At 44.5% G+C, this 144179-nt stretch overlaps 5 protein-coding genes and 1 long non-coding RNA gene across 15 annotated transcripts in view; 1 reads left to right on the plus strand and 5 right to left on the minus strand.

Annotated features, from left to right (window-relative positions):
* Window positions 1-1142: 1142 nt before the first annotated feature.
* Window positions 1143-5717, minus strand: HLX (H2.0 like homeobox). 2 transcript variants are annotated; one of them, XM_037895686.2, is made up of 4 exons: window positions 4876-5716; window positions 4127-4306; window positions 3437-3621; window positions 1143-2057 (listed from the first exon to the last, which is right to left on the minus strand). In XM_037895686.2, the coding sequence occupies exons 1-4, from the start codon at window positions 5420-5422 to the stop codon at window positions 1710-1712; spliced, it is 1260 nt and encodes a 419-aa protein (XP_037751614.1). In that variant the 5' UTR covers window positions 5423-5716; the 3' UTR covers window positions 1143-1709. The 2 variants fall into 2 exon arrangements, with proteins under 2 accessions (XP_037751614.1, XP_037751615.1); XM_037895687.2 differs by lacking the exon at window positions 4127-4306 and having other exon boundaries at window positions 4876-5717.
* Window positions 5718-6211: 494 nt separating this feature from the next.
* LOC122465180 lies at window positions 6212-10836 on the minus strand. The gene is made up of 3 exons (XR_006289821.1): window positions 10611-10836; window positions 8985-9493; window positions 6212-8249 (listed from the first exon to the last, which is right to left on the minus strand). It is a non-coding gene; the product is annotated as an uncharacterized LOC122465180 (long non-coding RNA).
* Window positions 10837-47180: 36344 nt separating this feature from the next.
* Window positions 47181-91054, minus strand: MTARC2 (mitochondrial amidoxime reducing component 2). 2 transcript variants are annotated; one of them, XR_006289822.1, is made up of 8 exons: window positions 90752-91054; window positions 89597-89770; window positions 84667-84829; window positions 82077-82217; window positions 79952-80013; window positions 54121-54183; window positions 50840-50976; window positions 47181-50241 (listed from the first exon to the last, which is right to left on the minus strand). XR_006289822.1 is itself a non-coding variant. In XM_007064760.4 (7 exons), exons 1-7 carry the CDS (start codon window positions 91030-91032, stop codon window positions 75860-75862), a joined length of 1020 nt encoding a protein of 339 aa, XP_007064822.3. In that variant the 5' UTR covers window positions 91033-91051; the 3' UTR covers window positions 74616-75859. The 2 variants fall into 2 exon arrangements, 1 of the variants encoding a protein (XP_007064822.3); XM_007064760.4 differs by lacking the exons at window positions 47181-50241; window positions 50840-50976; window positions 54121-54183 and adding exons at window positions 74616-75986; window positions 79802-79873 and having other exon boundaries at window positions 90752-91051.
* Window positions 91055-91640: 586 nt separating this feature from the next.
* Window positions 91641-95437, plus strand: PFN3 (profilin 3). Its single transcript, XM_007064761.3, has one exon. It carries the CDS (start codon window positions 94997-94999, stop codon window positions 95408-95410), a length of 414 nt encoding a protein of 137 aa, XP_007064823.1. The 5' UTR covers window positions 91641-94996; the 3' UTR covers window positions 95411-95437.
* Window positions 95438-107779: 12342 nt separating this feature from the next.
* C3H1orf115 (chromosome 3 C1orf115 homolog) lies at window positions 107780-115842 on the minus strand. Its single transcript, XM_037895688.2, has 2 exons — window positions 115349-115842; window positions 107780-109168 (listed from the first exon to the last, which is right to left on the minus strand). The coding sequence occupies exons 1-2, from the start codon at window positions 115595-115597 to the stop codon at window positions 109049-109051; spliced, it is 369 nt and encodes a 122-aa protein (XP_037751616.1). The 5' UTR covers window positions 115598-115842; the 3' UTR covers window positions 107780-109048.
* Window positions 115843-140860: 25018 nt separating this feature from the next.
* Window positions 140861-144179, minus strand: part of MARK1 (microtubule affinity regulating kinase 1) — a 116138-nt gene continuing 112819 nt past the window's right edge. For all 8 annotated transcript variants that reach the window (XM_037895693.2, XM_037895691.2, XM_043543623.1 and 5 more), the window contains one exon: window positions 140861-142895. In XM_037895693.2, coding sequence (XP_037751621.1) covers window positions 142541-142895 — 355 coding nt within the window. In that variant the 3' untranslated portion in view covers window positions 140861-142540. The remainder of the gene's footprint in view (window positions 142896-144179) is intronic.

The following is a 144179-nucleotide window of genomic DNA, read 5'->3' on the forward strand; positions in this document are numbered from 1 at the left end:
TTGGGTAAGGGGGAGCGGATGTCAGGGTACCTCGCTGAACAGCCAGCCTCAGTGTTCCCTCGCAGTGATGAGGCTTTGGGAAGGGGGAGATTTTGGGGCCCCATTCCCCCTTTCAAAGAGAGAGATGGTGCGGTAGATGAACCGAGAGGGCTAACTGGAGCCAGCTGATCTCAGCCTGGCCCCTGCCTGGAAATGGACAGAGAAGCGCGGTCCATGCACCTCATGTAACAGAAAGGAGAAGTCCATGACAGCCCCCAGCCCGACGCCATTCAGTGCTTTCCACTCAGACTAAGGGAGAGAATGTAGCACGCACCCATTCCAGACATTCCCCCCCCCCCCACCCCATCCACATCCAGGCTCGTCCCAGTGCACAGGCCAGAGACTCTTGCTGATAAGAAACCCAGAAAGGAAACAGCCTTTTGCCACATTAAGGGGGGCACGATCCAGTTTCCAGTGGAGTGTTCACCGCTGACTTTAATGAGATCAGCGTAAAATACCCCTAATCCCAGCGGTTTTTATGTCACACCCTTCTGGCCCTTCATATCTGTAAAAGAGCTACCCCTTAAACAAAACTCCCATGGACTTCAAACGGGACAGCGAGGGGTTCATCCAGGCTCTGAACAGCGTCAGAGTAGCCTCGGTTGGCTATTCAGACCCATCTGTGAATTGGATACAAAGTATCAATAAAATGCATACATTTTACAGTTTAGAAACAAAACAAGCCCCAAGCAAGCCACATCCTGTTCCTGGGTGCTTTGTAGCATTAACCTTTCCATATATCCTCACACACACGATTGGAAGGAAATACAATTTGGTTGCTGGTCTAAGCTCTGATTAAATTATGCATAATATATGCCATGTAATATAGGTTCATCTAGGCAGGGCTTGTGGCTCAATCAGACCTCAGATTTTAAAAAAATCATTTTTTAAAAAAATCTACGATCCTAATTAGTAAAATTCTCATCTACACAGCTGGAAAATTAATCCGAACCTTTCAATCGGATTCATCTACCTAAATAGTGAAGGTATTTGGTGTCTTTAGTATTATGAAATGATGAGTGGACCGTGGCGTCATTCAAACGCTCCCTCTAGCCAGTTGAACCGACCCAGCCAGCCCTGGTCCTGTAACAAACTAGACAGGGTTACAAACCATAGCAAACATTTTATTTACAGTATTTTTTTGTTCTCAGTGCAGTATTTCTTGGCCGGATTATACAAAGCAACACATGGCAATGGAGGAGGAGTGCGTTGGTAACATATTCACATTGTAAATTGTTTGATGGCGAGGTTGAAAGGTGGCAGTGGGGGGGGGGGCACGGGGGGGGGGAGATGGTGCAGAGCAGGCTCGGAGTCCCTCGCTTGGCTTAGACCGGAAACGCTCCTCCCGCGGAGCTGGTCAGGGCCGCGAGCCGAACCACCCGGGAAGTTTACAGCTTTCTAAGCGAGGGCTGCTCTGCCTTGGGTTGTCTAGCTCGCCCTGGTATGTACAACACAAGGGGTGGGCGCTTCAGGGTCGTCTCACCCCACAGCCGGGCAGCTCCCCTCCCTCCGTACCCCGTTGATCTCGGGGTTCTTCTGCAGGGGAGGGCCCGGGGGCTGCCCCGCCTGGGGCTTCTCCGGGAGCCCGGAGTCAGTGACATAAATTAGCAGTGGTCCTGTACAGCGAGTCTCTGGGCTCCGCAAAGCCGGGGGCTCCTCCTGCTCCCTCTCTATAGGCCGCCCAGCTGCGCCGGCGGCGGCTCGGGGCTCTCGGAGCCGGCCGGCGGGGGCGGTGCTGCAGGCAGGTCCGGGCCGCCGGAGGACTTGATGACACTGGTTTGGTGCAGGGCCGGCTCGGCGCCCTCAGTCCGTTCCGTGTCACTGGGGGTCATGTCCAGAGACTCCGGGTCGCTGCTCTCGCTCTCCGCTTCCGAGCGGCTGGGGCTCTGCTCCCGCTCCCCCTCGGCCGCGGGCAGCGAGCCGGGCTTCTCGGCAGGTTCCTTCTCCTTCTCCTTCTGGGCCTGGGCTTCCTTGGAGTGTCTCCATTTCATGCGCCTGTTCTGGAACCAGACCTTCACCTAAGGGTCACCAAGACACAACAGAGACCCACCCGAGATCAGTGGGCGGGCTGAGACACCCCAACCTCCGCTCCCCCCCCCACACACACTCCCCCGGTCCGCTGTCCCGCAGGGACATTCACCCGGTGCTCCCCGGGCACCCTCAAGCAGGATTTTGCTGGGGTCATTTTAAAAACGGGCATTCGCTGTTTCTTTTTTCATACTTCTGCATTTCGTCACCAATTTGTTCTGAGTGCTCCAGTTGTGGCACTGACCAGCAGTGGCATGGACAGATGTATCTAATTTTACTTCGCGTTATTCTAAAGCCCCCCCACACACACACACAAAATAGTTTATCTTTAAATACAATGCTATACCTACATCGACACTATACCTACTCTATCTGTAACATGCATGTAGTGTGTACAGACGATACAATATACCATCTATACTGTCCCCCGGGCGGTGGTGTGAATTCACAGATCTAGCCTCATATTTAAAATGTGTTGAGAAAGGAAATCAAGACAGCCCGATGTCCAGGGAAGATACTATTTTCGATGTGGATTTATAAATTGGAAAAGAGTCTGGTGTGAGCCCTGCTACCTCCATAACTGCATTTACAAAATGCTCAGAGTAACGATGCTGAGCTGGGATAAAATGAGGCAGCCAAAATGCCCTCATTCTCCTCCGACCGAAAAATATTCTAGCTTTGTATGATTTTTTTGTTGTTTGTTTGTGGTGTTTAAATACAAGCGGGTTTCTTCTTCTTCTTCTCCTTCTTCTTCTTCTTCTTCTTCGTCCAGGAAACCAAAGCTTGCTCAACAGACCGCAAGGTTATACAGATCTATGTACTGTGGGCCATCAGTAGTGGAATCATTACTTAGTGGCGTTTAATGATTCCGTTTAAAAGGGCGTTTTCACTTCCTCAGAACTAAGGATTTCATAATGCAGAAAGAGAGAATTAAAAAAAAAAAAGTGTGCTCTCTCGTTTATCTCCTTCGAGAAAAACCGCCTCCTACAGTGAATTGCACTTCAATAAAGTTCATAATTACCATCTCCCACGGCCTATTTGCTTTCTTGCTCCTACTTTTCTGCATTTGCCAAAACAAACGCAGAGGGCATGTTGACATAAATCTCTGGGCTATAAGGATTTTTCTCTGCTAGAAGATGCATACTTGAATACAAACACATGAATTTGCAGATTCACTGCAAAAACAGATTTATTAGCTGAACATATTCACCAGCATTCCATATGCTACATGCCCAGATTTTAAGATGACCCCATAACGCAGGGAAAGGAGAAGCGGGGGGGGGGGGGACACACAAATTAATCTACATTTGCCCGATCGGATTTAAGAGATGCGAGGAGAGGAAAACATAAAACCCAAAGAGGCTCTTACTTGGGCATCAGTCAGTCCCAGCATCGCTGCAAGTTGTTTTCTGTCCGGTTTCGTGACATATTTCTGAATTTCAAATCTTTTCTCTAAACCTTTCCTTTGTAGATTGGAAAACACAGCTCTGGACCAGGAACGTTTTCTTTTGTACGTTTGAGGCAGTGTGTCTTTGGTTAAAACTGCATAAGGACCTGTTGGTTTGAAAAGAGGGAGAGAGAGACAAACCGTGTTATTTGTATTTATGTATGAAAAGAAGTTTTAAATGCGTTTCAAATAATAGATGGACCGATGCCTGCAGGGAAGGCCCTATCGAGATCAGCTAAATGCCACCTAAATATTACAACTTCACATTTTCTCATTAATTTATTACATCTTTTTTAAAGTCAGGTATGTTTCTTTCCCCCCAGCTGTTACTTTCACTAACTAGCGTTATCATTTGTGATCAGTTTGTTAGACGTATTGTCCTCCCCACATGCAGCCCACCTCCAAGATTTTCATTGTAGATGAGATGTCAAAATGTGATCCTCACTAAAAAAAAGAAACTTCGGGTTCCAAGCATCCGCCAAATCTCTTTTGGGTCGAGCTCCTATGGCTCTATATAGATGCACTGAGGGCCACAATCAGCTGTCGAGATTGTCTAGGCCCTGTTGATAACTGATTTGTGCCAGGGATGGATTTAAGAGGGAGGGTTTGTACCTGGAAAAGTGTCTTGAAACTGGTGCTGAACTGAATTCCTTGAGTTTGTGTTTAAGGGACCCAGAATAGTAGAGGCCTCGTTAATGGGATCTAGAGACGCGAAGAACTGGCCGGCTGAAGGCTGCAAGGTGGGGAGATGAACCCCAGTTTGGCGGCTTGTAGTTAATAAGGAGGTCAGATCTGTGAGCACAGGAACAAGGAGAGCTCTGTTATATTGCAATATAAATCCACACACCTTGAAGCTTCTAATGAATTGATCTGATTCATCTAAAGTGTATGTGTGGGAGTTTGGACGGGAGGGGGGGGTGCAGTTGCTTTTCTACAGTCAGATACAATGAAGAGCGTGGGCAGTGGGGAAATCACACTTTCGAAGTGACATGGTAGGAACGTACAAGCCAGGGAACTTTAGGCAATGGTTTCCCTATGGAGGTGCAGTATTTTCCCCTCGCACCGGAGTTCCTTTAATAGATTTACTCGTTGTCAGCGTGTTTACACACCGCATGAGGAGCCTGATTGCAGGAAAAGCCTTCCACAATGTGATCTACCATCTGCGTACAATCTTTCGGGAGCTGAGAGCGATTGTTTTTAAAGCAGTGTAATCTCAACGACAGGCTTTTACAGTACACGGGACGGTAGATTAGTGTTAAAGGAAACTGCAGAAACATAAACACACTACATTGATAGTAGTGATTTTTTTAAAAGGTTAAGACTGGCTACAAACGGACAGCGAGAAAAGCTCAGATCTCTACCTCTCAGCGTGTTGCTTTCCTTGACTTTGGGGTCAAACTCCGCGGACAAAATGCGATCAATCCCAAATTTCAGATCTTTGCTGGAAGGAGCCGGCGCCGGGCCGTTGTGCGTTTGGTTCCCGTGCAGCCGGCCCGGAGTGGGGGTGCCGCCGCCGCTGGCGGCTCCCGGCGATCGGTGCTGGTGGTGGTGAGGGTACGCGGCGGAGAGCGGGGAGAGCCTAGCGGGGAAGCCGGCGGGGGTGTCCGGGGCCACCACCGGGGTGGGTCTGAGCGGCGAGCCGGCGGGGTGGAACGGAGCGTGGGGATGGACCGCTCCCAAGTGAGCGGCCAGGCCGGCGGCGGCGGAGGCTCCGGGCAGGCTCTCGGCCGCCGCCGCCTCCCCCGCCCCGGCGTGCAGGATGTCGGCGATGCAGAAGGAAGGCTTCTTCACCACGGCGTGATCCAGGGGGAAGCAGCCGCCCGCGCCCGGCCCGGACGCGGAGCAATACGCCGCGGACCACAGGCTGAAGTTCGAGGCGTAGAAAGGGGCCAGGCCGGCCGTGTACATCCTGGGGCCGGGGCGCTGGGCAGGACGAGGCTCCGCCGTCGGCTCTTTCCCCGCGGCCGGAGGGACCGTGCGGGCGGCTGCCCCCGCACTGGGGAGCGGCGGGGTCGCAGCCCGGGAGCTCAGCGCAAAGGTGCGGGCCGCCTTCGGTGCATCCGTAGCGAGCGGGAGAGTGGGGCCGCTCCTCTCCCTGCAGCGCGCCCGGCCACTCGGAGGGGGGGGGGGACCCACCCCAAACAAACCCCCTGCTCCCCGAAGCCAGCCCGCCTCCTCCCGCAATGGGCAGGGGCGCCGCTGTCAGCCGCTCGGCCGCTCATTGGGCAGCCGGCAGCCACTCAGGGCCGAGGGGTGGGGGCAGGCGGCGGCTGGCCACGCCGCGCCGCGCTTGCGGCGAGCCCCGGGGGAGCGAGCGCTGCACTTGTAGCTCGCCCTGCCCCTCAGCCCGGCGCCGGGCCAGGGCTGAACTGAACTTTCCGCTCTGTGTACCTACCTCCCCTTCCCCGACCCCCCGCCCTAGCCCTCCTGAACGGGGCACTGGCCACGCCGCGGGACAGGCTGCCCGATCTCCCCTCTCCCTCCTCGGGGCTTCTTGGCAGGGCTGGGGGTGAATATTAATCCATCTACCAGCCTTATGTATGCCCCTTCCACCCCTGCGGGATCCTGAATGGGGGAGAAGAGGCAGCTACAGTGCCCAGCTGTCTGCTCCCGACGCTTCTCAAAGAAGGGAGTTGGAAAGTCTGCTGTGTCCCCTCCCCCCCTCCTTAAAACGGGGTAAGGAGCCGAAAACGCTTGTGTGTATAGAGCTGGCCTCTTCTCCCTCGCATCCTCCCTAAATTCTGCTCTATTATTCTTCACACAGGACTGTCAAGCTGTAACAGATTGACTTAGAGATATGCCTTAGTTACCAGTTATGATTGCAAAATGTTTCTCATTCAAACACACAGTCAAATCCTCCTCAACGAGAGCGAAAACCTGCCTTAAAATAGTTTCAAATTAAAGACGTGTCCTTCCAAACAAGTGAGACTTGGCCGGTCTGTAACAGAGTGTAGATTTAATCGTAAGTGCAGTGTAGGTACTTACGTGAACACTGCTCTGTTGGCTCTGGGCTTCGTATAACTAATAGCGACAGGTCTCGGAGACAATGGTACTAACTTCATTTTGACTGCATGCTTTGGTCAAGAATGTGCTTACACTTTTCTGTTTGCTTTGTAAATTCACCGTAAAGATTCGGTGAGTATTTTGTAAGTACAGCAAACCAAATAAAACAAATGTTTAGGAGAGGGAAAATAAATAACTACATTTTCTTCAGGGCTTTACTAACGAGGTTTCAACGCAACTGATGTATTGTTTAATATCCAAATCTCCACCTGGGGGAAGAGATTTTATTTTTTTACAGTATCTTCACAGACAAGGAATTTTTAACAGTTCTTATGCATTTAATTTTCAGCAGCCAGGTTGGTTGGTTGGTTGTTCGTTTTAAAAAATTCAAATCGTTTGCAAAATTCCGAGAGTTTTCGGTGAAAAGCAAGAAATTCAAACATTTTCTCTTTCTTTCTTCACGTCTGAAACTCCAGTGTAGTAGTGAAAAAAATGAAATCACCTGTAACCTTAGATTGTTGTATTTCTCAGCCAAGTGCCAACATAAATAGCTTATGTGAATTCCTTTACGCATACACACCTCGTTATAGAAGACATCTCAGCGTTTATTTTAATGAGGCTAAGCAGAGTAATAGAAACATGATGAATTGTAAAGATATATCCGGAAACTAAGGGTATTTGGGGAACGGAAAATTAGATTTCAACATTTCCTATTTTTTAAAATGTAAAGATTTGCCTGGTAGAGGCAAAATCCCCATCCATGTCTCCTTGTCAGATGCCCTTAAAGCAAGTCTGTTAATTTCAGCCAGACGAAAAAATGTTGTCAGTCTGTTTTAGAAAAGGATAAGGTGTGTTTCTCCAGTAGGATCCCAGCCATGCACATGACAGTGTCTCGTAAAAAGTTCTCCGTTCATCTCACGGCTGCTCGACCTACTTTAGAGCAAGCGGCAGAGAACGGGGGTTTTCTTTTCTGGACACAATTACTTTTTGCCACTTGGTAATGTTTCCCTTTGATTCTGGTCTACAGATAGGGCACTTTATCAAGAAGCATAGTCATAAAATGACAATGTTCATTTCTAAATGAACTAATCTGGGAGGGAGGGGAGAATCCTGGGAAACCTGTTCATTGAAAGATCTGTTCAAAGCGAAATATCCCAAGGCAACTTTACGACAGAGCTGCAGTTCTAATATTTATCAAACACACACATTTAGCAAACGTTTAGCATGAAAGTCCTTGGATTCGAATGGCAAAGGTTGTGTTTTATTACTGTGACCCGCGACCAAGTGCCGAATATGTACGATCAGAACCACGGTTGGGCTTTAAGAGTGGCAAAAAGTAAGCGTCTAGGAAGGAGAAACCCTTTCTCTCCCCATGCGAACTAGGGGGTGCAGCTCTGAGGTGAACAGAGAACAACACTTCTAAGAGGTCTCTTCATACCTGGGCATTGTTTGGAAGTGTAACAGGAGGTACAGTTGTTTTTTCTTTTCTAAAATGCATTGGTCTGGCTGGCAGCCGCACTCCATGATAATGGGTCGATGCTTCTCTCTAGAACTAACTCAGACATGAGGTTAAGAGTCTGCAGTTTCTTTCACTTGACTTGGGGCCCGATCCCTCGCCGCCTCCATTGGTCTGGTTTCAGCCACTCATCTCAGCTTCCTCCCACCACTCCCTAATTTTGTTTCCCATCTCCCCTCCCTGGACGTCTGGAAGGCAGCGAGTATATTTAGAAACCTGGAATACCAAGAGAAGAGTGATCAGCCCCCAACTCAACCTGCTTTGTCTGTATTTTCCGTAGGGAGAGGAGGGGCCGGTGCGTGGGCTTTATCCTTTAAGGACAGAAATAACACGAAGGAACAGTCTAACCGCTTTGCAGCAAAACACTTGACCCTGGGCTGGGCCTTGTGCTGCACGGGTTGGGACGAGTGAGGCTTGCTCGGGGAAAGCAGGTGCAAAAATCCCCCTAGGACTCCATTCCAGAGTCAACAACCCGGCTGCCTCCTCCAAGGGGATAATCCTTTAGTCCAGTAACTAGGAGATCACCGGCCCAGCGGCCAAATTCCCTCCACCCACTAGAGACAAGAAGGCCCCTTTCCAGAATCAATAATCTCCCCCTTCTAGGAGTCGCACCCCCAGCCAGTAGCAATGACGGGGAGAGCCAAGTCTCCTGTGTGAGGGCAAGGAGCTACAGAGAAGATGATACCCCTCCCCTTTCCCCGGGACCACGATGCCTCGGTGCGAGGAGGCTCCTAACCCGAAGTATCAGCTCCCTTCTCTCATGGGGAGGGACTACGGCCGCCCCCTTTTGCTCTGGATCAACAAGACGCCTGGTCCTGGGGCAACCCTCCTCCCCTGGCTATGTTCAAGGAGCGCTCCTACCCAAGAATAACAGGCTCCCTACTCATAAAGCAGAACCTCCCCCTCCTAGGGAACCCGTCCCTGCTCAGGGGTAAGGAGACACGCACACACCCATGTCCTGGGGGGGGGGGGCACAACCCCTCCTTCTCTTGCATACGAGCAAGAAGGCTGCAGGAAGCTCAGGACTCACTGAAGTTCAGGTCATCTCCTGTTTTTGATAGGCTCCAACTCGGACTAAATGAGCGGATATGCCTGCGAGATTTGCACCAAAAATAGAAGCGGCGTTAGTATTTTCGGATACAGCAGAAATCCTTATTTCTTCCGGCGAAAAACTTTATAATGAGCGCGAGCACTTCCCTTTTCAATATTTGTGCAACTTTATCTCGACCAGCAAGTTGCTCTGGTGACGCAAATCCGCCCTTGTGTATTACAGCTACAGAACTAAATGCAAGGAAATCAATTCCCTTCTAGCAATGAAAACATAAATATACAGCGGCGACTTTCCCCTTTAATCTTGCTTTCCGAGGACACAAATGAACTAAGAAGGGACCTGCTCAGCCAGGATGCTGAGAACTTCTTTGAGGAACGAAGTCGTGAAAGACGTTTTTGAGGGTGACGGGCTGGGAAAAAGAAGTAATTAAAAATTAAATAATCCAAACTGCTCACGCCTCCCTTCCCCCTCCCCTAACAGCAAACAAGATAATTAACATAATGGCAACGGTGAGTCTATAAAATATGCACATAGTCTTCAATCCCTTTACATTAGACAAAAACAGATTAGATTGGGCAAAATTGCATTCGATTAAGGAGTAAGAGAGATGCAGATCTGTAGAAGTTTCTTGGAGTTAGAAGTCCTTCTACCCAGTGAATGCGTGGGTCTAGCAACATAGCTATACCTACATATCTGCGTACCCGTATGGATTATCCATCGATTTATGTGTGCTTCTTTCTACCCTCTCCAGTCAATGTGTACTATACGTTTACATTTCTTTATCTCCACACGCACGTATTTATTTCATGTTATATACATACCTGTGTGTGTAAAACTCTCTGATTCACACCCAAACACACACACACACACACACACACACAAATCCCGCTGTGGGCACCGTATAAGAATCTAGATAGATGGATCTTTCTAGCCAGTATCTCTGTCTCTCAGGATCTGGTATTCTAGTGTCCCCAAGAGGAAGGAAGAAGAGCATAAAGAAAGCAGGAAATATTATTACACCCAGGTAGTTTTGAAGAGAAGGAGAAATCGAATCAAGAAGGGAAAGAGTAGTGGCTGAGTGTGCAGTTATGTGCCACGTGCTTAACTTTCCCAGAGCTGCCGTACAGAAGTCACTCATTCGGTTTTCTGCAAGGGTCAGACAGACAGCGCAGGTCTGGGATGAGCTGGTTTGACAGTTGTGTCACTGCTATCAAAATAAAACTCGAAAACGCCAGGGCTTGTACCAAAGACCTGTTGGGGCGACTTTATTTTGGTCTCAAGAGCAGCAGCACCGTTACTAATATCTCTTCCAGCCCTGTGCCTTCATTTCATCCCATCCCCCCCAGTTCCTTTTTAGCGGTTCGATCACGGCCCATTGCCTCAGATTCCCCCCCCCCCTCTCTTTTAAGGTCACATTATTCCAACGCCACTCTCCCGCCCAGTCCCTGGAACAAAATGCATGGAAAAGCCTTAGTCACTCAGACACAACAATCTAGGGAAAAGGATGCAAGAGTGGCCCAGCTTACCAGAAACGTGCCAATGAAGTCAGGTGCAGCTGAGCGCAGTAGGAAACGTGACAAACTCATCGCGCCCTCTTATCCCACTACACCAAGCACTAATCCAGCTTGCTCGCAACGCCCATTCACTCCCATTGACTGCTGGGCGTTATACCAGGCAGTGTCGTCCGTCAGCACTAAGTAAGCCATCCTGGCATTTCTAGCACTATCTTCTGTGTGGGCATTTGATGCCAGTCACAAGAATAATCAGGAGCCAACACTGGTGATGGGGTAGTTTTTGTACGTGCAGTAATACATCCGCGTTGTGCTTTGAAAGCAGCTTCCTTTGTTACTGTTGTTTAGTAATAATGCATTTTACTAATACAAATAAATAGCTCTACTTGTTTGTCCGGGCAAGGGGGGGGGGGTCTCTTATCCCGTGCTTGTACAGCACTTGACGCAGTGGGGCCCTGATCTAATTGGGGCTTCCAGTCTACCCTCATATAAATAATAAACAAGGATTCATGCTGATTCGTCCTGTTTGTTAAGCGGAATTTTTGCACCACCGACTGACCTTCTGTTTGTTGGTTTGTTGGAGTGGCGCTTAAAACATTGCTCTGAAGTGGTTTGATTACCCAGTCGTGAGTCAGAACAACCTTGCATGCAATAATCATCCCAGCTTTCAGCTGGCTGAAGAAAACGAGAGTAAATTGCCTGAGTCAGCTCTCGTTTAAGGGGCGAGTTGGGTTTTTTCATCCCTTGGTCTCGAGGAGCTTGTTTCCCAATAGCTGGCGGTCTGCATTTTAGGTGGTTTTATGCTTCTGCAGTTGTTTGAATGTTACATCCCGCTCCCAGGGATACCCGTTTACAACAAAGCCGGCACCACTCCGAAAGAAATCGGAGTCAGTAATAGACCAGCCGCAGTTCGACAGTCAGTAACCACCAGTAGGATCAGTAGCATTAGTATTAGTGGGAACAATACTCCGAAATACGCCTCATTGTGAATGTGCGGCTGGCATAAGGCGGTCGCTGCAACGTGACAGCAGGGGGCCGCCGGTTCATCCCTGCTTAGTGGAACCCGGCCCCCCGAGCCAGTCATTGGAAAATCTGTTCTCTGGCGACACCTGCTGGCTAGATGTTAAAACTAATCTAGCTGACGTTCTGAAAGACCACAACTAAGCCTGCGAGGTACTCCTTTTCTCTCGCTGAAACAGAGGGTTTCTATAATTGGCTTTGACAAACACCTGTTTCCTGCACAACAACAACACGAAAAGGGCATTTCCTTAAGGTCTAAGCAGCCTGGACAGAGGAAGATCCTCTGGTTCTCTGCATCATAATTCAATTCAAGTTTATTAGATGTTAATAGGATAATTCGCCAGAGCTGAGTTGCAGTCAGGTGACCAGATGATGATGAGATGGACATATAGTAAAGAAAAGCAAGAGATCTTTGATATTCCAGTGATTTGCTATAAACCTCTTCCCTCGAGTCTAATTGCTACTTTAGAAGCAAGCACTAGGTGTTTTCCAGCAGTGTAGGCAATAGAGACTGGTTACTTCTGAAAGTGAGCAGCCAAAGCTGGCACTTAGAAATGTTTGCAGAGGCAGTTTGCAGCAGGGGATAAAGATCATTTGGGGTCTGACTTTCCTCTCTTCCTCATTAGTGTAAATCGTGCATAACTCCATGGAAGTACAAGAAGCTATGCTAGGCCCATTGTATTTAACTCCAAACAGAGTAGGCAAAGCCTACTCTGAGGATCTGCCACTGAAAGGAGGCCACAAGAATAATAGTTGGTGAAGAGGTAGTTGGGTTGTTTCTGGAAATAAAATATTTCTACTAGCTAATCACCTGTATGCCATGTTCACCACGCAGGACAGACAAGATGCTGTTAGCAGTATTTTTCCAGAACCACAAATGAATGGGGTGGCTACACTGGAAATCCCTTGAGCTTTCCTCTTCACTGTTTGATGTAATATTTCATTATTTATTTATTTCTTAATTTGCTGGACACCAAGGGAATGTTCTGTGCTGTTCAAAACATAGAGGAAGACGGGGTAATGAATCTAAACAGCGATGCAATATCACTGAGACCCAGACAGAGTCTGAGTCTGCTTATACCAGGATAAATCCATTTACTTCAATTTACATTAATGTGAGAGAAGTTTCAGGACCACAATGTACCAAGTGACCTGTGAAGAGGGAATTATCACAGAGAGGTGTTGATATGACAGAGCACATTGATACAAAGGGAGATAGACATGAAACACCCCACCATTCTTGGTATAGTGGATTAAAGGTGACAGGCTTCACGGAAGTGCCTAAGTAGTGTTATTTTGCATAATCTTGGAATAACTAGAGTAGCCACACGTACTTGGGGCCAGATGTGGAGCTATCCCAGTTTACACCAGCTGAAAATTAATGCTGTTGCATAAAATGTAGGCGATTCTTACATAGTGTCTTTTGTCTGAGGATCTCAAGATGCTTTACAAACATGTAATAATTGAGGTAGGTAAGTGTTTTACCAATTTTGCAAGGGTTAAGGGGAGCCATAGAGAGGGGTAAAGTCAATGGATCTGTCCCAGACTTTTCAAGTGAAAGTCACACAGTGAGCTAGTGATACAGACAAGAATAGAACCCAGAAATCTTGACTCCCATTCTCTTATCCCCCAACTCCTATTCTTTTATCCCACAGTGGGCCTAATTCACTGCTGAGTTACTCCAGTCTTATGCCAGTGTAACCCCACTGATTTAAATAGATTTGGACTGGAGTAATGCAATAGTGCGTCAGGTCCACTGCCTCTCCAGCAACAACATGTTAAATTCACTGTGTAGAAAAACCACTGAACGCCGAGGGGAAAATACTAATAACTGCGTAATAAAACTTTCAGTAAGAAGCAATTTCCTTCTTTCCAAAAGTGGTAGAAAAATGTGGGGAGGTTGGAAATTACGCTATCAAAACTCCGCCATATGTACAGCAAAATCAACCCATAAGGAAGTCAAGAAGAAAATTACTCTGTAAAATTCATCTGGATTTTTAAAACGTCGATGGTTTTTCTTCCAACTCACCTTTCATGTACAGGAATACATTCATACATGGTATATATCCTAGCCTAAATTAATTTTAAAATCAGTTCCTTCTTTCTCATTGACTTATTTTAAATCCCAATTGAATATGCCATCAGGCCTTTTACATGTCACACTTTAACCCTATTTACCATGTGAGAGGCTTCCCAGTGAATACAAAATCGAACCGCCAGTCAGAGAAGATTTATGATCCAATAGATAAGTATGCCAGATTATGTAGCATACAAACCAGTGGTTCTCAGCCAGGGGTATGCGTACCCCTTGAGGGTATGCAGAGGTCTTCCAGGGGGTATATCAACTCATCTAGATATTTGCCTAGTTTTACAACAGGCTACATAAAAAGCACTAGCGAAGTCAGTACGAATTAACATTTCATACAGACAATGACTTATTTATAATGCTGTATATAATATACACTAAAATGTAAATCTGATATATATATATCCCAATTGATTTATTTTATAATTATATGGTACAAATGAGAAAGTAAGCCACTTTTCAGTAAAGGTGTGCTGTGACACTTTGGTATTTTGATGTCTGATTTTGTAAGCAAGTAGTTTTTAAGTGAGGTGAAACTTGGGGTCTTCAAGACAAATCAGACTCCTGAAAGGGGTACAGTAAACTGGAAAGTTTGAGAACCACTGATATAAACAATATCCTCTGAGGTTGATTCCCTCACTGCAGCTGTATCTACAATAGATAAAGCCCAATGCAGCCGTTTACCACCTACTTCTCAGCTCCATGGTCAGCTAACCCCTTCCTCTTGCCAAACTCCAGTGGGTCTTTTAGCACCTGAGTTCCCTCACTGCTAAATAACCAAATGGGTAATAAGAGAGGCTCCTTCTCAATAGGCTCTTTGATTTGAGCAGCACAGTGGATTTTTCTGCCTTTAAATAGCTAACAGCTTGTCTGAAGTTCTCTCAACCTCTCCTCATTACAGTGCTCAATTTGCAGTGCAGCTACAGTGAATTCCACGGAGCCTACGCTCTGGAAGTGGGAACATAAGAATTGCTACACCATTCACCCGGGATCCTGCCTGTGGAAATATCCATTACTCAGCACTTTAAACAAATGGGGAAAAAACAATACGCATAAACAATGCGGAGTCCTTTTGGCACCTTATAGACTAACAAATTTATTTGGTCATAAGCTTTCATGGGCTAAAACCCACTTCATCAGATGCATGGAGTGGAAAACGTACTGTATTTTCCACTCCATGTATCTGATGAAGTGGGTTTTAGCCCACAAAAGCTTATGCCCAAATAAATTTGTTCGTCTATAACAGGGGTCGGCAACCTATGGCATGCATGCCAAAGGCGGTACGCAAGCTTATTTTCAGTGGCCGGTCTGTGGTTCCGTCCGTCGGCTCCTGCCAGCTGGAGTCCCGGCCGCTGGCCCCGCTCAGCCCGCTGCCTGCCTGGATGGATGGAACTCCAGGCCGGCAGCGGGTTGAGCGGGACTGGTGGCCAGGACCGTGGCTGGCAGGGGCCAGTGATGGATCCCCAGACCGGCAGCGGGCTGAGCGGCTCAGCCTGCTGCCGGTCTGGGGTTCCATCTGCCGGCGTCGCTCAGCCCACTGCCGGCCTGGATGAACGGAACCCCAGGCCGTTAAAATGTATTACTGGCACACGAAACCTTAAATTACAGTGACTAAATGAAGACTTGGCACACCACTTCTGAAAGGTTGCTGACCCCTTGTTTATAAGGTGCCACAAGTACTCCTTGTTGTTTTTGCTGATACAGACTAACACAGCTACCACTCTGAAACCTGTATAATATGCATAGCCACTTGTACTATGCAGCAGAAGAGGGAAATAATTTCCTACTGATCCTCCAAAATATCGTCTTATACCCTGATGCATAAGATTTGATTACTCTTATCTTGGCCAGAAAACTACAATGATCATACAATTATCTTGCCCTTATTTCCCATACAAAAACTCCCCTTAGTGCCTGGCCAGCAGTCCTGCAGCAGTGAATTCCACAGGTTCATTATTTTCGGTGTGAAGTAGTACTGTGTTTCCTTTTTGCCTATGTCTACACTGGTGCACATAGTCAGGTACTTACCAGGGTTTGTGCTTGTGCATGTACCTCCTACCCATGCTGAGTGTCTATATATGCCATGCTGGACACAGGTACAAGCTGTATACACACATATGCCCATATCCACACTCCTGCTTTTTGCTGTGCATGTTTGATGTTAGCATTTCAGGGGTGACATCCCAGGGTTCTGTGCATCACAGAAGACACTCTAGGAACTGCCTTGCAGTGTGTTGTTGATAACTGTCCACTGCCTTCACACAGTTGTCGATGGCAGTTCCCACTCATCCCTTTCTCCTGCCCAACCTGGTGGAAGACAGGGAGCAAACAGACATTCATGGAGCTCTGTGAGAAGCTGTCCCCAACCCTAATGCAGCAGAACACTCGGTTCCGTAGACACATACTGGTGCAGAAGCAGGTGGCTTTTGCCCTCTGGCAGTTGGCAGTGCTGGACAGCTACCTGTCTTTCACAAACCACTTTAGGGGGCAGGGGGAAGTCCAGTGCTGGGCTTGTGGTTGTGAAGGTTTACAGAGCTATCAACACTCTCATTGACTCATGGGTGGTTGCCCATGTCCCCATACTTTGCCCACTGAAAGGAGCATGTGAGTACATCCATCATAAAGGCTACGATTCTCTCATTCTTCAAGCCTTAGTGGATTATTGTTATGAATCTGTCCATGGCAGAGCCCTTCCTTAGGAGCCACCTTGGGAGCACATGCATGTGAGTCCAATTACGCCCACTCCAGCAGGTGGTATGGGGAATCTTTCTAGCAGACCCTCCTGCCGAGGCTTCTCTACTGTCTTGTCCCCTTTCTGGGTGCCAGGTGAAACAAAGCAATCCACAATCAGCAAATAGGGTTAAACAAAAGAAACGAAAAGAAACACCTACAAGCAGCTCCCTCCAGGGCATGGGGGCTGTGACGGTGCCCCCCATAATGCTTTTTGGAAATATACTTATGAATGTATATATGACATAACTAGAATGTGTTATGCTACATATGCCATGTAACATATCTCTGTAAAGGTTATGATCTACTGAGTCCATTAATCCTATATGTATGCACGTATCATTTTTGTATTCAAAGTTATGAATATTGGCTGCATACTTGTTTGATTCTGAGTAGGTTTTAGTGAAGCAGTTGGTCAGCTTCCTGAGAAAAGACTATTCTCAGTAAGTGCCCAATCAAGAAGCCCTTAAGCCAACTGTGATCTTGGAGATGCCAGTCCACATCTGGGCTTTCCCAGGAATGTGGTTTGGCTGGTAAGGAACTCAGTCATGCATGGACATGTGACTTGCCCAGGTGACTCCAAAACTCCATTTTGTAGCTGGACTTTGCGTAGGAGAGAGGAGGGGGTCTCCACCCACAAGAGGAAAGTCTATTTAAACCCTTGGGAGACCCCTCCATTTTGTCTTCACCTGGCTAAAAAGAGAGCTTCTCCACCCCCAAAGATACCTGAAAGAAACTGGAACAAAGGACAGTAACTAAGGGGGTGGGGGGTGGATTGCTGGACCCAGACTAGAAGGAGATTAGTCTGTAAAAGAAAGCTTACTGGAACTGGTGAGATTTTATCTGTATTCAGTTTTTATTACTGTACTAGACTTAGACTTGCATGTTTTATTTTATTTTGCTTGGTAATTCACTTTGTTCTGTCTGTTACTACTTGGAACCACTTAAATCCTACTTTCTGTATTTAATAAAATCACTTTTTACTTATTAATTAACCCAGAGTATGTATTAATATTTCCGGGGTGGGGGGGCAAACAGCTGTGCATATCTCTCTATCAGTGTTATAGAGGGCGAACAATTTATGAGTTTACCCTGTATAAGCTTTTTATTTAGGGTTTGGACCCCACTGGGAGTTGGGCATCTGAGTGTTAAAGGCAGGAACACTTCTTAACTTGCTTTCAGTTAAGTCTGCGGCTTTGGGGTACATGGTTCAGACCCTGGGTCTGTGTTGGAGCAGACTGGCATGTCTGGCTCAGCAAGACAGAGTGGTGGAATCCCAAGCTGGCAGGGAAAGCAGGGGAAGAAGTAGTCTTGGCACATCAATTGGCAGCCCCCAAGGGGGTTTCTGTGATCCAACCGATCACAGGGCTCTCTTACTTCAGAGCGGCCCAGGAAGTAACACTGCCCGCTTCAGAGTCCACTGGGGTTCCAGTACAAGTCTGGGTTCTTTCCCCCGTTTCAACTCAGGAGATCTACAACCACCACCACCCCCTTCTGTGAGGGCCAGGGCTTTGCTGACTGGCTGCCCGTCCTCTTTTTAGGTCTGAAGAAGCTCACCAGCTGGTTCCCCTTCCAGAGTAGCCCACACCTGAGAGAAATTCTCTCCTCCTAACTCCTCCTCCAGTCCTGGCATGATTTACAGGTGCAGAGAGGTGGGGCCATTCCAGCCCAAAGCAGCTCCTTAACCCCTTCCATGTCAATGTAGAGTTATATACCCTGTCACAATCCCAAAGGCTCATGAGCACTAACTTAGTTAGACACACAGGAAAGGGTCAGGACGCTAGAGTGATAAGGCGATAGGGACTGTACTGAGAGTGGGAGGAAGGGACTTTATTCCCCATAAACAATGTGGTTCTGGGTGATGTCTCCATGCCATTGGTTACTCTGGGGAATCCCACTTACCCGCTCCTACCCTGGCTAATGAAACCCTACCCCAACATTGACAACCCTGAAAAATGGGAATTCAACTTCACACTAAGCAGCTTCAGGATGGTAGTGGAGTGCATCTTTGGATGGATGAAGGCTCGTAGCCAATGCCTATGTACTCGGTGGGATGCTAGTGTGGGCAACACCATCCCCATTACTGTGAAGTTCTGTGTGCTTCATAACATTGGTGAGACTAAAGGTGAGTACTTTAGGACAGAGTGGGCACAGGCCAGGACTGGCCTGCAAAGCCTTTACAGACTGATTCAGTGACTGTTCAGACTGGTGCTAGATCACAGTGGGCCAGGAAAATCCAGAATATAATTTGTGCTTACATCTTGGAGCAGGCAGACAGAGAGGGACCTCAGCCTGGTCCCAAAAAAAGCATTACATCAAGAGGGAACACAGTTTAGTTCCCTTCCTGTAGCAGTCATTAGCTAGTTGTCTAGGTAATGACTCATTATGGGTAACTGGGGCAAGGCAGCTCTGCAGGTCTGACACCTTCTGGTTTGTGCTTGTTCTGCAAAGGGCATCTGCCCAGTTAAAATGCACTTGCTTTTCTTTCTTTTTTTGTTAATGTCCACAACTGTTAGCCAGGCCACCATGTAGGGGGATTACTCAGTGCCTGTAGGACCTTGAGAACAGTTGATAAAAGGGTTGGGAGGAGCATTTAAAACTAGTTTCTGGAGGCTGTGGTTGTGTGTGTGGGAATAAGGGCATTGACCAGCTGTTAACCATGAGTAACACCATGGTTCAAAGCAGTCATGGTTGCGGGGGTGTGTGCGGGAATTTGAGGAGGGGCCATTTTAGCACGGTTCAGTACATGGTGGCATAGTTACTTCACTTTGTTTTTTCCTTTTCTCTGTGTTGTCAAACCCATAAGGAACTTTATCCCCCCTTCTCGTTTTCTCCCCCAGTTAATAACGTTACATGTTATTTCCATGCACTTTGCACTTACTATGTTGTAGTCACACATACTTGGCCAGAGAGGTTTGCAGCCAAAGGAAGGGTCCACACATCAGGAAACAAAAATCACATTTATTGAAACTAGTAAATGTAGTGTAAGTTACTTACTTGTAACTGGAGATTCTTCAAGATGTGTGGTCCCTGTCTGTATTCCACACATGGGGTACACATGCACCCGAGTCCAGAATTTTTTGCAAGCAGTGTCCATTGGCCTGCACAATCACCATAACTCTCCTTGTGCTCTGAACCAAAAATAGAAAGGGCTGAAACCTCTCCAGTTCCTACTCTTACTGCAAATCCAAATACTCCACAGCAGAGGGGATGGAGGGTGGGTAGTGGAATAGGAACGACATAGCTCAAAGAAACTCCAACTACAGATAAGTAACCTTCATTTCTTCTTTGAGTGATGGTCCCTATGCATATTCCACACGTGGGAGATTAACAAGCAAGTGGTGAAACAGGAAGTGGGGTGTGAGGATGCAGAAGTGATGGCTGACTGTAATACTGCTTGTCCCCACAGCTGTATCTGCAGTAGAAAATGGACCAAAGCATATTGTCTCATGTAGGTGTGCAAGGAGCTCCAGGTAGCTGCCCTACATATCTCCAGTAGAAGTACATCTCTCAGAGATGCAGCATACATTGCTTGCAGTCTGGTAGAATGAGCCCTCACCTCCTCGGGGGTGGGGGGGAGGGGAGAAGTGGGGGGGAAATACAAGCTAGTTAGTAAAAAAGGATAATACAAGAAGAGATCCATTCTGAAAGTCTCTGAGCAGATATAGCTTGACCCCCTTGATCTCTCTGCTATCGAAACAAATAGTTTAGGTGTCTTTCTAACATCCTTTGTTCTTTGCAGATAAAAGGCCAAAGCCTTTCAAATATCCAGCGACTACAGCCTCCTTTCTTCATCCAAGGCAGGTGGTTAATGGCAAGAAGTGGATGATCTGACTCATATAGACTTGGAAATTACTTTAGGGACGAATTTGAGGTGGAGGTGTAACTCAACCTTTTCTCTTTAGAAGGTAGTACAAGGCAAGTCCACCATGATTACCCCCAGCTCACTGATTCTTCTGGCTAATGTTATAGTGATTAGACAGGCCACCTTCATAGACAGATGGGCCATAGAGTGCATAGACAGAAGCTTGAAGGGAGGTGTCAAGGTTCCTTCCCCACTCTGAACTCTAGGGTACAGATGTGGGACCTGCATGAAAGACCCCCTAAGCTTATTCTTACCAGCTTAGGTTAAAAACTTCCCCAAGGTACAAACTTTGCCTTGTCCTTGAACCCTATATTGCCACCACCAAGCAAGTTAAACAAAGAACAGGGAAAGAGACCACTTGGAGACGTCTTCCCCCAAAATATCCCCCCAAGCCCTACACCCCCTTTCCTGGGGAAGGCTTGATAAAAATCCTCACCAATTTGTACAGGTGAACACAGACCCAAACCCTTGGATCTTAAGAACAATGAAAAATTAATCAGGTTCTTAAAAGAAGAATTTTAATTAAAGAAAAGGTAAAAGAATCACCTCTGTAAAATCAGAATGGTAAATACCTTACAGGGTAATCAGATTCAAAGCATAGAGAATCCCTCTAGGCAAAACCTTAAGTTACAAAAAGACACAAAAACAGGAATATACATTCCATTCAGCACATCTTATTTTACCAGCCATTAAACAAAAGGAAATCTAACGCATTTCTAGCTAGATTACTTACTAACTAACAGTTGTAAGGCTGCATTCAGGATCTGTTCCTGGCAAAAGCATCACACAGACAGACTGACCCTTTGTCCCCTCTCTTCCCTGACTCCAGCTTTGAAAGTATCTTGTCTCCTCATTGGTCATTTTGGTCAGGTGCCAGAGAGGTTATCTTAGCTTCTTAACCCTTTACAGGTGAAAGGGTTTTGCCTCTGGCCAGGAGGGATTTTATAGCACTGTATACAGAAAGATGGTTACCCTTCCCTTTATTTTTATGACAGGAGGTCTGGTGAGAGATGATAGAACAAAACTGAGATTCCACCAAGTTACAAACTTCACCAATGGTGGAAAGGATCCAGCCAATTCTGAAGCTAACTGGTGTTGCTGAGTCCAAGATGAGAAACACTTTCATTTGGCTGAATAGCATCTCCTAATAGAGTTTTCTCTGCTTTGGTTAAGGCTGTATTGCACTATTCTGGAACATGAGCACTGTATCCAATGCCCACCCAAATACCAGGCTCTAAGCTGCAGTGGTTCCAGACTGGGGTACCTGAAGTGCCTTTGTATTGTGTTAGATGGTCCATAAATGGGAGGATGTTTATGGGTGGCCAAGCTGAGCACTTCAGTAGATCCATAAACCACAACTGTCTCAGCCAGTTGGGCATAGTAAGGATGACCTAAGCTCTGTCTTGATGGATTTCCCTTAGAACCTGTGGTACTAATGGAATGGTAAGGAAGGCATACCTCAGGTGATCCTTCAACAGCAGAAGGGCATCTCCTTTTGAGCCCTTGCCCAGGGCCTCTCTGGAGTAGTATAGGAGAAGTTTTTGTTCACTCTGTCAGATGAAAAGGACCTAGGACTGCATTCCCCATTGGACAAAGACCTCATCAAGAACTGAATCATGCATCTCCCATTTGTGATTCTTGGAAAAATGTCTGCTGAAACTGTCTACTAGAGAGTTCTGCACCCCTGATAAATATACTGATGAATGGTTATGTGGTGGCTGATGCGCCAGCTCCAGAGGCTGACTGCCTCTATACAAAGAGGGAGGGATCTCGTACCCCCCCCCCCGGGTTGTTTATATAGAACATAGTTGTCATATTGTCCAACATTATTTGGACATGTTGGGACCAGATGAGTGTGAAGAAGGCATTACAGACTTAATGGACTGCCCTGAGTTTAGTAAATTGATATGCATTCTGGACTCAGGCAGGGTCCAGATGCCCTGTCCCATATGATTGCCCATAAGAGACCTTAAGAGGGATGCATCACTAATGATAGTTGCTTCCAGAGCAGGTGTGAGGATAGGGATCCCTACCCAAACTCTCTCCACCAGAGGAGAGGGAACAAAACCTTGGACGGAATTATCACCCCGTAATTGATGTTGCCCCCAACACCCACAGAGTCAGCGCCTATGGTTGTACTGTGACAGCGGACCGCTCTCATGTTCCTTGGAGAAGCAAAGGTTTCCCTACTCCTTCTCATATGTAACCAGCCCTGATACTAAACTGACTCCCACACCCCATTTGTACGGCTCCCATTTGTGGGGAGGTGGTGGTTCCTGTAGTGAAAGTTTGTGATTTTGAAAGGAGCAGAAAACAGCTGTAACTTTGCAGAACCATTAACCTTGTATAAATGTCCTGCCCCCAAACCAGACCTGTCCACCCTCTCCATCGCTGTCAGCCTGTTGGCTGACAAATGCATAGACCCAAGGGCAATATGATAGTTGGCTGATAATCTGTTCTATGGCTTCTGCCAAAAGATTTCTAATGGTTCATGGTAATGCAATGCAAATGTTGAATTTACAGTTGTGTCTTGGTTGGGGACCATTTGGGAGCTGGGGGGCTTCTGTTCCTGCATGCAGCCCTGGAGAATGAGGGACAGGATGTTGGTGAGAAGGGCCGGGCTTTAACAGCCTCAAGTTCCGGTTCCTGCTGAGTCTTGGGGTCTTCCTCTTGCTCATCAGGAGGGGCTTACAGAGTGGCTTCTCTGGGAGGAGGTGCAGGGTCACTTGCTCCTCTTGCTCCAGGTCTTCTGATGCCTCCTCCTCCACAGTCCCCAATGCTTTCTCACCCTGGAAGTCATCAGCATCCTGTCAGATGATGAGGCCAGCAAGGTTGAGCAGGCATTCATGAGTCACCTCAGACTAGGTACTGGGAGCTCTGGAGAGCACCCAGTCCACGCCTTGAAGAAAGGGCATACTCCAGGACCCCTCCTCCCAGAGGGACTGCTGGAGCCTTTTGCCTTCTGCTAACAGAGCCTGAGGTGCTTTATCCATTCCCAGCACTGGGCTGGAGTCTGGTGAATGCTCACCTTCACCAGCCTCTCTGAAACTGCCCAGTAAAGATGGATCTTCCTGGTGCTTCAGGAGAAGTCGTGGAGGACAATGAACTCTGGCCACATATCGATGAGCGCCCAGGTGTGCTTAGCTTACCAGGCAGCTGCTCACACAGCAGGTTCCATGTTCACGTACACTGGTGAAAAAAGGGCAGCCGAAAACAGTTGTGAAGTGCTCAGCAAAGCTGACTACTACCAGTCAGAACAGGGATCTTTACAGATTTGGATCAGGGTCAGGCAGGAAAGGGTCAGTGCATTGTGGGAACAGGGCTGGAAGACTGCTGAACTCAGGACCTGGTACATGCCCCTTAGCCTAGTCCACATTAAAAACTGTCACAGGGATGGGACCATGCCACATGGTCACCCCCACACCCCTCAGGTGCACTAACGTTCTTGTCCCATACACACCTTGAAACCCATGTTTCTGGGGTTTAAAAGTGGCCAGTGGGGGAGTTCTGCCACAACCTTGCACATGGACCCATGTCCAGTTGCCAGTGTAGACGCAGCGTAATTTGTTTCCAAGGTTGCCAGTCATTAGTTTCCTGGAGTGTTCCCTTGTCCTGCTATCATGAGAAATCATGAGATATTGTGAGAAAAAGAAGGAGATGATCAGTTTTCATTATACCCTTCTTAATCTGTCTCTCCTGTGCTCTGAATGACCCCTGTGCTAGCTGCCAGGCAGTGTGGAGGAGGAAGCTGTCTGGCTTGAATGCAGCTGGGACAAAAGCCAGACATGAGGGAAGGAAAAAGCATCGACTAGCACAAGGAATCTAGAGAGACTGGGACTTGTGGGGAGAGAAACTAGGGCTGGGAGTCAGGGGGGAAAATGGGCCTGACTGGGAAAGGAGAAGGGGACTGGGAGTTGGGGGAGACTGGGCACTGAGACTGGGAACCAGTGGAGGGATAGCATGCTCAGGCTGGTTGGGTAAGGAGACTGGGAGCTGGGGTGGGAAGAGGAGTCTGGGACTCAGTGGTCGGGGAAGTTGGGACTGGAAGCCATGGTGGGAGAGACTGGGAACCAGTGAGGGAATAGGATGGAGACTGGTAGCCAGTTGGTTGGAGGAGGGGACACTGATATTGGCTGAGGAGGTGAGGGAGCGGAGGAGACTGGCTAAACATTGAGACTGGGACAAGGAGCCAGGAAGGGGAGCTGGGAAAAAGCTGATACTGAATAAGGAGACTGTGTCTGGGAGCCACTGAGGAGAAAGGGGAGAGACACATCAGAGGAGGAGTCAGAAGACCCCTGCCTCATTAAGTGCACAGGATGTACAGTGCTCAGTTAATGTCTTATTTGCTCCACATTATTCAATCCCTGCTCATAAACAGAATTATTAATTTCTGCAGGCTTTCCTTTGGCATTCATCACTATAATATCCGAGTACTTCACAAACATTAATTACTTTATCTTCACAACACCACTGTGAGGTGAAGGGGTGGTATTATCCTCATTTTACAGATGGGGAACTGAGGCACAGAAAACTTAAGGTCAAAAATGTCCACTAATTTTGGGTGCCCAAGATTTTTTAGACTTTTCAGAGTATTTAGCTTTATAAAGTATGTTTTATATTCAAGCACAGCTCCCATTGACTTCCGTTGTTTTTGTGAGTTCACAGCATTTCTGAAAATCAGGCCCCAGGGTCTCAAGTTGGGCACACAGAAAATGAGGAATGCTCCAATAGTGACCACCTCTGAAAAGCTTGGCTTAACTGCCTTGGCTAGCATCACGTGGGAATTCTGTGGCAGAGGCAGAGATAGTCAAATGTCCTGGAAAATTTGATGCTGTCTTAACTATGAGACCCTCTTTCTCTTCCTCCACCTGCCCCATTCACTGCACAGCATCCAACACATGAGACAGGGTCCTACAGGCAATATTCACCACAGAGCAGGTCCATCCTGTGCACTGAATGAGGCAGAGGTCCTGTGGAAAAAATAGTATGTGATCACTGTCACAGTTTCAGAGTAACAGCATCTGTATTTCCCCTCCATGGTCCCTTGAGACGTTATTTCTCTTGGATGCACAGCTCCATGCATGACACTGTGATATCCTCAGCAAGCCAGTCTGCCTAAAGGCCAGCACCTATGCTGTGCTTTCTCACCAAGAGCTATGAATAGCGGATTTCCAACAGTTATAAGTTACACACAGCAAGCACATGGCACACAGCAAGCACATTTATTCTTAAGGTAAAAGCATTACTGAGAAAACACTAGAACAATATGAAATTAACATGACACATTAAATGGATTAAAAACTGGCTGACTGATAAGTCTCAAAATGTAACTGTAAATGGGGAATTGTCATGGAATGGGAATGTTTCCAGTGGGGTCCCACAGGGCTCAATGGTTGGCCTTATGCTATTTAACAATTGTATCAATGACCTGAAAGAAAGCATAAAATCATCACTGATAAAGTTTGCAAATTGGGTGAGTGGTAAATAATGAAGAGGACAAGTCACTGGTTCAGCGTGATCAGGATTGTTTGGTAAAATGCATGCAAGCAAACAATATGGCTAAATGTAAATTTATACATCTAGGAACAAAGAATGTAGGCCATACTTACAGGATAGGGGATTATATTCAGGGAAGCAGTGACTCTGAAAAAGATTTGGGGGTTGTGGTGGATAATCAGCTGAACATGAGCAGTGACACTGTGGCCAAAAATACTATTGGTGATCCTGGGCTGCTTACAGTGGGGAATCTCGAGTAGGAGTAGAGAGATTATTTTAATTCTGTATTTGGCACTGGTACAACTGCTGCTGGATTATTGTGTCCAGTTCTGGTGCCCACAAATCAAGAACGATGTAAATAAACTGCAGAGGGTTCAGAGAAGAGCCACGAGAATGATTAAAGGATTAGAAAACATGCCTTATAGCAGTGGTCCCAAACTTTACAAAGTCGCGCCTCCCGTTACCCCCTCTACTCCCCTCCTCAAGCTGCAGCCAGGAGCAGGGCCATGGCTCCAGGGATGGCGCAGACAGAGGTAAGGGGGCCACACCTGGAGGCAGGTCTGGGGCCAGGGCCAGGAACAGAACCATGGCTGGGGGCCTAGGCTGGGAGTAGGACCAGGGCCAGGAGCAAAGCTGCAGCTGGGCCTTGGTGGGGGCCAGCTGCTGTGGCCACAGCCAGGTGTGGAGCTGTGGCCAGGCTGCGGTTGGGGGCCAAGGCTGGGGGCAGAACCGGGGGCAGGGACAGGAGCCAGGGCTGCTGCTGGGGGCAGGGCCAGAGCAGAGCTGGGGGAGGAGTGGGGATAGGTAGTGCTCCCTTCTTGCTCCCTGTGGGAGCTGGCCCAGCCCCTGCCATGGCCCCCCCGAACCCCAGGGAGGCATGCCCCCCAGTATGCAGACCACTGCCTTATAGCAATAGACTCAAGGAACTCAATCTATTTAGCTTAATGAAGAAAAGTTTAATAGGTGACTTGATTACAGTCTATCAGCATCTACATGAGGAACAAATATTTAATAATGGGCTCTTCAATCCAGGAGAGAAAGGTATAACATGATCCAATGGCTGGAAGTTGAAACTAAACTAATTCACACTGGAAATAAGGTGTACATTTTTAACAGTGAGGGTAAATAACTACTGGAACAATTTACCAAGGGTCGTGGTGGATTCTCCATCAATGACCATTTTAAAATCATGATTGGATGTTTTCCTAAAAGACATGCTCTAGGAATTATTTTGGGGAAGTTCTCTGGCCTGTGTTATATGGAGGTCAAACTAGATGGTCTCAGTGGTCCCTTCTGGCCCAGGAATCTGTATAAAAATTAATAAAAATTCCTATGCCCAGCCTAAAAGCTTATCAGAGGTCACCCATCAGTCTTTTGGGGCTCTAGCAGGCCAAAGTCTTTCCAACCCTTCCTTAGGGTTTGGGGTTCCCTGGGACAGAAGGTCCTGTCTGTTTGCTGGCTCAGGAAAAAGGCCCAGAACCAGTTTAAACATAGCCTTTTTATGTCAAAAGCCCTTTCCTTGTCTGTTGGTCTCTGGAAAAACCAGTTTGCACCAGTATATGCAAATCTCTTCAGGGGTGGTACCTCTCTGGAAGTGTTTACAGTCTGAGTGATTCACCTTAATCACCCCCTCCCCGCCGCATTGTATTTAGTTCCTGGGTGTGCTAAAAGCAACCCTCCCATGCTGTAGCTGCCTATAACCATACATAAACTTAATACTGTATATTCCCCTGAGGATACTGCATACGGTTGCAATAGCTGTCACAATCATGTAATTAAAGACTGTATCATAATGAAGACGCAAGGGAGCTGAATTAAGGATCCACAAGCAACCTTAATTTTGGCATTTTCTCACTTTTTAGTGCTTGACTTTGCAACCTTAATAATGCTCTTTTTTATGTGTAATAGATATGCAAGTACAATGAACGATATATTCTGAAAGGCAAATCGTAGTGGATTAATTCTGGCTTTTGATTTGGCTTCTTACTAAAATCCTTCTGGATCATTTTTTAGCAGAGCACATTCATAATGTCGGTGTAGATCCATCTAATAACTCTTGAGTCTTATTTCCAGCTGTGTCCATTTTCACACACAAAATGATGAGTGGAAATGGGGGCAGAGGATCAGGTTTCCAGAAGGACCTGGTTTGGTGTGGCACCATAGGCTCAGGATGGTAAGCTGGGGTCAGGCTGTCCACACATGAGCCCTAGAGCCTCAATATGTGGCACTGGTGAGTAAAGATTTTCCTACAGCTTCACCTATTGCTAATGAAACAGCAGTTGCCCATGCTGAAGAGTGCACAATGGTTCTAAGCCTACTTTCAGCTCTCTTGATCCTGAAACAGCCCATGGAGTAATTTAGAGCAGCATAGGGGTTGTTCTGGCTTAGACTGGCTGTAGCAGCCCCATAGGATTGGCCAAGGATCTGCCAGACCACTGTGTACTTCATGCCCTGCCCACCCCTCGCCACCTCCAACGTGTCCCCTTAAATTCCTGGAAATAAAACATTTGCCTCTGCCAGGGAGATTCCTTGTTTCAGATGGTTATCTGTATTGGGAATGACAGGTTTCAGAGTAGCAGCCATATTAGTCTGTGCCCGCAAAAAGAAAAGGAGTACTTGTGGCACCTTAGAGACTAACAAATTTATTTGAGCATAAGCTTTCGTGAGCTACAGCTCACTTCATCAGATGCATGCAGTGGAAAATACAGTAGGGAGATTTTATATACACAGAGAACATGAAACAATGGGTGTTACCACACAGACTGTGATCAGGAAAGGTGAACTATTTCCCCCCCCCCCACTCTTCTGCTGGTAATAGCTCACCTTTCCTGATCACTCGTGTTACAGTGTGTACGGTAACACCCATTGTTTCATGTTCTCTGTGTATATAAATCTCCCCACTGTATTTTCCACTGAATGCATCCGATGAAGTGAGCTGTAGCTCACGAAAGCTTATGCTCAAATAAGTGTGTTAGTCTCTAAAGTGCCACAAGTACTCCTTTTCTTTTTGCATTGGGAATAGCACTATTCCTCTCTAATCTAATGTATGCTCATCTAATCTAATTCATTTACTTATCAGTTTGTCTAAGCAAGGATGGTGCTGACGTGAATCTGTCAGCAGGGAGTTGGGGGATGATTAAGTCATTTGAAGTTAGCTTATTTTTTCCTTCACCAGTGTTCCTACTTCCTGGCTGGTAGAAAATCAGCACAGAATATGTTCAAGAGGGCAGACCGGTAGGTCTGCTCTAAAGGCTAATCCCAAACTCTCTGCTGAAGGCCTTGGATTGCATGATCTGGCCAGGATGTGGGGGGTTTTACACCGGGGGATTAAGCCTTCTAAGTATTCTGTGTAAAAGGCACAGAATAAGTTTTGTGCAGCTATTCTATTAAAACTATTGTTTTATTTATTTCCATCATTCAGAAGTGCCTGTCACCTTCCAGACAAAAGCAGCCTCTACCGCAGTGACATGAGTAGGCACTGAGGGCACTCCTTATCTTACTGGAGTCACTCAGCACCTTGCTGCTCTTAGGGACTCATCCTGCAACAGCTGACAAACAAAGGGTGGAGGATATGGAAAGGGCAGGGGTTACAGCAAAGCTGATGAGCTACACTGTTGTTTCGTGCACATCTTAGTGCTTTCAGTCCCATTGTGTGGCTGGGGTGAGGTGGGTAGTATCCAAAGTTTTGATTCCCATGATATTGTTAATGTTAAAAGGAACTGTAATGAAGAACACCATGTTGAGAATGATAATCATCAGGGCTGTGACTGGTTGCTGTAGAATCTGGGGTTGGGGGGGGGGGTTGCTCTGCTTGGAGCATTTCATCATCAGCATTTCATTGGGATTGTTTAGTCTGCAGAAGAGAAGAATGAGGGGGGATTTGATAGCTGCTTTCAACTACCTGAAAGGGGGTTCCAAAGAGGATGGCTCTAGACTGTTCTCAATGGTAGCAGATGACAGAACGAGGAGTAATGGTCTCAAGTTGCAATGGGGGAGGTTTAGATTGGATATTAGGAAAAACTTTTTCACTAAGAGGGTGGTGAAACACTGGAATGCGTTACCTAGGGAGGTGGTAGAATCTCCTTCCTTAGAGGTTTTTAAGGTCAGGCTTGACAAAGCCCTGGCTGGGATGATTTAACTGGGACTTGGTCCTGCTTTGAGCAGGGGGTTGGACTAGATGACCTTCTGGGGTCCCTTCCAACCCTGATATTCTATGATTCTATGATTCTATGATCAGCTGTTGTATAGAAGGATTAAATAAACAAAACCAAAACCCAACTTTTCATCTGGGTCTGAATGTATTAAGGTTCGGCACATGCCTTGTGAATACAAATCATGCTAGGGTGATTCCCACTATTTACAGGTTGAGGTGCTGTGCCGTGCCTCTAAGAGCCAGAGCACAGAACTTGCAGGCCAGAGGAAGGGGGAGCTAATGTGGCTTTAAGCCACCTTTGTGCTCCCCAAATCCTGGGCTGCTCTGGAGGTTGGAGAGTCCCCAGGCATCACTTAGACAGCCCAGAGGCTTGTCTAATTATAGCAGCCTGCCCAGTTTGCCCTGTGAGGCACAGCACTTGCTGGCATCTCTGGAGCGCTGTGCTCTGTGGCCCTGTGCCTGACGTACTCCTCTCACCCCCAGCCCTGTCCCTGGCATGGCCCCTACACTAGGGCTTATGAGGGCGTCTGCGGTGTCTGCACTGAGGGACTCCTCCCCAGCCACATGCTGGGCTTTTAACACCTCGTTCACCGCTCTGGCCCTACTCAGCCTAAAGGGGACAGAGTAGGAGTGGGATCTCAGTCAGACTATTTTGCACTTGTAGTCACTCCATTGACTCCCATGGGCTTTCAATCAGGCTCATATAGTACATTTCATCTGAGATCTCAAGACTCTCAAAGGGGAGTAAATCTTATCCCCATTTTACAGATGGGGAAATTGAGGCCCCCCATTGACTTCAATGGGGTTGGATTAAGCCCACAGAGATTGTGATTTTCCCAAGTTCATGCATGGAGCCAATAGCAGTTTTAATTATAGAACCGAAGGCTATGTTTTCTCTCTGGAAATAAAAGGAGAACAGTGTGTTCCCTCATATAGTCCCAGAGCATAGCCTACTAGTTCCCGCCGATTTCAGTGGTGCAGTATTGACATAAAACTGGTTTGTTACAGCAGAGACTCAGACCCTACAGTGATGTATTTCTATTGTGATGGGGAGGGAGACTCTTCAGGTCGTCACTACAAATTGTAATCGTTCCAGAGAAGAAACGGCTCAGTATCCCTTTATTATTTAAACTGTATTTTACTATTCACTCTAGAGCAAGTACATTTCATTATTTTTCTTCAGTCGTTCCTGGTCGAAGAGTATTTCATTTAAAATGGTTCTGTAATGCTAGTGGGAATCACCCATAGCACGATTTGTATTCACAAGGCATGTGCCAAACCTTAATACATTCAGACCCAGATGAAAAGTTGGGGTTTGGTTTTGTTTATTTAATCCTTCTGTACAACAGCTGATGAAATGCTCGAAGCGGAGAACTGAACAAGCTCCTTCTCCTCTGGCCGTACAGAGGGAAAATAGTCTGTTGTGTCAACTCCTGAGATGCCTATTTTTACACCTTCTGTTTGTTCTTAGTTTGACGTTGTTAATCACAGTCCCACCAAAGCTCTATTGTTCAGCTCTTCAAGAAGAATGTTGTTATATTGACTGTTTTTGCGTCAGCCCAGCTCTCTCTGGAGCTGCGCTTGGATGAAATTAGATAATTTCCATTAGTAGAACATGCATTATTAGTCCCCAATGCCAAATTGAAAAGCGAGCCAAGATTACTATTTCTGGCTGTGTTCACCTCAGGAAGGAACCTTCTCAGCTTTAATGGGATTTTGCTATTGTTGGTTGCCTTCTGTTTGACATTGTGCCAGCAGGGCTGAAAATTGTTTAGAAAGCTGCATGAAATATAATAGAGCGCAAGCCATTTGCTGCAGCACATTCCAGCATGATGTTTATTTTGAAACAAAGGGGAAAAAAATATTGTCCTTGGCAGAGAACAACCCAGTAAATCGACTCTTCGAACATATGCTTCTTGCTGCTGTTGTGTTTAAAAAAATCACTGCCAGTATCGGTGAATTACATAGAGAAGTGATAAATCTCTCGTAATATTTATAATGATCTTCATAAAGGCAGATTATGGCTGTATCCTGCATCTTTATTGCAGAAGAATAAGCCAGAGGGTAAAAAGTCAGATCCAAAACCAAAAAGTGAAGTCCAGAATTGGTTCAAAGAACACTGCATCTTAATTAAGTCTTTTCTCTGTGTTTATTCATCTGTAGTATGGGGTTAAAATATGTACCAACCTCCCAGGGGAACCAGAAGGATATTAGTTAGGGCCTGAGCCATGAAGTGCTGACTGGCTCCGGTTCCACTTGAACACAATGGAGGTTTAGCACCTTCAGCTTTTACTGAAGACCATGGAGGGTGAGAGCACGCAACTTTGCATTAGGCCCTCAGCACTTCTCAGGATAAGGCCCCTCATGCTTTAGCAGTGTTTTGAAAATGCAAAGCCGTATATAAGCACTATATATTATTATTATTATTTATTAAGGCAGCCTTCTTTCCTTTCCCTGCCCCATTGCCTTGAACCAGCCTGCACACCTCGATTGAACCACTAATTTTTGTATATAATTAGGAAAGTAGAGAGGGTGGGAACGAACTCCTTCTCAGCCTTGACAATTCCCCAAAAATCTGCTTTTGCTGTATATAGTCCTGCTTTGTTCTGCGAATGTCGTCTTATAATAATTATTAATGAAAGCAGAGTTGACTTTGGACTGAAAGTTTCCAGTTACTTGGCATTGCCAATGTATAAGCTATCTACGGCTATTAAAATGTGGTAGATTTTTTTGGATGAGATTGGAATCCAAAAATACACTTTTCCTCCAGGCTCCCTTCGAGCCCAAGGCCAGCTCCACCTTTATTGTATATTACACCTCTTGTTTATTCAAAATGGTGAAAAACTAAGTAAGTAGAACAAATTTGCCCTGCTTAAAAATAATAGTAATAATAATAATAATAATTAATAATAATAAAAGTCTTCAAAGCCTCCAGACCTGCTACTATCCAACAATGCATTCATTGTATTTGAATAATAATCCAGGACACCCTCCTATTTAATAGTAATCTATTATTTATTTATTTCAGTTTCAACCTCTAGATATGAAAAGGTCACCCATCCCTGGCTTTAGGCTCCCTGCTGGATATTTAAAAACACAGTCAGGCTAAAAGAAAAACTGCAGTAGCAAACCAACAGCAGTTGCCCACACAAAGCAGTTCACTCACAAATACTAATCTTCCTCATCTCAGCTTGTGTGCAACCATAATCACCACAGTAAGAAAAAAAAATCCACACCACTACCCAGACCCCCAAGTCTCAGCCATTCTCAAATCTTGTCTGAGTAGATGGGTTTCTCAGCATGCTCCGATGACCACTGGATTAGGGATATTTTGAACCAAGAGGGGGAATTAATTCTGAAGTCAAAAGACCCTTGTGGAGAAGACTCTGCTACAGCTCCTGTTCTTGTATGCTAAGTGATTGTACTCCAATATTCCTAGCTGAAGTTCCCCTACTGCAGCAATAGGGCATGAGGAGAAAGTCACTTTTGAGGGTAGGTAGGTTCCAAGCCATTTAGAGCATTATATGTCAGAACCAACATCCCTGGAAACCCACAGGCCGTCAATGAAGATTCTGGAGCACTGATGTTACCTGCTCATGGTCAGATTCTCCATTTCCCAAACAGGCTGTTGGACCAGCTTCAGTTTCCAAGTTGATTTAAGTTGCAGTCCCATGTAGAGCATATTGCAGAAGTCTAACCTGAAAGGGACAAAGTCATGGTGGTGAGCTCTACTCTGAGAGACACACTACCTCTTGATGAGGCGCAGCTAGAGAAACACCTTCCTGGTTACTGCTGCTACATGATCCTCTAAGGGTAGCTGTGAGTGTAACAAGACCCCAGGTTGTGAACTTGACTGACAAATGGCAGATGCAGGCTTGCTCAGAGGTATTGATATCATCCTCCAAAGCAATATAAGCTAAAACAGAAAAAGGCACACTTATTTCTGAATTGAGTGTCCACTGGGGGAGTTCTACTGATATAACTACAGTGGTGTAATTATACAAGCCCTTGGGTCAGATGGAGAGAGAGAGAGTTGGATGTCATCAGTGTACTCATGACAGAGTTGGATGTCATCAGCTGTAGCAATACAGAACCAAGAATGGGAAGTTCCGATGGTGCATTCAGCGGTGCCTGGGATACCCCCTTCCTGCATCAATTTTGTGTTGCGGGGAGTGATGTTATCTGATAAAATATGACTACGTAGATCATTATTGCTACAACTGTTATATAGTTGCAACAAATCTTATACAAAGCGTGTCAAGTAAGGTGTCAATAGAAAAATTATGATTTGCTGAATATGATTATGCTATGTGTACGCATGTATCATTTTGGAACTGAAGTTACGGGTATTAGCTCTATACCTGTATTTCAAATATGTTTGCTCCTGTGGTAATGTCCAAAAGGTATTTAGCCTGCACATCTTGAAGGGATTATTCAAGTTAAATGGCTCATCAAGGAACACTTAACTCACAATGAACCATGGGAGACGCTTATCTACTCTGAATGGACTTTCCTGTAAATGTTCTGTCTGGAATATAGGTAATGGCTTCTGATGTGAATAAGCAAAATCATGCATGGGCATGTGACTTGCCCATGTGACCCCCAACACCATCTTGTTCCCTGTAATTTTCCACAGTGAGAACAATGGGTTTCCCTTCACTTGAGAGAAGCTATAAAAGGCACTGGAAACATCTCTATTTTGCCTCTTTCCTGCTCATGCCTCTGGACTATGAATTTATACTAATGGGAGCATTCTAACCAAGGCACTGAGGACCTTCCAATGATTTGGAAGCAACCAGAGACTTAACAAGCCAGCAGGTTATTCCATCACTGCTGCAAGCCTGAACCAAGAACTTTGCAATTATTGTATGTATTTGATTCCTTTAACCAATTTTAACTCTCACCTTTCTTTCTTTTTATAAATAAACCTTTAGATTTTAGGTTGGCAACAGCATGATTATTGGGTAAGATCTGAGTTATATATTGACCTGGGTGCGTGGCTGGTCCTTTGGGATCAGAAGAACCCTTTTGTTTGATGAAATTGGTTTTAAATAAGTTCATTCATTAAGTCTAGTGTTTTTGGTGGCGATACAAGGACTGGAATGCTAAGGAGGCTGCTTTTCTGACTTCTTGTTAGCCAATGTGGTGAAACAGAAGTTTACTTCTGTTGCTGGTTTGGTATATCTTATGGGGAAATAACCACCAGTTTTGGGGTGTGTCTGCCCTATTTCTCAGCAGTTTGTCCTGAATTTGGCATTCTCAGTTGTCACCCACAAAGGCACAGTGACACCATCAAAGTGGTAAGGTCATTAATGTATCTAAAATGCAAGTCAGAGAGATGAATGTTGTCCCATCTCCGGGATGTGCAGAGGCCTACATGAAATGGGCTGGTCTCTGCAGTTAGCAGTGGGAACTGATGCACTGCAGAGGTATGTACGTTCCAAAAAGTTGCACTATAATTGCTACCATTCTAGGCAAGATGAAGCAGTGAGCCAAGGGATTTTTGCACAGGTAGGGGCCCCCAGGTCAGATTTATGGGCACCAGCTGGGGCTGTAGAGGCAACGCTCAGTTTGCCACCAGTCACAGTGGGTACTTCTTCTTTGGCTACAGTACTTCTGTCAACAGCGCTATCCATCCAACCATAAATTCTGGAGCTGAATCAAAGAATAAAACATTCAAAAACTGTAGATTAGGAAAAATAATCTGTATTTACACGTATGGGAGAACTCATCTACACCATCAGCTTCTCTTCTTATCGTGCATTTGTCTTTTTTTTTTTCCTTTTCTTATTTCCCCCAAGCTGTGAAACGTTAATCGCCTCTTGCTAAGGAAAGTTTGATAAGGATCTTGCTGAGAGTGGCATTAGGAAAACCCACTGTTCCAAAAAGGAACCAACTATTGTGGTTAGAGCACTTCAAAGATATAATAGTATCTTGTTTTTGTTATACCAACTACATAAATAAAATGAGGATGAACAATGTGTTTTCATTTAAGGGTGAGTGTGGGAAAATCCATGTCTTGTCACAGTGGGAAGCAGGATGGTATGTGACCGACAAAGAGAAACTGTAAATATTGTGCATGTCAATGGAAAGAATTTAGAGTTGATTAATAATATATGGTAAGATGGTGGTGCCAATGTCATATGGGAGCTATGGCCCCAATCCTGCTTCATTTGGAATCAATGGGATTCACATTTTAGAAAAGAACATGCAAAACCCAGACGTTTAATGTGGTTTCACTGTGCAGCCATAAATTTGGCCCACGTTCATTCAAAGCCGGGAGTTGACGTGAATTCTTTGTGACTCTCAGCAAAGCTTTCGATATATCTAGGCTGTGTTTTCTGTTTGTTACAACCTTTTTCCTTCAACCAGGCAAGCTTTATATGCTTTCCTATTTTGTAATTCAAGTCTCCCGCAGCTCTAGCAGTAACACTATCCTAAAGGGCTGTTCGTGTGGGATATCGCAGTACTATTTTTATTAAGGGATCTTACAGTTAGTTACCAGAGCACAGAGGTTAGATAATGACTCAGTGCCTACATTACTTAATGTCTCAGTGCTTACATTACTTACATTATTGGACCCAATTCTCCACTCATATACAGAACACGAGTAAGTCCCGTCCTCCTACCTTTCCCTGTTGTTTCTTTTGATTGTATACTCTGAGCCAGGGACTATGTGTTTGTGCAGTGTGTAGCACAAACTGGTCCCAGTCTTGGTTGGGCCCACAATGCAAATAAATAATCAGGGAGAATCAGACACAAGGTTTTAATCCTAAAACCAAGCAGCACTGCTGGCTCCTAGCTGTTAGGACTTTTTGCTCGACATTAAAGACCCAAGCTGAGGACTACTTCTTAATAGCAGCAAAGCAGGAATTAGCAGCGCTTTGTGCTTGTCGACGAGCCTCACAACAACAATAATCAGTAATAGTCCGTAGTGAGAAAGTGGGACTGAAACGCTCTGTTCTTTAAAGTTTTCTTTTATTGCTAGTAACCTTTGTTTGTTCTTAGCTAGTTAGGAAGGGGGAGAGAACAAGCGAGATCCCATCCTCTGGTGCTTTGGGACTCAGGGCTGTTTTAATAATAATAAAAATTAATAATAACAGGATGATGTAGTGCAGTTAATTTTTTTCAGGTTTTTTTTAAGGTCAGTGGGGAAAAAAAGACCTTCGAGCCTCAGTGGTATGAACTAGAAAAACCTCTCCTGGATTCTAATGCTTAAAAAAATGTCTGAGTCATGCAGACAGTAATAAACTCAGGGAATGTGTGGTTTCTTAGGTCCTTTATGTTGCATCCTAGAGTGGTGGTGGCAGGAGTGAGGGAGGTAAAATGAGCACCATGTTGTGTTTCATCACCATCTTGTGAAAATTAACATTTTTTAGACGTGCGTTTTGTAATGGACAATATGCTCCTTACTGGGAGTGTGGGGCAAAAATATGCTCTGTTTCAGACTGCTTCTAAATGCACCAACTTCAGCTTTTGATTTTCTAAAGAGTAGAGCTAGAAATCACACCACACCTGGCCAGGTGATTTTTCCCTTGTTTTCAACGTCTGAAAAATGGGTGCCTGTGTTGAAGGAATTTTCCTGAATCAGTGAGGACAGTGATCACTTTATTTCTGTTTCCAGAATTGTACGGAGGTTAAGGGTGAGTCTAATGTGGTGTACGTGCCTAGAGCACATTTTCCAAACACAGGCTCAGGCATGGAGCATTGCTGCATACTCGAAGAGTGAGCCGTACAGACAGGAGACTGCAAAGTTGCATCAACAGAGCCAGCTGAGCTGTCTGTGTGTGGGTGTTTGTTAGTTGAATGAAGTGGGGCTGTTAGATGTGAGGGATAAAGATAAATATTTTACAGGATTCTCGACAGCAGCCTTTTTTTGCGGGTGGGAAAAGAGACAGAGAGGGACATGTACGCAATCTGAGAGGAGCCCTCACCCCCTACTGCATCCCAACCCCCTACCCCAACTCGGGGCCCCCTCCCACACTCTGAACCCCTCAGCCCATCCCCCCAGCCGAGGCCCCCTCTTGCACCCCAAACCCTTCATCCCAGTGCTCCCACCCCCAGCCGGAGCCCTCACCCCCTCCCGCACCCCAACCTCCTGCTCCAGCCTGGTGAAAATGAGCAAGGGTGGCGGGGAGGGATAGCTCAGTGGTTTGAGCATTGGTTTGCTAAACGCCAGATTGTGAGTTCAATCCTTGAGGGGGCCATTTAGGGAACTGGGGCAAAAATTGGGGATTGGCCCTGCTATGGCCCTCTAGGGGGTTGGACTAGATGACGTCCTGAGGTCCCTTCCAACCCTGATATTCTATGATTCTATGACAGCGAGCGTCAGCAGGAGGTGGGATGGAGTGAACAGGGCCTTGGAGAAGGGGTGGGGCAAGGGTGTTCATTTTTCTGCAATCAGAAAGTTGGCAACCTAAGTGCCTGGCAATCCAAATTAAAAACAAGTAGAGAAAGCTTGGTGGTTACCTTTCTGTTTTTCCTTTGTGTGTCCTACAGTGCTTCCAGGGTTGGACCCAGTTCAGTAAGTGGCTGGGTATTTTTGGATGTTGTGGAGCGTTTCTGTATCTCATTTCCCAGCTAATACCTAGTAGGTAACAGGCCATATCCATCAACTTTTCCCTTCCAATCACTATGAGATCTACCACGTTTAGCACCAAGCAGGTAGGACTGGTTGAAAGTTTTCTGTCTAAACTGTTTTTTTGATGGAAAATTTCCACGGGGGAAAAATGTTCAGCCCAGCCCTGCAAGCAGGATTTGTCTGGGTAATCCACGTGAGTTCCACTGCCTCTCATTAATCACCCTCAGGTCCAGGATTTGGTTTGGTTTTTTAACTGAGGTTGAAACCTTCAACAGTGATTAGTGACAATCTGAGACACTTTAAAGGGGCACTTTCTGAAAGTCAGATCTCATAAAGATCTTTCAAGTTGAGCACCTAAAAATGGAGGTACCCAAAATAACTAATGAGTCACTTTTGAAAACCGGCGTTTTTCAATGTGTCACAAACATACAAGCGTGAGTGAAAGGCCACAAGATTGAGGTCCAGACCCAAAAGCAGAGAAGGGATCAGAACTGGGATTTTGCTCCAGGCCCAACTCTCCCATCCTCTATGACAAGACGCACTTTGTAATCCTTCCATTCATAAGCCTGACTCTAAATTCAAACACACACATTTAAAGAACAAACAAAAAATGAAAAAGGGACATGGGTGACGTGCAGGAACAGTTTGCTTCTTTTTAAAACAGCTTTAAAGAGGCCTTCTTGAACAAGTTGTGTTTGTTTATTTTTCTTGGAAACTTTCAGCATCCTTAACTTCTTTTAGACACATAAAAGGTGAATGATTAAGTGGAAACTATTATCTTTGCAGAGAACATCTCTGCTGGCAGAAGGCCAAACTCAGAGGGAAAGTGAAATGAGATAAACAAGATGGAGCTATTGTGTTTGAACGCGTTCTTGCACTGATTAGCTGGGAACATTGGTTGTACTGGAAAGAGATCTCTGGAAGGAGAGGCATTTTAGAAGATGTTTTTTAATATAAGCAACTAAATAAACTCTGTAGGTCAACTTTAGCCCAGTGTAAACACATGCTGTTCTATTAACTTCAGTGCAGTTGTGACCACTTACACCGGGGGCGGGGGGGGGGAGTGAATTTGGGACTACCTTTTGTCTGAGACAGGTCAGCCACTTTTTTTTCCCTCTGCCACCCTTCAAACAAACCAAAGGTATCTCTTACCAACAAAGATCTAAAACTGAGTTAAGCCTAAAGGTGATCTAGTTTGTCAGGGAACGTGTCGTCTATTATTATCTGTATTGGAGTAGCGTGTAGGTGCTCAGTCCTGGACCAGGACCCCAGTGTGCTAGGCACTGTACAAACGGTACAGAACAAAAAGACAGTCCTGCCCCAAAGAGCTTACAGTCTGAGTCTATTGGTTAGAACTAGTAGTCAAGAATTCTTGGCTTTTCCCCAGGCTCTGCCGCTGGCTCGCTGCATGCTGTTGCAAGTCAGTAACGTCTCTGTGCTTCAGTTCCCCCAATCTGGTAAATGAACAAATACTTCCCTGCCTCACAGGAGTGCTATGGGGCTTAACTATTTAATTCTGGATTGTGACTTAATCCCACACACCCCCAGTAGGGGGCAGAATGAAGGCAGGGTGTCAGCTCTAGGGCTGTGTCTGCACTAGGAAAATTAGGACCCAGACGTCCTCACTTGCAGACAAGGCATGCGCATTTTTACCCTTGGGTCATGAAATCCTGCTCTGGGTAGGGGTAGATGACAGTGTTACAGTCAACTGGGTCTAATGCACAACTTCCTCATCGCTTCTCCCACCAGTGGAGTGGCACTGGTGCAGAACGGTGGGTCTGCCTTTTCTTAGCGTGGGCTCAGGCACCGAGGCACTAAGGCTAGCTACAATTCTGCCATTGTTGTGAGGCTTTTTGGAGGGAAGGTGCTCTAGGAGTATAAACTGCTAATATATGGTGCGGATCATTTTTTGTGTTTTTTCACCCAAAGGAAGAAATTGGATTCATCCATCTCCCTGCACAAAAAGTAAAAAGCCACCCTGTGGTCATAGAGCAAGGGGTGCCAGCCTTGCCAAAGGATCAAAGGGAGCCGACTGGAGAATTGGAACTGAAAGGCCCAGAGCCTGAGCGGTGGCTCAAAAAGTGTTCACTGGAACTCAGGGAACGGGTTCAGAGGTGGTTTTAAATCCTTTTGCCCTCTTTTGATCCTGGGCTGCCATGGCACTAGGCTAGCCCTTGGCATAATTTAGCACAGCCTCAGAGCGGCTCTACGGTGGGCTGACTGCCAGCAGATCCATTCTGCCAGCCAGAGGTCGTTAGGCTATTGACACCGCAAACACAGCCTCATTTCCTGGGAGACATGCCCTGTGTCAGCAGCCGAGAGAAAGCTTCCATCACTTTCCTAAGCCGATGGAAAGTTGATCTGCCAGCTCTGGTGGGTCACAGTCTTTTAGCACAGGCCTTTGGGATTGCTTTGCATGCTCTCTCTCGCTCACAAACCCCTATTTCCTAGCTAAGGCTGACGACCCTCGGTGCAAGCATTGCATGCCTGCATCACATGGGCACCAAGTCAGCAGGTGATTTGAGAATCTCCAGCTGAAGTCATTTTATATCACCAGAGCTGTTCTAGAGCAGCAGCTGCTAATATAAAACGACTTGGGAGAAAAAGCGATATATTTTATTAGACTGGTAGAAAAAACGTAGCTCTGTTCAAGGCTTCCATTAGCTTTTGTGAATATCTCCAAAGAGCTTTATTTTTATAGCAACTTTGAAGCAGAGAGGTAAAAACTAGGGGTTTGTTTGTTTTGGTTTTTTTACACTATCTCACCAGAAGCAATGCCAGTGAGTCTGAGGCCAAAGCCTACTTGCCTTATTCACATGAATATATCACTGAGAGAGGTCTTGCTCCAAGAGAACGGAGGGCCTTGTGGCTAAGGCACTGGGCTAGCATCCAGGAGAGCTGGGTTCAATTTCTGGCTCTGCCATAGGCTTCCTGTGTGACCTTGTCACTCTGGACCTCTTTTTATTAGATGGACGTTGTCTTGTCCACATGCCCATGCTTCCTTAGAAACACAGAGATTGCCAGCCGGGATCAAGTCCAGTATGCCGTCTCCAACAGGCGTCAGTACCAGATGTTGCAGAGGAAGGTACAAAAACCCTGCAGTAAGCAGATGTGGTGCAATCTGCCCCCCACGTTAGGTCTTCTTCTGTCTCTAGCAGTTAGAAATTAACGTAAGCCCTGAAGCATGAGGTTTTGTACCCCTTCCCCAAAATTTGTTATGATTAATTATAACAACTCTGGATAGTCTCAATATCCATATAAATGGCCAACTGCTTTTTGAAATTTGCTAAATTCTTGGCCTCAATGACCTCTTGTGGCAATGAGATCCCCAGTCTAACTAAATCTGTATGAAAAAGTATTGCCTTTGATCCATGTTGAAGTTGCCTCTCTTCAAGTTAAGTGTCAGTCCCCTTGTTCTTGTGTTATGAGACAGGGAGCACAGAAGCTCCTGAGCTACCTTCTCTATACCCAGGGCCAGCTCCAGGCACCAGCGAAGGAAGCAGGTGCCTGGGGCGGCCAATAAAAAGGGGCAGCTCTCTGTCCGTGATTGGGGCGGCACGTCCGCATCTTGAGCAGCAATTCGATGGCGGGCCCTTCACTCCCTCTCTCCCCTTCGGCGGCAATTTGGCAGCAGGTCCTGCTTCTTTCTTTTTTTTTCTTTGCCGCTTGTGGGGGCGGCAAAAAAGCTGGAGCCGGCCCTGTCTAGACCATTCATTAGTCTAAATACTTTCCCTTCAAAGTAATGTTATAGAAGAAAACATCTCCCCTAATAACAATGTGTTGGTCCGTGGTGCTGCCTTGTTCAGCCACATGTGTTCTGCAAAAGAAATAAACATAGGGGGCCCAGTACTGCTCCCACCCCTTTGCAAGGAGGCTTGGGCGTGTGTTGGAAATAGCCAACCAACGGGCTCTACCCATCTAGCTTACTCCCTTTCCTCAGGCACCATCACGTGTTGTTTTCAGACTACTTCTCAATGAAGCATTGACCGGCTGCTAATGGATTTGACTGCATCTTACAGAACAAGCCATCACACACACACACCCCCGACCTTGTCTGAGAATGGAACATTCCTTTGCTTCCAGATGTTCACGAGCTGAGGCTGAGCTCTCACCAAACTAAATAGGAAACAAAACAAAAACGTGACACTGGTGAACAAATGCATCACAGCTGGGAGTACGTGTGTAATCAGATTGAAAATGTCATTGCGGGAGCGGTGTCATTGCCTGAACTGTGGCGCTTTTGTAAGAGTTGATTTGATGAGCAGCTACACGGTCATTCATGTCCCCAGTCCAGCACCTTAGACCTAAATTATGCCACAGTGACTCCAGAATTACGTAGCTGGGAATCCCCAAACCACCTATCCACAGTGCTGCCACGCTGATCCAGTCCTATCGGTACAGCAGCCTTTGTTATTTATATTGATTTTATCTTTGTTACGTTGCAGCCACCTTTTCAGAATGACACAGCGTTCTGTTCGAAAAAAATGTAAACCTGCCTTGCAGCAACTGCTGATGAGAAGTTCAAGGGTCTGGGAGCTGGGCAAGGCCATGGGCTTTCTGGTATGCATGAAAATGTTGGAGTACATTTTGAGTTTGAGGCACACATTTGTTTGAGGCTTGATGTATTAGGGATGGGATCCATCACCTCTTTCCCAACCCCTTTTGGGCTGGGATAGAGGAGACTTTAAATTTAGGATGGGGAGGGTTTGAATCCCTACCTACTCAAACCAGCAAATTTTGAAAGAAACTTGATGCCATACTGCACCTTGTCCCAACATCTGCCATTACATCCAACAATGAAAATAATTAATGCGCTAAGGTGTATGGGCACTTATCCCTCTACTTGTAGACAAGCAGAACTGTTCAACTCTGCATCATAGACCTTATACCACTATTAAGTGTTTGTCTACGCTGCAATGTAAGCCCAGGGGTTAATGGGACTCAAGTAAGCTGACCTGTTAGTGAACCCTGGGCTTGAGCATCTACATTGTATTTTAACTCTATTAAAACTTTTCTAACCCGTGCTCGAACTGAGGGCTCTAGTATCCACACTGCACTGTGCAGACCTGAATCAAAGTAACCCTGTCCCAGAGCCCCTACCACTCCCACCTCCACCCTGAAATGTGGCCGCTCTAGCCCTAGGACCATGGTGCACTGGGGGACAACTTTACTGCCTGCCCTGCACGTTACTAGGAAGCAGCTTGCTTTGCAAAAGGTTTGATCGGTTGGCTCTTCATGGCAAACCCAGGAGGCTCTCTCATAGTATGCTTGCAGATCGGTGATCAGAAGAGAATGGATTAACGCTGACCTGAGCTGCTGCCATTTGCAAAGGGCGTGGTGGCTCCTGCTTTTAATAGAGATTGTTGGGATAGCGAGGACTAAGGACGTTGTCTCATGGAATTGTGGGATACTTTTGGCTGACTCCTCAGACATGAGTCAAGCAGGGCTGCATCTACTCTGGAAAGCAATAGGGCTCGGACCCTGGGTCCTGGCTTAACTCAAACTTGGACCCTCAAGCCCTGTAGGGTCCTGGGACCCTGGGTCTGAGGCCTGGGTTAGTGCAATTGCAGTGTAGATGCAAGGAGAGAGGCTGTTCTCAGTGTTCCCAGCCCTGCGCACCAGAAAACCTGTGAGAATGTGTGTGCTCAGGAGATTTCTAGCCTGATTTTGCAGCTGCAAAAACGTCATGTCATTCTGGTAAAATTTACAAATGTTAAGTACATATCAGTTGCAAATGGGATCCCCCAAGCGGTTGTCCTAAATCTCCATAACCTTATTCTCAGATGTAGCCTCATTGACTTTGAAGGAATTATTCACTTGAATGAGGGTGTGCAGGATCAGGCCCCCCCAGTGAGGTTCGCTCATCACTATTTATATTCCAAAGAATTATGGAGCATGGGGGGAACTACGGACTTGCATTATTTTGTTCTCCAATTAAACAGCAGCTTATTAAAAAATCCACTTAATAATACATACAATATGCATATAGAGCGAGTGACATATGAAGGTTGTAATACATTTCTTAGCTCTCAGGGCTAGCTTTATAGCAAAAGGTCTGTTGTACTTGACTGCCCTCTACATTTGAGTAAAGGAAGTACTGGATAACACAGGCTTGGTAAAATAGGGCCCAGTTCTGCTCCCAGCAAAGTCAAGGGGAATGTTGCCTTTGATTAAAACAATAAAATTACACTTAAAAAAAGCACCACGCCCTCAAGAACTTCATGCCATGATGTCCCAAGTAGGAAAAATGTGCTATTGCAAATGTTTATAACATCTGATTTAATGTTATACAGTTTCCCTCAGTCATAAACCAGAACAAATACTTAAAGATTTATTACATCCTTCCCTCCAGGGACTTAAACTGTAGTTAAATAATACAGTAGTTAAACAGCACAGAGATGAAGCACAGTCATTCTGCATCCAGGATTCCTAAAAGGCATATTGTTTTCCATAGGGATTTAGGTCTAAAAACCTCAATAATGAGTGTCTAAATACACCCTTTCCCATTTGCACTGAATAATGGTATGCATTTGAATTTTTTTCCTTTCAGAGAAATGTTATGCTGTGTCTTCCTGCACACAGTAATTAAAAGTTATTAGAGATTTTTTGGTCGTAGTAAAGAATTGCTCCTGTGTGCCAGACTGAACTCTGGATAGGACATGCTTTATAGCAGTGTAATTGTGCATAGTATAAATGTTGCCCTCTGTGCCACTATTAAAAGAAGGAAGCATTTCTGGTCCATTTCCCCTTTTTATGTCTCTTTTCTCTGATTGTCTTGTCCTGAAAGTAGAGAATGGAAATTTCCCTTTGTTGCTTGCTCACGATCCTATACAGAAAGGGTGGACTTTTCAAAAGCACTCAGTGTCGGCCTAACCCTACTTCCATTAAAATCCTATTCCTAGATTTTTAATGAGGCCAGTGGATGGAAAGTTATGGTGGTTAGTTGGTCAAATGGTTTTCTGTTAATCCTTGAGGCAAACTAGGAATATTACATCCTGATCTGATACAGCACTAGGCTTGAGTGTGTTGGTTATCACTTGTGGCCACAGAGGCTTGAAGTGCTGTGCTATTCTGAAAAGGGAGTCTGTAGAAGTAGAACCAGAGGGTTCCGTATTTATTGTCTCAGTGACTTCCAGACCATATCTACTCATTTGACAAGAGCTTTTTTTAACTGCTAGCCCTACACACACCGTGGAGCTAGAAAGCTGGGATCTTTCTGGTTCGTAAATCACTGCTAGCAACACGGGACCACATTCTGAACTCTGCTAGCTCTGTGCAACCAACTCCATTGAAGAGGTGACAAAGGTCTAAGTTGGGGCAGAAAGTGAACCTGCTTTTAGTATGTAGTTAACTGTGTTGAAGTCAAAACAGAACCTACCTCTTTCATTCAGCTTGCAGGCCCTGTAGTGCCACGAGGAGCAGAAAGGAATAAAAACTTGTTTGTATTATCCCTGCAATAGGCGGATGTGTCCCCGAATACAAATAGGGGACAGTTCTGTTGAATATAATGTGCACATTTTACAGTCACTTTTCTGTCTAATTGTACTTCAACAGAAATGCTGTTGGTTACGAGTCTTGGTGGTTTGCTGTTTACCGTTGCTACCCTCCCCCCATTTCCAAAAAAGAGATTGAGGATCGATGCCGTACACTAGCTAACACATATCACCATTCCCAGGATCTGGCACTGAAATGGGGCCAGCCAAAAGCATCTTTTTTTGCAATTGCTTTTACACGCCTAGTAAAAGGAAACAGGGAAATAAAACCTTCTCAAAACAGCAGATGGAACTGTTTGTTGTAAAATGTATTTTGCCAGCTCTGTCATGTTTCCAAGATTTCTTGAAAAACATATTGTCTATTTTTTTAAAAGTAGTGAATATTATGAGAGATGTCGGTTTAATTCTCCTTATATCCCCTCTGTTTCCTCAACAACATGCACTTTTCTTCAAGCAATATATGAAAAATGCCTGGATTGTTTGCATCAAGTAGGTCATTACTAGTCTACAAAAACCATTGGAAAATTCATGTTAACAGCTATTTGACAATAGTGTATTTCAAGCTACACAAAAAGCTTGGAGTGTATAGGCTAGTGCCTCAATTGATTTGAAATATAGCCTAGCATTTGTCTTGGCTGCATTAACAAGATCTGTTTTACCATTACATTTATATTTATGATGACTAAGGGCAGATTATAGTTGTTAAAATTTGTCCTTCTGACATGAAAACACTACTTTGTCATTAATACATTTTGTAGTATAAACTATGATGTCAGGTCAATGTAAAGGGTAAAAACTTTCCTAAAGTATGCACACATCATTTTTTTTTAAGCAATTGAGCCTAATGGAATAACAAAGGTCATCATAACAAACCATTACAGCTTTGGTCTTGGCAACTATGTCCACGGAAGAATCTCCAAGAAACAATCATCATTTCTCCAATGTTATGGCATTAGGACGACAGGAATGGTTCACAAATGAGTCATGTGGGCCCAGAAACGCAGTAGCTATGTGAAAGCTGAGCGATCAATTACTCATTTGTTTACCGAGAGCTTTCCTAACTGACATTAACCAGACCTTCTTGAAAAGAAGAGCTTTACAGCTGTCCTTGGGTGTCCCATGAGCCTGCGCTCAGAGACTAAAAAGATTGCTTGATTTTTCTGGAAGTAATCTGGTATTTTTATTGAAATAAACAACAACATATGGACAAATTTACCGAGCTCAACCTGAGACCTAGCAGGTGTAAAAATATCAGAGAACCATCACTGCGTGGGGGTGGAGATGGGGCCGGGAAGAGGGAGAGAGACTAAAAGCCAGCACACAAAAAAGTTCATTTCAATAGAACAATAAACCATAAACAACACACAGGCGCTGCAATGTATGCAAGTGTGAAACTTTATGAACTCTTTGAACTCAAAGGATTACCTGTGTGCAGTTACTCACATGCTTAAGGCCAGGTCTACACTACAAACTTACAAAGGTACAACTACGGCACTCAAGGCTGTGAAAAATCCACACCCCTGAGCCACACAGTTATACCGACCTAACCCACAGTATAGACAGTGCTGTGCCGATGGGAGAGCTTCTTCCGTTGACATAGCTATCGCCTTTTATGGACATGGATTAACTACTCCCATGGGAGAAGCTCTCCTGTCGACATAGTAGCAGTTTCACTGAAGTGCCACAGCGGTGCATCTGTACAGCATTTTAAGTGTAGACTTGCCCCAAGTGCAGGGCCAGGGCTTAAACTGATTTTTAAATTTTATTTAAAAAATAAAATTATGTTTGTCTGCAACTTTTAAGCTATATTTTCCCAACTAACTCCTCAGCATCCTATTGAAAAAGTAGCTTGCAGAGAAAAAAATTACAGCTTATTTTTCCGTTTGCTTACTTTGCATTTGACAGAACTTTGTCTATGGTCTGTGTCATTGCATTCCCTCTTGAGTCACTTTCCCCTATTTGCATGGGTCTATCAAACTACAACAGGAGAGGGGAAAACATGTTTTAAAAAATTAGGAAAATTTGATTGTAAACCCATAAGAGTTTGCAAGGCCTCAGGGGCAGATGCAGTACTTGAAACTCTTTTTAAACCCATTTCTTTGCAGTTGACTAAGATTTCAAGATGGGGTGGGGGGGTCCCGTTAAGAGTCTAAGCTAAACCTACAAATGCAAGGAAATTCACAGTTAAGGCTGAAAAAAAATTCTGGAATGCATTCCAGCTTTATTAAATGTGCTAGTGTGCACAAAATGCTTATATGATCTGCCCTTTCATGGGCACTGACAATGTAATAAGTTTACGAGTTATTTCTATGTGTCCATTATTGTTTCTAGAGTTCCAGAGATGAGCGTCACACTTTATACGTCATATTTCAGACAGGTCTTTGCCCCAAGGATTTTACAATCTAAACTGGACAAGCACAAAACCATTAAATAAGGCATGATGGTGGTAGAAAAGCGACTGCTGTTTGACTGGTGGTGGGTCTAGACCATGTAATTTCTAATATGCTGTTAATAAAAGAATGATAAACATTAACCATAAGAGAGTCTCATACAGTAAGAGACCCAGATTTGTAAAGGTATTTAGGTGTTTTGGCTCTCAGTGTTGCAATGTAAACTGATTTGGGAGCCTTATCCTGATTTTTAAAAGTGATTTAGGCACTTGGGAGCCAAAACTCCATTGACGTGGTTAAATCAAGTATGGGTAAACTGTGGGCCAATTCAGTGTTGTATGGTATATCTCCTCTTGGTCCTCATATAAGACCTGCTAATGGTTTCAGGGCCATTGCAAGTTTTCTACTGGCTTCTGCCCAGGTATCTGTTGATAAACAGCCAATGTAGCCTCTGGCCACCATTGTCTAGTGAGCTGTGCACAGAACTGAGAGAAACAGAATCCTGCATTCTTACCCTGCTTCTGACTCTTACTTTCTGTGACCTTGGTCAAGACACTTAAAACTTTCTGCCATAGTTTTCTCACTGGTAAACTGTCTACATAACGGGTAAAATTCTGGCCCTATTAAAGTGAATCTGAGTTTTGCCACTGACTTCAGCAGAGCCAGGATTTCAGACAATATGTACAGTACCTGCCTGTATCATGACGGCGTTGTAATGATTAATGTTTTTATATTTCATTCTGTGGATCATTGTAGAAACTGCAGAGCAAGATAGGGAGAAGAGAAGGGAACGAATAATGTAAGCAGCAAAGGTGAACAAGATGAGAAAAAGAGGAAGCAAATAAGAGAGAAGGCACATTTGAGAAGACAGATTAGTATGGGAAAGAGGCAGGGGTTGAACGAATATACCTCTACCCTGATATAACACTGTCCTCGGGAGCCAAAAAATCTTACCGCGTTATAGGTGAAACCGTGTTATATTGAACTTGCTTTGATCCACCGGAGCGCACAGCCACACCCCCCCGGAGAGCTGCTTTACCGCGTTATATCCGAATTTGTGTTATATAGGGTCGCGTTATATGGGGGTAGAGGTATAGTAGGGAAAGGGAAAGAATGCATGGAAAAGAGAAGATCATGGCTCTTTATATCACAGAACAGTAAATTTAGCTGCTATTAGTCCTTATTCTACAGGATTCTCTGTTGCAGCATAATTTCTCAGGGATGAATTCTCCTATTTTCCAAGCTATAATTAGATGGAAAAGAAAGCAAAACCATTCCAATCCTCTCATTGTCAAGAAATTATACGCCAAATAAAGTTTTTGGTTATACTGGGCTTCAAGAAAAAGTCCAGTAAGACAAAGTTGTCATACTCCTTCTGCCTCTTGACTTCCCCAACGATGTGATTTTTAAATATATTTTTGTATTCATTTTAGGTGTATTTTTCATTACATATCTGTCATGGAGATTGGATTACTGCTGGAAGGCAAAATTCAGGATTAAGCATTAACACATTGGCTGGTAGCATGATCTGAGCATGTTTTGGCAACGCGTTGGGTCAAACTGCGAATAATATGTTTTTCAAAGGCCTGTGCAATGCAAAATCCAAAAGAGACTGACAGTGATTTTAGAAACAATGATCAGAGAATAATTATTTGCAGACAAATAAAAGGGTAAATTTCTCTGTTAAGAGGTATCTTCCATCATTCGATTATCTTGTACACAGGATCTCCAACCTGAAGTATTTCAATTTTATCAGTGCCAAAAAGACTCCTGAACAGTGGGGCTGATTCGTAGATGTTGTGCTTCAGCGTGGGATCACACATCCAATACCTACAGAGAGGGGAAAGGATCAGCATTAGTCGCTTATGGCAAAACAAACGCTGCTGCTTTAAAAGCACAGTTTGAAAAGAGCATTTTCTTCATGTTAAGAAAGAGGATAAAATGCAGTGGCATCATACAAGTGTTTGTAGTGCCTGTCTGCATTTCTGCTTGGAGCTACTTCACTTTACCTTTCGGGTGGTAGCAGATGACAATCTGCAGCATTTAAAGTTCAGTGAAACTTGTTTTTAAAGACCACTCAAAGGAATGACTAACACTGGTTGCTTAATGGAGGTGGGCATGCAAAGACCGGGGAAGTACGTATGGGGATAATCTCCTATGAGACTGTTTAGTACGTTTTATCTCTTTCACATATTTCACTGTGTACTTTTCTTCAGGTTACAAGTAAACTGAAGTGCTTTGTAAAAATAAATATATAAATATAAATACTTACATTCTTAAATAATTAAAGGCCTGGATCAGTTCCCATTGAAATCAATGGCAAAACTTCCATTGACTTAAGTGACTTAAGTCAAACTTCCACTGATTTATGGGAACATAATGAAACAAACTGGCAGATAAATTACAAACAGCAAATAATACCACCTAGCTTTTATATAGCACTTGTCATCATAGATCTCAGAGTGCTTTACAAAGGAGGTCAGTACCATTATCCACATTTTATGGGGGATGGTGAGGTTTCCCCCTATCCCTCTGAGAAAATCCAAGTTCAGAGTCCTCTGGTTTTCCTATAAGAGTTACAGACATCATAAACATGTAAATAGTGTAAGGAGCAAAGCTCCCTGAAATGTTCAGGCATGTGTGACATCAACTCATGTGATAGAATCTTGAACTCAGGATCTGTCAAGTGGATAAGAGAAACTATTTTCAAATGTGGTTTTAAAGTGTATTTGTACTTCATTAATGATTTAGGATCTTAACATTTGTATTTATTTAAAAAGCAGCAGCATTGTCAAACAGCTGACAAAAAGAATAAAATGCAGCTTCACTGCATGGACATCTGGAAAACCACAGCGGTAGGGAAATTGTTTTCTGACAACCATTTACCTAGCCCAGATTTAGGATCCAATGCTGCCAAGTGTTAAAGTCTCTCCAGCCAGGAGTGGAGGGCACTCCGCACCAGCTGAATCAGCCCTTTGGGAGATCATAGAGGTCGGACCTTCTCTCACCCAAATTTTTGACTCCATCTCCTCGAAGTTTTTGCTTCATTATATTTATGATAGTTTAAAATTGCAGTAAAATACTAAGCACTGACTTTGCTGTGCTCTGTTGCAAAGCTTTACAGAGCATTAGCCACAGTGAGTTTAGATCGATGTAATTGTGTAATAGTTCAGTGTAGAGAAAGGTAACCGGATAGATTACAATTAGGCCTACTTTTCTTATTATTATTATTTGCCTTATTATTAGGCCCACTTTTCTACTTTGGAGATGTACTACTGCTTTCCAGTTTACCAAAACAGATAAAAAAGCAGGGAAAATTGAAGTCAATAGAGTTTTGTCAGAATAAAAAAATTCAGAATTGGACAGGATTCTGTTTATTAGTGTTAAACAACTTTACATACATCTCTCACTCTCATTTGTGTGTAGGTAAATAATGTATAATTAAGACAAAGTGTATGTGTGTATATATAAATACACATTTTGTCTTAAGTAATAAGGTCAGGAAAGCTAACCTGGAACACTAAAAAGTTCACAGAAAACTCAGAGGTCCGAAAAGAAAGTCACTAAGCTTAAAATTGAAAGCAGTTGTAGGGCCTTTACCCAATGAGATAGTGTAGAAAAGGATAGAGTAAGTCAGTAGATGATCTGAAAGCAAAAAAAGCGAGCTGAGATCACAGGCCAAATCCTGTTTGCCGTATTCAAGTGAGATGGCTCTTTATTTCCAGGTGTTGCTGCCGTCAGACATTGTACATATGGCTTGGTAGGGATTATCCACCATCACCTCTAACATCCCTAAGATGATAAGTACAAGGCCAGTAATTCAGGCAGAATATATTTAAATAAGGAGCTGCTGAAATATGGAATGTGTAAGTGAACCACAAAAAGCAGCAACTGAAATAAAGAATGAATCCATTTAAAAACATTTTTAGGGAACACTATGAGACTAAATTGTACCGTACTGTGCTGTGGGTTTTGACAGGCATAAATGAAAACTAGGAAGAAACCACAGAGGTTTGTACTGTACTGTGAATATATAAAGTACTACATAAATACTCAAGGATTATTTTCATTGTGACCACAGATGGAATTTGTCCCAGGTCTTCAAAAAGTAAAAGGCTAGTTCAATTGCCATCTCGATTACTTGGCCCTTTTATTACATGGTTTGAAAATATTCTCCTTGCAGAGTTTTAAATACAGCCCATTCCAGCAGATGAAGGGTTTTTTGTTTGCTTTTAACTACTTAAAATAAAAAATCTAATTTACAAGGTTGAATTATGTTGGGGACAAATTGCAAATGCCTTTAAAATAACTGCCCTTTGCAATAAGCATATGCATATACTTTATTTAGGCCTCAATTCATGAAAGCAACCCTATCTGGAAAAGCATTTCAACACAGTCTTTCATGAATGGGGCCTTAATATTTATATTACAATAGTCCCCATAGGCCCTAATCAGGACCAGGACTCCATTGTGCTAGGCACTGTACAAACACATGTAAAGACAGAGGGTGTGTCTACACAGCAAAGAAAAATCCATGGCTGGCTCATGCCAGGTGACTGGGGCTCACGGGGTTCAGGCTCCAGGGCTGTTTCATTGCTGTGTAAACTTCCAGGCTCGGGCTAGAGCCTGGGCTCTAGGATCCTATGAGGTGGGAGGGTCCCAGAACTCGGATTCCAGCCCAAGCCAGAAGTTTACACAGCAGTGAAATAGCCCCACAGCCCAAGCCCCGTGAGCTTGAGTTGGCTGGCATGGGCCAGTCCCAGGCTTTTTTTTTCTGTGTTGAAATACCCTTAGTCACTGCACCAAAGCATTCACAGTCTAAGTAGGCAAGTGCCACACAAAATATCAGAGGGAGATGGATACAATCACATGCGTTCTATATATTGTATACACACATATACACCCATCTTTAAGTTATTATAAACTGATGAAGTGTCAGCTGTACCCATAGACCCGTATACCCAGCCATCGTTAATACATTTTAATTTAATAAAACTGTACTGGACACATAACTGATTAGAATTACTTTAATATTTTAGGTTTCAGAGTAGCAGCCACGTTAGTCTGTATCCGCAAAAAGAACAAGAGTACTTGTGGCACGTTAGAGACTAACAAATTTATTTGAGCATAAGCTTTTGTGGGCTACAGCCCACTTCATCAGATGCATGCAGTGGAAAATACAGTAGGACGATTTTATATACACAGAGAACATGAAACAATGGGTGATACCATACACACTGTAACAAGAGTGATCAGGTAAGGTGAGCTATTACCAGCAGGAGAGAAAAAAACCCTTTTGTAGTGATAATCAAGGTAGGCCATTTCCAGCAGTTGACAAGAACGTGTGAGGAACAGTAGGGGGGAAAAATAAACATGGACAAATAGTTTTACTTTGTGTAATGACCCATCCACTCCCAGTCTTTATTGAAGCCTAATTTAATGGTGTCCAGCTTGCAAATTAATTTCAATTCAGCAGTTTCTCATTGGAATCTGTTTTTGAAGTTTTCTTGTTGTAATATTGCGACTTTTAGGTCTGTAATCGAGTGACCAGAGAGATTGAAGTGTTCTCCGACTGGTTTTTGAATGTTATAATTCTTGATCTCTGATTTATGTCCGTTTATTCTTTTACGTAGAGACTGTCCAGTTTGGTCAATGTACACGGCAGAGGGGCATTGCTGGCACATAATGGCATATATTAATATTTTAGCTACCTCTCCAGTAGCTCCTTCCTGTCCATGATCCTAGTGTCTGGGTCAACAGTTGTTAAAATACACCTGCAATAGCAAACATTAAGCATAAAATATGCAAACAGCCGATTATTCTCCTTGTATAATAATGCAGACTTACCTGCCATAAGCCATCACCTCTTTCATTTCCACATCACCGGTTAGGCTCCCATCTCAGGTATCCTCAGTAAATTAAGCACTGTATATTTAGCTTGACATTCACAAGCACTTCTCAAAATGTCCTGGATGCCATGGGGAAGTCTCTTAGGCTCCCCATAACTGCTTGTATGCAAGGGACCAGATCCACAGGGAAAGCCCCAGTGGTCCCATGCAGAGGAAGTGTGATGCTGTATAAGTATGACTAGGTACACTAATAGAGTCACCCTTGTTACAAAGTTGCAATCAATCTTACACCAAGTATGTCACATAAGGTATCAACAGAAAAGTTATAAATTGCTAAGTATGATAGTCCTGTTTATGCGTGTATCATCTTTGTGTCTGAAGTTATGAATACTGGCTACATATTTGTAACAAACAAGTGTTGTGTTTGCGACACCCCTCAGATACAGTTACATCAGGGCTAGACAGCTATGGGATGATGGCCCATTAAGGATACTCCAATCTTACATTGGGCCATTAAAGAAATTCATCATGCCCAGTAAGCCTTTCCTGTGGATGCCTCAGACAGCATGGGGGAATGGCCACCCCTGCGAGTCAGCAAAGTATGTGAGGACATGTGACCTAAGACTCCATCTTTTACTGGTAACTTTCCATGCTCATGTGACCCTGGACTCCATCTTGGGCCAGTATCTTTTCATGTACCTGCGCTGGGCTATTAAATTGCAAACTGTGACATCACTGCTTTGTTTTCATTCCTGCTTCACATCTCTGGACTGGATTTGTAATAAGGAAACTTTAAACAGGAAACTGAATGACCCCCCCCCCCCAATCTGTTTGGGTGAATCCAGAGAGATTTTTTACAAACTAGCAGATTTACATTACCGCTAAGATCCTGACCTGCAGTCTCTGAAAATCACTTGTAATGTACATGAGTCCTTAACTATTTATAACTCTCTTCTTTTTCTTCTTCTATTAGTAAACTTTTAGTTTATAGTTATGGAAGGATTGACTCTAAGCATGATTTTGGGGTAAGATCTGAGTTATATATTGACCCAGTTAACTGGCTGGTCCCTTGGGATCAGAAGAACTTACTGTATGATTAATCTGGTTTTCAGTAACCTCTCATCATAGATTTTGGTTGTCTGGATGGTGAGCCAGGGCTAGAATAGCTAAGGGGACTGTGTTTTTGACTTCTCATTAAGCAGTGTGGTGATACAGAAGTTCACTTTTGTTACTGGCGTGGTGATCTCTAATGACAGAATAAACACCAGTTTGGGGTGTATCTGCCCTGTTTCACACAGTCTGTCCTGAATTTGGTATTCTCAGCTGTGACCCACCTTAGGCACGGTGACAGTGAGAAAGAGACAAGATGCTCCCCATTCCCTCACACTTAGACATTTTTCCTCTTCTGCAAAACATCCACATGAGCACTGCGCTGCATAGAAAGACTCCAGAAAGGAACAGAATTAACTGACATGCTCCCTAGTGCACATACCCCTCAAACTACAAACTAGCTGCAGGAAAACAGGTGGAGAATTAATGCTCTCTAAGCCACTGTTAAATCCAGTCACAGAGCAGATCTGGGGGGAGCCAGCCAACGGTGGTATCAGGAATGGGGGAGGAGCTTTGGACCTGTATGGGGCAGGGAGTCCCTTTGCACAAACAACTGGATGCTGCAGGGTTGGGAGCCTAGATCCACATTTCCAGCAATGATAATATTTAGCTAGTACTTTCATCTGCGGCTCTCAAATGCCTTATAAAGGTGGGGGCAGTATCCCTATTTTACACATGGAGAAACGAAGGTCCTGAGGCAAGGCCTAAACTAGGAAAAAAGTTGTGTTAACTAACATGTTAAAATCCTTGTGTAGAGAAGACAAGCTGCAGTTTTATAGTGAGTTAGCTGGTTAGGTAAATCTTCACATGAAGCCTTGGGTTTACTTGACGACCACCTAAGATGTTTAAAATTCACCTCTCTCCCCCTTGTCTCCTTTCATCTACTCCACTGAAGACAAGGTCAGGAAGTAACTTAAATTACTTGCTTGAAGGTCACTGAACAAGACAATGGAAGAGAGGGAATTGAAACAAAGTCTCCAGTTTCATAGTCCTGTGCCTTACTCCATGACCCAACATGACTGTGAAGTTTGGACATTAGTTTATTCTCCTACTCCTGCTTTTGTACTGGAGAGTCTCATACACACCTTAGCCTCTGTGCCTTTATCAAATCACTTAACATGTGTTTCACTTTGCTCATCGGTAAAATAGAGTCAATACTTACCTGTCACCACTATAAGGTTAAATTAATGTGTTTGAACTGCACAAAGAGCTCCAGATGGAAGCCACAATGGTAATTCCTCTTACAAAATAATAGTCATATTTCAGACTAGTTTTCCTGCTCTTCCAAAGAGCTATAAACAGATACTTGAGTATATTTTTCATAAGCCTGTTCCCCCTGAATGTATTACAGAGAGAAAATCCATTAATTTCTCCCAACTGTCTACTCCTAATCACAGTACATCATGCATGAAACTCATCTGAGTTTAGTGTGATGCCAGGAGTGCTTCACACCCACTTCACCACAGGATGGCAATGTGGTCCCTCAAAATGTGTTACAGCATCGGAGAGTAAAAGTTACTGCACTCAAACACTTCACACCTCATATGTTTTAGCCTAGTTACCTGTTCATAAGTGGTGTTCCAAAAACATCAGTGAAAAAAGTTAAGGTCTCATCTGTAATGCTGCATTCACACAACAGAGTCAGGAAAATCAAGGTTATAGCAGCAGCAGTAGCTAGCTCTCTCTCACACACAAAGTAGATACTATTCTAGATCTGTATATGCCATTCAGTTTATGATTTGCTACATAAACATGCAATGTGACAGTACCCGTTGCAGTGAAAATTTTGATTAAGTCTGATTATTGGTTCTCGATCATAATGCTAACAGTTTTTGCATAACATTTCATGGAATTTTGACTTTTAAAAGAGAAAAAAGCAAGTAGTTACATCTTGCAACCATAAGATAAAAAAGCTAAGCCTTTTCCACTAGAGGGCAAAAATACATCTGAATAATTTTTTTAACACTTGAAGAAAACTCATTTCGCACCAGCTCCAATAACTCAGTGAGATGCACAGAATTATACTAAAACTATTCACCGTCAGGCTGAGAATAAATATGAGAGACTGCAGTGCAAAGAACATTTTCAAGAAGTTATGTACCTGAAAACAGAAGCTTACCATAAAAGTGCCATGTCACCCATAAACAAAACATTGCTACCCAACATTACAACACGCACTTCACATTTCACTTGGCGTGTATTAGCTGGGTAGTATATGTAAATGTCATTAAAGACCACAAATAAATGATTTTATGTGGCTTGAATTATGAGCTGCTCATTGAAAATATTTTCACTAGTGACAGTTTAGTCTCATCCACATTCTTTCACCTTAGAAAGACTCTCCTGGAGAGACCTGCTTATTAAAAAAAAAAATGTTTAATTCATCTCAGCTCCTATTGTCACACTTATGTAAACCTCATGGGTCTGCACAATTAGGCCGTTCCCAATAGATTTCCAGCACATCTGACAGTTTGTCCACATTTCCAGTTCCTGTTCCCAACAGAACTCACAGATGCTATTTTATAACAGGTAGGCAGGTGATGAGTTGCAATTATTACTATGGATTGGAGGATAACTAATGTGATGCCAATTTTTTAAAAAGGCTCCAGAGGCGATCCTGGCAATTACAGGCCAGTAAGCCTAATTTCAGTACCAGGCAAATTGGTTGAAACTATAGCAAAGAACAGAATTATCAGACATATGAATGAATGTGATTTGCTGGGAAAGAGTCAACACAGCTTTTGTAAAAGGAAATCATGCTTTACCAGTCTCTTAGAATTCTCTGAGGGGGTCAATAAACATGTGGACAAGGGTGAGCCAATTGATATAGTGCACTTGGACTTTCAGAAAGCATTTGACAAGGTCCCTCACCAAAGGCTCTTCAACAAAGTAAGCTGTCACGGGATAAGAGTGAAGGTTCTCTCAGGGATCAATAACTGATTAAAAGACAGGAAACAAAGGGTAGGGATAAACGGTCAGTTCTAAGACTGGAGAAAGGTAAATAGTGGTGTCCTCCAGAGATCTGTCCTGGGACCAGTGCTGTTCAACATATTTATAACTCATCTGGAAAAGGGGGTAAACAGTGAGGTGCCAAATTTGCAAATAACACAATTACTCAAGATAGTTAAGGCCAATGCAAACTGCAAAGAGTTACAAAGACATCTCACAGGACTGGGCAACAAAGTGGCAGATAAAATTCAATGCTGATAAATGCAGAGTAATGCACATTGGAAAACATAATCCCAACTATACATACAAAATGATGGGATCTAAATGAGCTGTTACCACTCAAGAAAGAAAGCTTGGAGCCATTCTGGATAGTTCTCTGAAAACATCTGCTCTATATGCAGCAGCAGTCAAAAAACCGAACAGAATGCTGGGAATCTTTAGGAAAGGGATGCACAAAGACAGAAAATATCCTATTGCCTCTATATAAATCCACAGTACGCCCACACCTGGAATACTGCATTCAGTTCTGGTCACCCCACCTTACAAAAGATTTATTAGAACTGGAAAAGGTTCAGAGAAGGGCAACAAAAATGATAAAGGGTATTGAACAGCTTCCATATGAGAGATTTAAAAGACTGGGACTTTTCTGATTGAAAAAGAGATGACTAAGGGGGGATATGATGAGGTCTGTAAAATCATGACTGGCATGCAGAAAGTGAATAAGGAAGTGTTATTTACTTCTTCACATAACACAAGAACCAAGGGTCACGCAAATGAAATTGATAGGCAGCATATTTAAAACAAACAAGAGGAAGTGCTTCTTCACACAGTGCGCAGTCCACCTGCGGAACTCTTTGCCAGGGGATGTTGTGAAGGCCAAAACTATAACTTGGTTAAAAAAGAACTAGATAAGTTCACAAAGGATAGGTCCATCAATGGCTATTAGCCAAGATGGTCACAGATGCAACCTCATGCTCCAAGTGTCCCTAGCCTATGACTACCAGAAGCTGGGAGTGGACAACTGGAGATAGATCACTTGATGATTGTCCTGTTTTGTTCATTCCCTCTGAAGTACTTGACATTGGCCACTGTCAGAAGACAGGATACTGGGCTAGATAGACCATTGGTCTGGCCCCGTGTGGCCATTCTTATGTGTTCTTACTGGCTTATTACACCTATGAACTGTGCACACAGCTAGCCTGTGCTAAAACATCCTATTAGTATTATCACCCTATACTCCCCTTCCCCCTTGCTTGTTTGTTTCACCCACCTAATACATCTTCTCTTTTAGACTGCAAGCTCTTTGGGGTAAGGACTGTCTTTTACTGTGTGTACAGTGCCTAGCACAAAGATGCCCCAACCTGGTTCAGACCACTAGGTGCAATCATAGGTGCCAACTTCCTCTCTACCCAGCGAGTGCTCAACCCCACCTCAGCCCCCAGGCCCTGCACTCACTCCACCCCTTTCCCCAAGCCCCCCACCTCCACTCTTCCCCCACCCTGCCTCTTCTTGCCCCCCTCCTCTGACCACACCCTGTCCCTGCTCCTCCCCCTCCCTCTCAGTGCCTCCTGCATGCCGCAGAACAGCTGACTGCAGCGGGCGGGAGGGCTGGGAGGGAGGGGGAGGAGCTGATCAGTAGGGCCACTGGCGAGGGAGAATTGCTGGGGCGGGGTGGCTCGTCTGGTATACCAAGGCTGGAGCACCCACAGAGTCGGCACCTATGGGTGCAGCTGAAACGAAAACAATGATGCACAAAACTGAAATGATGAGGGGGAAAGTGACTTTTTATTCTAGCCTTGGAAAAGGTTTGATTCAGGTTTTAGAGGGGATCTGCGTCAATTATTTACCTCTTGGCACTGACGGTTGACAAAAATGTACTGCACTGTTGGCGAAGTTTGAACTCCTGGCACCAAAGGGATTACAGATCAATGCAGTCACCTTCAACCAATGCATTAAGGTTGGAATAATACTCGGATATATGCTGTTTCTATTTTGCACACCTCCCCCTCACTGTATCATCTTCCAGAGGCAAATAATTGGGGTGTAGTTATGGAACAACTGGATGCTGGACGGATCAAAAACATCCATGTTAGTACAGATGCATTTTACGTACAGCACAGTTTACAAAACTGGAAAATCCTGACTCATCCTGATGCAGGCCACCCGAGAGATTATTTAATAATGATGATTAGAAAAAGATTTGCTGCATTCGTAAGGCCAAAGTAGGCTACCTCATCCTTTCAGAAACGCCAGAGCAGAACCTTTTGCAGAGAGTATTTTCTAGTCATAGATAGTAAAAACCAGATTAGAGCACACCCACCATAGCTAGTTATTCAAATTGACATATGGCTGTTTTTAGCTAAACTACATTTACTACTCTCTTTATTGGAGGACACCATCAGCATGGAAGTACAATAATTCGGAGGTCTTCTTTTGAATATGGCATTAAATGTTGCTTGAGTTTTATGGTGGTATATATTGTGCCTCTACTACAGGGTTTTGGTGGGGGGCTTGGCGGGGGAGGGGAGATGAGAGATGGACATTTAAGAACGAAGTGCAAACTCAACCTTCTCGCAATACAGATGCAAACCAAGCAAACCCCGGCACTATAGCCGTGGCACTAGACCAGGGCGGGTCGCAACCCAAAACTGGGTCTTCAGCATATGTCAAAGGGTCACGTGGGAGACCTGTAGGGTGGGGGTTGGGTCCTGCCCCCGAGTGTGTGTTGAAGGTCCAGGGGGGATTGGAGAGCCCACCCCACATTCAGCAATGGCTCCTGGGTCTCCAGTCCCTCAGGGCTGGCTGGGCTCGGCTCCCTGTCCCCACTGTAGGTATTGCAACCTGGTGCACGGGATCATGGCACCGCACAGGTTTGGCCCAGTCAGCTCTCTGTCATGATGATCAGGGGAATCCAGGTCAAATTTGAGTGAGTGGGGGTGCTGCGATACCATGCACCCAGTCCCCATGCCCTGGCTGGTGACCCCCACCCCCACTGGGAGCCTGGGCCAAACTTGAGTGGTGCTATAAACCTGGAGGTCACAATGCCTGGAGAGGGGGGGGAGCTGAACCCAGCCAGCCTCATGGCACAGGAGCCGCAGGAGCCTCTGCTGTGATACACATGGCACACTTATTTAGTACTTATTACATTACTGTGTATATTATATATCGTGGGTAAGAAATATTTAGTAAACCAGATGGTTTTTGCACTAAAGCTATGTACTAGGTTGCAACAAGCCATCAAGGTTTACAAATGGGTTCCCTGCACCGAGAAAAGTTGGGAACCACTGTATTAGAAAACCATCAAATAGAACTTGTACTTATCTATCACATGACTGTCTCCTCCAGCCCCGCAAACATACAGAAATTTTACCATGAATCTATAGTAGCTATACTGTACCTCTCCTTTCCCCCCAAAGACCAAAGCCATAATATATAGCAACTTGTTTGCAACCCAAAATGTGTGTTTTATCCTGGACTATTAATTGAATGAATAACAATGAAGTTTATTTATCCACAAAGCCTAACACCTCTCACACATTCACAGCATGCTTTCCAAGGTGAGCTTTAGATATTTTATCCCAATACTTTAGGAAAGAAGTTATTGAAGAACAAACCCAAGCCTAACGGGATCGAATATTAAAGTATTTTCTTTACCTCTGTATAAGCTCTGCAACCCAGAATATTTGGCCTAAAATTGCACATCTATTTTCTTCTCCAGCCTGGTGTTTAGATCTTCCATGGAAATGTCTGAGATTATCAAGGCTGGACCACAGTCAGGGTAGGCAATCTGTCCAAAGGAATGGAGAAAACCCCCCAAAATATACATCAAAAATCATACTCCCCAATCACCTTTAGAATATTAATGTTCCAAAATATATTAAAACATGATGTTGCGTGATCGTGACTTCCATTCTTAGATGTTAAAAGACAACAATCCAATTGCAATTAAAATATAGGATTCATAATAATTACACTAAATATTTTTTTAAATAGTATCTAACCCCTTTGCTCCTGATCTTTTCTACACCACCACCAACTAATTCCTTAACTCAGCCTTCAGTCCACTCACTTACCATGTAAAAAGAATGAGGAGGGGTGAAAAACAGAACAAAATAACAAACAACAAAAAAAATGAGATTAAAAAAAACCTGATTATCACAAGGAAAACTGATTGTCTAATCTTATCAATTGATCTAAAAGGAGGCTCAATCTTACTTGATGTCTTTGGTGCCATATGAAACTCAAAACGTACCAATCGATATGGTTCGCTGTTCAAGAAGGTGAGTCACCAAGCTACCGCATCACCACATTCCCTGCCTTGCATATCGAGTGCAAACACCTTGCAGCAGATTACAAAAGAAAAAAACCCAAACCATGTGGATTCAGTTTGAAAGTGAACTGTTTCGATTTATTTTACCCCCAAGACACCACTGTTCAGAATGAAATGTTGCAAATGTATTTTAAAGAAGCAAGAGGAAAATTCCCTTAACTAGGTAAACACTCTTAATGTCCTGAAAGCACATTGTTTAATGTCAACATTTCTAACATTGCTTCTGGATCCACTAATACAGTGGACCAGATCCTTCGATCCAAAGGAGCCGTGATTGGCAGAAGACAGATAGGGGCCACAAAGATTCTTTTATGCCTCCTTTTCACATACAACTGCCTATTCTAGTTCCCTACCAAATTATCGCCGCCTCAAAGCCATACACCGCCTGCGGATTCTTCCATGCAGGGAGAATCCTCAAAGAGCGGATTAAGCCAGCCAGATGGCTGCTTTGCATTGTTATTTTTCATGGCCATATCCTGCCATCAGAGTTTAAGCTGAAGCCCCAGTGAAAACAAAAAAGAGTTTTTACTGAAGCTCAATGATACATTATGGCTCTTTATTTTAAAACATTGTTACATTAGAAGTCAATGGTACATGAGAAATTTATGCTAAAGTTACATTCATCAATACATGCCCGGTTAATACATTATCCAGTTAGACAAAACCATAAACCCTTTTGGAAATGCTATCTTTCCACTGTAGATTCCCACATCATCAGAGGCAGGTTTCGTTTGTCAGCCAGTCCTCCCTGCAAAGGGTGCATGCAGGAGGCAGGAGAAAGTTTCACTCGCAGAGATTCCACTGTAATTCAACAGCTAAAGCAAACAGCCATGTGTAAATGGTTCTGAACTCAGCACACCTGTTGAATGGCATTGCAAGCAGGGTTCTGGAACAATTCGAGTGCTGGGAGCCATTGAACTGAGCTATAAACCCTGTATGCAATGGGGACCACTTCAAGCGGGGGTGCAGAAGCACCCCTAGTTCCAGCACCTATGTCTGCAAGCACTAAGGATTAAGCCTGCCTGCCCTCTTTTCAGAACTCTTATTTTTCCGTACATTTTTCAGTCTCTGAGCTTTTATAATAGTGTGTGCGTGTGTGTGTTTCTTTCTCACTTCAGGCTCTCCTTCCCTGAGCACATATTTTGAGGATACCAGGTCATTAGATTTAGAAGAAAGTGCCTCAATCTGTGACCATAGCCTGACTGTGTGTAGTTTGATAGATGACCAAGACTTGGTTGTGAGAAGTACCAGCCATCCCCAATCCCCACTGAAGTCAGTGTGTTCTGCACCTCTCGGAATAGACAGGTTTTAAGGAGGGGAGGAGGTGTTGCAGACTTCTCTCTAAGGCTGTGTCTACACTGTAAGGGCTATACCACCACAGCTATGCTGCCACTGTCCCATAGAGTAGACGCAGCCTATACTGACTGAAGAGTTATTGCTGTCCATGTAGGCACATCACCCACCAGAGCAATGATAGCTAGGTCAATGGAAGCATTCTTCCGTCAACATAGCTGCACCAGGGGTTCGGTCATCATCGCTACATCAGTCAGTGAGGGAGTGGGATACATGTGTCCTTCATTTTTGCTCTTTGTTGTCTGTTCAAGGGTGGCTCTGTGCCTGTGTACCTGCTCACAAAAGAAGACGCAAATGTTGCCTATTCCCTCCACACCAATTTCCCGCTCAAGATTTAAGATGAATTACAGGCCTAGCCCTAAGTCTTGATGCAAGCAAATTTCCATTAATAAATAAATTCCACCTGTGTAGCACCTCCCATCAGAGGATCTCAAAACACCTTACAAATGTTAATTAATTTAGTCTCAACATTGCAGGGAGGTAGGGCACCATTACTATCCCATTTTTTAGTGATGAGGAAACTGAGAAACAGAGATGAAGTGACTTGCCAAAGGCCACACAGGGAATCTGTGGCAAAGCCAAGAATAGACGCTATGTTTCTGATCTCCCAATCCTGTGCCTTAATCTAACCCAGCATTCTTTCTATTGAATTTAAGGGGAGGCATGCCTGAGTAAAGACTTCAGAACTGGGGCTCACAACGACCTGACGGAAAACAATGGCATGACTATTTCCAAAGAGAATATTGGCTTTTATTTGTAAAATAAATACTTCTCCCAAAGCTACACAGATTAAATTAATCAAGTGAATCACAGCACAAGTATGTGATGGAGCTCCTTTTTGTACCTTAGGATAATTTAAACAGACACCAGAAGGCGCATGATTGTTGCATCTTTATACACATTCATTCAGCGCCACCTCCTCTTAAATCAATGCCCACTGAAATCAGGTAGTCTAATCCTGCTCCCCTTGAAGACAATGCAAAACCACCGGTGAATTTGTGTCATATATGTGTGTGTGTGTGTGTTCACACATACAAACTTGTTTTCTTTGTCTTTTATTAATCAGAGGTTGGTACTAGGTTTATACATTGAGATTACACTCATACTATACTATTTATTTAAGATTAGAGTTACAGTTATGATGCAATATACGTATGTCAATATTCCTGATAAAAGTGATATTGTTTAGTATGTAGATAAAAAATGAGGGCTGTCCCTATCTATTTTTTGCTTGCTTTTAAGTGTTTGGTTTTGTAAATGAGATGTTAGCTAAGAACACTGTTATTTAGCAAGCTTACTGGTATAAAATTATTTATTTTTAAATTCTCAAGATATAGAATGTTTTGAGGGTTGGTTGGTTTCTCTCTATCATTCCTATTTCTTTTGCGTAGGAAATGATTTAGTTGGGGATTGGTCCTGCGTTGAGCAGGGGGTTGGACTAGATGACCTCCTGAGGTCCCTTCCAACCCTGATATTCTATGATTCTATGAAAGTAAATATATATATTTAAATCGTGGCATGGACTGGACAACAGATTGTCTAATGCTTTCCACTTACGCAGTGCTCTCATCTCTGGATCTGTGAGCACTTTACTGAGGTAGGTAGGCTTTATTCAGTTAGCCAGCGATAAAACCAGATTAAGTACAGAGAGTAGAAGCAATTTCTGTAAGAGGCTCTGTGGTTTGGTGGATAACACATGGATCCACTGCCTCAGGGAGAAGAAGTCTTCTGTCACAAACTCATATATATGCAAGTCACTTACATTTTCTGCTTGTCACTTTGTCGGGATAATAGACCTGTGTACATGTCCCACACGAGAAGGGAACCCTTTGGTAGGAAATGTAAAAAGAGTCATTTTTACTAGCTCCTCGCATTTCCTTTCACTTTGAAAAGTAGACCAGACTGCTAAGGAACGAGAATATTGTGTCACCATGTGCACCCCCACCCCCACCTATTGGTCCCATTGATAAGGAATCCCATCTCATTTTCCAATAATAGTACTTTCTTAAATGTTCTCTGGTTTAAAAAAAATATCATGAAATTATGGCTGACCAGAATAAGAGAGTTGAGAGTAATGGAAAGACAAGGCCTTTATTAGATAAACAACTGAACTAAATTAGGAAAGAAGGGATTATTTAAAAAATAATCTACCCATAGATCAAATTTGTAATGTGATTATGTTGGGGAGATACAGGGTCAAAACATCAGACACTTCGCCAAAAGTATCAAAAATGGTGCCACTTTAGATTGAATGACAAAAAGTACACATTCGGTTTAATCAAAATGCATAGGATTTGTTTTAGATGGGACTCCAGTTTATTTATGAACGGTTACCACTTCTTCTTAATAAACCACATATCAACTGCTATAAATCCATTACTGGAACCACAGTCCTATTGGTCCAAATAAATAAATAAAATAAAACCCAGACCTCTATCACTTAAGCTGGAGAAGGACATTAGCTAGGGTGACCAGATATCCCATTTTTGGGGACTTTTTTCTTATATAGGTGCCTATTAGCCCCTCTACCCCGGTCCTGTTTTTTCACAGTTGCTATCTGGTCACCCTAATGTTAGCTGAATAAAGGGATCCTTCTTTCTAAGATGCAGCTAGCCAATAAAGAACTGATGAGTCACTCTCCAGTGAACAGTGGCAAAAAGTCCCACTGATACCCGTGTGAGCAGGACTGGGCTCATACTATCCACAACACTAGCTAGTTGCATCCGATGAAGTGAGCTGTAGCTCATGAAAGCTTATGCTCAAATAAACTGGTTAATCTCTAAGGTGCCACAAGTCCTCTTTTTCTTTTTGCGGATACAGACTAACATGGCTGCTACTCTGAACACTAGCTAATAACTTTTCTTAATTATAGTCTGTTTTCTTCAAATATATATGGCACACAAATCCTCAAGGCTATTTAGTGATATAGAAAACTTTACAGGGTGGGAACAAACTATTTTTGACTACAGGCAGGTTAAAGAAAAGTTAGACAAACGTCAATACTTCAAAAGTGAGGGAATTTTCAAGCCAAACGAATTTTTAGCAAAGAGGTGTTAAAATAAATAGTTACAAACTATATGTAGGGGCTCTTCTCAGTGAATAGGTATTCCCCCCCCACCCCCGCCCCCTTGCCAGTCAATAGAGATTTTGTAACAAAGAGAAAGGTTGGGGTAGGCTGAATGAGAAATCTTCTTATTTTTTAAGGTAGAGGAAACTGTATTAAAATGCTAGGTTAATGTGTTATTGTAAATAAAGATGTGTTTGTGTACTGTAACAATTTTGAAGAGGTGGTAGCAATAGTCATCGCTAGCTATGCGATGCGTTAAGAGCTCCTATATGCGTGATTATGACCCGTAAGAGGGCACTCAAGTTAATCACTGTTTTGTTCAACAAAACCATTTAAAATTATTTATACAGTTTCCTAATGTGGCTGTTTTTATAGCTAACCGCTTTTTATAGCTGAACTGTTTCTTATAACTTAGGTTTTTGTGTTGGTTTAGCCTAAAACATTACATACACTTTGTACCAGAAATGCAAAAACTCCCCATAATTCCAGAGTCTTCAATGGTAATTGCAGTCTTTGTTTGCTTATAATAAAATTTCCATCTGTCTTGTATTAGTTCAAAAACTAGTTCCCAAGAGTATTTCTTATAGTAATGGAATTACAGCCAGAGTTTGTAAATACAATTCCTTAGACATGTTGCTACATTTAGACTATCTGGGGACACAGAGACAATAATTTCCTCTGCAATCCCCAGATGTAACACGTTTAGCAGCATATTCGTTATTGCCATCAGTGTTTTGAGTTGCTAAAAGATTATTAAACGTAATTGATATTTTAAACAGAGCAAAAGAGTTCTTAACTTTTCTATCTGGCACCAGCAGTTTCCCACACTGTACAGTATTTAATGTCTTTCCAGCTGCATGTTCGAATAGTGACAACACAAATCAGACGGCATTTGCTCTTATAGGAAATCCTGAAATAGGCAAATCCATATGAGCAGTTTATACATTTGTTTATATAATGTTTATTTAACTATAACCAGTATTTCCAAATATTGCTACAGAAAACCAAGTTAGGTCTTGAAAAAACAACAACAGGCTGAATTTTCAGCAGCCATCAGTAAATTCTGGGTGAAGCTGGGTGAGGGGAGTGGCACAGGATCCCTCAGTTCCTTCACCACGGCAAAGACCTATAAAGGAAATGCTGAAGCAGAGGGGCAGGAGGGCAGATAGTGGAGCACCCATAGGGACAGTCTCAAAGAACTCTAGTTAGTGCAGAGTGAGTAACCCTCCTCCTTCTTCTAGTAGTGTCTGTATGGGTGCTCCACTTCAGGTGACTCCCACGCACTACCCGTTATCATGCGGGCAAGCGAGGTGAGAGGCTCTAGAGGATTGCTGGTGATACGCCACCCGGGGTCCCAATATAGTCATTGAAGGGAACCATATGGGATGGGAGGAGGCATACAAGGACATCCATGCCACTGGGACAGGGCTTCAGGATGTCTCTCTCAGCTGTCTTCCGTCTCCCCTAGGGTTCCAGAAGCAGGTTCCTAAGAGAGAGAGTGAATAGGAGAGCCATGGATGGCGATTTGGGAGGACTGAAGAGAAATCCCCATTATCTGCCGTCGATAGAGCACCACTAGAAAATGGTGATGACTCTGTTGGTACTGGAGATAAGTGAGAGTCCAGGGACTGGGTGGGTCTTGGTACTGATAGGGGGTTGGTGCCCAGCAGATGAGAATCCGGACCCGCCACCATGTTCAGGTCTCTGACTTATCTAAATTTATGGGGCACTAGTAGAGCCATCGGCACCAAGGTGGTAGTCTGAGTAGATGGATTTGTCAGTGATTTTGCTCACTCCAAGGAGCACCGGGAGCTGACTGGCCACTTGGTTTTCTGCAGCACCACAGTGTTAGATACTGAGTATTGGGTTGTCTCCAATCTAGTGGAGGCAGACTTTTTCCCTTGCCACCTCAGTCAAGACCCAGACATCTGACTGGAGCCAAGTCCTTTAGAGCCTAAGGACTTAAGAGTACTGCCGGGGAATCTGAGTTTAATTGTCCAGTTTCCAGACCTAATTTCCTTCTCTGACAGGGTTACTGACCTAATTTATGGGGGAAGGGGAAGCAGTAGACATTATATATCTTGCTTTTAGTAAGGCTTTTGACACAGTCCCACATGACATTATCATAAGCAAACTAGGGAAATGTGATCTAAATGAAACGACTAGAAGGTTACACAACTGTTCGAAAGACCATATTTAAAGAGTAGTTATTAATAGTTTGCTGTCAAAGTGGGAGGGACATAGCTAGTGGGGTCCTGAGTTCAGGACTATTTAATATTTTCGTTAATGACTTGGAGAATGGAATGGAGTGTATGCTTATAAAATTTGCAAATGACACCAAACGAGGCAGGGTTGCAAGCACTTCAAAGGACAGGGTAAGAATTCAAAACGACCTTAGAATCAGAGAATATCAGGGTTGGAAGGGACCTCAGGAGGTCATCTAGTCCAACCCCCTGCTCAAAGCAGGACCAATCCCCAATTTTTGCCCCAAATGGCCCCCTCAAGGATTGAACTCACAACCCTGGGTTTAGCAGGCCAATGCTCAAACCACCGAGCTATCCCTCCCGAACTCATCTGACACCAACAAGGTGAAATTCAGTAAAGGCAAGTGCCAAGTACCATGCTTAGGAAGGAAAAATCAAATGCACAACCACAAAATGGGGAATAACTGGCTAGGCAGTAGTACTTCTGCAAAAGATGTAGGGACTGTAGTGGATCACTTACTGAATATGAGTCAACAATGTGATGCAGTTACTAAACAGGCAAATATCACACCGGGGTTTATTAACAGGAGTGTCATATGTAAGATAAGTAAGGTAATTGTCCCATTCTATCTGGCACTGGTGAGGCCTCTGCCAAGTACTGTGTCCAATCCTAAGTGCCACACCTTAAGAAAGATGTAGACAAACTGGAGACAGCCCAGAGGAGAGCAACAAAAATGAGAAAAGGGTTTAGAAACCTGACCTATAAGGAAAGATTAACAAAAAAACTGGGCAGGTTAGTCCTGAGAAAAGAAGACTGAGGGGGGACCTGAGAACAGATTTCCAGTATGTTAGGGGCTGTTATACAAAGGACAGTGATCAATTGTTCTTCTCATCCACTGAAGGTAGGACAAGAAATAATGGACTTAATCTGCAGCAAGGGAGATTTAGGTTAGATACTATGAAATCTTTCTAAATATAAAGGATAGTTAAGCCCTAGACTAGGTTACCTTGGGAGGTATGGAATTCTCATCATTGGAGGTTTTTAAAAATACGTTAGACAAACACCTATCAGGCATGGTCCTTGGTCCAGCCTCAGCACAGAGGGCTGGAGTGGATGACCTCTCAAGGTCCCTTCTAGCCCTATATTTCTATGATTCCATACCGTATTACAAATCAGCTCAACTAGAAGTAACACAAAGCTAACTAGAAATTAGCCATATTGTGTATGTAAAGAGAGTCTATTCTCTAGAAGAGGCAGGTTAATCAAAGGCAATGTGCAAACAAAACAAAAAATGAGTTTACCCCATTTAGTTTTCTACATAAAATCAACACAAAAGATCTTCCAAAAATAAATACCAACCCACAAACATTTTGTTTTTGGTTTTTTGGGAAGCATTCAACATTTAGGCGTTGAGAACAGCGGGAGGCTCTATGGATAACTGAAGAATTTGTAGAAAAAAATCTTTATAAATACAAGAAATGGAGACCAATTACTAGAAATTTGCTTCAGGCTGTTAAAAACGGTTTTGTTAACACAGGTTCAACATGACGTACATATAGAAGAGAAAAGGCAATGATAAATCTGTATTTAGTCTGCTAATTTCTCTCTACTCTATATTACAAGGGTTCTTGAAGTTAAACCTGGAGACAACCATAGCTGGTGCATACTCTGGGGTTTCCTGCCCCCCTTTACAGCTTCCACTACAGCACACAAGAATTCTATATAGTTCAGATACAAGATATGACTATATACAATTGTCACTGCTAATTGTGGCACTGATCCTGCAATAAGCTCTCCATACCCCAATTTCTACTCTTTTTAGTGTTTAGTTTAATATATATTTTATAAACCCACAGTTGTTTATGGTACTCAAGCATACGTACTTGAGCTATGATCTGCACTTGCTAGTCACGTAGTGCTGGCCCAACCCATTTCCAATCTATAATGTACTTCCCTAAGTTTACTTGTTGCTGTAGGCAGTTTCTGTAGTTGCCATAGACATCCTAGGGTAAAAACAGGTGGGTCCCTGAGCTATGAAAGTGTTTGCAACCCCTCTGCTCCCCTGTTTTCTGTTCACTGTCTGTGCTCTGCCGGACACAGAGCAGGCCAGGGCAGCGTCCAATAAATAGTAATGATACTCACCCAGGACTCATCACTATATTAACTCAGGGTCAAGGTGCAACCTGCAGCAACAGGGCATTTCATGGAAGGGTGCTGCCCCACAGCAAGACGACAATTTATATTGGACTAGTGGGCTTGGGGCAATGGAAACCTCACCAGCAGCACAGAGCATCTCCCCAGACTCACCGGCTGGGATCCCCAGGAGTAACTCCCGCATCTCCCCACTCTGCAGCTCAGCTTCCCACTGTGCAGCTCAGCTTAGTCACCTCCACCCACTGCACAGTCCCGCCCCCCCCCCCCCCCCAAGCAGGACTTCACGGCGTACATGAAGAGGCCAGACACCTGCTGCCATTGGGAGCCACCCACCTCCTGGCCCAGCCTCAGACCCCAGCCAAGAGGAGGCCCAGGGCCAGCATAGTGGCAGCAGCAAGCCAGGTGGTCCAGGACTGAGGCACCAGCACCCTCTGGGGCCTCCTGGATCCACTCATGGCAACTGGACCTGGAGGATGGGGGTGGTGGTAGGTCCGGGGTCCCATAGTCCCCCTTCTCCCCGCACCCTTACCCCCCCTTCCCCAACTCCCCAGAGCCAGGCCAATTCTGCCCTCAGCCCCACACAGAGGTATTCTGTTCCTGTGCTTCCCCAACATCCAAGATAACCCCAAATCTCACCCCTCAAGTTAAATCTGCATATTCAGCCTCTATCAAGAAAAATCCCATGCTCCAGACAATAAACTCTCCTCTCATCCCACTCTGCTCTCCTCAATGTTCTCCTCCCCGCCCGCCACCACCATCACCTCTATGGGGGTGGGAGGGAATCAGTGATTAACTCCTGACAGGCTATGGGCATTTTCTAGCATCTTCATTTTTTCTACAGGAATTGCTTCAATGTGAAGAAGGGAGAAAGCGGACCGCCTCATATTTATTTGTTGGTACAATAAAGGTTATCACATTAGCTACCATATCCATTGTCACCTGAGAACGCTAGTGTTAAAATTTTCAGCAGATATTACATCCCCTCTAGCAGGAATAAGCTACTGTGACAAAGTTCAGAGGTAAACGCTGATAGCACAGTTATATAATCTGTTTGAGAGTTCTCTTTGGCAAACTGCTGCCAGATAGGACGAAATAGAATTAATGATTTAAACAGGGGCCAGTCCTGCAAAGTTAAGTACATGCTTTATGCATGTGAGGGATCTTAATGGCTGCTCTAACTTGCCTTGGCTAGTAACAGCCCTCAGGGAACGGTTATACCAGCCTGTCAAGGTTCCTTCCCCACTCTGAACTCTAGGGTACAGATGTGGGGACCTGCATGAAAGACCCCCTAAGCTTATTCTTACCAGCTTAGGTTAAAAACTTCCAAGGTACAAACTCTGCCTTATCCTTGAACCCTATGCTGCCACCACCAAGCGTGGTGAACAAAGAACAGGGAAAGAGACCACTTGGAGACGTCTTCCCCCCAAAATATCCCCTCAAGCCCTACACCCCCTTTCCTGGGGAAGGCTTGATAAAAATCCTCACCAATTTGCATAGGTGAACACAGACCCAAACCCTTGGATCTTAGGAACAATGAAAAAGCAATCAGGTTCTTAAAAGAAGAATTTTAATTAAAGAAAAAGTAAAAGAATCACCTCTGTAAAATCAGGATGGTAAATACCTTACAGGGTAATCAGATTCAAAACAGAGAATCCCTCTAGGCAAAACCTTCAGTTACAAAAAGACAAAAAAAACAGGAATATACATTCCCTCCAGCACAGCTATTTTAACAGCCATTAAACAAAAGGAAATCTAACGCATTTCTAGCTAGATTACTTACTAATTTAAGGAGTTATGAAGAGCATTCCTGATCTGTTCCCAGCAAAAGCATCACACAGACAGACCCTTTGTTTCCCCTCCCCCCCCTCCAGCTTTGAAAGTATCTTATCTCCTCATTGGTCATTTTGGTCAGGTGCCAGTGAGGTTATCTTAGCTTCTTAACCCTTTACAGGTGAAAGGGTTTTGCCTCTGGCCAGGAGGGATTTTATAGTTCTGTATACAGAAAGGTGGTTACCCTTCCCTTTATATTTATGACACAGCCAAAGATGTCAAGGGTACAACAGGTTTCAGAGTAGCAGCCGCGTTAGTCTGTATTCGCAAAAAGAAAAGGAGTACTTGTGGCACCTTAGAGACTAACCAATTTATTTGAGCATAAACTTTCGTGAGCTACAGCTCACTTAATCGGATGCAGTGTTCCAACCACACATTTAATGCCTCATGCACACCAAGGATCACAAGGGAACAGGGAGCGTAGAGCTGGCTCAACCTAACCAAAGATTCAACCAACCCAGCATTCTGTCCCCTTGTGCTACCAGACTATTGTAAATGGACCACAGCAGGGCCAGGATCTAGTCTACTTTGAGTCTTTGTTCTTAGCTACATAGCACAAGATAAACAAGAAGGTATCTCAGCTCTGATGTGTCCTGTACTGGAAGGATTGTTCTGCATCAACATGCCGGCTTCAGGTTCAAGGATGATTCTTTGCCAATATCCACACAGATCCAGGCTGCTGCTGATTCTCTCCCCACATCAGAAATCTGAAGATTTTTCTGCACTGAAGCCTTTCTCCACAGCAATGCAAGGGCACTTGGATACTAAACTTGGCATCTGCTTCTTACACAAAGCCTTTAACTTTAGGGCTTTAACAATAGGGCACCAGGGGGAAGGGCCTTTTCCAAAACCAAAAGGTATATGAAGCAGCAGAGAAATAACTAAAAACCAACTTAGGTAAGATGTAACTGTGGCGGTTCAATGACAAGACAGCACAGAGCTTTTAGCAAGCAAACGGCTGGTCTGCTAACGGGCTTCTGCCTGTCAGCTTTTCACCCTCTCCTTTATTCTTTTCTCTCCCCCCGCGCATTACATTCTCCAACAGATAAAAGGAATACACTGGCTTTGTTTAACATTCTTATTTACCAATTTCTATCTACCGCATTCCTTGCTCTCGGGCCTTGAGCCCAGTCCTGGGAGGCTTCCCACGGTTCATGTCATCTGGGCGAGATTCCAAGGTTGATGCCCTTGAGAGGAGCTGTGTGTGCACAGGTCCAGCACAACACTCCAGGTGTGCCCTGAATGTTGCCAAGCGCATGAACCTAGTATGAATCCTACATGTAACATCAAATGGCAAAAGCCAAGAGAACAAGTTCCTCAAATTGTACATCGTATTAAACAGTAGCTAGGACTCTGTAGTTTATATTTTGATTTATATTTATTTCTAGAGTTAAAATCCGGTTTACAGTTTTACATAATTGTAGAAAACCATCGTTGAATTGTCTGATTAACAATGTTTATATAATCTCATTCCCCTAGCCGCTTCAATCAAATAATTAAATTTCCATCAGTTAAAAAAGTTAAACATTTGTATTAAAAAAATATTCATCTGACCTTATCTACCCCAGATCCCCCAAAAGCCCACTTTTAATTACTGTAATTTTAATGGATTTAAATTTTGTTCAACTTCTTTATGCTCAGGAGCATGAGCACCAAATTCTGCCCATGGGGACACTTGTTCTTCCTCTGCCTGCCACCATTCACCACAGTGCACAGACAAGGTTACATTTCTTCAGGAGCTAATACTGGGGTACATGTTGCCACAACAATACTTAGCATTTATATAGCACTTTACAAACATCAGTCAATCCTCGGCAACACCAATGTGAGATAGGTAGGCAGGCAAGCAGGCGTGCATTACTTGTAACAAGCATGGTAAGTGCTTCCCCAGTACTGTTAACTAATTAACTAACAGTACTGTCAATAACAGGCCTACTTCTTCACTTTACTAGGTTGTTATTCAAGAATGTTCAAACAGAACGGCACTTCAATGTTCACAATAGAAAGTAGAGAATCTAAGCTCCAAAACAGTCTAGCCTATTTCATTCCTTGTCACAACCCACTCTTTTGCAGGTTCAGAATTTCTTGCTCTGCCTGCCAATCCATAACAAAGTAACAAGAGATTAAAACGTTCCAAAGGCAGTTCTCTTAAGACATTACAACTTAAATAGGAATTTAAAACATATGCAAACCTTGAAGGGAACATTCAACTATCATTATCCAACTTGTTTCACCTTCTTGCCTCATTCCACAGATAGCAATAATACAAGTGTGCATGTGTAAGACTGAAATATCACTTTATAATCTGATCTAAGTGCTTGACAGCTTGCCTTTTACACTCTAATGGAAAACCAAAGATTTAGTTTTAGATTTAGGGGCTCAAGGCACATTAGTGGACTGACTGATCTGAGAAGACTTTGGCAACTCACAGGATCTGTGGACAATCAAGGACAGTGTACTTTTACACAGTCCCAAAGAATGGGGGATAAATTTTTTTTACCTCAAGATAACATCAAAGAGTTATTTCAGGCTCTGTGCTCACAGAAGAAAAACATTTGCATATATAAATGAACAATTATTTTCCACTCAAAATGCATCTTCTGTCAACGGACTATCTTGTACACAGGGTCTCCAACCTGAAGCGTTCCAGTTTTATCAATTCCATAATACCATCCAAACCAAGGGTGGGATTTGTAAAGATGTCGCTCAGAAGGATCGCACAAACGGTAACTGCACAGAGAAAATGGTCATTATTAATCACTTAAGGAAAAACACAGCTTCAAGAAGTAGAGAAAAAAAAAGGGGGGGGGTCTTTGTTTTAAGTTGGAGGAAACACAACAGAATAATGAACTTATATAAGTACCCAGATTCTGTGTATGTGTTTAAGACATAAATAGAATCCACAGACATTATGCCCTAGGTAACAGAGGTTAATGAGGTTTTTTGAAGTAACTTTAATATCATCCCTTCATTGTAAATTAGCAGTAGATCATGTTCTGGGATACTCTTCACTCATCTCTCTTCATACCACTATTTAAAAAAAACTGAACAAAAACTTAAACACTTAAAGAAATATGCAGCATTTAAATACACAAGCAGCCCAACACATATGGGCTGCCCTAAAGTAGTGCACCCTGGACAAATGCAGTGGCGGAAAATAAATGGTTATAAATAAATAGGTCTGTTTCAAGGTTCCATGGAATTATGAAGAGTAAAGGTAATTTTTGTTGAAGTACAATAAGATGTGAATAAAGTTTTATGGCACATCAAAAATTTAGGATGGAATAGTCAATAGATTTTCTTTTGGCAAACACAATGAACTGAACTTAGTGAGGCTACTGCTGTGAGTAAATTATCTCACACACGCATAATAGTTTTCGGGGCTTAAGTACCAGTACAGTTTAAATAGCAGCAAACTAGTTAACACTGCTGGGAAGGAGATTATCTGGGTGCACTGACAGATCTGACAATTCAATTCTTAGTTCAGCGTGCAGAGGCAGGCAAGAAAGCTGATAAGATGCTGGCTGTATAAAGGGTCCAAAACTGCAGACCCTTACGCACTTGCCTAATTTTACTACTGTGAGTAATCCCATTGATTTCAAGAGAAAGTTAAGGATGATTGGGGTAAGTTATTGCAAGATTGGGGCCTTGGAGTATACAAGTCAAAGGACATATGGCTTTACAGGGCGAAGGTTAGAGAACACCTGAAGTATGCTCTCTCATTTTGGTCATTTTAATGGATGCAAGCTAGTTAGACGGGTGACAATGTAGGACAGATAAGATAATTAATGGAATGGAGCAGCTCACATGAGAGACTGACTGATCATTGTCACGCACACAAGTAGCTGAAAGCCCCAAGCTACTGAATGGGTCTGACAGTTGGGCCAAATAACTCACCATCTGTGAAAAAAAAACGAGGAGTCCTTGTGGCACCAGATTAACAAATTTATTTGGGCATAAGCTTTCATAGGCTAGAACCCACTTCATCAGACGTAGGAAGTAAAAGATACAGGAGCAGGTATAAATACATGAAAGGATGTGGGTTGCTTTACCAAGTGTTAGGTCAGTCTAAAGAGATAAATCAATTAACACAAGGATACCATGGGAGGAGAAACAAATTTTGAAGTGGTAAGAGAGTAGTCCATTACAGACAGTTGACAAGAAGGTGTGAGTAACAGTAGGGAGAAATTAGTATTGGGGAAATTAAGTTTAGATTTTGTAATGACCCAACCACACCCAGTCTTTATTCAGGCCTAATCTGATGGTATCTAGTTTGTAAATTAATTCCAGTTCTGCAGCTTCACGTTGGAGTCTGTTTTTGAAGTTTTTTTGTTGAAGAATTGCCACTTTCAGGTCTGTTATTGAGTGACCAGAGAGATGAAGTGTTCTCCTACTGGTTTTTGAATGTTATGATTCCTGATGTCTGATTTGTGTCCATATACTCTTTTGTGTAGAGACTGCCATGTTTGGCCAATGTACTTGGCAGAAGGGCACTGCTGGCATATGATGGCATAGATCACATTGGTAGATATATATCCTTTCATGTATTTATACCTGCTCCTGTATCTTTTACTTCACACATCTGATGAAGTGGGTTCTAGCCCACAAAAGCTTACGCCCAAATAATGTGTTAGTCTCTAAGGTGTCAGAAGGACACCTCGACTTTTTTTGCTGATACAGATTAACATGGCTACCACTGAAACCTGTCACCATCTGTGTTCAGTCTCCCTCAAAGAACCAATGAAACTGTTGCATGCAAATTAGATGTAGACTGAGGGTGATGACTGGTTGCGTTACCTGTGGTATCACAATGGTCTAGGGACTCTTGGCATGGCATAGATGGATGCTTAACTATAGCTGTACACCACATGGGTGTATTTCGTAAAGTCAAAATGGCTCAGAACTTAAAAACTGGCCAGCACTTCCGGTGATGACTGAACCTGATGATATTCTAAACAAAGAGAGCTCTCAGCCATGTTTTTAACTGTTTCCATCACTTCACACTGACTCAACAGACATTCTAGGGTTCACTGTGACATTCCTGTAATCTAGTATATAGACTACACACACTGCAACCTTAATAAAGTCAAGCACTCAGTAGTCAGAAAATGCCAGAATAAAGGTTGCCTGTGCTATCTTAATTTGGGTATGCATCATGACAGTCTTTAATTACATGATCACTATTATTTTTTCCTCCCTCCATCCCACTACTTCTCAGTCCCAGTATTCTTGCCCAGCCAGTCCCAGAATCTACTAACTCCTCATCCCATCTTAGTTTCCTCCCTCTCCCATCTACTAGCTCCCAGTCTTCCTTCCTCGGCTCCCAGCTGCAGTCTCCTTGCAAGCCAATTGCAGTCCGTCCATTTTCTCCCCTTGCCCAACCAGTCTCAATTCCCTCCCCTGCCAACTACCAGTCCCCCTTCTTTCCTGCCCCACCAGTCTCCAGTCCCAATTTCTACCCCCACCTCCCACAGGTCCAGCTCTTGTCCACTCTGCATTCAAATCTGAATCAGGCAGTTTCCTCCTCCACTATGCCCCGGCCCAGCAGGGGTTCATTTAGAGCACAGGAGAGAGAGTCTCCCTGCTCTCAGTTCAGGTGCCCAGACCTGGACCTAGGCCCATCCCACAGCAGCCCAAAGCTTGAATTGCAGGAGAAGTCCTGCTCAGCCTCAGGCTGGAGAATAACTAGTGCAGACAGAATCTTCAGGGAATGTATCTGGTAAAATTCTATGAAGTCTCTACTGAGCATGTACAAACTGAAAGTTTTCAAAGGCTTATAATTTGGCCTCATATGGGAGGATTTTCACAGGGATAGCAAGAGGCACATTCCTGAAATAAAGCCCCACCACCACATGTGAAGACCCTCATTTAAAGCATGGGGGCACTAGAGCTTTACAAAGAAAAAACCACCAAAGTTTGGGGGGGGGGTGTTAAATATGGGAAAAACATTTTTCCCTAGCCTCATTCTCAGAAATGGCTAAATCTCTGGCTAAAATCCAACCCCACTCTCTCCCAAACAACAAAAACAAAGCCTGCCTAAGGCAGACACCTACCACGCAAAACTTCAGCCCAAGTAGTTAAAGTCTGGCAAAGTTATAAGTAACTGAAAAAGGGTTCTTCAAATGGTAAGTGTGAGGCGACCTTAAGAAAGGTGATGCTACTTGCATCACCAATAATACTCTTTGTCTCTAACACACACACACACACACACTATAGTTTATCTATTTGTAGGACAGATATAAATGATTACCAGCTACAATTAGACAGTTAAATTATGCAATTTAAAAGATTGTATACTTTGGGTCCAGTCTTTGCCTAGACTATACAGGCGCACTATACTGAAAAGTGGATCAAGGAGTCCTATATATAGGATGTGGGAGGAGGAGAGTTTTAATGAGTCCTCTTTTCAATATAGTGCATAGGCAAGGACTGAACCCAAAAGTCTGCAATTTAAAAGGTTGTATGAGTACACGCCACACACGTTTCAAATGCCTTCTTTTTAAAATAACTGCTGAATCAAGATGAGACACTACTATTTTTGCTACCTTTTCAGTGTTTCCAGTGGCTCCTTTCTGTCCATGATCCCAGTTTCTGGATCAACTGTTGTTAAAATACACCTGTAATGATAGACAATGTTAGGCAACAGCAGCTACTCAATACTTATTTTTCCTTCAAGTATATTCTTAAACCCTTACCTGGGGCAAGCCATTGTCCCTTTCATCTGCACATTACCAATTTGTATCTTATTCCAGGAATCCTAAGGGAAATGTAAACATTGATATAATATTATACTTTCACAATATTTGCATTTAAATATTTCCCAGAAGTTGGCTTTGAGCACGGTCATTACTATAAGACGAAGCATCATTTTACAGCATCATGCTTTCTTGCATCCTCATAATAAGAGCTAGAATAGATATGCTATTATTTTTAATAAAACACTGCATTTGTCAACATCAGTATATTAATCATCTACTCAAAGCAGACTGATCAGTTTTGCAAAAGTTACAGGGTCAGCTGCATGCATTACCAAATTGCTTCAGATACACGCCACTAAAAGGTGACAGCCAGGTCATTTAAAATGTGCCTGTCTTAAACCAGACATGGTTTTTATTAAAAACCCGTAATTTACCAAACATAAAACGCAGGTTAATACAAAAAGGGAGAACCAAAAAAGCCTTCTGCAGAGTGTATTTTCTAGTCATATGTGTTTGTGTTCCGATTTCACAATTGATAATTAACACTGTATTTAATCTAAAAAATTTTAAGTTAACTACAGTTCCACAAAACGTTATTAATGAAAACAAGCAAAGTCAGTCTTCACTTATCAGCCCAGAAGATTCCTAATGCAATCCTACTTGGAAGACAGAGGCACAATCCTGCAATGGGAATTTTAGGTCCTCAGGAGCAAAGAGGAACTCTCCAGAGTGAACCCAAACATGTAAAATCTGCACCACTCCACCATGTAAACCCCCAGTTTTATCTACACTAATTAAATGTTGAAAGTTAGAGAACCAATAAATATGCAGCAGTTACGGTACTATTGGACCATCAGAATGAGCTTTTATTTATAAGCAAAATGTGATAAAATATCACACACACTCACTCCCAAATTTTTTTTCCTCTATCTTTAGACGTCTTATACTGTACATAAGATTTCCCATTTGAGGTCTAAAGGCAAGCATGAAGTCCCAGCCTCACATTTTCAATACATTCACTTTATGCTTCACTAGGTTGCATAAATATCAATTAATATCCACAAACCTATTATCTCCCTTTAAACTTTGCAAGCATTTATAGTATAATTTCTAAGGCTCTATTTGTACCTGGGAATCAGCGACTGGTGGCCAGATGTGCCAGGGCAAACCCCAAGGTAGCTGCTTTCCTTATATGTATTTGGGGTTTACACCATTGCAGCTACACCAGTCACTGGCTATTGATGGCTAAATCAGAGTTAATCCCAAGTACAGCCAAGGCTTTAGATGTTCTTTGGACTCTATATCCCAAGGAAATAGGGTTCTGAAGAACACATCCAAGACTCAGAACAAATAGCAATTAAAGTACTGTAGATCAGGGTTTTTCAAACTTTGGGTTGCGACCCACTACTGGGTCACGGCACGTAGGCTCTGGGTCGCTCTGGTCAGCACCATCAACCGGGACGTTAAAAGTCCTGTCAGCGGTGCCGCCCAGCGAAGGCAGGCTAGTGCCTATCTGTTTTGACACTGCGCTGCGCCCTGGAAGTAGCCAGCAGTGGGTCCGGCTTCTAGGTAGGGGGGCCACGGGGCTCCGCACACTGCCCCCACCCCAAGCACTGGCTCCGCACTCCCATTGGCTGGGAACCACCAATGGGAACTGGGGGGGTGGAGGGGAGACGGTGCCTGCAGGAGAGAGTTGCGCGAAGCCGCTTTTGCGCCTCTGCCTAGGAGCCGGACCTGCTGCTGGCCACTTCTGGGGCGCAGCGCGGTCCGCAGTGCCAGGACAGGCGGGAAGCCTGCCTCTGCATCCTCGCTGTGCTGCTGACCGGGAGCCACCAGAGGTAAGTCCGCACCCCAATCCCCTGCCCCAGCCCTGAGCTCCCCCACAAACCTGGAACCCCTTCCTGCACCCCAAACCCCTCATCCCCGGCCCCAGCCCAGAGCCTGCACCCCCAGCCCAGAGCCCTGACCTCCTCCTGAACCCCAACCCCTCTGCCCCAGCCCTGAGCCCCTCCCACACCCCGAACCCCTCATCCCCAGCACCACTGGGTGGCGGGCATCAACAATTTTCTTCAACTGGGTCCCCAGAAAAAAAGTTTTAAAATCACTGCTGCAGATCATTTACCTCCTCATAAGCACTGCAACCCGTAACCACAATATTTGGTCTGAAGTTCTGTATTTTAACTTTCTTCTCCAGCCTAGTATTTAGATCTTCCAACGAAGCTTCTGAGAGGATCATGGCCGGGCTGCAGTCAGGATAGGCAATCTACAAAAATGAAGGCAAATAAATCCTAATGCTCCTACAAGAAAATGCTTCTCAACAGTCAAAGTCTGCAGAACTTTCGATGGCCAAGAAACAGATAACTGTGAACTGATGGCCATATATTAGCCACGTAGTTTTATGTTGTTGTAGTCACATTCTTAAGACTCAGGGGCAGTATTTTGAGAAGTGAAATAATTTGTCCCTTCCCAGCATAGTAGCCATTGTAAATTAATAGTAAAGTTTGACCAAATACAAACTTCCATTTATAAATTTTGTTTATAAAAGATCAATAATAGATAGAAGAATATTACAGACACGAGTTTTCCGTGTTGCAGATATCAGTAGAAGATATTACAGAAGGTTATAAGCAATCCATTGAGTTTTTGGACTCTAACAATCTCTAATCAATTAACCATTTGATAAAACATCTATTAATCATTTGCTACTATTTTATAAATGATTTATAAATGGAATTTTCATATAAAAGGTGACCCCTATTTAATTACAAACAAAGTCCAGAACTATTATTTTTCCAATTTTTTTTCTGCAAGTCAAGTGTTTCCTTCAGCCCACAGAGAGCCTAGTTCCTAATTCACAACCCTTCTTTGCATACCACTTGGTCAGCATGAAGTTTATTTGCATATTTATAGTTCTCTGTTTAGGGATGTCTTTCTCTGGAGTGTCATAAAAAAAGACCATTCCCTTTCCTGTCCCCAGTCTTACAAATAGCAAACTGACTATGTTTTTCAATATTTCCCTATTTCAATCTATACCAAATGAGATTTTCTGATAGACTGAATCCACTCTATCACAAACTCTGGGAAAGAGATTTACTCAACAAACATTATCAAAATTAAGTTGCAATTGATCATTAATGGCACTGACTTTTTGTCATGGAGGCTGCCACTTTGGCAAAAAGCGTCACTGAATAATACTTTAAGAAAACTCCCTCTGCGCACATCTGTACATGGGACAAGTGTAAGACTTTGAAGGCAGTTTTCAGGAGAGTTTCAGTGCACACTGAAAGTCTCCCTTCCCTCCCAAACCATCCTTTTTTCCTTGCACACATTGTACAAAATCTGTAAAACGACAGGTAGTCTGTACCTCCCCTCTCTCAAACAAGTGAAAATGTGCAATGAAATTTGTTTACATTGCTCTATCCTCCATATTAACATCAACAGCACCACGCTGTGCTCCCTGTGTACATGCATCTGCCAAATTAGCACCTTAAAGTATCTTCCGTTTCAGTGAGCGCTTCATTGAAACCATTACCCCTCTTAATGGTCTTAATTAGTCTTCATTTACTTGTCAAGAAGACACACACAGAGAGTAGAGATTTTAATATAACTTCTTGTACATGTTTTCTGTTTAAGCAACACCACCAGGTAAAATGCTGATGCTCAATAAACAACACTCACAGCTGCAGGGCAGGGTACTCAATCTGCATCTCCCTGCACTACCAGAGCCAACTATGCTCCAGGGGGAACTCTTACCTGGAGAAGGAGAGATACTGTTTTCAACACCCAGCTCCCTTGAGGATTTCGCTTAGGGGAGGTACAGTGGAGGATGGGAACGAGACGGAGGAAGGGCAGCTGTCCATTGGATCCCTGACCCCAGGAAGCAGAGGCTGCCAAAGGAGTGCACTGATTTAGCACATCACCCGACTTCCCTGCCCTTCTACCCGGTTTCTAATGCAGTGGTTGCAGGCCCACTCCAGGGGAGAAGGGATTGTGGGCAGCTTATGCTGCCATAACCCTCTTTTGTGTGGGCTTTCCTCAGTGGAAGCACTAACCCTCTGATTAACACAGGGCTCAATCCAGCCACTATAGTATCTGTAAACAAAATAGAAGTAAAGACCGTTCATATTAGAACAAAAAGAAAAGGAGAACTTGTGGCACCTTAGAGACTAACCAAAGTCTTCTGCAGCTTCCACAGTATGCATCCGATGAAGTGAGCTGTAGCTCACGAAAGCTCATGCTCAAATAAATTGGTTAGTCTCTAAAGTGCCACAAGTTCTCCTTTTCTTTTTGCGAATACAGACTAACACGGCTGTTACTCTGAAACCTGTCATATTAGAACAGTGCTGCACAGAACCGGGGATAGAGACAGCAGAGGGAGTTTCAGGACACATTGAATTTACCAATAAACTGCCTTCAAAAACCCCAGCATCTCTCATTCATTAAAGTGCATCAGGAGTTCCCCTTAGTCACGTGCTGGGTCACTTCTTGTCAAAATGGCAGCCTCAGATTCTGTAGCTCTTCGTGTTCAATAACTTTAATTGATTTAAAACACGATTTAAGCAAGCGAGCAAACCCATGGGACTGCTCATATGCATGAAGTAGGTATTTCAGTATGACCAGGCTTCCCCACAGAACAAGTATTACAATAGGAGGGTTGGGTGGGAAGGAAGACACACACAAAAAAGGATTATCGAGGAAAACTTTCATCTAACCTCATCTGTGGATCGGAAAGTGGTGAATACGTCTCTGGACTTCCTAGGGGCCATGTGTGGCTCAAAATGCACCAGTCGATATGACTGTGTATTCAAGAAGGTGGTGAACCACTGAGCTGCCTCATCTCCACAGTCCCTGCCTTGGATATCCAATCCAAACAGCCTAAAAGAAGAGTGAGATAGTTTAAAAGCAGAGAACTCAAGTGGACTTATTTTCATCTCCACAATCCAAAATCAAACATCTTGCTTTTACAAAACAAAGAAAAAGATGCCGTCAATGAGCTCTCTGAGTGGCGATAAAGAGATTAAATATGGAATTTTTGGATTCCGACTAATTCTAAGTTCAATTTTTGACCCACTAATACATTCTGTGCAAATGTTTAAAAAATCCAAACAAATCCAGTACACGCAACGCCAGTTCCTTGCAGACAGGCAACCAGAACAGTGGTACTGATAAATACAGTAATCGAATTTCCCACCTGTTAGGGACTGAACAAGTTAGGCTGAGTTAACTGTTACAACAATGTACTGTAATACACAACATCCATTTGCCATGCTAGATTTAAAAGAAAAAAGTGAGATTTATTCCACACACTTGTGTCAATAATACCAAATATAATTCCACTCCATTTTTCATTTTTAAAAGACAGAAAACCTTTACCAAAAGATACACCAATTTAGATTTGATCAATTTAAGCAAGCGAATGACAGTTTCCAAGAGCAGTTAGTCACTGTCGATCAACATTTGTTAATCCCATCCCTTGTGATTAAAGAAGTGTTGCCTCAAATTCTAGGGGCATGAGAATTTAGACAAAAATGAGAGATTATGCCACCTAAAGATTACATCAGGTGACACTTTATCACCACAAAGATAGTCTTTCTGTTCCTTAAGCATTTTTTATTAAGGGGCAAGGATAGACGATACCATAGTTAAGGCTGCAAGATGGTTTCTGTTTAAAGCGGATATTGCATCCTTTTTTTAAATCCACATACTCAGTCAAATCAGCTTGAGAATGGGTTTGTCAATTCAGAAGCCAGAGTAGAGTGTGTGAAACAAATTTAGAGTCATTTGATCCTGCGGTTCCTGACAAAATAACCCCTCATTTTGGGGGAGGGCTGTGTAAGTCCAACATTTTCCCAACACAGGAAGGTAAAAATAGGGTGATATATGAAACTTGTCTCTCTGAAGTACCCCTTATTATACATGTGTGCAAAGCCCTGAGTTATGGAATGAGATAGAATCACAGAACCATAGGGTCAGAAGGGACAACAAGGGTCATCTAGTTAGGGGGCCCTACCAACAGGACAACAACTATAATGGCTACCATAGCCCTCTGACACCATTTCTCAGCCTGCGTGGAGTAAGGGGTGGGGACAGAAGGAATCAGAAACTCCTGCTGAGGCAAATAGTGAGGCTAGTGTATGGGGTGAGCTAAGCAAGTGACCAACCAGAGCTGCACAGCCCCCAACATTGCACAGCCTGAGACATTGTTTTAGTTTCAGTTTTAAAACTTAACTGTGGGAGCTACCCCTGGAGTCCCTGTGAGAATCCCACTGCCCACAAAGGGAATCGTAGCTCTATGGCAGTTAGAGTTGCCAGACATCCAGTTTTCGACTGGAAAGCCCAGTCAAAAAGGGACCCTTGTGGCTCTGGTCAACATGGCCGACTGGGCCGCTAAAAGTCTGGTCGGTGGCACACTGGTGGCTCCCTGCCTGCCCTAGCTCCACATCGTTCCCAGAAGCAGCCACCAGGTCCCTGTGGCCCCTAAGCGCATGGGCAGCCAGGGTGGCACCGCACACTGCCCCTGCCCCCAGAGCTGGCTCCACAGCTCCCATTGGCCGGGAACCACAACCAATGGGAGCTGCGGGGGCGGTGCCTGCAGGCACCAGGGCAGGGCATGGAGCCTCCCTGGCTGCCCACGTGCCATGGGGCTGCAGAGACCTGGTGGCCGCTTCCTGGGAGCCGCAGTAAGTTCACATGGGGGTCCCAAAATATGTAGCGTGGGGAGTGGAGGTTGTTGTTTTTGTATAAACACCCCAATGCAGATTCACTCCATCATGACAGAATGGCAGCCAAGACATATTGAAGGGGTGTTGTGATTGTGACCCCATGCACCAGATCGCAATGCTGCTCACTCGAGTGGGTGAAGTTCTTTCAATTCATGCACAAATCTGCACCAGTGAATGAGTAGACAGAGACAGTCCTCACACACAGTTGAGATTTACGTTGCCTTCCCAATAGAGTCAAGAAGAAAGGAGAGTACTGGCCGGGTACAGAAACTAATTCCTTTTCCAATAGGAGTTAACAAGCTGGGATGCAAATTTACTGCAGAGGTACATATTGCAGGGAACATCATTGAAGTGTATTCTTATTCAAATTAGAAGACAGGGGCCCAGAAGTGTATGTCTGCGTAGGATCTGATGATGGATTAATCCAGCCCTGCAGGCCAGTGGCTCTCAACTTTCCAGACTAGTGTACCACTTTCAGGAGTCTGATTCATCTTGCGGACCCCAAGTTTCACCTCACTTAAAAACTACTTTCTTACAAAATCAGACATCAAAATACCAAAGTTTCACAGTACACTATTACTGAAAAGTTGCTTACTTTCTCATTTTTACCATATAAATTATAAAATAAATCAACTGGAATATAAATATTGTATTTACATTTCAGCATACAGTATATAGAGCAGTATAAACAAGTCATTGTCTCTATGAATTTTTAGTACTGACTTTGCTAGTGCTTTTTATATACCCTGTTGTAAAACTAGGCAAATATCTAGATGAGTTGATATACCCTCTGGAAAATGTCTGTGTACCCCCAGAGATACACATACCCTTGGTTGAGAACCACTGCTGCAGGCTAAGGATAGGGGGAGTCAGCATAGCATGAGCCCTGGTGGGAGTCTCGGATGGAGAGACTGCACAGAGGGACAGGAACCTACGGGGAGCTCTTCTCTCCATCAGGGCAAGGAAACAAACCTATGGGGGCCCCTCTTCCCCAGCCCAAGAAGCTCTAGGACCACCCTTTGTCCCAGTGCAGTCCTGAGGGAGGTTACTCAGTAACTTACCTCTCTGGCTGCTACCCTAGAGACTCCAGCTCCAAGCCCTGTCGCAAGGAAAACCTGCTTGGCACTGTCACAGGGCTTTCCCAAGGCAGGCTGCCTGCCAGGGGAGGAGGAGAGTTGCAGATCCATCTGTCTCACAGCCCTAGCTCTTTGCCCTTCACCCTCCACTGCCAGCAGCTCCACCTCCCTTCCCCTATTTCAGGCTGCAGGATAGGGGCCCCAGCCCTGCCTCCCAGCACAGAAAGTTCCCAACTGGGTGGACACAAGCAGCCCACAGGAGATTCCAAAGGAGCCCAGTGGCGGTGGCTAGCAATTTTTGGGCTACTTTTTCACATAATCAGAAAGCCTGGTAGAAGGCAGGAGAGGACCCTGCCCCTGCAGCCCCCAGGTGAAGATAGAGTAAGAGAGCTTTTTTGTTTAAGCTGGCCAACAACACAGCACTGCAACACTCCATCTCAGGACTCAGCCTTAACGTACAATTTGCCTAAGAAGATGCCAGGGATGGAGCCAAGCGTTAGGATGAGTTGCGAGTCTTGGGAAGTTAGGGAATGATTTATTTTTTTACTTATTTATTTACTTATGATATAACCTTAACCCCTTCCTTCCCCAGATCCTATTTTCCTGTACCCAATAAAGTCCCCCTTTGCTATACTGTTATTTTGGGTGTGTCAATCCTTTGCAGGGGGTTGTGTTTGTTTGCTTTATTGTCCCTTGTATAGTGGGCTTTATATTTCTTGCCGGCTACCACTACCATTTAATTCTCTCAAAGAACAGCAGAGCAATGAGTCACAGTGGGTGGAGGCACCAGGCACCAGAAAAGAACCCAGAACCTAATCCTGGAAAGAAAAAGAGGATACGTCACTCCTCACTCCGAACATCAGTGATAGCAAGCACCAAATAGAAGGGCGGGAGCTTGAACCACAGCACAGAGGAGGGACTACAAACATTTTTTTTTAAATGACATTTTCTCTGAAAAATGAAATATTGTGGATCAGATCTTAGAATACACACTAGACAGATTTTAAAAAGATAATGCTATTTTCCCCCCAAGCTTTCCATCGTAAACAGCATCACTGTCAATTTATATCCATCTTACGTAAATTAAAAGAAAAACTGAACTACAACAGTTAATAGTTAAATAGTTAATAGTAGTTTCCATAGCAACAATTTACACTTAGAATTGGCAAATATAGTTCCTTATAAAGCTGCTTTATTCTCAACTCCAGCAGCTAGAAGAATTGGTACTCTAATGTCTTCTGCTATCCAAAGGAGAAGCCCTTAGCACCACGTTCATGTGGGTTACCAACATTTAGAGCTGCCACAATATTCTTAAATGTAACTGACATTTTAACAGGGGAAAAGTGTTCTTCCCTTTTCTGCTAGGCACTGGCCATTTTCCAAGGTAGATTTCAGTACAGGTAAAATACCTAATGTCATAAATTCCAGTTTACCAATTCTATGTGATGTTGCACATCACACAGAATTTGCTTATTGGAAATCAAGAAATAGCTACATACATGACCAAGATTTTCATATGCAAACACGCAGCCAAGCTAACTGCAGAATAGACGGTAAATAGGCATGAGTAATTTGGCAGATATAGTGTATAATCTCTGATAACCTTGATGTCCTCTCCGAAAATTTGACTTCAATAATAAGTGGACTTATTAAAAAATTAAGGACAGAAGGAACCATTATGATAACATAGCTTGACCTCTTCTGTAACACAGACCATAGAATTTCACCCAGTAATTCCTGCATCAAGCCCATTAAGGTACATTACACTTTCTCTGTAAAATACTGAAAGAAAAGCATATTAAATTAAAGTTAGTACTTCAAAAAGAAAAATCTTCCTCTAATACCTGCAATTGTGCACTGGATTCTTCCTGGAGAGTTTGACTAGAACACGCAGTTCCTTCATTTCTGGAGCATTCAGGGTTAAGTAGCCATTTTCACAGTTTACGGAAATCAAGACCAGCCGAGGCTCCTGTCGGGCAGTAACCATATGTCCATCCTCATTAATCAGAAGCCAAAACCTGCAGTTTAAAAGGGAATGAAATATATTAAACATTTTACTTACACAGCACCATCAGTGATCAAGGCACTGGAGTGCAAAGAGAGAGATTTCCTGATGCACAGAGCTTAGACATTTTCTTCTTATCATAACTACTCAGGTTTTTCCTTAGTAAGTCTGATGTCCCTCCCCTTTATGCCCTGTACAATGCAGTGATGTCTCTCATTAAAGAGACTATTACTAAAACTAATAAGCTATAGCACAACTGGGGGCGGGTGGGGGAAATCCCCGGACAGCTCCGACCCCCAGCAGCTCCTCAGCTGCCACTGTTGGCAGAGGATCCCCCGAAGCTCCCCAGTCCATGGGTGCTGGGGACCCCCAGAGCTCCCCAGCCACCAAGGGCAGTGGGTGGCTGGGGCATCCCCGGCAGCTCCTTAGCTAATGCTGCCTGTGGGAGAATCCCCCGGATCTCCCCAGCTGCCACAGCAGGGCAGGGTGCCCGACCCTCCACCCTGCCCGTTTTGTCACGGACATTTTCAGTCAAAGTCAGAGACGGGTCACAGCTTCCCTGAATTTTTGTTAAATTGCCCCTGACCTGTCCCCGACTTTGACTAAAAATGTCCACGACAAAATCGTAGCCTTAAACATGAGAGGCGCATCTTGACTTTTAGTCTAGATCTCCTTGGGTGAATCAGAGAGACCGGGTGGGTGAGGGAATCTCTTTTATTGGACCAACATCTGCTGGTGAGAGAGACAAGCCTCAGAGCTAGGCAGAGAAAGGCCCTCCCCCTGTCACAGCCTCCCTGACTGCAAGAGGCTTCACTGGGGCCCTGGAAGCACGGGTCAACCTCTCACGCCGAACAACCTCTTCCCCTTCGCCTCCAGGGGGCGGCGGAGGCGAAGCGGGCAGCCACGGGGTTGCGGGCAGGGGCGACACGGCCTGAGTGGGGCGCCTCTAAGGGGGGCCTGGAGCTCCCGCAGCGCCCCGGCCCCCGGCCGGTACCTGTCCCGCATCTCCCCGCTGCGCAGCCCCAGCGCCGTCACCTCGGCCCGCCGCAGGGCCACCCCGCGGCAGGACTTCACCGGGTACACGAAGAGGCCGGACACCGTCCCCACCCGCTGTAGCCGGGGGCTGCCCGCCCGCCGCCCGGCCCAGCGCCACACCAAGGCCCCCAGCAGGGCGGCCAGGGCCAGCGCGCCGGCGGCACCGAGCCAGGCGGCCTGGGACTGGGGCAGCGGCGGGAGGAGGCCGGAGCCCCCCATGGCCCAGCTGGATCCGCTCATGGCGACTGAGGCGAGGGGGGCGGAGGCCGCGGCTGATGAGGACGGGGCGGGTCCGGGCTGCCACCGTCCCGCCCCTCCCTGCCGGGGCCCCCCGGGCCCTGCCCAGCCCCCGGGGCCGAGCGGTCCTGCCTCCCGCCCGCTCACCCCAGCCGGCCCCGCTCTCCAGGAGCTGGAAACAGCCGGCGCGAGGTTGCCGGGGCGGGAAAAGCCGCCGCCGCTGCCCCGGACCCACTCGCGCCGTGCAGAGCCTCCGCCCGCGCCCCTCGCCCGGGCATCGGCCTTCCTAGCTCAGCGCCCTTGTCTCCTTGTCGGAAAGCTGGAAATCGCCCTCCGGCGTCCATCGCCCCCGCCCCATTTACCCCGCCGGTTATGGCGGGACGGAGAGCCCCCTAATTCCCATTGCAGCGTGGAGACGGGCCTGTGGAGAACCCCTCATCCCGGGGGGAAAGAACCTGGGTCTGGGTCTCGTTGGCAAGGGGGTAAAGCCGCGAACCACTCCAGGGAAGTGAGTGGATTTCTAAAGGGGCGGTGAAAGCCCGGGAGATGAGACTGGAGGCATGTCTACGCGGTAGGCTTAAGTGCACTTAAGTAAGTACTGCGGTGGCTGAAGAGGGGCAGTGTGCTGGGCTGAGCGCTCAGCTCCCCCCTGGGAGCCCACTTGCCCGCAAGGGTCTCAGCTACCCGCTCTTGGCTAGGAACGGAGGGCAGCCTCCCCGGGCTTCTTGGCTCCCTAAGTGGGGAGCCTCCAGGCAGCAGCCAGGTTGGGAGCAGGGAGCCAGGGTTTCTTGTCAATTTCATAGCTCCAGCATGGAGCTGTGAACTAGACAAGACAGCCAACTCTGGATGTAGTAAAACACTGTGTACATAGACACTGCCTCCTCCTAAGTACACTGACATAAGCCCTACTTCTCTGGTGAAGGTGGAGTTACTATGTGGGTGTAGTAGGGCACTTACATCAAGGGGACAAGGCTGTTGTGTATACACTGACATAATTAGGTAAACATAAACTGCCTTTCAAGGACTTAATTGTGTAGGGCAAACCAGGCCTCAGAATCTGCTGGTTGAGCCATGCAGAGGTTCTCCCAGTTACCACCTTGTCCACTGAGTCTCAGCTGGGATATCTAACATTACACTCTCAGTTGATACTTTGTCCCCTTAGCCAGGAAAAAAAAGCTACAATTCTTGAACCTACAATTCTAGGTTCTGGCATAGTTATATATTTGCAACATGACTGATCATAGTCAGCCCACACCAGTTACTGTAAAATACCTTTACTATTGTGTAACGCTCTTCACTGGGAGACCAATACCACTTGATAGTTGATTTCTCTGTAAAGTTTCCCTGAGTCATTAATTTCCCACTTCAAAATTGGCCATGACAAATTTCCAACCAGCATCATACTGAGCTTACATATAGAAGCCAAAGACAAAACCTGTCCTTCTCTGGGGCACTCCACAGCCCATGTAACTCATGACTTGGCCCTATGCCCGTTGTTGTCAGACATCACCGGTGTGGTGCTCTGTTCAATGTTGATAACAGTCGGCTGCATGTGTGTGTTCTCCCTGTGTGCTATCCCAGCTCTGCGCAGATAGCTGGCACAGCAGATCTCGAGCAAACTGCCCAATGACCACAGACTCTAATAAGGTACGAAGGCACCCAGCCAGGTTTATTGCCAAATGAAACACAGTTTCTAGCTCCCCGGATCAGATGTCTACAGTTCTGCTAGTACGTATGTGGTCCCTGACAATGGACCGGCTCAGTCAGTGGCGGGATTTGCCACTGCCCCTTAGGCCAGACAAAGACATCCACTCAGGGATGCATTCTTATACACAGGTACAAACCTGGTTACGCATCACTGAACTCACTCAGGTACAGCCCCTCTATGCATTAGGGTGTTGCCATTCTCCTGGTACAGGTTGGTTCGAACAAATAAGTCCATCCATCGTATTGTCTATCCATCATATTGTCCTGTCTTTAAGCTGGGTCTGCCTGTTCCTTGTTGTCTGTGTGGGATGTGTTTGTACCAAGCTGTTCTGGTGCCGTCCTGGCTCACGTTCATCTTATTAGTGCTTACATGTGTATATGTGCTTTTAGCAGCCTTCCTCTTGCCAACTTCTGTGAGCAGGGCCTGCCTCTGGCCCACAGCCTAGCTCTGCTTTATGTTAGCAACGTCTTGACCATTACTTCAGTTCAGGCCTCATACCGGGCCTCTGATACCAAGGGTTTTATGTCTCAGGGCCTCATCTTACTACACCCGTCTCCAAAAGCAGGACCAGAGGGAAAGGCAACAGATCACCGTCAGACTGCAACTCCAAACTTTTCAGCATTGGTAAACAAGTCAGTTGTGGGGAAGGATTTGTGCCTCTATTTCCAAGAAAACTCTAGGGAAGTCCTAGCCTGAAACAGATTCCCCACCAGGAATTCTTCCTGCCACACCTCACGGAGGAGTTCAACACCTGTACCACCCGAAAATAAGAGAGAAAAAGGAAAGGTGCCTGAACTGAAGATTGTATAGCCACCACTGATGTTCTCAATAATCAGAAACAGTATTTTATAGAAATAAAATGAGAATTATCTTTGCTTCCACCATAGCTTTACAAAGTTGATATGCTTTACATACCGTTTTCAAGGGTGATCAAATGTACCATGGTGGATGGACAGGATGTTAGAACTGGTATGGATTAGGGAGGCACTGCTATAGAAGAGCTGAGCGTGCCCCCATGCAGGCTGGCACTGATGGTAGCATGCTGAGGGAGCCGAGAAAGCTGGATTGATACAGACAGGGCACTTGCTGTGAAGAAGGTCACATAATCACCATAAGATGTTCATTTCACTGTTTCAGAGGCTAGGAGAAATCTGTTCAGATTAGCTAGAGATAGCATCTGTATATTAAGAGATGAGCCTGAACTCATAAGTATGTGGATGTTTTGCTCAATCCATTTATACACACAGAGGCCAGTTACCCAGTTGAGATCCAGATCCAAAGTCCAGAAATTATTAGATTTTGGGGGGTTGGTTTAGGCCCATTTCTATTTTAAATACGTCCTTCAGCCATGCCAGGTTAATACTGATGAGTTTTTGCCCAAGATCCATCATCAGTTTGCCCACACACCACACAACTGATGGGTGAGGCAGAGAATAGAGAATACTTCAGCTGCAAAGTGTAAGTAAACATTGGCTGTTCATTCTGTTTGCTTCTTCAACACTCCAGAGCAAGAGATGGTATCACTGGATTAGGACTTTGGAAGAGGATAAGAAAGGCATGGCAGGTGGTAGGATGGTTTTGCCTCCTAGAGGAATTCTCCACTTTCAACTTCAGAAGAAAACGGGCTTTGTAGGGGCAGAATCTGATCCAATATTCACTGAAAGAACTGGAGTTTTTAACACCTTCAACTTCAGTATTGGGACTTCTACATTGTCATCTTGTTTTGTCATGGCTATACATCTATCTGCATTTTCCTTTTCACTCTTCCACCACCAAGCCCTGTGATACACAACATAGAGCAGTTTCCATGTTCTTTGGAGACCGCAATAAAAAACTGAAGTTCATACAAATGACCCCTCCTGGCAGTAGGAAGTAGAAGGGCAAACATCTTGTACATTTCTAGACATGTAGGGAATAAAGGCTACTTTTACTTTAAGAGAGATATGACATCATAATGGCCTACAGGTTGTGATGCCAGATGCTTTTGACATCACAAAGAAACTCTTAGCAACTGTTTAAGCATACACATGACCATTTCGTGATGGAGATAGATCTCCCTTGATTGGCAAAGGAAGAGCAGTGTCTGCTGAACCCTCTTGATTCCTCAGCTTGAACGCGTCAGAGTCAGCTCAAACAAACTCTCAGTTCAAAATCTCCAGGATTTGCTTGAAAGCTCCCAGTCCTGAAGCCCAGAAGGCAAGCAAAGAGGTAACAAGTTGGCTGAGAGCATTTCAGAAGCATTCTGACAACCAAAGCAGGATGGGTGACTGGAAAAGCTACATCAATACCATTCTAAAGGATAAGAACATTGAAGATGTAGCTATCGTGGGGCACAGTGACAACAAATCAGTATGGGCTTCCAAGCCAGGGGGCCTACTGGCTGCTATCTCACCTCAGGAAGTGGGGGTGATCATAGGCCATGACAGGAAGGGGTTCCTGCAGACAGGGATTACCATAGCTGGCAAGAAGTGCAGTGTGATCCGTGACTACTTGCTTGTGGAAAAAGATGCTGTGATGGACACCAGAACCAAGGAGGGTGACAGCAAGTCCATCTGTATTGGCAAGACCCCCAGAGCCCTGATCTTCCTCATGGGCAAAAAGGGAGTCCATGGAGGAGCCCTCAACAAGAAGGTGCATGAGATGATTGCAAGCATGAAAGCCCAGAATAGCTAGAGCAAAGGACATAGATACTGCTGTCCTGGGGGGCCCATGGAAAATGACCTTATCCTTGCTTTAAAAGAAAGGAAACAAATTCCTGATTTCACTTAACTGTCTCTTTGTCCGTTTCTTTCAGGTGGGATGGAGTAGGGTGGAGGAACTTGCTATTATACTAGCAACCTGCCTGCCCATCTCTTGAGGGGCTGTTGAGCATGATTGTTACCCTTACTGTCCCTAGTCCCACCGGTCTGTCTCCAAGCCATCTTATGTGGTATGCTGACCATTTCCCACTCTCCCAATTCTCCGTTAGCAATAGCTTTGAGAAAAGGGGATTTGGTCTCTTTTACCGGCTAGTCTGTGATTGTCACTGTTTGATGTAGTTACATCCTGCCCTTCTGCTATTGGTAATTGGAAAGTTCCTTGCTCCTCCTACAAATAGCCCCAAAGACTAAGGAATAGCAGGGGTATTTGGGACAGTCCATTTCTATTTTGTTTTGGATGATGTTCCATTAGGCAATTACTAACATGAACGACATCTTCTTTCATATTATGGCATTTTATTAATCAAAGCTCTGTATCATTTTCCATTAGAGGGTTTATTAAAGACAGAATCTAGCTAGTCCAATGAGTACTGGAACCCTGAAGGGTTGGGTGCCACAAGCTGCACTTCTGCTATGTGTGCTGTGTACATGATAAGGCCAGTTTGTACCACTGGAACTAGCCCAGCTAACTTGGGGAGCTAACTATTGATCATCCAGAGTTGGGCTATTGTAGCAGCCTCCTGCTGCCAAACCTATTGACTGACCTGAATTCTGGGTGTGGAACCCACCCATTAATCTTTCACCTGCTCACTTCCCAAAACACTTCCATCACTGGGCATTTTACAGTAATTTTGGAAGGGAAGTGAGATTTTTTTAAGCCACCCATACTTTGGGGTGAAGATGGAGCCGGTTCCGTCCCCATTCAACCCTTTCTTTCCCATGATAAGTACCCTCATACCTCTTGCATCAGCTGGTCTCAGTTCTGTGACTCCTTCACACTCAACTAGCATGGCCTCCACAAGAGAAGGCCATGTTGTCTTTAGTGCTGAAGCACTTCCTCTTCCATTTCAGGAGATGCTGTATACGGGGGCAGGTTAGGGTCTAATCAGGACAGTGCAAAAAGAGAGGAACGCTTTCTCCTTCTTCACAACCCAGCAGCCAACAAGAAGCAGAACTGGGTGCATTGGGCTGGGAGAATAAAGAAGAGCAAAGGAAAGGCACCTCCTCTCCAGATTTATCCCTTTGGACAATATGTCCCACAATTTTTTTTTTCTCCTGAAAGGCTGATAGATATATGCTCTAGCCAGACTAGGTACTGCACTGCCGGGGCATTGAACCAGGTCATTGCCTGGGAACCAAACCTCTGGTCTCACTATAATGGGCGACTGTTTGCTCTGCCCGAACACCCCAACACACAAAGATTCCCCATTGTGCCAGGTGATGTTCTGTGCCAGCAGATCTCAATCCATTACACAATACCAAAGCACAGCATTATGGCACTCCACCCTCTATAGCCTCAGGGTACCCCACTATGCCAGGAAAGCTCAACTCTCCACACTACCAAGTCTGTCACAAGATCCCCTTACACAATGGCACCCCACCTTCGCACCATGCTTAATTGTCCGATCACTCAGCTTTCCAGGCCCACTGGGCCACAAATAAATCACTCTTGAAGAATGCACGAGGCCCCCATAGAAATAAGGTGTGAGCCAACATCATGGCAAAAATTAGACAGGCCATCCCCTATATACATGTGAAGGACAAAAAAAATCTTCTGTGCTCCTTGATAAATATGAATTTTCTAATTGTATATGGCGCTGATATTGTGTAATTAAATGAAGACCATATGAAGATTTGTAGCTGTAACATGCTGCTGAGAACACCCAGAACTGTGAGCACCCTGCCTCAACAAGAGTGAGCTTTTCTGGAGATTAGACGGTGCATCAGCTCCCCTGCCACACCAGCCTGTCTTCCTCACCCGCAAACTCCTCAAGGCTCTCCCACCCCAGACCTTGCCTAGCAGGTAACGATCTGTGAACTCCAGCCCCCAAGCTCCTTTCTCTGCTATGCACAGCCCCTACCACTGTACAATGTTTGTTGCTCTTTTAAAGGGTTGGTACATCACAGCTTTTTAATTGGAGTTAACACCGCCTTCCCATCAAACACAGCACTGCACTGCACTGGTCTGCCTTTGTTTCACGGGTCAAATTGATTCCCTGGAGTTCAGTCTCCTGTCTCTTCTGGAGGCCCAACTCCATCTTGATTAAGGTGTCTGCTGGTGTGTTCCAATGTGTTGCTTCCTGCTGCAATTTTACAATTTAAATGTTCTCCTCCTGCAGCCTTGGATACAAACGAATAGCCCATTGAATTTGGCCACACCTGGTTTGCGGTGTTGGCCTCTTTCCTTTGTGTGGAGGAAACATGTTTACCAACTTCCCCTGACATGCCTTTTAGGCACAGATTTCAAAGCATAATATCCCTGAGTATCCATAATTCCACACACAGCATTGTCACTGCATTTAACAATGATATTGTTGACCAGTGAGGTGTTAGTTTTCAAATGATACTTCACCAGGCATATTGTGTACAAATCTGACCCCCATATTTGCAGTGGTGTGCAGGGTGTGAACACAGGGGTCCCTAAGCCACAGTAGCATGCAGCCACATGAAAAACAGTATAAATGAAACCAAACTTCTAACACATTAGCTTGGGTGCACCTTAGAAAAAGGAAGGAACCCTCCAGTAAAACTACAACACCGGTGCAGTCAGCAAGCGCTTCCCCCAAAAGGATAATGCGTATAACCAGCAATTAAAATAAATTAACATAAGCCCCAGGAGGTATATATGATATATACATACAGGAAGACACAGTCCCTGCCGTACGTTGCTGAGAGCCTAAAATAAAGTTACAAGGCACTGCTTATTAAGCTTCTGCAGGTCATGCATTTTTATCCTGTCCAAAAAGCTTCACAGAGAACACAGTTCTTTGTGGTTAAAATTGCCACTTGCTTCCACAAGCTCAATGCAACAATGACCCAACATTTTGTTGTGTGTTAAGTCTTCCTCATTGGGCAAATCACAAAATCCAGTCTGTGCTCTCTGACACGTACAATCTGAAAGACACAGCAGACAGGACTGGAGATTAGGAGAGAATAATTCCAAGAGTTTGTTTGCTCACTTCTTGTGGGCATCACCAAAGGTGGGACTTGAATGTGGAGCAGTTTTGCTTTTAGAATTAGAATTAGAAATACAAATTAGAACATGGAGGAGAGCGGCCCTGGTTTGTACTGCACATTTTAACAGTGTTATGCATCCAGGCAAAGCAGTAACTCCTTGGTTATATACTGCAGTGATAATGGCCAGTGATCTGAGCCTAGAGAGGGCACATGTTATAGCCCAGTGACTGTACACGCAGAATAAATTTAGAGAACAATCATTTCAAAGCCTAAACAGAACCTGAATCCACAGTTCCCAAAATCCTCAAGCCCTGAGGTAAAAGCCCTTTTGTTTAGCTCAGCCCAGTAGAGTGTTTGTTACATTTAACCCAGACTTCCTCTGTAGCCTGGTCTGGTGAAACTACAGGAAAAATAACAGGAGCCAAGAAAACAGCTGCCTCTGCATGATCTCCTTCCTCCTGCTGTGATGTGAGAAATCCAGTATAGAGCTGAATTAGCCTTTTGCTGGTAAACAGCATGGCCTGAGAGAGGCGATTTGCTCATGCACACAATACCTCCTGAAAATACCGCTAGTAACTAACTTATCAGGCAGTTTTATTTTATTTTCAGACACACCTATGTCATCCAGGAGCCAAATACATTAATTCCCTCGGAGACTAAAAGATTTGCAACAACCTGTACAAGAACAATGGTCTGATTTACTTACAACACAAACAGAGTTCCAGGTTTTAACTGGATTCTAATTTAATTATAGGCAGAGCAGGCTGTGCCTTTAGCTAAGGGCTTGGCTACCCTTGCGAGTTACAGTGCATTAAAGGAGCCCCGGGCACACTAGCTCACTACCCATCCACACTGCCAAGGCACGTAGAGTGCTCTGACTCTGCGGCTGGTCCACTCCTGGTTCTCCACCTTGGCGAGTGGAATAATGTTTGGTGCGCCTCCACTGGAGCACCACGGTGCCAGTGTGGACACCCTGGTCTGTTAATGCGCTCTGATCGGCTTCCAGAAGTGTCCCACAATGCCTGTTCTAGCCACTCTGGTCATCACTTTGAACTCTACTGCCCTGCCCTCAGGTGACCAGCCATCACACCCGCCCTTTAAATTCTCTGGGAATTTTGAAAATCCCCTTCCTGTTTGCTCAGCCAGGCGTGGAGTGCTCTCAGCGCATCTTTCCAGGTGACCATGCCTCCACATGCCAGGTGATCCCCAGTATGGAGCAGTGGTGAGGTGCTGGACCTCATCAGTGTTTGGGGGGAGGAAACTGTCCAGTCCCAGCTGCACTCCAGCTGTAGGAATTATGATACCTTTGGGCAGATATGAGGGAACATGATGGAAAGGGGCCATGACCGGGATGCAGCACAGGGTTAAAGTGAAGGAGCTGTGGAATGCCTACCGCAAAGCCCGTGAGGCAAACAGCTGCTCCGATGCTGCCCCCGCGACATGCCATTTCTACAAAGAGCTGGACGTGATACTTGGGGGGCGACCCCACCTCCACTCCAAGGACCACCATGGACACTTCCGAGGCCAGTTCAACAAGGCGGGAGGAGGAGGAGGAAAGCGGAAGCGAGGGTGCTGAGGCGGAGGAAGACACCCCGGAATCCCTAGATGCATGCAGCCAGGAGCTGCTCTCAAGCCAGGAGGAAGGTAGCCAGTCTCGGTGGCCGGTGCTTGGGGAAGGACAAACACCAGAGGAAGTTCCCGGTAAGCGGCTTTTATTTGGGGAAGGAAGTTATTCGGTGCGGGCTCTTGGGGCGAGGAGGGTTAGGGCTGCATGCATGCCTAGATGTGGAATAGGGTGTTGATGTGCTCTCTCACATCGTGGTAATCAGCCTCAGTGATCTCCTCAAAGGTCTCATCCAGAACTTGGGCAATGCGCTTGCACAGATTTCTCAGGAGAGCCACTGTGTTCCGTGTCCCGGTAAGGCTAACTTGTCCGTGCCACTGTGCCGTGAGGGGTGGGGGGACCATTGCTGCACACAGGCAAGCTGCATATGGGCCAGGGCAGAAGCTGCATTGCGGTAAAAGACCCTCCCTTGCTTCCCAGGTCACCCTCAGCAGCAAGATATCTTCCAAGATGAACTCCTGTGGAAAATGTGGGGACAGTGTTCAGTATAGGGGCCCTCTGCTGCTGTTGGCTCTCCCCAAGGCACAGAAACCCAGAGGATGGGTTTCTGTGAAACAATCAGTCCCCCTTGACCCTATGTTTACTCACCATTTTGGGGATCCCGTTACGTGTGCTCACTTTGAGACAGGCAAATTCTGCTATTGTGTAGACTGTGCTTGCCCTTAAGTACGGGAGAATCATTGCTCTGTCTGGTGTGAACAATGCTGCCTCTGTTAAGTGTTGCATTTTGCCTTTAGAGGTGCAACCTTGAGATCTCAGCCATCTGTGTTATCACCGGCTGAAAGACTCCAAAGAATCAGAAAGAGGCCACATAGAAGCAAGGAAGACATGTTGCATGAGGTAATGCAGCATTCAAGTAATGACAATCGAAAAGTGCAGGAGTGGCGGGACAGTGAAAGGAGGATCTGCCAGCAGAATGAGAAGCACCGGCACAAAAGCACGGTGCTCCGGCAGCAAAGCACAGATCAGATGATAAGCATAATGGAGCGCCAAGCAGACTCTATCCAGGCACTCATAGCCATGCAGGGGGAACACTACCGTGCCCGCCCACCCCTGCAGCCCTTGTCCCAAAACTCTTTCCCTTGTGCCCCCATGTCACCTCCAACCCATTTTTCCCAACAACCAGGTTCTTACAGCCACCAGCTGCCTCCAACACCTGTAGCTTCATCACCCAGCCCTGAAAACTACAACCCTTACCCACTGCGCTCAACCCCCATCACCATGCAGTACAGCCATCCTGAAGTGGAGCACTCATTGCACAGCACTCCAGACAGTACGGACTCCAGGACATATGCAAATCTGTGATTGAACCGTTCCCCATCCCACCCCCTTGCCCTTTCCGTTTCCCAAGCAGTTGTTTCTTTTCAATAAATGAATTTTCTTTTCAATAAATGGATATTTTGGCTTTGAAAACATTCTTTATTACTGCATAAGGTAAAAGATACTTTAGCCCAAGAAAGCAACAGGCACTGCAAGTCAGCGTAGCAAACACAGATTCCTACTAACATTGGAACCACTGCACTTCACTTCTGTGCAGGGCACCAGACATTACTGGTGGCTTTCAGCCTCAAATTGCTCCCTCAAGACAGCCCTAATCCTTGCAGCCCCGCGCTGGGCCCCTCTAATAGCCCTGCTCTCTGGCTGTTCAGATTCAGCCTCCAGGTGTTGAACCTCCAAGTTCCATGCCTGAGTGAATCGTTCACCCTTCCCTTCACAAAAGTTATGGAGGGTACAGCATGCGGATATAACCGCAGGGATGCTGTCATCGGCCAGGTCCAGCTTCTCATATAGAGAGCGCCTGCAGCCCTTTAAATGGCCAAAAGCACACTCCACAGTCATTCTGCACCAGCTCAGCCTGTTGAACCACTCCTTGCTGCTGTCAAGGCTCCCTGTGTAGGGTTTCATGAGCCACGGCATTAAAGGGTAAGCGGGGTCTCCAAGGATCACAATGGGCATTTTGAAGGTGATCTTCTGGTCTGGGGAAAAAGTCCCAGCTTGCAGCTTCCTGAACAGGCCAGTGTTCCAAAAGATGCGTGTGACAGGCACCTTTCCGGGCCAGCTTGCGTTAATGTCAATGAAATGCCCACGGTGATCCACAAGCGCCTGGAGAACCACAGAGAAATATCCCTTCCAATTAACGTACTCAGAGGCTAGGTGGGCTGGTGCCAGAATTGGAATATGCATCCCATCTATCGCCCCTCCGCAGTTAGGGAAACCCATTTGTGCAAAGCCAGCCACAATGTCCTGCACGTTACCCAGAGTCACGGTTCTTCTGAGCAGGATGCGATTAATGGCCCTGCAAACTTGCATCAACAAGATTCCAACAGTCGACTTCCCCACTCCAAACTGGTTAGAGACTGATCGGTAGCTGTCTGGAGTTGCCAGCTTCCAGATTGCAATAGCCACCCGCTCTTCCACTTTCAGGGCAGCTCTCAATCTCATGTCCTTGCACCGCAGGGTGGGGGCGAGCTCCTCACATAGTCCCATGAAAGTGGCTTTTCTCATCCAAAAGTTCTGCAGCCAGTGCTCGTCCTCCCAGACTTGCATGACGATGTGATCCCACCACTCAGTGCTTGTTTCCCTAGCCCAAAAGCGGCGTTCCACAGTGGTGAGCATGTCCGTGAATGCCACAAGCAGTCTCGTGTCATATGCGTTACTCGAGTTGATATCATTGTCGGAGCCCTCACTGTCACTTTGGATCCTAAGGAGTAACTCGACTGCCAAACGTGACGTGCTGGCAAGACTTGCCAGCATATTCCTCAGCAGTTCGGGCTCCATTCCCGCAGACCGAAAGGGAAGACAGAGCGCGCAGTACAAAAAACATTGCAAGATGGCACCAAATGTGGACGGAAGCACAGGGATTGCTGGGATGTGAACCGATGCATCACAGGGCGTTGGGACAGGACCCAGAATGCCCTGCATTCCCCCGCCCCCTTCCCCCAAGCCACAGCACCAGAATGGGAAGAGATGCTCTGTGGGATAGCTGCCCATAATGCACCACTCCCAATGCCGCTGCAAGTGCCGCAAATGTGGCCACACCCGTGCGCTTGCTCCTGTCAGTGTGGACAGACTGCAGCACTTTCCCTACTGCGCTCTCCGAAGACCGGTTTAACTCAAAGCGCTCTACATCTCCAAGTGTAGCCATGCCCTAAGGTAACCTGACACTTTCCATTATAAGACCATGTTTTCAGTTGCTTATAACGTTGTCAAACTTTAATAGTACAGTCTGAAATTTTCCATATCAGGTGTCTGCCTCAGGCTATACATTTTTAGAAACTTTCTGCTAAAATTGTTCAGTTCTTTCCGAGAACGGGCTGCACCAAGTACAAAAGCCAGCGCACCAGAGAAGCAAGGTGTGGGTCCTTAGCAGTCAGGCTCCTCTGATTCTGAACACATTCACTGTGAGAGTTCACGGTTGTGAACCCTGGAAACTCTTGATGAAGAATATTGTTGGGTTCATAAGTGTTCTGCAGTGATCTGTCTTACACATATTCCTTTGATGGCCATAATTATCCAACATTGCAAACTACTGCCCAGTGCACAGAGGTGTGATCCCGTGGTTAGTGGATAAGCCTGGGAATAAGGATTTCCTGAGTTTTGAGGCTGTCTTTCTGTAACAATACACAGTTCCTTCAGTTCTGCAAAAAACAGGAGAGGAGGGGAGACAATGCCACAAACTCACTCACTTTCTATATCTCTCAGTCAGGGATTCACATGGCTTTCAGGATGATTTGGCCCAGAGGAGATCAAAATTAACACACACACACACACACACACACACACACAAGCCCCATTTTCTAAATTTCCTCTAAATATAGAGCAAACAAAAGATTCAAAAGATTAATTTAAAAGGAGGCGAGGTGGATAAAAGCATCACTGCTTCCATTTATAATCCTCAAAGAAACAAATAAGTTCCGTGAGTCATGCACTCGAACTGAACTCAATGTAATGAGCATGGGGGGAAATCTCTAGTGAATAATTGGCAATGATAGAATTAAAAATAGGGTCATTAATAATGAATGCCTTCTAGCAGAGAACACTTCTGCAAAGCAGCAAGATAATGGGTCTCATTCACAAGGCACTTCCTTTGTGGGGAACCACTTATGCAGATTTGTAGATTTTCAGCAGGCCTTCATTTATTGTAATAAAAGTCAGCTAAATTGTCCATTATCCAGCAGTGTAGCAAGGTTCTAGCATCACTGAAAAACATCTTTTTACTCTTGCCAGCAGTAAATCCTGGGCTCTGTGAATTTACCATCATCAAGCGAATACAACCTTGATTATTTTAAGCACATATCCAATAACTGACACACACTGGCTTGTTCCCCAGCTTCTATTAATTACATTGAAAATTCCTTCAATTTTCTGTAATCCCAATTATCCAAACATATTCAGTGTCACCACAGAACCTGAATAATCACAGTGGAGCTGTGCATGCTCTGGGGAAGCTGATCAAGGCCTGCAGTACAGGGATAAAAGACATCTCTGCAATGATTGGAAAGCCTGGCAAGATCCTCAGATGAAAGCGCAATGCGTTTTTAAAAAATTAAGAAAATACAATACTCCTGCCGCCTTACATTTATAAAATATTATAGTGCAAACAGCCATTGAGCTGTTGAGTTCAAATAGGTATACGCATCTGAAATACAGAGAAACTTCCCACTGCAGGGGCTTGACACAGAATCTGGATTAAAGATCAGTCATGACAAATTACACTTCCTACTCTCTCTGTTCAGGTAACAACTCTAGTATTGTTCCTGTCAGAGATCTAATCCTTGTCATAAGGCAGTACCAGAGAACAATGAGCATTGCTAACTCGCACAGAACTTTGAATTTCTCCCAGCAGATGACACTAAAGGACAATTCCCTATAGGTTAGAAGTTGTGGATTCTGCACTGTTATCACAGACACAGCTTTCACGGAGATCCATGCGTGTTGCTCACAAGGATCAAAGGCACAACATGGTTCTACGTGCTGGTGTTTTCAGCCAGCTGGAGTCAGAGATTCCGATATTTGGCTTCTTAATACATCAAATATACAAAGGACACCTTTGGTTACCAGGGTGAGTACCTTTAGATTCATTCAGGACTAGCAAACAGCTAGGCATACCAACACCTCTCTTCTATCTTGTTTTCAGCTTCAGGGAAAAAAAATTGAATCTCAGGTTAGCTAACAGTTATGTTTGTGAAGAATCACTCATTTTTGAGGTTATTTGATGCAGAGAGTCTGCAAAGAGCCTGGAAAAATAGCTTTGAGGGATGTCAACTGCCCCATTTATTTGAGGGAGGCGTTAACTCAGATGCCAAAGACTGATAATGTAAATCAACGTTGTTTACTAATTCATTCCTCTTGTAAGAAGGGAGAGGGAGGATCATAGATCTGTAAAATGTACTATGAGTTAAGTCTCATTTTGATGCCCCAAGTGGTGGTCTTTGGGAAGTATCACCATTCCTCATCCCCCAGTCTAGAATGAGCCAAACAAAAGGAACCTAGCAGAGCACATGGGTAGAATTAAGCCATACCAAGGGGGAACCAAGGTCAGGGAGCTCAGACATCACACACAATCAAATTGTGAACACCTACTGTGAGGGGCTTCTCCTTTTGGTGATTCACATGGGCGGAACTTGTTTTATGGGCAGAGCTTGGCCATTGTTTTGTTTCCAATTCAACCCTTGGATGTGTTCAACTCCTTGAGCTATAGCATGCCCTCCAAAGTAAAACATCATGGAAGTTGGGTAAAAAATGTGAAAACATACAATATAGACATGGCAGTCATACCACACAACGGTACGCCTTCCCAAAACACACACCCGTCAGGTGGAGCAATGGATATGGGTACAAAACAGGCACAGGAGATGGAAGAGTAAGTGAAAGAGCAGCAGGGGTACCAAAATCAAATATTCTCTGTGTGTCTGCTACATAAAGACAACTACTCTTTTCCACCATGGTCAACTTGGTCTGTCACATTGCCGTCTTCCTGAAAGGGTACAACCCTACCTGGCCAATAGGCCATGCCTGTGAGACAGTCTCATTTTAACAAACCATTCCATATCCCCAAACTTACTTTGCTTCTCCAGTAAGCATCTGTCAGTACTTTGCCATCTCCCATAAGCAATTGATTTGTCTAGGTTCACTGTATTTAGGTAACAGCACAAAAGGCCCCTACCAACATCTAGGTATCATCACAGACTGCTCTGGTGATCCTGTATGCAGGCTGGGGTGTCACTTCACAGCCCCTCCGACCTCACCGCAGGACGGTTGGCATTGTTTTGTTCATGAAGTATGAACATGCTGCATCTCATTCAAACTCGTGCCGCACTGCGGCCAGAAGTTTTACAATGCTGCCTTTTCAGATTATAAACACGTCAGGGCCTGATTAGCAGAGGTGCTTGGCATGCACAGCTGACTACAGGGGGAGCCATGTGCCCCTTTGCACTCCTGAAAATTAGGCCCCATGCCACTGAACCATTTTTTCCATGTGATGGGGGTTTGCTGGCTTGGCATTTTGTATCCTGCTTTTTCACTCTGTGCTATGCTAGCAACAGGAGCCCCAGGCCCTTAGACTGACTTTATGTTGAAAGGAGGAGGGAGAGGAGAGTGTTGGTTGAGAAATACAGATAAGCAACAGCAATTGGCAGCCTCAGCAAGAAATGAACTAGTTGATTTCAAGGAGGAAAAGCAGCCTTGACGTGAATCACTGACAATTTAATGGCAACGATATCAGCTATTTATCGTCTCTCTCTCTCTATTTGTTGTTTGATTGTTGGGTTTTGGTCTATTTTAGAGTCATCGTTTAGCATGAGTTTCTCTTGCCAATAAGCCTCAACTCCCCCCCTCCCCAAGCCCACCACTAAAAACTCGATCTCTAGCCCCACTTTGAAAATGCACTGATAGCAACAAGCCTATTCCATAAAAGCTGCACCAGCCAAAGGGAGGCCATAGTTCAGTAGACAAGAGAACACAGTTACCATCAGACAGAGCAATTTACAAGCTAAAGTTTATATTTACCTTTGTGGAAAGTCCCTGGTGATAACAGGCTAGAGTTACCCATTAGCAAGCAGCTATTATATTATGACCTAAGAACTGCTGGGTATGTAACATACATATAGAATCAAAACCTGAGCCATAAATCCCTCTTGCTATTTCTTCCCACACCCAAAGAATCATTCATTTCTCAGAAGGAAGCAAATGCAGAGCTGTAACCAAAAAAAAAAAAGGAGTGAGATTAATCCAAACACATTTGGTGGCTTGTGTGAAGCAAGGATTGTGGGTCTAAGTGGACAAGAGTTCACATTGCAAAAAACACCATCACAACAGCCTGGCAGCCTTGTTGGAAGTTTGAGCTGACACATCAAGGACGATATGGTCCTTCGCCACTTACCTATCATCTCTCATCCTTAGCGATGGTTTCTCCAGGGCACTGCGGAGGCCTGTTAACTAAGCAATGTGGGAAAGCTTGCACTGCAGCTGCCTATGCGGTACTTGTTTTGTGAATAAAAAACTTCCTTTCATTTGTGCACTTAAAAATAACATTCACAAAAGCAAAGGGAGCATTTTTATTTTTATTTACAGTTCTTCATTTTTCTGATCACCATTCAGAGAAACACAATCTGGCTTGTTAAGAGACGCAATTCAAGTTCTTTCATAATAAGGCAAAGAGAACACGCCAACAAGATTTAGTTAAAAGAATGGCAGAAAAGCATAACTTAGAACTCCAAATATTCGTGAGGAAAATGCTTGATCTCATGTCAATAACAGTTCAGATTTGTTTCCCTCAAAGTGTGATGCTAGGAGATCTCCATCCAAATTTCTTAGTCCAGCCATCTGAAAGTTTCATTTTGATATGGCATCGCTACAACTTTCACAAAATGAGATGAATACAGAGTGAGTAGAATTCTATGGGCCTCAGATGTGCCTGGTAGTGTTTCTTCCAGAGTCTGGCGATATTTGGTATTTTTCTTAAAGCCCCAGCTCCCAGAGTCAAGTGATTACACAAGAGTCTCAGCTTTCATTTTCAAAAAAAGTAATTTTCTAGCCCTCACAATTACAGAGAAAAGCTTGGCAACATGACTAGAGGGAACCCTAAAGGCTCAAAAATCAGAAAGCAAGCAAAATATATATATGTTCTTAAAATCTTGTGATTTTTAAGCAAATCTCCTGATTTTGCAGGGCCCAAGGAATGATTTCTCAATGTCTGGAATTGGCAATACTGAGGTAGTAAAGCTAAGCCCAGCCCTGCATATAGTATCTGAACATATTCATTGTAGCTGTCACTAACAAAGCATTAAAATACACAAGCAAATCAAAGGCTACCTTTTCCTGATACCTTTACTATCTCTATTTCCTTCCATTATTTTGACTATTCCTCCTCATAACCAACATCAAATCTCCACTGCTTCTCGCACCTCATTCCCCTTCCTGTTTTTCCACTCATACCACTCTCCCTCTTCTACTGGCTTTCCCTTCCTCTTTGCTCCTTTTAACAGATAGCCTCAGGCTTGAGTAAATTAATGTACTTATAATTACAAACTTTGGCTCAATTAATCTACGATTATTTCCTTGGCCTTACACATTCTTTCATTGGATCTGATTTTAATAGCTGAAAAGCACTTGAGATGTTTGCATGAAATCACTGGAGAAATGCGATTGTTCCATTCGAATACAGTTACGTCAGTAGCTTCCTTTGTTATTGTTGAAAAGAATTTTCAGATGCAGGTCACAGCAGCAGATCTAATGCTAGGAAAGTACAAATCACCATACCCCTCTATGAAAGCTCATTTTTTCTTCCTTTATGAGACAGGCAGAGCCACTCTAGCGGACCAAGGCAGCTACTGTTGCTGCTACTCCAAAGGGTGCTGCATATGCAGTTGCTAATCCTTGCAGGCCAATCACCAAGTAGCGACATCCTTTCCGGAGAGCTTTGCCAACATTCTATTTTTAGGGAAGAAGGGGGTGGGAGAGAGAGAGAGAGAGAACAGAAAATAACATTAAACTAAACAGTTTGGGGAGCTCAAACAAAGGGCAGCCATTTTATACGTCCTTCCACAACCTCAGAATATGAACAGACCCACCATCTTCTTCGGGCTTGTCCACAGGGGAAAGTTTTACCTTTTAGACCAGCATAATTCAACTGATATAGTTATACCACTATAAATTGCCAAGTGGACACTCTTATTCTGCAGCAAGAATGCGGGGTGTTTTGTTAATTTTTTTAACACCCTCCAAAGTAACATAAGCTAAACTGAAAAAAAGGTATCATTCGATAATAAGAGTTGAAACAGAGTTACACCTCTGTAACTATATAGGTTTAAGCTCACACCTTAGCTTATACCAGAAGAGCTTTCCACACGCCTTAAGTGTGTTATAAAGACTATTGGATTGCTTGCATCTAAGAAGGACACTAGCTGCTTAAAATTGGGGTGAACGTTTAATGGAAATGTACACAAACAGTTCAACTCTTTTTGTCAACATTTCACATTTTGACCATCTCTGTTTCAATATATATCTATAAAAACTCACACATTTGTTTACAGCATTGCAGGAAACCCAAGATAGGTTATTCAAACTGAAAATATTAATCTGATTTTCATTTCAGTCTTGATACTATTTACTTACATTTGGCATTCCTCATGATTGGACAGTTAAACAGTCTGGGCCAGTAGTTTTTTTTTGTTTATAGTTAGCTTCTAGTCAAATTTACTTTCAGGCCCTCAGAAACTAGCACAAGACTGCAATGTTTGCATTGCACATACTACAGGTGAATGCTTATCTGTTTAAAACAAAATCGGTGGAATCCAATCCATTTCTATTATAGTCATAGCTTTCCCTAAAATTGAATTACAGCACCTGAAGACCAGATGAGATCAGACAATGTCACTTCATGGACCAAACTCTGCAGTCCTCACTCCAATGATACCCTATAGGAGTTTTAATAGTGTTAGGGTGGCCAGATTGAGAGGCAGCACAGACCAGTGAGTAGGGCAGCAGATTGGAACTCAGGATGCCTGGGTTCTTTTCCCAGCTCAGCCATGGCTCTGCTGTGTGACATTGCGCAAGTTACTGCTCCTCTGTTTCCTACCTGCCTTTTTTGTGCTTGTCTACATTTAAGAGTTTTGCCAGTTTACCTATATGGGTGTCATTAAACAAGCCAAACCTTTCCCCTGTAGATGCAGTTATTGGTATAAAAGTGCTTATGCCCATTCCCAGAACTGCCATAAGATACACTGGGATAAAAACTTTTATACTGCTACTACTACTGTGTCTATACTAGGGCTTTTACTGACATAGCTGTGTCTGCACAAAAAAACAAAACAAAAAAAATTACACCCCTAACCAATATAATTATGCTGGTAAACTTTTGTGTGTAGACTAAGGCCTGGTCTACACTAGAGAATTAGGTCAGTGTAACTACATCACTCAGGGGTATGAAAAATCAACACCTGGTCCCCTGAGTGACACAGTTAAACCGACTTTATCCCCCGGACAGACAGCACTAGGTCAATGGGAGAATCTAGCTACGGCCTCTAGGGGACCGATGGGAGAACCCCTCCCGTCAGCATAGGTAGCGTCCTCACTGAAAAGCTGCAGCGGTGCAGTCGTGCCACTGTAGCATTTTAAGTGTAGATGAGTCCTAAGCCTTAGACCAGGGATTGGCAACTGGCCTCCACTTCCACATCATTTATTTGGCTCGCTCATAGGTGGCTGGTGAAAATATTTTTTATGGGGGAAATGGAGGAGACTGAGCTGGGACATGGCCATGGCTGACCCAGGTAGCACCCCGCAGACCCAAATCTGAGCACCAGACACAAATTAAATGGAAAACACTGAGTTACCAAAATTATTCAAGAGGAATGCTACTTTCAGAATAGGAGTGATTTTTGACCTGAATGACGATAGTTACCACAGTAAAAAATTGTTACTTTTCCCCCTTAAAATTTGTGTATGACTTTCAGGGACACCTTGACTCTAAACTGATTATTTTATAGATATATGGAGTCTTATTATACTCTTTTTGTTGCTGCTGGAAAAGAAAAAAATCCACCCCCTAACACTTGTAGTTAATTGGAATGATGTCAAAATAAGAACACTAGAGAAATGCAGCACAAAGAAATGTAAAGTATCCGTCACATGGATTAGCTTAGTGCCATTTCCAGACTGAAATGAAGATTTTCTATCCTTTGATCTGAGTGAGAGTCAGTTTCATTCTGTCTCTAAAGGGACTGGTTTCTTCCAAAAAAAAAAAAAAAAAGAAAGTCAGCAGGCTGCTTCCTCAGATTTAACTAATTAATTGTCTTTCAAACAGACATTTCTCTTTCCTATGAATGGCAGCAATGTATTTCTAGACAGCCACAAAATATGTGTGTGAGATATTTAGGGATGTTTTTAAGTTAGTTTGAAGTGTGATTTTACATACCTAGGAAATCTGTTGGACAATTACTATTAGTTACTATAGTGATCTGAGAACTCACCACTTTAGCACAAATTTACTTTTCAATGCAAAGGCAGGGTTGCAGCCATAGGATATTAAGTGTATATTTTAGAAGTCTGTGATTCACCTCCTAAGGACAATGGAGATTAGTGCCTTTAAGATTTATACTTACAACTTCTGATGTTACAATAAGAAGTTTGAGAAATAATTGTCAGTTACTCCCTTACGCTCTCCCTGAGATCCGTACAGGATTGTTCACTACATGGTTTTGTGGTCAAGGCACAGGACTAGGTGTTAGGGCACCTGGACTCTACTCCCAACTCTGCCACCTATTTATGGTGTAACGTTGGGCATGTCACTTCATTTCTCCATCTGTAAAATTGGGTAACAACTTACAGAAGTTCAGTGAGGTAAAATGTTCCAGAAATTCTTGGCGACCCTCTAAAAGAGGGTCTCCTACTGCTGCACTTCTAAGTGACTTCTAGTGCTTGCTGTAATCTAATTTTCCCCTCTGTTCATCTATCTATGTACTGTAAGGCTCCCATCAGTGCGAGGTCTGAACCCTTCACATACATCAATTAATCCTTCCAGCACCTTTGCACAGTAGGGAAGTATTGTCCTATTTTACAGATGGGGAAGTGAGACAGAGAGAGACAATGTGACTTTCCCAAGGCCACATAGGAAGTCTGTGGTACAGCCAGGAAGTGAAGGCAGATCTCCCCATCATCCTTCACCACACAAAAAGAAAAGGAGTACTTGTGGCACCTTAGAGACTAACCAATTTATTTGAGCATAAGCTTTCGTGAGCCACAGCTCACTTCATTGGGTGCATAAAGTGGAAAATACAGTGAGGAGATTTATATACACACAGACCATGAAAAAATCGTTGTTTATCATACACATTGTAAGGAGAGTGATCACTTAAGATGAGCTATTACCAGCAGGAGAGTGGGGTGGGGGGAGAGAAAACCTTTTGAAGTGATAATCAAGGTGGGCCATTTCCAGCACATTTCCAGGAGTCAACAAGAATGTCTGAGGAAGAGTGGGGGGAGGGGGGAGGAATAAACAAGGGGAAATAGTTTTACTTTGTTTAATGACTCAACCACTCCCAGTCTCTATTCAAGCCTAAGTTAATGATGGTGAATATTCAGGGGACACCATCATAGTGCCTAATCACATCAGCCACACTATCAGAGGCTCGTTCACCTGCACATCTACCCATGTGATATATGCCATCATGTGCCAGCAATGCCCCTGTGCCATGTACATTGGTCAAACTGAACAGTCTCTACGTAAAAGAATAAATGGACACAAATCAGATGTCAAGAATTATAACATTCATAAACCAGTCGGAGAACACTTCAATCTCTCTGGTCACTTGATTTCTGATCTAAAAGTGACTATTCTTCAGCAAAAAAACTTCGAAAACAGACTCCAACAAGAGACTGCTGAATTGGAATTAATTTGCAAATTGGATACAATTAACTTAGGCTTGAATAGAGACTGGGAGTGGTTGAGTCATTATACAAAGTAAAACTATTTCCCCTTGTTTATTCCTCTCCCCCCTCCCCCCCCCCCCCCCCCCACTGTTCCTCAGACGTTCTTGTTAACTCCTGGAAATGTGCTGGAAATGGCCCACCTTGATTATCACTTCAAAAGGTTTTCTCTCCCCCCACCCCACTCTCCTGCTGGTAACAGTTCATCTTAAGTGATCACTCTCCTTACAATGTGTATGATAAACAACCATTTTTTTCATGGTCTGTGTGTATATAAATCTCCTCACTGTATTTTCCACTTTATGCACCCGATAAAGTGAGCTGTGGCTCACGAAAGCTTATGCTCAAATAAATTGGTTAGTCTCTAAGGTGCCACAAGTACTCCTTTTCTTTTTGTGAATACAGACTAACACGGCTGCTACTCTGAAACCTTCACCACACAGTCATTCCTCCTCTAGTTTTATTTCCTGAAACAAGCAGTGCCTCCCCCCCGCACCCCCTCCCCTCAGGGCAGTTATACTTGTGTTTGCATTTAGGGTTTGTCTGCTGTATTCATTCCTTTTTTTAGTACCATCTCTCAGTTTGCATTCCCTTTGCCTTGGAGTTTTGAATACAATTTTTGTGACATTTCAGTTTACTAGCACATGATGCCACTGATCAACTATTTAAAAGCACCTTACAAGTTAATTTTCCTTTGTCTGTCTGATCAGCAGAGGAGTCTGAGTGAGAAAAGAAGGAGGAGTCCTTGTGGCACCTTAGAGACTAACAAATTTATTTGAGCATAAGCTTTCGTGGGCTAAAGCCCATTTCATCAGATGCATACATGGAAAATACAGTAGATAGATAGATAGATAGCATGAAAAAATGGGGGTTGTCATACCAACTGTAAGGAGAGTAATTATCTATTAAGGGCAGAGAAGAAGAGCCTGGCTCTTCACCATCAAAGGAGAGGGCAACAGGGGAAGACTGTGTAAAGTGTGCATTTCCAGTGTCAGGCTACAAACTGGGAGTTGCTGTCACATTTAACGACACCGAAGCATGACACATCCTGCAGTAAATTCTTTCTTTGAAGCAGCATTGCACAGTGGGGAGGGTGCAGAGAAGAAAGTTGAAGGGATAGAAGAATGCTGTAGTTTCCCACCTCCACTCTCTAACCCAGAGAGGAGGAAGATGTCCTGCCCCACTAATAGGTCTCAACACAAGCACCACTGCCACAGATAGAGTAGAAAAATCACGGCCCTGTCTTACTGCACACATTACAAACGGGACTTGGAAGGGAGGAAAGTGGGAGGGGGCGACAGGACGTTTAGGTTCTAGTCCAGGCTCTGCTACGATCCTCTGTGTGACCTTGTGTGAATGGCAACCTGCACGTGCCTCGGTTTACCTAGGAGTGAAATGGGGCCCGACGCACCCCACAAGAGTGCGGTGAGGCTGGATTCAGTAAGGTTTGCAGAACCGCACCCGGAAAGGAGCTCGAAGGATTCATGGTGCTTATGCTCAAATAAATCTGTTAGTCTTTAAGGGGCCACCGGACTCCTTGTTGGTTTTGTGGCTAGGGACTATCACGGCTACCCCCGATACTTGACATGGTGCTTAGGGTTGGGAGTGCAGCTTCTGCAGCAGAAAAGAAAGTCAAGTCCTGAAAGGGATTCTGGGTATGGAAATACGCCCGTGAGCCCAGGCCGAGCCACCAGCAGAGCCCTTTGCTAAGGGGAGCCTGGAGGAAAGGCAGACGATGCATTTAAAAGAGAGCTAAATCCGCGGAGCGTCCCCCACGCCAAACCCAGCGAGCCCGCCTAGCTGGTCAGTGTCAGAGACGGGGACGGCTCCTGTGGGCGCTGGCACGGACTGGAGTGAGCTAGTAACCCCCTCAGCCCCCCGGCTCGCCCTCCGCCCAGGGCTTGCAGCGCCCCCTTCCCACCGCCTCTGGCACGTGCTGCCCTGGGCGCGCTGGGCGCGAGCCGGCGCCTGCCCCCTCAGGGGCTAGAGGCGGTTCCCCCGCCGGGCTGGCTGCAGCCTCCGGCCAGCTCCGAGCACACGGAGGCTGGGGCCACCGAGCAGCCGCGTGCCAAGGCAGAGCCCAGCAGCGGCAGGGACAGGCCCGGGACGCCCAAGCCCTTCTTAAGCGGCTCCCCGCGAGCCCGGCTGAGCTCGATGCGGGGTGGGGGGCAGCGCCAGGCTCCTGACCTTGCTGTACTTCCTCAGCTTCCTCTTGCACTTGCTCCTGCCTGCCGAGCCCTCCTGCCGCAGCGGCTCGTAGTCGTCCGGGAGGAAGGCGAAGCGCACTTTCTTGGAGCGGCGGGTCCCCTCCTCCGCCGGGGCTCCCAGGCCCTCGTCCTCCTCCTCCCGCTCCAGGATGGAGACCCTGTCCTCCCCAGGCCCCGAGTGGGAGAACTTGGCGTGCACCTTCCCGCCCAGCCTGGCCCCCACGGTCATGGTGCCGGAGCCCGCGCCCGGGGTGGGACTGCCGGCTGAGAGTCAGGCGAGCTACACCTTTGAGCCCTTCCTGCTTCCCAGCCACAGGACGGGACTTTCTAGGGGCCTGGCAAGGGAGAGCAACAGGTGGAGCTAAAGCGATAGGCATTTACATCCCGGCCTGGATTAGACCCTCCCCTGCCCAGCCCTGAGACAGGCAGAGACAGGCAAGTCACAGCAGCCTCGGTTGACCCCTGCCCCACCCCCCGCACTCGGCCCACTAGAAATTAGAGCCAGGGAGCAGGGGTTGCAGCCTGTTTGACATAATCCCTCCCTGAAAGTATTGGGGAGTGTAGAAAGCTTCCCCCATTACCCCCTGCTTTCTAAACCCATTGGAAATGCTAGGGCAGTGCTAGGGCCCTTGGCAGGGGCATGCTTCTGCCCCTTAGGATTGAAGGAGACACTAGCATCCATGTCCACACCTGGCTTTTCTAAAAACAACACCAGCCCTGCCTTTCAAACACTGGTCAAGGCTGGTCTAAAGTTTTCCGTAGTTTTCTGCAAGCCATCAGCCTCAGCTGGGCTTTGCTCGCAGCCCTGTGCAGAGAACACAGGATCAGGCAGCTCTGATAGGCCAGGTGGCCTGCTGTTATTAGGAACTGATATGTAGTGTAAGGGCTCCTGAAGCCTGAAGGCTTCTACCTTGTCGTGAGAGTATCAGAGCACGGACCAAAGGCTGCTCCTGCTGTCACCCTTATGAATGAATTGGTTCTTGGAGGCCTGCCTGTGCAGAAGATTTATATCCCTGTAATTCTCCAGAGCTGCCTGCCTTAAAACTATCCATTTTAATATCAGCCAAAGTGTTGATGTTCTTATTCCCCTGCCTCCATCCTCTTCATTTTAGAAAACTCCTGTGGCTGCCAACCTCTCTGCTAAGGAACCACGGTGGGGGGTTTTAAAGAGGATTTTAAACCTTTAACTTGATAACATAGATGACAAGGAGGCAGGATCTAGACAAGTATACCAGAAGTGCAGCTCTTCCAACGAAAATCTCACCTCATTCTTACTGGGGCAGTTGTGGGTGATTGACCCTTGACTTTCTGACTGAAATTCATTAGAGAGCTTATCCTGGTCGGCTTTGATGTAGCTATTAGAGAAATTTATCCAAGGCCTTATGCCTTGTTGCATATATCACTGTCCACTTATGGATTCTGAACTGTGCTCTCAATAGCCGCGATATTAAAAGTTGAGCACACGTCCCCGCAACAGCTGTCAGAACAATCTAATCCCACTGGGCACCTGCCCACTCCCAAGAATATAGGCCTCAAGCTTCATTAAACATGAGGAAAGCTTAAACCGGGCCACATAACTTCAAGGTAAGAAATTTCCAAGATAAAGGCAAAACTACAGGGCCCCATTGCTAATGGCATATTAGGGAAATTCACATTAAGCTTTAGGTGATACTTCCCCCAGGTAGAGCAGACAACTGGCTGGAGCTTAGAGTGTTCTTCTCAGCTGTGTAAGGGGAGAATTGCGTGACATTGATCTCTCTGTGCCTCATTTTCCCCAATCACATAAGGGACTTGTGAGAGATCCTTGTTTAACAGGGGCTAGATAAAAGTGCATACATTTTGGCCATGTCTACACTACCAATTTGTGTCAACAAAAGTGATGTAGACACCCAAAAATCGACATAATAAAAATCACAATTTCTTGTTCACACTTGCTCCCTCTGTCGGCAGATCACGTCCACAGTGGGGACAGAATCATCAACAGCGTGAGCAATGAACTATGGGTACCTATCCCACAGTCCTTCTGTCACTAGGTGTTGTGGGACGACGGATTGCGGCACATCTTGGGACAGTGCTAAATGTCCCGTGATGCATTGCTTTCTTCCCCAGCACTCCATGAGCTTCTGGCTTTCTTTCGCGGTATTTTTTCCAATGGCCCTTCTTTGCTGTGCACCCCAGCATCTTTGTGAGAAGGGATGGATCCCGTACTGCTCTCCTATGGTCTGTTAGCTGTCATGAAGACATCGCGGGTGGCGGTGCAGTTAATGGTAAAGTTCCTAACTGAAGACGACACTCAGGCGCCTGACATTCTGCGTGATATGGATAGGAGCAACTTTAGATTGCTTTTGGTCATTCACAGAGCAGGTGCACAGGGTAGACCATCGTTTTGGGGCTTGGAAACAAGCACTGAATGGTGGGATCATATCATCATGCAGGTGTAGGATGACGAGCAGTGGCTACAGAACTTTCAGATGTGGAAAGCCACCTTTCTGGAACTCTGTGCGGAACTCACCCCAGACCTGCGGTGCAAAGACACCAGAATGAGAGCTGCCCTCTTGGTAGAGAAGTGTGTGGCAATTGCTGTGTGGAAGCTGGCAACTCCAGCAGCTGGTCAGTTGCAAATCACTGTGGAGTGGGGAAGTCGACCGTTAGGGCTGCGTTAATGCAAGTGTGCAAGGCAATAAATCGCATCCTGCTATGAAGGACCGTGACTCTGGGAAATGAACATGAAATAGTGGACAGCTTTGCAGAAATGGGTTTCCCTAACTGTGGAGGGGCGATATATAGATGGCACACATATTCCAATTTTGGCACCAGACCACCTTGCATCAGAGTACATCAATAGGAAGGGGTACTTCTCCATGGTGCTGCTGTGGGGTGGTCTGGGAAGGTGCATGACGCATGTATATTCAGGAACACCAGCCTGTACAGAAAGCTGCAAGCAGGGACTTCCTTTCTTAACCAGAAGATTACAATGGGGGGTGTTGAAATGCCCATAGTGATCCTGGGGGACCCTGCATACCCCTTACAGCCATGACTCATGAAACCTTATACGGGACAACTGGACAGCAGTAAGGAGAGGTTCAACAACAGGCTCAGTAGGCCGGATGACAGTTAAATGTGCCTTTGGCAGATTAAAGGTACGCTGGTGATGCCTTTATGGCAGGTTGGACCTCACTGAGGATAATATTCCTATGGTCATAGCAGTGTGCTGTACTTTGCATAATCTCTGTGAAGCTAAGGGTGAAAGGTTTGCTCAGGGGTGGAGTGCTGAGGCAAACTACTTAATGTATAGCTCTGTCTGAGTTGCTTCAGTGTTACATTACATGCAGTTTTCCTAGGGGGCAATGGTGACATTTGGGGCCTTATATTCCAGTAATAAAGTGATTACAATGCCTGTACATGTATTAGCAGTGCTGCAATCTCACCTTGTAGAAAAAAAAATAAAGATATTTTACCATTATAAAAGTTTGCTTTTATTGCACAAGAAACAGCACACACAAACACAGATTCTTGGTGGGAAAGGAGGAACCAGGGAAGGGCAGACTTTCACAGCTGTGTGTAGGTCCAGCTATCATTGTGAAAGTTGTCCGAGGGGGTGAAGGGGAAACCAAGAAGTCCCGGAAGGTGGGAAGGAATGTGCAGGCAGAGTTTGGGGTGGGGCATGGAAAAGTGTTCTGAATGTGCTGCAGTGGAGGTCAAGCACTGATCTGCCCAGTCTGCAGTATTATTAAGGACTTCAGCATCTGCGTTTGCTCCTCCATTACTTCAAGCATCTATCTGTTCAGTAGCATCTTTAACAAATGTATGATTCTCTTTTCTGTCCTGCCGTTCGGCTTCCCAGGACTCCTTTCATTCCCTTTTTTCTGCATTGGAGCACTGTGGGACCTCTCGGAACATGTCTTCTTTGCTGCGTCTTGGGCGCTTTTTTATCTGGTGGAGATGCTTGGCTGGGGTGCATGGGGTCTTCCTGAAGGCCACATCTGGTGAAGCACAGGAGACAATGCACAGAAGCGGGATTATTAAATTCACGCACAGCATTGAAACATTTCTGTTAAACAACCTTTTGCAACATTGCCATCACTTTCTTATGGACCCTAGCCAGGCATGAGGGACACTCCACATGGGGAAAAGAGCACACACTCTTTACAAGGGTTGTGATGCAGCACTCTAGGAAACAAATTCTAAAATTCTCCCACACTTTTCCACAGGCAGCGGTAACTCTAGCAGACATCTCACTGCTAAGGGTAAGCAGGGAAATGAGGATACATCTACTCTGTGATTGTGGCTTCCGCCCTGCTCCATATGCTGTTTGCCTATGTACCGCTTTGGTCCCTGGCACAATTAATTGCCGAATGGCACAGGAAAGTTTCCTACAATGGGGGAAGGAACAAAGATCTTCTGCCACGGAACCTTTGGCAGAGGATTACTGAGTACCTCCAGGAAACTTTCCTGGAGATCTCTCTGGAGGATTCCCGTGAGATCTCGGCATGCATCAACACCCTGTTCCACCGTACTGATTAGCTACACGGGGAAATGTCCAGCTCACAAACACATCCAGCCTCCCACATTTCTGTACCCTGAACCCACCTCCACACTACACAAGCCACAGCCACTTACCAGGAGTCTCATCTCCTGCTTCTTGCTCTCCGGAGAGCAACTGCTGAGACTTGCTAGACACGTCTGGAGTGGAGAACAGTTCCTGGCTACCTGCCCCACCGGGCGATCCCACCGAGAGATGCACATCCTCATCTAACTCTCACCTCTTCATCAATAACTTCAACCTCTGGGTTAGGTCCTCTTTCTGTCGCCTCTGTGCCCCTCTGAAGTATCCACAAGGCTCTTGGCGATGGAGGTGGGGTCGCCACCAAGGATAGCATCCAGCTCCTTGTAGAACCGGCAGGTCTTAGATGCAGCACCTGAGCGACGATTTGCCTCCCTTGCCTTATGGTCCGCCTGCCTCAGCTCCTTTATCTTTGCTCTGCACTGCAGCATGTCCCAATCATAGCCCTTTTCGCACAAGCCTCGAGAAATCTGCCTGTCGGTATCCCAATTTCTGCGGCTCAAGCACAACTGGGACTCCTCTCCCCATGTATTGAGCAGATCCAACAGTTCTGCAGTGGTCCAAGCGGGAGAGCGTTTGCTGCGATGACCCACCATGGTCACCTGGGAAGAAGCGATGAGACCTCTCCACACCAAGCAAACAGGAAATGGAATTTCAAAAATTCCCAGGGCTTCTAAGGGTGAGGGGTGGATGGTTGTTTACCTGGCTGCAGGGCAGTGGAGTTCAAACTGCTGACTAGAGCGGTCAGGATGTGCATTGTGGGACACCTCCTGGAAGCCAGTTAAAGTGAAGAAATGAAGTGTGGTGTCTACACTTGCACTTTGTCAACAAAAATGTACAGGAAAAAGACGTAAATTTCTCATGAGGGTGGACGTATTTTGTTGCCAAAATTGGGCATTCTCCCTGACAAAAATTGCCACGCAATGTGTACACACTCACTGTTTGGGCTGACAAACAGCAGTTTTGGCGACAAAACTTGGTAGTGTAGACAAGGCCTTCCTTTTTACTACAGTGTGAGGGGACATACACCTACCATCATTGGCATGTGCAGTACACACAAAGGTTAATCTGTTTTTCTCCACTGATTTATAAACCGGCTCTGTGGAGTCATATTGTGAAGAAAAAGGAAAAGGAGTACTTGCGGCACCTTAGAGACTAATCAATTTATTTGAGCATAAGCTTTCGTGAGCTACAGCTCACTTCATCGGATGCATACTGTAGAAAATACAGAAGATGTTCTTATACATACAAACCATGAAAAAATGGGTGTTTACCACTACAAAAGGTTTTCTCTCCCCCCACCCCACTCTCCTGCTGGTAATAGCTTATCTAAAGTGATCACTCTCCTTACAATGTGTATGATAATCAAGGTGGGCCACTTCCAGCACAAATCCAGGGTTTAACAAAACGTTTAACAAAAACAAAATAGGTTACCTTGCATAATGACTTAGCCACTCCCAGTGGGAGTGGCTAAGTCATAATGCAAGGTAACCTATTTCCCCTTGTTTTTTCCTACCTACAACCCCCCACCTCAGACGTTCTTGTTAAACCCTGGATTTGTGCTGGAAATGGCCCACCTTGATTATCATACACATTGTAAGGAGAGTGATCACTTTAGATAAGCTATTACCAACAGGAGAGTGGGTTTGTGGGGTGGGGGTGGGGAGAAAACCTGGATTTGTGCTGGAAATGGCCCAACTTGATTATCATACACATTGTAAGGAGAGCGATCACTTTAGATAAGCTATTACCAGCAGGAGAGTGGGGTGGGGGGAGAGAAAACCTTTTGTAGTGGTAAACACCCATTTTTTCATGGTTTGTATGTATAAGAACATCTTCTATATTTTCCACAGTATGCATCCGATGAAGTGAGCTGTAGCTAACGAAAGCTTACGCTCAAATAAATTGGTTAGTCTCTAAGGTGCCACGAGTTCTCCTTTTCCTTTTGCGAATACAGACTAACATGGCTGTTACTCTGAAACCTGTCATTGTGAAGAAAGTTGATGAACAAGATGCAACACTACTGGAATTGTTCTTCAAACTAACAGTCAGACTATGATGTGACGGTGGTAGGCAGTTTCACAGGTTAAGATATTCACAGCAGTTTAGGATTTTAAACATCTTCCATTAAAATGAATGGATGATGTGTCTAAATCCTTTGGCCACTTTGAAAAGTCTCAGCCATGGCCTCTAATCTTACAATTGTCTAGTCTCACTGAAAGCAAATGATTGCTTCCCCCATAAGAACTGCCATATGTATGCGCAGTGGCAGTTCTTTAGGAGTCCAATTGCCTCACGGTCAAATGAGCTGAGCCAGTGTTGAGAGGAATCTCTTGCCAAAGTCACGCCACTGCCCTCATGCTGGACGATGTTGCCTCCATTGCTGAAAGAAGCATTGTCACTCTCAAGGAAACAACGAACATTGCTACCAAAACCTCATTCAAAAGTAATTTTCCTGTGTTCATCATTTTTGCTGGTTACCAAGATCAAAAAGAGTGAGGCTAATGATCCACCACCACTTCCTCTCAGTAACAACTCAGCACTTCTGAAACTCAAAATCACGCCTGAGAATTATTTGACTGTCAAGTGACCTCCAGTGGCTCATCTAGTCTGTTTCCATTCCCCCAGGATGGCAGGATCAATTTCATTAGCACTGACACAACTCTGCTGGGGAGGATTTAAGTCCAGCCTCAAATATCCAAAGAGGATGTAGAGCCCCTTGTTCCACTGCCAGCTCTTTTTATACATTTTTTTTTTACCAATATTTAAGTTAAAATGGTCTCTGCTGCTGCTTGCTCTGACCTCACAATAGTAATAAAGTGCATTTAAGCCTCAGTTCAGCAAAACACTGAAAACACTTATTAGCTTAAGCACATTCTTAAGTGATCTGGATGAATCCTGGCTTTATATAGCATCTTTCTCCTAAAACCTCAAGGCACTTTACATACACAGATAAATTAAGGTCCAGTCTACACGCTGAAAAGCAATGTTGGTCAGGGGTGTGAAAAAACACACATCCCCAGCAACATAGCTATGCTGATATAACTCCCCAGCGCAGACACAACTGTGTCAACAGACGAGGACTCCCCTCGACAGAGCTAACTTCGTTCGGGGAGAGGATATTCCTACACCAACAGAAAAACCCTTTCTGTCGGGATAGGCTTGATATAGACCCACCTAAAGTCTTGCAACATCCGTGTGAGGAGTAAACTAGGCCTGTCCTCCATGCAGCATTCCTTCTTTATGTTTGTACATAAGAATTTCCTCTCAGTTGCCTTTTCCTTTACAGAAGTGGGGTGTGGCCAGCACAAACGTCTGCACACAAATATTACCTGCTTTTTATAGTGATTGTGAAAGTAGAATATATTATATTGAAATTATAATTCATTAAAGAAATGCTACTTGAAGGGTTTGTTGAAATATAGTTGTCAGGAAGAGAAACACTAAGGCATGTGAGACAATGGGTCCTCAAACTAATTAACTTAGAGCTCCTACTGAGCTAGGAGATTGATAAACATTAGTATGCAAATAAGATATGTATGTATATTTGTCAGTTTCTGCTTCCTTTTGTCTCTTATGTTAAATTGGCTTTGGCTTAGCTGTATAAATAAGTTATCTTTAGCCTCAGAGAGGGGCTCACATCTGGGTGCATTGGCAAAGCGCTTTGCTAATAAACAGAGTGGTCTGACAAATTATGTGAGTCCTGAATCTGACTTTGACAATTTGGAGGTTCCACCGAGATGGCAACTGTCTTCACTGGGGCCGTGTGACTCCTGACTGTTCTTAGGACGGCCATGGCAAGCCGGCACCTGGGCCTTTGGCCCAAGCAGTCCTCCGCCAGAACGGAAGGGTGCATGACCACAGTGAAGTCTACGCCATCGAACCTGTTGGTTCCCACTCTGTTCTGGTAGGGATCCCGGGATCTGACATCAGGAATCTGGTCAGGTAATTATTTCTGTGTTTTGTCCGGACTGAGGACTGTCTTGTCTCTGTGTCTATCCGTCCTCCCTGTGGTGTGTTTGAGTCTGGGCGCCGTCTCCGTCCGGGGATCGGCTGACCAAAGGGTTCCTCTCCCCACGGTCTGAGTGAGTGAAATCTGCACAATCGCAGCTGCACCGCGCCTTGCGTAAAACCCTTGGTGTGAAAGCAAGGGCGATTGAGGCAGTAGCCTGTGGGCTCCTTTTATGTGTTGCACCGGGCATCGCTCTGACGAACCCGACTTTCCTTCTTGTGTGATTGGTGTGTAAAATCCTCCTGTATGGATAACGAGACGTCTAAGTCGGGACAGTTCCCTAAAGGAACGCCGGCTCAGTTTATGTATTTTAGGAAGAGTCCGGACTCCTGTAAATTTCTGGAAAAATGGTCTAGGCTAAGGGGGTCAGGTAGAGTGACTACTACCAGCACTATGCTTCTGTCCCCAGAAGCCTTTACAGCTATTCTGAGGGAAAATGGGCCCTTTTCCCACAGAAATGGTCTATAAGGGACTGCTGCAGGCAGCAGGCAGAGAGAGAATCTGATCAAAATTGTTTGACTATTGGGTAATGTAATCGAAATCACTAAAGGATGTAAGGGGTTTCTATTGGAACTTAACTTGGCTGCTCCTGGTTGTGTCTAGTTGTACAAGATGGAAGTGTAATCGGGGTACAGTTGTGTAAAAGAGTAATCACAGTGCAAGGGATGTTAGGCAAAAGAGAATTTTGTGTGTGTATAGTGCTAAAATCTGAAGCTGTGTCTCAGCTATTATCTGAGAATAAACTTATAGCTTGGTACAGCAGAGAAACTATTGCAAACATGGTCTGTTGCACAAGAGGGGAAACTGAGGTACACCACCTCATGAATTTCATAAATGACCAGTGAGTGGGGTAATTCACTAGCCTGACTATAGAACAAAATAAGTACAGCCTGGAGGTAATTCTTCTGTTTTTCCTGCAATTAGCAAGGAAATTTGTAAAAGAAAGTGGTATTATTATGAAGCAATAATCTGTCCCCACCAGGGGGGTGGAAATGGTTTCTTTTGTTTTTAGACTCTACAAGCAAGCTGGCGCCAGCGGAAGAATAACTCAGAATACCATGGATCTATGTTTTGTGTTGTTTGTCTGTGGTGTTTGTCTTGTTGCTAGCATTGTTGTGTTTTAATGAACAGAAAACCTCATGACATGGGTGGGGGATGGCTTCAAAAGGCTGACCTTGGGGGAGGGCGGGGGAAGATGTGTATGGGAATGCAAAAGGCTAACTCAGGAGAATCTCACAATTCAGTAGCCACTGTTAGGATCTTGGGACAAAGACCGAGTAGACGTCTTAAAAGAGAAACTCGGCCAACCTACAACTAAATTGGCAAAAGGAGAGGTTGATTGTTTCATGCAGTGGTGGGAAGAGGCAAATCATAGGTGGACAGAATCAAAACTTGCCTCTCTCAAAGATTCTGGCTTCTATCCCACCAGATGCAACTCATTTTACTGTTGTTGATTTGTGCTCCGCTTTCTTTTCTGTCCCGGTTCACCCTGGCTCCCAGTTCCTGTTTGCCTTTTCTTACAAGGGGCAACAGTACACATGGACCACACTGCCCCAGGGGTATACTGAAAGCCCGTCATTTTTCCCAAGCATTAGCCCAAGACCTTGCTGACCTTGTTTTCCCGTCCAGGTCCACACTAGTCCAATATGTAGATGGTCTACTCCTCTGTTCCCCTTCATTGTCTCCCTCTGAAACTGACTCTTTAGTGCTCCTTACTGCCCTAGCAAATAAGGGTCACAAAGCTTCTCGCTCTAAACTACAACTGTGTCAAGCTTCTGTCACATACCTCGGCTTTCTCCTCTCCCAGGGTTCCCGTGCACTTTCTCCCACCCGTGTCCAAGCTATCCTTAGCTTTCCCCGACCCCGCTCCCCACGCCAGGTCCGGAAGTTTTTAGGCATGGCTGGATTTTGCAGACTATGAATTCCCCAATATGCCTCCCTTGCAAAACCTCTCCAGGAACTCACTCGATTCTCTGTGCCTGACCCCATGCCGTGGCCCCCTGAGGCCAATTCTGCCTTTGTTTCCCTCAAACAGGGTTTGGCTTCTGCCCCTGCCTTAGGGCTGCCTGACTATTCTAAGCCTTTTACCCTTTTCTGCCGCAAACAATCTGGGTGGGCACTTGGAGTTCTCACTCAGATGCACGGAGAAAAGAACCACCAGTGGCTTATTTCTCTGCCACTTTAGACCCTGTTGCCCAAGGCTTACCCCCCTGCCTGCGTTCTGTGGCTGCTGCAGCGCGCCTACTCGAAATGTCTGATTCCCTTGTTCTCCGCTCTCCTCTTACCCTCCTGGTCCCCCACTGACCTCACCCTGCTCCAAGATTCTGCCCCAGAAACCAAGAAAGAATCCTGGGTTGCCCAAGGTTGCTCTCTACATCCCGATTCCTTTTGGCGCTCGCCTACTGGCGCCTTTGTAGCCCCCTTTTCACTCTACCCGTCTCTGGCCGCCCTGCTACACGGTGTTTTGCATGTCGGAAAGGAGGGGATGGTCTCTGCTGTAACTAAGACAGGATGGTGGGCCCCCCCAGTCATTGTTGGTCATTGCGTAGCTTGACCAAAAGGAGGGATTGTGAAAGTAGAATGAATTATATTGAAATTATAATTCATTAAAGAAATACTACTTGAAGGGTTTGTTGAAATATAGTTGTCAGGAAGAGAAACATTAAGGCGTGTGAGACAATGGGTCCTCAAACTAATTAACTTAGAGCTCCTACTGAGCTAGGAGATTGGTAAACGTTAGTATGCAAATAAGATATGTATGTATATTTGTCAGTTTCTGCTTCCTTTTGTCTCTTATGTTAAATTGGCTTTGGCTTAGCTGTATAAATAAGTTATTTTGGGCCTCAGAGAGGGGCTCACATCTGGGTGCACTGGCAAAGCGCTTTGCTAATAAACAGAGTGGTCTGACAAATTATGTGAGTCCTGAATCTGACTTTGACACGATCCTGCCAACATGTCAGATTGGCAGGAAATGGGGTCTTTGCTGTGGTGAGTGCTGGGGTTTGGAGCTCATTCCCTCTCTTAGTGGTCTCAGCCTTTCCTTCGCAACTTGTAAAAGAAATACTTTTGTGCACTATGGGCCTGATCCAAAGCCTATTCCAGTCTGTGGAAAGACTCCTGTTAATTCAAACAGGTTGTGAATCAGGTCCCAAAGCAGTTATTGACCACCGTATGCTTCCCAGGACCTGCTCTTCTTACTCCTTTAGCTCTTTGTTTGCCTGTTTTTCTTGTTGAAATATTAACCCTCTTAAATTTTAATCCTGTTAGTTTTCAGGTTACAACACTCAGCACTCAGAGCACTTCAGTAGCAGCTAGAGCCGTACATTTTCCTCTCAGCTCTCGCCACGTAGTACATTTGAAAGGATATAAACTTTGGTCCATAATAAAATATCTCCCTCACACATTCAAGTGCTGAAACCGGAGGGGAACCAGTATGACCCAAAGGAAAAAAGTTAGTTTGCTTTTCTTTCCTCTCTTACATTTAGGGTGACCAGATGTCCCGATTTTATAGGGACAATCCTGATTTTTGGGTCTTTTTCTTATATAGGCTCCTATTACCCCTCACCCCCATCCCGATTTTTCACACTTGCTGTCTGGTCACCCTACTTCCATTTCAAAACATGACATTTGAAAAAAATTAAAAAATTCAACAAGTTGCTCAAGTGGAAGATTTTCATGATTTTTTAAAAAAATTCAAATTTCAAAATTTGAAATTCCAGCAACATTAGAAAAAAAATGTTGACGAGCTCTAACAAACATACTTGTTGCAAAAGAGAGTGCTAGTGATTTCACTCACACAAGTAATCCCACTGAAGTCTGGAAGATCACCTGGTCAGCAAACCAGCAACATGGTAAGTCTGCATTCTTTGAGGACTGATTATACTTGAGTTTAATAACTTTGCTTTGCAAATGGTGACTTAATTTCTGACAAGTACATAATAAACGACAGTTTCCTTTAATGAGGTTTTGCTAAGTAAATTGCTTGAGTAGAGATATGCTCGTTTACAGACTAAGCACCATTAATTTAAACATGAGGCTTGTGTTCGGAGCACATTTTTTGCACTGAGCTCAGGGTTGCCAGGTTTCCAGTTTTCAACCAGAACACCCAACTGACAAGGGACCCTGGCCATTAAAAGTCCAATTGGCAGCACAGGCAGGCTCCCTACCCTGCTTGCCAGGAGCTGCCTGAGGTAAGCGCCACCTGGAACTCTCACCCCCAACCCCCTCCCATGCCCCAACCCCCTGCCTCATCCTGGAGCCCTCTCCTGCACCCCAAACCCTTCATCTCTGGCCCCACTCCAAGCCTGCACCTCCTCCTGTACCCCATCCCCCTGCGCCCACCCGGATCCCCCTCCCATACCCTGAACCCCAAATTTCTGGCCCCAGCTCAGAGCCCATACCCGCTCTTACACTCCAACCCCCTGCCTCAGGCCAAAGCCCCCTCCCATACCCCAATTCCCTGCCTCCGCCTGGAGCTCCTCTCCTGCACCCCAAACCCCTCATCTCCGGCCCTACCCCAGAGACTGCATCCCAGCCAGATCCCTCACCCCCTCCCATACCCCAACCCTCTGCCCCATCCCAAACCCCTCATCCCTGGTCCCACCCCAGAGCCTGCACCCGCAGCTGGAGCCCTCACCCCCTCCCACACCCCAACCCCCTGCCCAGTGAAAATGAGCAAGTGAGCAAGGGTGGGAGAGAGCAAGTGACAGAGGGAGGGAGGATGGAGCGAGAAGGAGGCATGGCCTCAGAGAAGGTGTGGGGCAAGGGGGCGGGGCAAGGGTGTTTGGCTTTCTGCAAATAGAAAGGTGGTAACTCTAACTGAGATACCCCCTGCCATTACATTGCTAGCAGTATTACGTGGTTAGCTCAAGTGCTATAGTAATTTTTGGAACTATGTTACAGTCGTGTACTGCAGTAGCTGTGCTATGGCAGACCAGCAGAGTGTTCAGTGGGCAAATGAGAAGTACTAAAGAGTGGGCAAGAAATGTAGGTCCTTAAACTCGCTCCCTTAATGTGCCACGTAAGTTACAAGGTACGGAAATGATGGTTACTTACTTGTAACTGGAGTTCTTCAAGAGAGAACTCCCTATATTCCCATTTATCGTATTGCACCTCTTAGTGGTGCCTAATGGTAGAATCTTCTCCAAGCAGTGCCCCTGGTACTCCTCCTCCTCGGTATTTCTGAACGTTCTACGTGTGAGGCTATATAAGGAAGCACGGAGCCCTCCATCCTCTCTGTTCCTTCCACTGATAACCCAGAGAGACCATAATAGGACTATGAGAAAGAGGGGAAGGTGAATTTGCAGAGTCATCATGAAGATCTCCAGTTATAAATAACCAACTTTCATTTCTTCTTCCAGTGTCTCTGCACATTTCCATTTGTAGGTAGTTTGACAAGCAGTGCGGAAAAATCCCAGAGGTGTGAAGAGAGTCCTAATTAAATAAGGAATGTAGCACTGCTCTGCCAAATTTGGCATCCGCTCTAGAAGCTAGATCCAGAGCATAATGTTTAGTGAATGTATGCAGGTAGAACTCCTGCAAATTTTCTGGTCTAAGGATCAGGTCTAAGAACCACATTATCTTTATGAATGAGGAGTTGATCTAGTTTCCTTGAATTTCTCCAAAATTCTGTTGGTCTTATTGCTGACCAGACCGTCCCCTTTGAAGGGGAGATCTTCCACCTTCACTGGGTCTTCAGCCAAAGAAGCCAAGCATGCTTCTTCAAGTTAACTGTGGAGACCCATGCTCTGGTGAAAGAGTCGGAAGCATCAAATGCTGCTCTGCTTTGCCACATTCTGCCCTTCTATCAAAATAGCATTAGCCAGTCTTCTTTTATTATCTGGCAAATCTTGGACAAAGAAAGCCATCCTTTCCTGCAGATGGAATTGGTTAAGGGCCATCACCGGCTGGTAATTAGCCACTCTAATTCCCAGAAAAGAGAAAAAGAAAACTTTCCCCCCCAGTTTGTATACATTTTCCTCCCTTCTCTATCAGGAGTGCAGTGAGGCTGGCCAGAGCTAAGCCTATTACTGGCAGGAGCCACCACTGCAGAATTTGGTACACAATGTATATGAAAGTTAGAAAATCCTTCATGGGGAAGCTGAGACAGTTTATCTGCTTTCTTGGAAATCGGTCAGCTCCTGCTTCTGGACAGCCTAAGAGTCAGAGAGCGAATCCTATTCATGGAGGTAGCCCCAAGAACGTCAAATACTGGATAGGAGGTTTCCTCCACAGCCTCCAAAGGTAAATTTAATGGAGCTACCATGCAATCTATAAGCTCATGGAATTGCAAAGCATCCTCAAAGGGGAGGAAGCAGAGGCTACACCCATGTACATGCTCATCGGGTGATACCAGTATTCATTTGTTCCCGCTCAAAAAGAGAACCTATCTCCCCATCTTCTTCTTCAGAAAGCATATCAAGTACAACTATCTGAGCTGCTGACAGATCCAGAGGAACCACATCCAGGGACTGTTGAGCCACTGAATCCTTATTGGATGAAACTTCCCTTCTCCATCTATAAGGAGGATGATCCAGAAATTCTTGTGGTGGAACCTCTGTTCAGTAGCTCGGATCTGGAAACATACCCATAGGAGGAGGAGCAGAAGTATAAGGAGGCATAACTTGTCATGAATAAGATTCTTGCTTTATCCTCTTAAAGAAGGAGTTGAGCTCATATCCGCTATGGATCACTGTAGAGATAGCAACGGAACCGTAGGGTGAAGAGAAATAAGAAGTGAGAAAGATCTGCCTGAGTTCTTATTGGAGTCTTAGGAAGAGGGTGCAGAGGTGGACCTGGAGAAAGACTAACAATCTCCTCTGCGTGCCTCTTTTCAGGAGACAGAGAAGCAGATAGTAGAACCCAACAAGACTGTCTCTTCCTAAGTTTCTCTCAGTCAGATCAGGGTAACACTCAGACGCAGGAAGCTGGGCTTTAGCCACTACTGTTAACAAGCTCTTTGGATCAGAGGATGTTCCCAAAACAAGAACAGAGTACGGAGCCAATGCCACAGGCCTGGGGAGTATCTGATCAGGAGAAACACTCAGCTCCGCGACACTGGACTCGAAGTGGAATCTGGAAGAGATTTAAGTTTCAAAGTTGGAATCATAGAGGCCATGTCAGAACTGGATAGATCCAATAAGTCTGCTGTGTGGGATCTAGCACTGCTAACAGTGACAGTCTTCTCATTCAGCTTCTCATTTGGAACCGATACACTCGGAACTGACATGGCTTTAGGCTCCTTAGCAGGCAGACAGTCCTTTTCTTTCAACGGTGCCTTCAAAGCCTTGACAGCTTTAGCTGAAGGATTGGAAGCCCGTACCAACAAAGATCCCAATGACTTGGAACCCTTAGACAACTTAGCCTTGCTGACGGAAGCCACTGGAGCCAAAAGAGGCCTTTTAGTCTTCAGATCCAATGACCCTCCAGAACCAGACAGCTTAGCAACAAGAGGTTCTATAAACAGAAGCCCCTGTAGTCTTTTTCTACCTGTCCTTGTGTGCTCTATTTTCCAGACTAACATGCCCAGAACATCCTGGAGGAGAGTGACACTTAGAGCCCCTAACATGTTTGTCCGACACTAGGAAGACAGCTGGGCGCGAAGCACATCTCTTAAAGCCATTCTTCTTTTGTGGTTCCATCACACATGGATTCTCACAAATTATATTAAACTATCTATACTACACTCAACAAACTGCTTATACTAAAAAGTGTATGAAGGACAACAACTATAAAGCAACAAGGCACTACAACTGGAAAAATCCCAGATCCGAGGGACCGGAGCTGTTCACATCCATCTGGTGCAGCAGTTGGAAGGAAACGAAGTGGTAGAGGGCACAGTGCCCTCTTATAGAGCCTAAACCTTGGACTCTCTGGGAACACTGAGGGAAGAGGTAGAAGGGGGCGTACGTGCGTTCGCTAATGGACACTGCTTAGAGAAGATTCGACCAACATGTGCCACCAGGCAGTGCAATACCCATAAGTGGGAATATGCAGAGCCACTTGAAGAAGAAACAGTATACGTTGATATCAATGCAAAAGCTACTTTCCAAGACCTAGGACGACAGTGACAAAGAACACAGCACCATTAGGTGAGAGGCAAAGCAGAGCACTTAATTTTTTTGCAGTGTGCAGTTATACCTTGTAGACAGTGCCCTACAGTAAATTGACCAGCCAGAGTTATAAAGCTACACTGAGGCTAATCGCCAAATGCAGCCACGACAGTACTTTGAAGTCAGAGTAGAACAAAAAATAATAATAAACACCTACTGAAACACTCAGTCTCCTTCCTGAGCTGAGTGAGTCATCAGAAGAGGTTCAAAGCACAAGGAAATCATGCAAACACAGAATGGGGTAGAGCTTTTGTGAAGTAAAGTAGAACCCTTATCAGCCTAGATGAAATGACAGACCTCGAGCAATTAAAAAAAAAAAAAAAGGGGGGGGGGAATCTCTCCCCTGAAAGTTAATGATTTGACAATACCTGCACGTAGCATCTTATAAATCCAGTGCACTTTAAAATTTAAGATTGTATAAAGATCGCCAATGGACACAATGCAGCTAGTTCTGGGCTGGGAAGCAGCAGCCATTTACACCTATGCTACACAATAGAGTTTAGTAAGGATACCAAATTCAGCGAACTCTGCAATGAAAATGCGTAATTATATTGTTTACTAAAGCTGCAATTTTGTCTAGAACAAGATTTAACACCCCAACCCATCTGAAAAGTGTCCTGGGATCTTTATTGACCATAAGCAATCAGGATACCAGTTTCAGTGTCTGTCCTCTGAAAACAGCAATGCCAGCAGTACAGCACCTATCAGCGTCATGCTGGGGCATTAGCTCAGTATTGATTCAGAGAGCAGAGTGCCCCTGACTGTACGGCCAATACCACTTCCTATAGCACCTAATGAAGACCTGGTCCACACGAGAATTTTTTTTGCCAGTATTATAGGTGGGACTTGTCTTTGCAACCTTAAATATTGTTCTTTTAACAGCTCTGTGTGTGTGTGTAATAGCAATATCATTTAGTGGAGTGATTACATTTACCACATTTTTATACTGGCAAAACCCCAACTGTAACTGCAGTTATATGGACACTGAAAAGTGTTTGCCAGTGTATTTAGGTCACAGAAAGGATATAAAAGTCTGTGGCAGAGGCGGGAACAGACCCAGGTCTCCTGATTCTCATTCCACTGGCTTAAGCACAGGAGCATCCTTCCTAACTCACCTTGGTCCATCCTTGCTTAGCTTGTGGGATCTGACAGGAGAACAGAAGAAAGTGGTAGGGCTGCAGACACTCTCTTAGATTAACAAGGGGAATGGTATTAATGCTGGTCTGAGCAAGAGTTTGTCGAGTTTACAGCAATTCATCTCAGACTTCATTTGTACCATGCTGCCCCTTCAGTTCCATGCTGATTTAGCACATGAGAGAGCTGGGCTGCTTCTCTAGGTATCTTGATGATCTTTTCTCAGGTGAAACAGGGCAATAAAAAAATTACTTCTGTGAAATATATGCCTCAGACAGAGTACAATGGGACTAACTTCATTGTTAAGACTTTTTTAAAATATAGGAAGATCACTAGCCAGCTGGAAAGTAAATATCTGAGTACTTGACTGAAATGACTTAATTGGTGTCACCTTCAGTGCCTAGCACGAAGCATGAAATCACATAGCCAAGCACATTATCATACTCCTTCAGAAAAGACAAGGAAAGCTGTGTGTGCAGAAACCACAACCTATCATAATAAGAAGCAGCCCAAAAGTTTCACATTGCAGCTACCAGAAAATAGGACACAGAACTAGCAAGATTGTCCTTCCCTCAGTCCACCCCCCACTCCCAATGCAAGCTATCTGGGTATTGAGAAGGAGCTGGTTTACCAGGGTCTGTAAAGATGCTTAATGCATGTAGAGGAGGTGGGGATTGAGATGCATAGGGGAATGAGTGAATGTATATAATCAAGCAGACTTTAAGATCCTACTGGTCCCTTCTGGTCTGAGAAAAGGAAGTCTGAATTAGGAGATCTGGATTTTATTCCCAACTCTGCCAACCTGTTACTCTCAATCTCCAGCAAGTCACTTACTATCCCCATTTGACAGATGGGGAAAATGTGAGTACAGCGGGGGTGAGTTTTACTCCCTACTGTAAAGAGCTTTGAGATGTACAGGTAAAATGCACTAAGTATTACTCACCGCTTATCCAACTTAAAAAGGGCCATCCCAACATATACACACTTTGGGAGCTAATATTAAACTAAGGAAACCCTGCTTGTTCCCAGTATCAATACCCACACAGCTCTAGTACTAGTCAATTATTGCAAACACAGTGGAATTAACTTTCTGTTAAAAACCCACACATTTTTTGACAAAGCAATAAACTGAAATATTTTCTACCTATAAATTTCTCTTCCACTCTAGGAGTCATGGGGGGTGGGGGGGGGGGAATCAAATAGAAATATTCAGTCTATTTCTAACATCTGAAATGAGTGAAACAAATTCTAAATAGTGTTCACATTCACTGAACCACATTCACACTGGAACTTATTCCAATCACGGCCATTTACTAACTGGTTGATTTCATTGCTTTTTACCACTAAGCTAGTATTTCCCAAAGCGTGGGATTCACAGAACTAGATGGGGTGGGGGTGCGGACAGACCACCACTGTTCCAGAGTCTCCGTTTTCATTAAAAACAAGAAGAGACCATATTACGAAGGTCCACACTATCAGAGTGACAGCTTGTAGCTGTGCGGCTGCTTATTGCCTCTCCAGTGGCCCCTTATGGACAGAGATTGCTCTACAGCACCGTGCTTCTCTGGTCATCCAGTCTCTTCAGGGGCCCTGTAAGAAGTCACAGCTCAGAAATTACTTCAAACAGTCCCCAGAAGGGATCCCATTTATTGAGCCTTCTGGTGCATGCTGATCCTCCAGGCCCCAAACCCAGTTCAGTTGCCCTCTCCTAGTAGTCAAACACAAAGTCTTTCAAAACAAAACTCAAACTAATGGAGTCTTCTTCCCAGTTTCAGGTGGGCACAACCCCCTCCTCCCTGTGGGTCTGCTCTCAGTCTCTCCCCTGCTTCCTGGGCAGGGTGTTTCCAGGCCTCACTGCCTAGAGAGCTTTCTCCTGCTTGTAATTTCAGTTACTCTCTCTCAAAGGAATGGGTTACCTAGGGAGGTGGTGGAATCTCCATCCTTAGAGGGTTTTAAGGACTGACTTGACAAAGCCCTGGCTGGGATGATTTAGTTGGGGTTGGTCCTGCTTTGAGCAGGGGGTTGGACTAGATGACCTCCTGAGGTCTCTTCCAACCCTAATCTTCTCCGATTCTTCCATGAACCCCCATCCCCTGCAGCTTCCTGCTGCCTTTTAGCCTGGGATCACTTGATTCCCCTCAGGTGCAGCTCATTATGTAATCAGGGCTGTCTTAGCTCCAGGCTCTCCAGCCCAAGGGCAAACAACTCATTACACTCCTGAACAAGATCATCCATCCCACCAACCGATCTCAGAGCTGTTCTCAACTGATCTCATCCTTTGAGATGTTCTATTAAGAGGAAAAGAGTATGTTGCCACTTTGCAAGATTAAAATCATTGTTAGGTAACACTTATGAAACTTGAAAACTAATGTTTTATTTCTATTTTAAATAATACAAATAACTTGTGTGCAAACATTTTCCAACACCTAATATTGAATATACATCATTTCATACAATAAGAATGTAAGGATGTTGTAGAATACAATTTAAATTCTAAAACATGGGTAGGCCTCTAACAAATGGAGCTACAGGGGGCGCCAGTGATTTCATTTTCTCCAAGCGGGGAGGTTCATCTTTCAAACTTTTGGGAAACGCCACTCTAAACCATGAGTTACTGTTTCTCCATTGGTTAGACAATGAGGGGAAGCTCAAAGGTAAGTGGCTCATCATTTTTGTGATGACCAATGATTTTTCTCTAAGTCAGGATGTGTGGGTCTAAAGCTCCTTTTAAGACAGGATAACCTGCCTTGATAAACAGCACAATGCACAAGAGAAAGAGTCCACTATGGGAAAATGTTTTTCATTTTACTGTCATCTAAGTGTTGTAAAGTGATGCTATTCTCATTTATTCTCGTGCATATTTTCATTCAGAGAAGCAAAAATCAATATTGAGAAAATTTTTCATTGTCCTGAATGCTTTCAATCAGACTCTATGAAGAAGTGTTAACTGGGTTTCAAAATGACAGCATATTCTCTTACAGTGAAGGTATGCTGGTTCTGAGTTAGGCTTTATGTATCTAGAAATGCAGCCAATGGATTCACCATCAAGAATGTAAGGTGATCTGAAGACTGAGACATCTTTGTCACTTCCTGGAGTTGTAGAACTTGATATGGCATTTATCCCTGCATGTCAGCTTTTCCTCCATGTTTAAGAAAGCCATGCACAAATCAACGTACTGATATTATGGTACATGATACCTTCCTGTATAAAAGTCACGTTGCGTCTTGGATCAGAACGTTCTTATCCCTCTCCACTCAAATTGTAATGGGTACAGCTATAGCAGGGCCGCTTTAAAGTGACTATATAATAGGTATTGAGGGTTCAATATTCTGTCCTACTAATTTCCATATGAAGTTTGTTCAGTTTGCACATACAAATGAATTTTTAAACTGCCAACCCCGCAAGTTGGCTCTGGGATCTTTCTATCTCATGCATCTCTTCCAGGGACTGAAGTTCAGAAAGTCAAATGACGACCTCAGGTACACCTGTGCTTCCCCACTATCTCCAGATTATTTCCTCAGCAAGTCCTGAGGTGTCTAGTTGTCGCTGAGAACATAATTTGGTCCACATGACAACTATTAATGGTGGTGATGCACAAGATAGAAAGAACACAGCCTGACTTGGAAACAAGGATAAGTTTGCTGTGCTGGCAATTGGAGGAAAGATTTTACTTGAAAATTAATCAAGTCTGATATAGAAATCAGACACACAGTGAATATGGAACCCAGTGCAATAAATTGATTAAAAATAGTAACCATATAGGACAAAAGTTAACTGTTCAAAACAAAATCTGTGAAAGGTAGCAGAAATATCAGAAGGATTTAATATATTCCATCAACATGACAATATCATGATTTTATGCAGAATTTTCCAAAAAAGGATAGAATTTTATTTCATTACTAAACTCAGATATAGTCTCAGACTATTATTGCAATTTCATTCTCGTCGTGTTTTTTGACATGGAAGGGATCGGTTCAAACAAACAAAGAAGAAAAAATCACACAGCCATCATCTCTCACTATAATAGAGATACAAGCTTTCCCCTATGGACTTGATTTGTGAGTTTTGGGTGCTTTGCGAGGGAGTGTTCCAGGTGAAGGAGGAGCAACTACATGGCCGCTGGGATGAGTTTGTTGTCTGTTTGTTGTGTGCTTGCTTACTGTGTGTCTGCTTGGTTGAAGTGTACAATGTGATCTTTTGGGGGGATGGGGGGCTGTGTGCCAAGCCTAGAAGCCTGCTAGGCAAGGCTGAGTGCTTCCTAACAAGAACCTGGCCTGCCATCCTTTGGTCCCTAATCCCTTTAGGATCCCTTGATAAGGGATCGGGGCTAACCCAGGAAGAACAGAGGGTTTAAAAGGCCAGTTTGTAAGTGACCAGAGGAGCAGCAAGCAGGGGAGTTTTGTGAGGGAGTTTAGAGAGGAAGTGTGAGTCTGATACACCTAACTTTCTCTAAACTTAGGCCAATAAACTGCCCCTCACCGCCCAAAAAATCCACAGAACAAAAAGAATGCAGGCAGAAGTTCAGCAGCAGAGTTGGGGCTATCCAGTTTATTGCACTGAACACAGCACGTATGATTACCTGTCTTGTGAGCAGGTGGCATATATGTTCATTCACTGCAAACAGCTCACAGCCCTCACAGACTGAGTACGGGCTCTTCAGACTAGAGTGGTTGAACTGAAGGAGCTAAGAGAGATAGGAATTTACATAGGTAAGACTCTCAGGGACCCAGTAGAGCAGTCCCATCCTCAGTCTGACAGCCTCTGTGCTATTGAGAAGGATGAAAGTCTCAGGGAAGGAGAACAGCAAGCTGGAGCGAGATCCCATAGGTGGGATCCTCCTTCCAGATGATGTCATGGTATCCTCTCACACGGAGGACACCTTTCTGAGGATACCAAGGGAGCCCTGTTATTAGGAAGAGGCAGGTAATAGTAAGAGGGATTCAATTATTAGAAAGAAAAGGAGTACTTGTGGCACCTTAGAGACTAACCAATTTATTTGAGCATAAGCTTTCGTGAGCTACAGCTCACTTCATCGGATGAAGTGAGCTGTAGCTCACGAAAGCTTATGCTCAAATAAATTGGTTAGTCTCTAAGGTGCCACAAGTACTCCTTTTCTTTTTGCAAATACAGACTAACACGGCTGCTACTCTGAAACCTGTCAATTATTAAAAATATAGCTAGTTGGTTTGTGATGAGTGGGAGAACCGCACGATGAATTGTCTGCTGGGTGGAAGGATTGCAGACCTCTCATCTAACCAGACTTATGTGCAGTGCTGGGGAGGAGCTGGTGGTCATGGTACATGTAGGTACCAATAACTTAGGGAAAGGTAGGAGGGGTCATGGGAGGTCAAATTTAGGCTGCTATGTAAGAGATTAAAGTTCAGGACCTCCATGGTAGCATTCTCTGAAATGCTCCCCGTTCCATGTCAGGGCCACCTAGACAGGCAGAACTGCAGAGTCTCAACGCGTGGATGAGAGGATGGTATTCAGAGAAGAGGTTTAGGTTTATTAGGAACTAGGGACCTTTTGGGAAGGAAGGAGCCTATACAGGAAGAATGGGCGCCACCTAAACTAAACCAAATTGCTGGCATGGAAAATTAAAAAGGTCATAGAGGATACAAGCCAGCAAGGGAAAGGTGACAAGTGTGGAGGAGCACATGGTTCGGACAGATACATTCCATAGGCAGGGATTTATTAAAGGGGATACTCTATGTCCTAATAAAGAGAAGAGGATAGAAGTTGATAAAGTACAGGTGAGAAGTGAAGAGAAACAGTCAAACAAAAAAGAGTCCCATTCAATTACATCACATGAAGGCAGATGCGTAAATATTGACACATTTTAATAAGTGCTTGTATACAAACCCTAGAAGTCTAAATACTAAAATGGGTGAATTAGAGCGCTTGGTAGTAAATAAAGATAATTGATATAACAGACATCACAGAAACTTGGTGAAATGATGATAGTCAATGGGACACGGTAATACTCGGGTACAAAATATACAGGAATGACAGAGTAGCTCGTGCTGGTGGGGGAGTAGCACTGTATGTGAAAGAAAACACAGTCAAACATAGTAACAATCTTAAATGAAACAAGTTGTACCACAGAATTTCTATGGATAGAAATTCCATGCCTGAATAATAAAAGAGTGTAGCAGTAGAAATGGAGTACCGATCACCTGATCAGGATGGTGATGGTGACTGTGAAGTGTTCACGGAGTTTAGAGAGGGTACAAAAACAGAAATCCAGTAAAAAATGGGGGTGGGACCAGTGCTGTTCAACATATTTAGAAGTGATCTGGGAAAAAGGTGTAAACAGTGAGGTGGCAAAGTTTGCAGATGATACAAAATTACTCAACATAATAAAGTCCAAAGCAGCATGCAAAGAGTTATGAAGCGATCTCACAAAACTGAATGACTTGGCAAGAAAATGGCAGATGAAATTCAATGTTGATAAGTGCAAAGTAATGGACATTGGAAAACATAATCCTGACTACACACACAAAATTATGCTTACCACTCAATAAACCGATTTTGGAGTCATTGCAGATAGTTCTCTGAAAGGTCTGCTCAATGGGCAGCAGCAGTCAAAAAAGCTAATAGAATGTTAGGAACCATTAGGAAAGGGATAGATAAGACACAAAGTACCATAATGCCACTATACAGCTCCATGGTACACCCACACCTTGAATACTGGGTGCAGTTCTGGCTTCCCCATCTCAAAAAAGTTGTATTAGAATTGGAAAAAGTACCGAGAAGGGCAATACAAATGATTAGGGGTATGGAACAGCTTCCATATGAGAAGAGATTAAAAAGACTGTTCAGCTTGGAAAAAAGAGAGAACTGAGGGGGGATATGAATGGTGTGGAAAAAAAGTGTTATTTATCCCTTCCCATATCATATTAACCAGAGGTCACCCAATTAAATTAGTAAACTGCAGAATTAACACAAACAAAAGGGAGCATTTCTTCACACAACACACAGTCAACCTGTGGAACTCATTGCCAGAGGATGTTGTGAAGGCCAAAAGTATAACTGCGTTCAAAAAAAAAAATTTAGGTAAGTTCATGGAGGATACGTCCATCAATGACTATTAGCCAAGATGGTCAGGAACGAAACCCTGTGTTCTTGTTGTCCCTATATCTCTAACTGCTAGAAACTGGGACTGGATGCCAGGGAATTGATCACTCAGTAAATTGCCCTGTTCTGTTCGCTCTGAAGCATTGGCACTGTCAGAAGACAGGATACTGGGCTAGATGGCCCATTGGTCTGACCCAGTATGGTCGTTCTTATGATTCATGGATAAATTGCATAGATATCTAAATCATTCCTGAAGCAGATTTGTGGTGAACATATGAAGGAGCTCCTTGGGCAACTAAGAGATTACTTACAAAAACTGGGACATGGATCTAGATGTGTACCAATGATGCAATTTTATAAGATGCAAAGCACCCTGAACCCCCACTGGCACCTTCTAGAAGATGCTCAGCACTTTGATCAGTGGGACCATAAAAATTATGCAGGGATTGATTTTGCGCAACATAGACATTTTTTTGTAAACCAAAGGAACAAATAAAATACATAACTGCAAAAGAGACCTCTAAGACTGTTGCATAATAAAAATCTCTCCTTGGAATAGGTTTTCATTTTGATTAAGGGCAAACGACAAGCGCTTTAGTATGAGAACTGTTCAAGTAAGTTTTAATAGAGTGCACCAGTGAAAGTGAATCAAGATGACTTGCATCAAAATTTGTTTGAATAAACACCAGGTAAAAAGGGGCTACAGTTGTTTCTTTCCAAACACCACCCTTTTTCTAAGGCAACAATACACGTTCATTTCAGAATATAACTGTTACAGAAAGCTACATCACAGTATAGTACAGCATGTAAAATCCACCTCTGCCAAGAAGCCATTATTGAATGGCATATTAGCTACACTTACAGCCTTCTAATTTAGAGTTACAGTTTACCACAGCTTTAAATTTTTTTTAAAGTGACAGATTTTGAATGAACTTTCTATTCTCCACAAGAGTGTGCATATGGGGGGATATTACAGTAATTACGACATTAAATAACATTGCACAACCAACCTCTATGGTTAATTCAGTACAAAAGAACAAGTATTAAAAGGTACCATTACTAGTGGTTTTACATAGTTTATATTACTAATTATGGAAGGAAATTGTTTTTCCATAGGCAAATGCCTAAATTACAAAGCTGCACATTACAGGCATAATGATGTGGTATAAATACAAGAAATCTGGTAAAATATTAAACACAAACAAGTTACATGGGAACAAATTGTACAATCACATAAGATAAATCAACCATTATTGTTTAGTAGTAAAGTATCATAAGGAATTGCATGTTGTCTTTGGGGGCAAATATTCCAAAAGCCATTTAAATTCCTGAGGTGGTATAATTAACTCATACAATTGGTCAACACTTCAAATTATTTTGTGCTATGAAACAGTCCCAACATTAATATATTTCCACACACTAGAATTTGCAATATATTGAAGGCAGCAAACAAGTGATATTTTACATCATATTATTTAAATGAAATAATTTACTCTTCTCCATTTTGATGCTACATTTTCAATGGGCCATGAGAGTAAGCATTATAATTTGCACACAAAACATTACCTAGATGGGATTTCTGTTCCCCAGCAGCTCTCAGCCGGCCCAAGGCAAAATAATCTTTTTAAATCTGTAAGTGCCAACACTGTAAACATGTTTGTATTTTTCAGCTAAATACTGTCCAATACCAAGGATAAGAACCAAACATAAGTAGGAACAGTTTTGTGTACCACAAAAGCCGATTTATCGACTTCTGATTCAAATTCACATATGATTTTTAAATAACTAAAAATGGTCATGCTACAGTTGTGAAAACTATTTTTTGTGCATTTTGACTCTGGACACAGTTTTAAAAAATGCATGATAGAAGAATTATTAAAACCACCAAAAATGTAAATAGTGATAGGGAAGAACTTTTTCAACTCAAAGCATCAAACATACACTTTTGTGCAGAAATCTAGACAACTATACAAGATCTGTATTTAAGCAATCATCTTTTTTATTATACAACTCTATGAACATAAAATGAACAGAATGCTCTATATACTTACCTGTACATGTGAACATAACTTCTTTAGCTACAGTTATTTAGTATAGGTCATACTGAATTTAATTTTACAATTCAGAATAACTATGTATAACCTTATTGCAATAGGGACAATTTCTACATGAGGAGTTTCACAGGCCAATCACACTAGGCGTAACCAGTACATTCAAAACGTAAGTGTAGTTCACGTATGAATTTTCCCTGATCCCATAAATTTAGTTTCTCTTTACAGCTTAAGCTCATTTGCAATTTTGGATGCAATGTTCTTAAATGCAATAGAAGTCCCAGATATTCTCTTGAAGCGGACTCCATTGAGTGACAATCGTGGCAATTTGCAGACTTCCATCTCCCATTGGACAAGACTATCCTGTCGTGCATCACCATGAACGCAGAAGAGCAAAAACCTCTCTTTTTGTTCATAGTCACAGTTATTAGCATCTAACACTTTTCGAATCTCTCTCATCATATCATTCGGGTCCATGGAACTAGTGGTCTTCATACTCCACGTGAATCGCAAAGAACGTGGTTTGGAATCTTTGCTATCCTCCTTTTCTCGGTCTTTTGGTTCCCCAGAAGCACTCCTGGGGAGAGAAACATGTTGCACACTCAAAAGTAAAATCCATACAATAGATACAAGTGCTAGAAGGTAATAAAGTTTAAGAAAATCCTAACTATAATACAGTAAAGCTGGGTTATCCGGCACTTTACCAACCAGAAAGCTCTAGAAACTGGCATTTCAGGAGGGGGTTAGGGGCGTGGGCTCAGGGAGGGAGCTTGAATGCGGGAGGGAGCTTAGGGCAGAGGGTTGGGGCACAGGAGGTGTTTTGGGGTGCCAGATCCAGACGGCGCTCACCTTGGGCGGCTCCCCACAGGCAGCGACATGTCCCTGCTGTTCCTAGGCAGAGGAGCGGCCACGGAGGCTCTGTGCGTTGCCCCTACCCCATCCCGAGTGCTGGCTCCGCTGCTCCCATTTGCCAGGAGCTGCACCTCTGCCTGCACCTCTGCCTAGGAGCAGAAGGGACATATTGCCACTTGCGGGGAGCTGCCAGAGGAGAGCGCCGCCAGGACCCAGCTCCCTGCAACCCCTCCCATGCCCCAACCCCCTGCCCCAAGCCCCCTCCCAGAACCTGCACCCCAACCCCCAGCCTTGAGCCCCCTCCCACACCCAAACTCCCTCCCTTTTAGTTAATCAGAATTTTTGACTTACCCGCACCCCCCATTCCCCCAACATGCCGGATAACAAAGCTTTTTTTGTATATGCAATGGAAACTACAGATACACATCCCTCTGCTCTGCTGTAGCAGGAGACAGTGCAATCTACATTTTAAAAAGTATCTTTTGATTTCTACTGAGCTCATCATTTGGAGCATACATCAACAAAAGGTATTAATTTGTGGGACACATGGTCTGGATGTGTAAACATGCTGTAAAAGCAGCAAAGGAAGGAAACCCACCCTGCATTCCACACAAAAGTTTTCGCTTTCATGCTTGTGCATGAAGAGAAACTCATTTCCTATATTTACAAATTGGGGAGCATTATGCTCACAATTAACCCAATCTGTTTTTACAAATTCTTTAGGGACTTTTGACCCTTCTTTCTCCTCTTTTTTAAAGTGACCTTATAGTTTTGCAACATCCTATTTTAACTGATGCAGTAGAATTTTATATTACAATTACTCAATTGGGTGGGCAAACAGCTTCTATGTCTCTCATAACAATAAAAAGCCAGAGGACACGGAACAGAATAGTGAGAAAGAGACAAAAAAAAGTCAATTTAGCTGATAAAATGACAGATAAAATCCCAAGTAATTATCTTCTAATGAACACAAACAGTGGGACTATAAAGCTTCTTTACCCATCAGATC

This window comes from Chelonia mydas, chromosome 3 (assembly GCF_015237465.2).
Source record: "Chelonia mydas isolate rCheMyd1 chromosome 3, rCheMyd1.pri.v2, whole genome shotgun sequence".
Lineage (NCBI taxonomy): Eukaryota > Metazoa > Chordata > Testudines > Cheloniidae > Chelonia > Chelonia mydas.

Bases quoted from the DNA above. Each gene is read 5' to 3' on its own strand.
- C3H1orf115 (XM_037895688.2), bottom strand. From the start codon at position 115,597: ATGACCGTGGGGGCCAGGCTGGGCGGGAAGGTGCACGCCAAGTTCTCC. The intron at 109,169-115,348 runs GTCAGGAGCCTG...CCCTAAAAATAG, and splicing joins AGCTGAGGAAGTACAGCAAG to AATGTTGGCAAAGCTCTCCG.
- PFN3 (XM_007064761.3), top strand. From the start codon at position 94,997: ATGGGTGACTGGAAAAGCTACATCAATACCATTCTAAAGGATAAGAAC.
- MTARC2 (XM_007064760.4), bottom strand. From the start codon at position 91,032: ATGAGCGGATCCAGCTGGGCCATGGGGGGCTCCGGCCTCCTCCCGCCG. The intron at 89,771-90,751 runs GTACCGGCCGGG...TTTAAACTGCAG, and splicing joins AGCGGGGAGATGCGGGACAG to GTTTTGGCTTCTGATTAATG. The intron at 80,014-82,076 runs GTAAATGATCTG...CATTTCCCTTAG, and splicing joins GTTGCAGTGCTTATGAGGAG to GATTCCTGGAATAAGATACA.
- HLX (XM_037895686.2), bottom strand. From the start codon at position 5,422: ATGTACACGGCCGGCCTGGCCCCTTTCTACGCCTCGAACTTCAGCCTG. The intron at 4,307-4,875 runs GTAGAGATCTGA...CTGTGCTCACAG, and splicing joins GGAAAGCAACACGCTGAGAG to ATCTGACCTCCTTATTAACT. The intron at 3,622-4,126 runs GTACAAACCCTC...TCAAACCAACAG, and splicing joins GTTTCAAGACACTTTTCCAG to GTCCTTATGCAGTTTTAACC.